Source organism: Antechinus flavipes, chromosome 3 (assembly GCF_016432865.1).
Source record: "Antechinus flavipes isolate AdamAnt ecotype Samford, QLD, Australia chromosome 3, AdamAnt_v2, whole genome shotgun sequence".
Taxonomy (NCBI): Eukaryota; Metazoa; Chordata; class Mammalia; order Dasyuromorphia; family Dasyuridae; genus Antechinus; species Antechinus flavipes.
In genome coordinates this window covers 279826841-279971019 of record NC_067400.1, presented here as the reverse complement: position 1 = coordinate 279971019, position 144179 = coordinate 279826841, and positions in this window count along the sequence as shown.

Here is a 144179-nt window from a genome sequence, read left to right as displayed (position 1 = left end):
TGAACAAATAAATGTTTGTTGACCCATGATTCGTATTGGCTGTGTATCTCTGGGCAAGTCATTCATCCTCCCAGTGTCCTAAAAACTTTCTAGGGCTATAATTTGCCAAATACAATGATTTACATTTGCAGAGGGAATTTTCTCACTAGGCTGCTCACTGATCAATGAAATTACAGGCCAAATTCCCCTCCCCCCAAAAAACCCCACACAATCTAACCAAACCCCCAAAACCCTGATATATTTTTCAAGAATTTTTTTTGAAAATAAGACACAACTTTACCTGCTCATTAAAAATTTTTTTTGAGGAATTTTTTTTAGCTTTTCTCCTTCTTCTGGCAAATATGACTGTGCTTTGTGCCAGTGTTTTTTGCAGTACTTGAACTTTCAAGTTTAATTTTCTAATCAGGGGACTCATTTGCCTCTTGATGCCTAGCCTAAGAGTAATGGAGCTTAGAGAACCTTTAGATAGGACACTGTTTCTTTGTTCTTTTTTTTTTTTTTTTTTCTTCAAAAGACAAGAAAAGGGACACTGGAGAATTATCTCTCCTTACTCAAAGAAAAACAGAAATTAATGACCAGTCTGTTCTGCCTCCACATTCAGCAACTCAATTGTTCACAAATATCATCATAACTCCAATCATATGGGTACCTAATTACAAAGCTGTATCATCTCCTTAACAGAGTGTCTTCAGTGCATTCTGTGGGTATTCAGATGCATTCACTGCCCAGTGCCTTACCAGCAGATCAATGGTAATGATAAGCATACCAGTGGAAGCTTGCTTTAAAATTCCTATCATAAAACCCATCTGAAGACTATGCAAAATGCCTGGCTGTGTGCACTATGGTTTTAAAATGACAAAATCAATATGTTTGGAAAGATTTACATTTTCATCAAGGGAAGAGAATGTTGAAGCTTCAGGTGTCCAGGGATTAATCCGAAATAGCAGTGAATTTGCAGAAATGATTTATAGATTTTTGAGAGACATTTTTGTCAAAAATCCCTAAGAAAGCTGCTTTGGAAAGAAAACCTAACTGATGATTTACATTAATTAGTAACTGTCTAACTTTCATATCTCTGTCTTTACTTTCCATCCATCATCCATCCATCTATCTATTCATCCATCTATCTATCTATCTAAGTACTAGGGAACTCCCAGATAAGGAAACTCTCTCTTCTAATGCAACTCAGTAAATGTTAGTTTTGAGAATTGCCTAGAGCACTGAAAGATTAAGTGTCTTTTCTAGGATCATATAGCCAGTATTTGTCAATAGCTCTAGATGCACTGTGACATGTTATCTTTTAAAATAAAATTTTTTAAATTAATAAAAAACCTATAACCTACCCCTCCCAAAAAAGAAAAACAAAGTTCTTTCAACAAATATGCACAATTAAACAAAAATTCCCTCATTGACCATGTCTAAATATATACCTCATTCTACACTTTGAGTATATCATCACTGAATCAAAAGGTTGGTAATAGGCTTCATCTTTATATACTAGAATATTGGTTGATTACTGTTATTTAGTTACTAGTTCTTTCAAAGTTGTTGGTCATATTTTTATTATTGTATAAGTTGCTCTCTCTCTTGTTTTGTTATTATGCATGTTTTTCTCTTGGTTCTGCATTGTGCATAAATGTCTTCTCCAATTTCTTTGAAACTTTCCTTTCCATAATTTCTTACACTACTGTTCATTCAGGCATTCCCCAATCAAGGGGTACCTTTATATTTTCCAGTTCTTTGTCATTCAAATAAAAGCTACTTTACAAGTTTTTCTACATTTGAGTCATTTTTATTTGTTGGATCTCTTTGATGTATAGGTCTAGTAATGGTATCACTAGGTCATGAGGAAGACACAGTTTATTATTTTTGAGGCTATAGTTCCATATTGCTTTCCAGAATGGCAAGGACAATAACAGTTCCACCAACAATGCATTAATATGCCTGTTTTCTCAGTCTCATTAATATCTCTCTTTTTTCCTTTTGTATCATTTTAGCCAATCTAATGGATATAAATTAGAACCTCAGAGCTATTTTGGTTTGCATTTTTCTAATTAAATTGATTTGGAGCATTTATTTTCAAGTTGCTATGTTTGCTTTGATTTCTTCCTTAGCTGCCTGATCATAACTTTTGTCCACTTATCAATTAGGACCATAGTTCTTATTCTTCAGATTTGAATAACTTTTTATACAGTTTGGCTAAGATGTTTCTGGGAGTTTCCATTTTGGGTTTCTTTCAGGAGATGAATGGCAGATTCTGTTTTCATTTTTAATTTTAGCTGTATTGGTTTTATTAGTGCAAAAAGTTCTAAATTTTACATATCCTCATTGTCCATTAAGAAAAATCTTCTGTGATCTTCTCCATCCCTTAATTAGTCATGAACTCTTCATCTATCCACAGATCTGAAAATTGCTTGCTTGCTTGCTCTTCTAATCTTTTAATGATGTTACTCACTAAATTTAAGTAAAGTTTCTAATTGGAGCTTATTTTGTTATATGATATGAAATGGTTGACTGTATGAAGTTTCTGCCAGATTGCTTGCCAGTTTTTCAAGCAATATTGTTAAATAGTGAGTTCTTATTCCAATAAGTAGGGTCTTTGATAATTAGTGAACACTAGTTTATGATAATCTTTTACTTCTATATGTCAGGTACCTGCCTAATCTGTGCCATTGATCAATCTATTTGTTAATTGGTACCAATTTTGCTTTAATGATTACTGTTTTATAATATAGTTTGAGATCTGGTACTTGTTTCCCATTTTTTTTTCCATTTTCCCTTGAGATCTTGACTTTTTGGCCATGTGACTTTTTTTTTAGAACTGAAAAAAAGGAAGGCTAAGTTTTTCTAACATATATTTGTGTGTGTGTGTGTGTGTGTGTGTGTGTGTGTGTGTACAGATAAATAGAGAGATGTGTAAATAAAAGGCATGTCTTTAGGATACAAAATTTTGGCTCTTGGTTAAAAAGTATAGGCTGGGCAGAGAAGCTTTGTTAAGTTGAGAATGTTTTTTTGAGATGAGGTCTTTTGTCTTCTCATAGTTTTCCCATTAAATCTATTAGATGTCAAATATCTTTTCCTGATCTCTCTTTTTTTGCTGGGAAGATATAGTATTTGAAAATTGTTCCCAGAGATTGACTCACTAGAGCTTCTTTGGTGAACTTTCTTTTGTTCTCCATGCCATTTTGCATAGTTTGATAAAAACTTTGATTTTGATTGTTAGCCACCTAGAAAATCCATGAGTGGCTTTTTGGACTTTATTGTTCAATTATCTTTACTCCCTAAAACCTTTCCTTTGTGTTTTCTCAAATAGACCATTTCTTAACTTTTTGGAAAATCTAGTCAGCTCTCATTTATATAAGATGAACTAGGGTATAACAGACACATAGATGATAAAATCTCTTTGGCTTCTTATTACTACTATTATTGCATTGCTATTGCTACTTCTGTGATAATAAGAATAGCTTACATTTGTAGCATATTTTAAAACTTTTCTAAATACTTTTAAATGGTACATACAAGGGTGTGCTTTAACCTCAGAGAATAAGGCAATTGTTAAAATTTCAGGATGAGCATTTATGCTTCAGAAATCACAATCTCTACAAATCAGGAATTAATATATTATTTTGTTGATTGTCTACATTTAAGGAAGTGTTAAAATGCAGATAAAACTTGTAAGTTGTATACAAGTTTCTTACCTCCTTCAGTTATTAAATATTTACCAGGGCACTCTATATTGCTTTAGGTTTGCAGGAGTGTAATAGAAGACTCAGGAAATTAAGTTATTACCAGGCTGGAGGCCTTGTGACTACAGGTTTTTATTGTCTTCTATTTCCTTTTCCTTCTCCCCCATCATTTTTATAGCACTCTAAGATTTGTAAAATTTAAATCAGTCATCTCATTTGAACCTCATAATATTCTTACACACACACACACACACATACACACACACACACACACATGTGTGTGTGTGCTTACTCATTTGCCTCCCCAGATTTATTTCATTGTTAGGAATTTTGGAATTAGCCCTAGTGGTAGAAACCAAGAGGCTCCAGGCAATCAATTTACAAAGAAGACATTTTACTTGTAGACTAATTAAGACTTAAATTGATAAAGCTGTATTTATTTATTGTTGAAAAAGGTATTTTATTCATGTTGACTCTGAGTGCATAATGTCCTCCTGGTATTTAGCACAAGTTATCTTATGTTATTTACTTTTAAACCTATTTATGTCTATAATCTGCTTAGACTTAGTTCTTTGAGGGCAGGAACCATGGTTTTCATTTCTTTAATGCCATGATGTATTAGGCTAATAAGTTTTTAATAAATGATGGTGATAATAATGACTATAGGTTCAAAGCTAATAGAAAGTGATCTTGAACATCCCCTCTCAAGTGGATGCAAATAAAGCTGATTTCATCTCAGAAAGTTAGTTTTACACTAGCTCTGATTTCATAGCTTCTCCATTTCTATCTCTTCAATAGATAGACATAGTATTTGGGCTCACTAGCAACAAGAGCCACAACTCTGATGCAAACTTCAATAAATATCCTCATATACCACACTTAAGAGAAAAGATTCAAAGCATAGAAATTGAAAAACATATCTTTGGGTGTTCCAGCATACTTCATATATACCTCTGGTTTTCCCTTTTACTTACTCCAATCAGTAGCATCAGAAGCAACATTGCTTCTATAATCTCTTCTGTAATCACTTCGTATTGATGTGGTCTTTGAGCTTACTCTTTTCCTTTGTCAGAAAGAAGCTCAACCTACTATTATCATAACCATATTATCATAATCAAGTTCCAGACTATCCTGTTTGTGTAGAATGATTCTGAGAATGGAATTCTTTATCAGTCTCCATAGTCTGTCTCTCAAACCTCTGGGCATCTTTAAACAACCTTTGAGATACTGATTTTAAAAATAAAGATATTGATATCTTTAGACAGGTTGGGACCTGGTCTGCCAGGTGCATTCCATCTGGCTCCTTTTTGATTCCTTTCTTTGAGTAACCAAATTCTTCCTGGTACTTCCCTTTCTCCCCTGAGAAACCCCCAAGGTTGTATTTCTCTTATAAAAAATGTGCCCATGATGAAAATTTTTGCTAAGTCCTTTCTAGGACTAAGCTGGCTGTGTGGTACTCTCTCTTTCCTTTATAGTATCTTCCTTTCAGTGGGCATCTTTCTCTTTATTATAGGTAATTGATTATGGACCTGCCAATCAATTTCTTATTCCTTTAATGGATTCTTCCCAACTCCTTTCTCTAGTCATTATTTTGCTTTCCCAGCTCTATTTTGGATTTGGCACTCCTGGTGCCTATTTTATTTTTTGTCTGTAAACTCTTCTCCTAAATAAACCTTTCTTTTGGCAAAGAGAATAACCGTTGTGAATTTGTCACATGTTTATTTCAAATTAGGAATTGCTCCTCTGACCTCATTATATATTACTTGTATAGAGCAGAAACTTTCCCACAAATTTCAGTTCTCTGGGCTATATAGTCCCAATAAATATCTTCAGGAATATCCAGAGATTGGGCAGCTGATTCTGGGCAGCTATGCAGTGCAGGGGATAGAATGCCAGGTCTGATGTTGGGAAGACTCATCTTTGGAAGTTCACATCCAGCCTCAGACACTTACTAGCACATACTCTCAGTACGACTTCATAGCAAGTCATTTCACCCTGTTTGTCTTAGTTCTTTATCTGTAAAATGATCTGGAGAAGAAAATGTCACATCATTCCCATATTTATGTCAAGAAAACCTCAAACATGGTCATGAAGAGTTGGACGTGACAGAAATAACTGAACAACATTCATGATTGACTTCTTCTGATTGTTCTTCTGATTGACTGATCCCATAGAGGAAAGTCTCTATTTTTTCTCTCTTTGCAATCCCACAGCACCATATCTGGCACAAAGAAAAGTAGCATAATGAATGGGGTCATGAATGTTGAGTCAGGAAGACTTGAATTTCAGTCCCACATCAGATAGTTGGTAATACTTTCTCTGTGGGTAAGTCATTTAACAAATTTGGAACTTAATTTCTTCATCTACAAAATGAGAGTTGGAGTCAGTGACATCTTAGATCTAGTCTAGCTCCAAATATATGATCATATTATACCAAGATGAACTTTAGTAATGACAAAAATAAAGATGAATTAACCAAAAGTTAACTAGGAAAGAATTCTCCCTATTAAGTTTTACAAAAACATCAAACTTTACTCAATGCAGTTTAGCCTTTTTTGTTGTAATGATAGCCCTGTGAAGTTGCTCAATATCATGAATAATTAATGAGCAATTTCTGGTTCCAAATGATGTGTGTGGAGTTTAGCACTGAATGATAAGATTGATATAGGCACTGAATATTGGGGACTAGTCATGTGAAGAATTCACAATGGCCATTCTCTTTGGCAAAAAAGTATATATATTTAGAAAAAGAGGTTATAGGCAAAATAAAGAGATGATAGACATAGAATATAATAGAATGCCAAATATTAAATAAAAGTTGGGAGAGTACATAGTTAGCAAGGAAAAGGATTTTTATCAGTTAACAATGAAAAAGACAAGTTCCCTAGTGGAACATACAATTAGCCAGGAGAAAGGGAACACCCCATGAGGTTGGAGTAGATCCTTAGCTGACAGGCTAAATCATAGAGGGATTTAACATCCTAAAAGAGTTAATCAAAAAAAGAAAGACATCGTAAGGATGATGGGGAGATGAAATGAGAGACACCACGAGGCATGGGGAGGGGTGAGGAGAAACTTACCACAAGGCAGAGTATCTGGTGGACTGAGCCAAGAGGGATTCAGCAAAGATAATGTGATGATTTATAGGGAAAATTTAACCTCAGGCGTTTGACATGACTTATTTCCAGCTGGACACAGCAAGGTGGGGTTATAAGGTTAAACTGATCCCCTATCAATGCCCTTTCTTGCTTGCTTCAGGTAGTAATTCCTTCAATATTTCAGCCTTCCTTTGCCAATCCCACCTAGCTACTCAGGACCTCATCAAGTATTCCTATTTTAAAGAAAAGAAAACGTTAAAAAGAAGTTTACATTATTAAATCATAATGACTTTACTAAACTCTGCCACATTTACCTTTATGAGCCTAGGCCTATGTCCCTTGATAGCTCTTCCCATGGACTCTATTACAAAGTGAGACTATCACACCTTTAGTCAATTCAAGTTGGCTTATTAATCTTAAAATATCCTATCCTTGGAATAAACCACCCTAAGACATGGGTGATGAAATAGCTATTGGCTAGTCTTTTCTATTTTATGACTTCCTCAGTTTCTGAAAAAATCTAGTAAAGACATGATATTTGTAGATCTGATCATACTCAACTAGCCTTAATATCCTGAAACTTATAAAAATATTTGTTAGTTTTAATAGTCTTGTGAAGTGGATAAGAAACATTGATTTAAAAAAATTGTTATCATTTGCTTTTATATTACTTTTGTTTCTGAATATATAGAAGACTATCCATTATAATGAAGAATAAAAGGAAACAGAAAACATCAATTATGTAAAACTAAAATATTAAGCACTGAAATTCTTGAGAAATGAGAGAAAGTTACCTGAGAATAAGTATATTATAGCAACAAGATTTTGAACCAGGCAATATAGGTTAAATCAATGGAGGAGATATTGATTAGTAATGGTGACAAAGAGAAGATATTGAGAATATACAGGGGCACATCCTAGTTTGTCAAGGGACATGAGAGAAAGGCCAGCTAGCAGGGTGAAAGTGGCCAAGGATTTGGTTTCCTCAATTCAATTTAATTAAACAAATATTCATGAAATATCCATGAAACACCAAGTGAAAACAAAGTACATATAATTCCAATAAGAAGAGAGTGATAAATGAGAATATTCATCAATGATTTATGTAGGAGATGCGGCATCTGAGTCATGCTTTGGAGAAGGTTTGATCTTCTGTAGAATGAAGTTAAGGAAGGAAGGCATTCTAGATAAAGTAAGTCTGTTTAAGAATAAAGTTGGGAAATGAAATGCTTTGTATGGGAAATAGTTACCAGACTAGTTTGATTAGCATGGATAGTTGCACAAAAAAGAGGGGTATGGATTAAATTTGGCGAGAGAGTTTTCTGTGAATAGAAGATGAAAAAGTATGACAATAAAAGCTTTAGGAATGAAGAGGATTTAATTGGTGGTAGAATAATTTACAGAAGAAAAGAAAGCAGTGGAAGAAAGGAACTTTAGAGAGTTAAGTTTGGGCTTCAAGGGTAAAGATACTAATGGAAATAGGATTTTTTTCTTGATAGATAATAAATCCAAATCACATGGATAAGGAATTCACCATCTGTAGGATTGGAGATGTACCACTTAATTGAAGAGTTCTCCCTTTAGGATTTTATTAGGATAAGAGCAGCATTGATGAAGATTCTGGGGAGTTAGGCCTGAGAGACTGGTTCAATAAACACTTGGAGATTAAACAGTCAGCAAGCATGTCATATGCTTGGTCCCCTCAACTGTAAGGGCCAGCTTAAACTCATAAGTGGAACCAATTCTGTAGCTTCATTCCATGAGTTTATACTTTTTCATCTGGTGAGATGCAGAGAGCTGACTCTCAGGGAGAAGGCTGTTGTAGAATAAGCAAGAATCAGTAGAGGATGGCAGTTTTTTAAATACAATATGTAGACACTTAAATGACAATAACCATATGTGCTCATTAAATACCCATCATGCCTGCAAAAACTAGACCATATAACATTTTTAGCATATTTGGGTATATGGGTATCATCTTTTATGCTAGGAAGTAGTAGAGAAAATTTCAGTTTAAGCCTATGGTGGGGAGGATGTATAAAAATCTGGGAAAAAGGGATAGCATGAAAATTTTTCACTCTCCATTTGGAAGTCAAAGAGAAAAGAGAATTAGAAGGGAGACACTCCTTTTTTTCCCTTCCTCTTCTTTCCCTTTGTACAACTTTCTCTCTCTCTCTCCTCCTTTGCCTTTTCTCCTTTTTTTTGTAGTATAAAGAGTATTTGATTTGATATCAAAGAATCTGTGTTCAAATTCTGATTTTCCTACTTACTACCTGCAGGAAATAGTGAAAACATCTCTAAGCCTCACCTTCCTTATTTGTAAAAATTAGAGATTGTTTTAGAATTTCTTTACAATCCTTCTAGCTCTCTCTATATTAACCTATTTTTCCCCCTCCTCCAGATGGATATAAGGGGGAGGAATGTTACCTGAAATGGGAAATGGAAATCTTTATTTCAAGGAACAGATGAAAAGTAAGTGTTTCCATGGAGTCTTCTCTGATTTTTCTAGCTTAAAACATTTCACTCTCTTCAGATTGTTTAGAGCAGCAGTTCCTAATCTTTTTTGAATATAAAAATCCCCTTTTAATGTCAAAAAAGGACTGTTTACAGACTCTCCACTTGATAATTTTACTAGATCATTGATTAAGAAAATACTCAATGATTCCCCAAAATTTATTCTTGAATTCAAAAACATTTAAGTGAATTTATATTGAAGTAATAACAATATTATCTATCTATAAATTTATTTGAAAAAACAATACCTATTTTTATGAAATATTTATTCATTAAAAAAAAGTAAGTATACTGAAACATGCTTCATATTTTACTAGAATTAAATAGATATCAAAATGATAATGCTTAATACACATGTAATTTGAAGACCCCTTAAAAAACTAAATAGCCCATAAGTTGAGAATCATTGTCCTACGGTGCTGGTTTACTGGATCTCTTTTTTGCCTTTATCATATTCTATCTTGCTACACTTATCTCTGTGTTGGTCATGCTTCTCATTCTCCCCCAATCTCTTTTGAATTACATTGTAGGCTTTTTGGACAGTGAATATATCTTAGTATCTTGTTTCATCTTTATATCCTTAAGCCTTAACTGGAGCCATAAATAAGGCAGAGAAGTTGGGTCTTTGTCCCAGCCACCAAAATTTAGAAGGTGCTAACAGTACTTATATTCCTTTTGCAAGATAGGAATATCTATTAAAATAACATTTTATTAACAATAGTTAAAACAGGGAGCTACTAAACAATGTATCCTCCCTCTTTTGCTACCAGACATCTATAGATAAATGAGTTTCTTTCCACTCTTTGAATGTGTGCTTCCCTGGAAGTAGCCCATGCATGTTCCAGATACTCCACTTAAGGGGTTCTGGGATGCCAGTCTATCTCTCCATGAAGCCTTTCATCCCAAGGTCCAAGGTCTCTCCCTCCCATACTCAAAAACTTTTTTTTTCTAAAAAAATTAATTTTGGCTCTGGAGAATCAACTAAAAACACTATTAGAAGAAATCCACAACTTTAGCAAAGTTGCAGGATACAAAATAAATCTACATGAATCATCAGTATTTTTATATACCACTAACAAAATCCAGGCAAGAGATACAAAGAGAAATTCTATTTAAAATAACTGTCGATAGTATAAAATATTTGGGAATTTATCTGCCAAGGGAAAGTCAGGAACTATATGAGCAAAACTACAAAACACTTTCCACACAAAGTCAGATCTAAGCAATTAGAAAAATATCAAATGCTCTTGGATAGTTGAGCAAATATAAAGATGACAGTACTTTCTAAACTAATCTATTTATTTAGTGCTATGCCAATCAAACTCCCAAGAAACTATTTTACTGACCTAGAAAAAATAACAACAAAATTCATCTGGAAGAACAAAAGGTCAAGAATTTTAAAGGAATTAATGAAGAAAAAGGAGTAAGAACAAGTCAAGGTGGCCTAGCTGTACCAGATCTAAAACTATATCATAAAGCAGCAGTCATCAAAATTATTTGGCACTAGCTAAGAAATAGAGAAGTTGATCAGTGGAATAGAATTCCACTCTATTCACAGCACAAAATAGTCAATAACTATAGCAATCTAGTATTTGGCAAACCAAAAAGCCCTAGCTTTTGGGATAAGAACTCACTATTTGACAAAAACTTCTGGGAAAATTGGAAACTAGTATGGTAGAAAATTGGCATAGAACTACATCTAACACCATATACCAAAATAAGGTGGAAATGCGTTCATGATCTAGACATAAACAATAATATTATAAACAAATTAGAAGAACATAGGATAGTTTATCTCTCAGATTTGTGGAGGAAGAAGAATTTGTGACCAAAGAAGTACTAAAATTCATTATTGATCACAAAATAGATAATTTTTGTTATATTAAGTTAAAAAGTTTTTATACAAACAAAAGTAATGCAGACAAGATTAGAAGGGAAACAATAAACTGGAAAACATTTTTTACATCCAAAGGCCTCATTTCTAAAATATTTAGAGAAATGACTCAAATTTATAATAGTTCAAGCCATTCTCTAATTGATAAATAGTCAAAGGATATAAAACAGACAATTTTCAGATGAAGAAATTGAAACTATTTGTAGTCACATGAAAAGGTGCTTCAAATCACTATTGATCAGAAAAATGCAAATTAAGACAATTCTGAGATACCACTACATACCTCTCATATTGGCTACGATGACGACAAATGTTGGAGGGGATGTGGGAAAACTGGGACACTGATACATTGTTGGTGGAACTGTGAACGGATCCAGCCATTCCAGAGAGCAATTTGGAACTATGCTCAAAAAGTTATCACACTGTGCATACCCTTTGACCCAGCAGTGTTTCTACTGGGCTTACATCCCAAAGAGATCTTAAAGGAGGAAAAGGATCCACATGTGCAAAAATGTTTGTGGCAGCCCTGTTTGTAGTGGCAAGAAACTGGAAACTGAATGGATGCATATCAATTGGAGAATGGCTGAATAAATTATGATATATGAAAGTTATGGAATACTATTGTTCTGTAAGAAACAATCAGCAGGATGATTTCAGAGAGTCTTGGAGAGACCTGCAAGAACTGACACTAAGTGAAATGAGCAGAACCAGGAGATGATTGTACAAGGCAACAACAAGACTATATGATGATCAGTTCTGATGATCGTGTCTCTCTTCAACAATGAAAGGATTCAAACCAGTTCCACTTGGTCAGTGATGAAGAGAGCCATCTACACCCAAAGAGAGAAATGTGGGGAATAGAGTGTAGACCACAAGATAGCATTCTTACTCTTCCTCCAAGCAAATAATGCTTGCTTTTTGTTTTCTTTCTCAGTTTTTCTTTTTCTTTCTTCTTGATCTGATTTTTCTTGTGCAGCAAGATAATTGTATAAATATATATATACATATATTGGATTTAACATGTATTTCAACATATTTAACATGTATTGGACTATCTGTCAGCTGGGGAGAGGGTGGGGGGAAAGAGAGGAAAATTTGGAACAAAAGGTTTTGCAAGGGTCAATGTTGGAAAAATTACACATGCATATGCTTTGTAAATAAATAAATAAAAGGTTTACAAGATAAAAAAATAATAAAAAAATTAGTTTGGGGATGAATTGCCAGCAGCCAGAAGTGCTAGTTATAGTTCTGCCTTGCAAATAGCAGGTTTTAGAAAGTGTTTATGGAGTTGAATTTGATATATATTTGCACTTTGCTCATTTTTCCTTATCCCAGAAAATGATAATTACATTACATCATCCTCATCCTCATCCTCATTGAATTTATTTATTTAGCATTTTCAAGTTTGCAAAGTGCTCTATTTAGGTTATTTTATCTGAATTTTAAATCAACCCTGAGAGATAGGTGTTAAGGTATTATACTTATTGCACTTATTGCACATCTTTTGCTCCTTTCTAGCATCTTTCTAACCCTCTAACAGAGTTGCCTAAATTGGGAGAAAAAATAATATTCTTGATGTTCTGCTAAAATCTACCAGATAATTGGAGAGACAGTCTAGCAGTTTTTCTGGCCTTGAATGAACTCTCAGCATTTCTAGTTTTCAGGCTTTCTTGAATTCTAGCATCTGTTTCATCTTTCACAGTTAATTGGAAGTTACCACTCACTGGAAAAGAGAAAAGGGGGTTGCTAGATAGACAGGCTTCGTTCTGCACAGTGTATACTGTCATCTTCTTAGGACCTAAACAGTTTTGTCTAACTTGGCAGGTATAAATACTACCTAAGCAACATAGAAGGAAAAAGGAGGTCTGATGGCTAAAATTTTGTGTATGTCTGTATGTTTTAATACAGAAAGGGTACCTGCCCCCTGGATCCTTTATGAAAATTTTACTTGGGTAGTCAAGCTTTAGGCTGTCATCCCAGCCTAGTTCAACTCGTCCTACTTGTTAATCATGTATTCCAGTCATAGCTTGAATTCAGTTGATAAGAAGTGTTTTTTAGTGTTTTTTTTTTTTTTTTTTTAAAGCATGGGGATTCAATATCCCAAAAAACAGAAACTAAAGATTAGCTTGCTGACTTGGCTGGAAAGCAAAGTTCTGTCAGGTTCCATATTTCAACTTTAGTGAATATCCTTTCTGTCATTCAATTTCCATAGTAGAGGAACTTTTTTTCTTTTGTACAAGAGAATATAACTAAATGGCTAAACTTTATATTATTATTTCATATAGCATAATGAATTCAATGTAATTGTTTAGTTCCTTTAATTTCAGCTTGTCTGTCTATTTAATTTATCTATAAAAATAGGAGAAAGGATTTAGATGATCATTAAAATCCTTCCTGGTAGAAAATTTTTTATTTCAATATTGCCCTGTGAATATTTTCCATATTGGTAGACTGACCATATTGCTCCAACTATGTGCCAGGCTCTATGGTAAGCACTGTGGATATAAAGAAAGGTAAAAGATCAAAGAGTGTACAATCGAGTGGAGAAGATTATATATACATATACATACATACATATTGTCATATACATATATGTGTGTGTGTATTTTTCTTTTCTGGTTATTTAGATAAGACTGAAAGCTATGCATCTTCTATGCCCTAAAGGGGAAAATTCCCTTTCTTCAAACTCATTTATACAAAAGAAAGCCAAGATGAGCAATTAATTGAATGCACCTGACCCTTTTGGTGTTTTTCCCCATCTTTCCTCCCCTCCCATCCCACACTTATGAAAGTAAAGAATAGGGATGAGATCTAGTAAAGTGTCATTTCTAGTTTTATTCTGCTTGGTGCTTTCCTGTATGCTTGTCATATACATATACATATATGATAAAGTTATATGTATGTATAAGATTAGGAGGACTGGGAAAGGTTGTTCTATGTGGTACAGAAATTCAGGTATTAGTGACATCTCAAATTTTGAATTGAATAACCATAATCACACTAACACAGAATAAAGGAACTATATGAATTCTGAGCCACGGGAGCTGGATTCAAATAAAATTTAATAGTTATGTAATTTTAAATAAATCACAACTTTTCTGACCTTATATTTCTCATCTTTTAAATGATTTTTGAGCTCCCTTCCAATCCTATAGCTATAAAACATGTCACTGAACCAGAAAAAGGCTGCCCAGGACAGCCTGCCTAGATTTTTGTCCCTAAACTGGTGCATATGTGAGCAGAGGGAATAGAGAGTGAGGTATGTGTGATAGAAATGGACATTCCTAAAAGGTCTGAAAATAATTTGTTCTCTAACATATTGTGATTAAAAAAATCAGCCTAGTCCTTAACTGAATTAATATAATTCATAAGTAAATGTTTTACAAATTAATGAGTTTTTTTTCCTATCAAGGTACTTTATGAATGGCTTTAATTATATTTGACCCATACTCCTTTAAAATTTTTTTCTCAATTTTTCTTTTATTAGACTACACAGACCAATCCTCTGTGTGTTGAACCCATTTATCATTTATAGCATATAGAAACCATTAAGGCTTCTAAACTGTGTGGGACCAAAGTAAGTTTTAAGGGAAGAAAATAATCAGCATCTACTCTTCTTGAAATGATAATATAAGAAGAAATACTGTTAGTAAGCCTGAAAAAACATACTGCACAACTGCAAGATGAGTGGATACCAGGGCTTGGTGAAATCTAAACTACATAGCAGTATTTTACAGCTAGAATGCCTTCTCCTCCCAACAAAGTCTGATAAAATACAAATGCCATTTAGGCATTGGATTTACAGTTACTTTAGCGTCTGCCCTGAAAACACACTTATCATCAGGGGATAGTATAGTTCATGGAGAAAACAAGTTAGCACTGAGAAGTTCAATTATTCTCCTAAAATATCAATAATGTAGCTGTAAGAAAGCAAAAACAACAAGCCCTTTCCTATATTGGATGTATTCTCAAGACATCTATAAAGTCTTGCTACAAAAAGCTAGAAAGTAATAGCTATAAATGGAACTCAGTGGGAAAAAAGTAATAGGGACTCCCTTGCCCCTGTCACCAGTTTGGCAATTTTCCTGATACCCCATCATCTCTTGACATGGACTTCTCCATTGTTATGCTTCTATTTTCTTTTCTTTTTATTACTATTCTTTTATTGGGCATAGACAATAGTCATTTATGAGAACCCTAGAGCTTTTTCAGGTTTTCTGATTCCTCCAATGACATGTATTAAGTGCATTTCATAATCCCTTGTCTGATTATAGAGTGAGTTTCAAGCATCTGTAATCATACTAGCTGATGATTGGTGTGTGTGTGTGTGTGTGTGTGTGTGTGTGTGTGTGTGTGTGTGTATTTACAGTTTTTATCACAGAGGTATTTTCTTCTCCAAGCTAAACATGCCTAGTTCCTTCCCTCCTACATCAAAACTTGAGGCTTTTACTAGCCTTTCAACTCTGCCTTTTGACACTCACTAATTATGTGACTCTGGCCAGGTCACTTAATCTCAATTGTCTCCAAAAACAATCACAAGAAAAAAAAATAAACTGAAGGTCTTTCACTATAGTGATTGCCTTTCTCTATATACTTCCAGCTTGCCAATATCCAATCTATGTTATTTAACGAATGGATTTTTTCAGTTATTATAATTCTTTGAAGGCACTTGGTCTCTTTGTCAGGGAACTTTATTGTGAGATCAGAGAGTAGTAAGAAGATACAGGGGTCTCCTAAATACCCGTGGAATTAGATAAAAGCTCACTTCAGGGTCTTAGAAAGAGAACATAGTTTCTGAAAAACTTTGAATCTCTTTTTGGTTATTAAATGTAGTTGATGCCTAAAGCTAAGAGAAATAGATTTATAATATGAAAAAAAAAAGGCTACTTTTATACCTGAAAATGGATAAAACAGTGAAAGGCAGGATAAGCCTTTCTTGCATTTGATATTTGATGACTTTGAAATTTACTAGAAAGCCTCAAGCCAATAGGAACATTTTTTTAAATGGTAACCATTCTATACCATACCTAATGGAAATATTAATGTATTTAAATTGTAATGTATGTCAATCAATTGTAGTGCAGTTTGTGACTATGCTTCTCCCTCCAGAAGCTTATAGATTATATGGCACCCTGGGTATAAAGATGTTTAAAAAAAAAGAGAATGAACTGAACTGGAGAGGGATTGAGGCAAAGGTACTTTGCTAAGGGAGACTGTATTTTTCTTTTCTGGTTATTTAGACAAGACTGAAAGCGTCAGGTCTTCTATACCCTAAAGGAGAAAATTCCCTCTCCTCAAATTTACTTATATTTAAAAAAAGCCAAGATGAACAACTAATTGAATGCACCTGACCCCTTTGATGCTCCTTACCCTCTAAACCCTACTTGTGAAAATGAGAAATAGGGATGAGGTCTCCTAATGAAGCATCATTCCTAAATTTATTCCGTTTGATACTTTTCTGTTTGCTTGGAATGTTATTGTCTGGGGAGACAGGACCATGATGAGTGCCATGTGTTTTTGAGTCATACCAACTAGCTAGATACTGACCTTCTGGGAGATTTTGTCATAAGTGGGGGAAATTTGGTATTGGGTATCTTAGTAAATCTTTAATGGAGAAGGAACTGCTCTGTTTGGGGCTTGTGTGCTGCAAGGGGGGTGGCTGCCTGGTCTGGGGAGAATTCATGAGTAAGGTACATGAGAGCTCTGATTCTGATTTTATTAATTTCTAATATTATGATTAAAGAATCATATGGAATCATGACTTATTAAATTATCTCAAAAAGCCAGCTAAGGGCATAATTAACCCAAGTAGGTGGAGTATTAGAATCCAAAAAACAGATTATAAAAACCTGGAGACTAAAAGGAAGAATCTGTATCAGCACCCATAAAGGAAAGCGTCAAAAGGGTGAATCATGAGGCTTCAGAGCAGAAGCTGGAGCTCATGTTTGATATCTCAAAAGTTCCTTTTGTTGATTTGGGCAACATATAGGGTGAATATTTGCTTAAAAGGTATACTCTTCTCTCTGCTCCTGAAGGGGATCTATAGCACTTCTCTTTTCCTTTGCTTTACTTCCCCTACCTCTAATTTTAGACATTTGTCAGATAATTAGTAGGTTTCCATTTTATACATTCAGTATTGTGGTTGTCAAGAGAAATATGAAATATGATCCTATCTTACAAGTAACTTGGAATTTAATTGGAGAGAGAAAATTTAGGAATAGCAATCAATTAGGCAACAACTGAAGGCTAACCTTGGTGCTACTGAGAAGAGGTACAAAGAATTCTAGAGAATGCCTCAGAAAGAGGAATCTCAAAAATGGGAACAATTTGAATAGAAGTAAGAGGGAGGATATTCTAGGTGGACATGACATAAAATAAGCAAAACAACAGAAGTGGGAATAATCTATTACATTATGCCCTAGAGGGCAGGGACTGCCTTCTGCCTTTTTTTTTTTTTTTTTTTTTTTCCTTTTTTTAGTCACCAGTGCTTAGTTTACTGCCTAGCACAGAGCAAGAATTTAATGAATGCTGACTGAATGAGGAAGGAATGAGCATTTGTAGGGGAAGAATAAGCTTATCATGTTGGGAAATAGTGGGAAATAAGTTTGGAGAGGTAGGATGGAACCAAATTATTAAAAGTCTTGAAAATAAGATAGTGGGGTTTAGATCTGAGGTTACAGTCCATAGGGAACAATGGGTTTTGAACAGAAAAATTACATTATAAAAGTAGTATTGTAGGAGGAATCATCTGCTAGTTGTATGAAAAATATATTAGAGAGTCTGATGTTAGGGAGCCCAGATAGAAGTTCCTTAAAATAATCCAGAACATGAGTGATGAAGGCCAAGAATAGAATAATGGACTAGATACCTATATTGACATATTTTCCATTTGAAGTGGGCTTAGAACAGTACCAGGGCTTATAGTAGGCCCCCCTTTTTATTTTTTATTATAGTTTTTTTATTTACAAGATATTTGAATGGGTAATTTTTCAGCATTGATCTTTGCAAAACCTTTTGTTCCAATTTTCCCCCTCCTTTCCCTCCTCCCCTCCCCCAAATGGCAGGTAGACCAATAAATGTTAAATATGTTAAAGTATATACTAAATACTATATATATATATATATATATATATATATATATATATATATATATATATATGTATATACGTCCATACAGTTATTTTGTTGCACAAGAAGAATTGGACTTTGAAATAGTGTACAATTAACCTGTGAAGGAAATCAAAAATGCAGGTGGACAAATATAGAGGGATTAGGAATTCTATGGAGTGGTTCATCCTCATCTCCCAGAGTTCTTTCTCTAGGTATGGTTGGTTCTATTCATCATTGAACAAATGAAACCGATTTGGTTCATCTCATTGTTGAAGAGAGTCGCATCCATCAGAATTGATCATCATATGGTCTTGTTGTTGAAGTATATAATGATCTCCTAGTCCTGTTCATTTCACTTAGCATTAGTTCGTGTAAGTCTCACCAATCCTTTCTGTATTCATCCTGCTGGTCATTTCTTACAGAAAAATAATATTCCATATTATTCATATACCACAATCTATTCAGCCATTCTCCAATTGATGGGCATCCATTCAGTTTCCAGTTTCTGGCCACTACAAAGAGGGTTTCCACAAATATTTTTGCACATACAGGTCCCTTTCCCTCTTTAGTATCTCTTTGGGGTATAAGCCCAGTAGTAACACTGCTGGATGAAAGGGTATGCACAGTTTGATAACTTTTGGGGCATAATTCCAGATTGCTCTCCAGAAAGGCTGGATGTGTTCACAATTCCACCAACAATGTATCAGTGTCCTTGTTTTCCCACATCCCCTCCAACATTCACCATTATCTTTTCCTGTCATCCTAGCCACTCTGAGAGGTATACAATAGTATCTTAAAGTTGTTTTAATTTGCATTTCTCTGATCAATAATGATTTGGAGCATCTTTTCATATGACTAGAAATAGTTTCAATTTCTTTATCTGAGAATTGTCTGTTCATATCCTTTGACCATTTATCAATTGGAGAATGGCTTGATTTCTTATAAATTAGAGTCAATTCTCTATATATTTTGTAAATGAGGCTAGTAGGCCCTTAATAAATGTTTACTGAGTGATTGATTTGACTTTAGTTTTGCTCTACTATCTGTGTCCTAAAATAGTAAGAATGAATCATATTTCTGCTCAACTTTTACGAAATGTTTTCTTTATGCACTTGCCCTTATGGCAAGTTCTGTGCTGGTTCTTATGATTAAGATCAAATGGAATCTTTGGAATTTCACTGGATGGGAAGGGAGAGACAGAGAAAGACATTTCCTCCTTAGCGATGGAGATTAAGCAGATTGGATTATTTACATTATAAACTCTTCTTTTTTGTCGCCAGTAAACACGATTACAAGGAGTTTTTTAAAGTTGTTATACCAATTACTCCAGTTGACTTTGATACTTGTCATTAAGACAGAATAGGTAGTCTCAAACCTAGGTGAATGGTTTGAGGCTATTGATCTCACCAATGACTATTTTTCTGTATTCTTGTTTTTGAGACACTAGGAAAAGTTTGTTTTCATCCAGAAGTTCGGTATAACTTCACCATCCTTCCTTAGGATTACTTGAATTCTCCTTAATATTGCCACTGTTGGTGGGTATAGACGCCATTGGGGTCTTGCTGGAAGGCATTGATTTTCACTATTACAATGATGATGTAAAGAGACTAGATTGAATGAGGTCTCTGTGACAATGGCCCTAGATTGGATGGCACTGCCTTGAATTTTGCCCTGAAGTTGCAGTTGGTTTTCATGGATCTTATACCTAAAGTCTAAGGTCTCCCAAGCAGCCTACAAGACAAGCTTTAACAGGCTTGTTATGGCATGCAGGAGCTTCATACCCCATTTCCCCAAGTAATGGATTTGACAATCTAGACAAGTATCATCTGACCCAGAGCCAATTGAAGTTGACCTAAGCCCAGGGAAGCATAGAAGAATTGTTTTGCTTCTTAGTAGATGGTTTTCCTTCTGGTTGAATTGTAGGATCATTTCCCCCCTCTGAATATTTCTTCCCAGATGATGATACTTCCTAAAGGAAAAAATCTTGAATTGTGATATGGAACCAGGCAGATACTTCTAGAATCCTGGCAAGCAATCTTGTGCTAGTTTGTAATTGCCCAGTGTGGGAAAAAATGATTTTGTATTATGCAAATAAAGTTGCTCTGAAAATTTTTTTAAAAAGAGGGAAAATGAGTAAGATATAAACCCTAAGAAAATTCAGGTTTTTGCCTGTTCAATTTATTCTTCTTCTTCTTCTTTTTTTTTAAGTATACATTTCTTTTTTAAATGGAGCCCAGAATAGACTATAACCCAAGATATTTAGAAATCTCTCTCCTTGGATCTTTATGACTTGTTAAAATTTATATATTTTTAAAATTCCTATTTGTAAGAACCAGGTGGAATGGAAAATTTGTTGGGAATTAGGTTAAATAAACCAAAAGGCTTCTGGAGCTCTAAGTTTCTCAAAGTGACCATTTTTTATTTCATTTTTGAAAACTTACTAACTACTGAACTCTAATTGCTACTGAATGGGTGATGCAGGGTAATGCTAACATTTTTTTGGAGGGGGAGTTTAGAATTTCCTTGTATGAATTATTTGATATTAACCTCTTTAACTAGATATGCAGAGTATATGAGGCTTGTAATTGTTAAATGGAAATGTGCATTACACAGCAAGAAATACTTGCCTGGGCCCCTCAGATGTTTGGACAGTCATGAAAATATGGTGGGAAACAAAGGTTTGGTCTTTTGAGAATATTGACTTATTAAGCAGTTCATGGCACAGTGAATTAACACCAGGTTCTTTCCTCAGCTTAGTACTGGTGGATAATGAATACAGGAAGGGACAGATTTTTATACATGAAAAACAATAATAATAAGGCAAATTAATTAAAAGGAAATTGGGTGAAAGATTAGGGACTTTCCACATAGGGAGAGGGAGAGTGAATAGAGAGAGCTATTCCCTGAATTCAGAAAATGAAATGTCTTACTCCCTCCCAAAGGACAGAGACAATCAAAAGAACATGGAAACAATAAGTAATTAATATCAGACAAGTTTTCAGATAAGACATATGAGTATCTTGAGATGTACAAATGTAAAAAAACTCCTTCCATTTTGAATCTGACTGGGTTTCTGGTTAGCATAACTTAGGTCCTTAGTCATGGATCCTTAAGTAGCAGATAGAGATGGTCCAGTTTCCCAGCCATGCAGTGCTAGGTTCATTCAGTGCAATAAGGTTTTCTCCCAATTGAATAAAGTTTTCTCACAAGTCAGAATTTGTATTAGACCCAGAATTGGGTCTGAAAAGGGACTGAGCTAGCTCCAGAATTGAATCACAAGATAGTTGTCGTAATTTACTCAGTTCCCACAATTAATCATTTGCTGTCCTAATACCTTCAATTTCCTCAACTAGGTGGTAATTTTATTGGAGTCTGAGCCCTCCAATCTTAGCCACAGTGCTTTCCTTCTCCAGCAGCCCAGTGGGTCCCTTACTACAGGTAATTGGGGTATTAGAAGCTCATGCACAATTGGATTTTGGTGGCCATTAACCTGGAAATAATAGATACCCTGAAAAATTGGGGTCCTCGCAAATCCTCCTTCTAAGTCAAACTTCAACACGTGACTGATAGGTAAGAGAAATTTAAGGGACAGGACACTTAAATTCGTCTATAATTATTCCTGCACAGTGATTATGGGTCTGGCTGAGTGGTCTGAGGTTGGAGAAAATAGCATTACACTATCAAAGATTCTCATCTTTGGAGACGGGACAAATGGAAGAACCTCGCTGATGCTTCTTGATATTTACTGATTTTTTGGGATGTAATAGCATCTATTGCTCTATGCTGAACTGAATAATTAAATTGATTCTAGAAATAGCAAAGAATGAGGACTAGGTCAATCAGCAATATTGACATGGCACCATTATTTTATGTTGTAGGAACCCTTGAATTAAAGATGAGGCAGTTGAATGTCCACCTCTGACAGATCAGCCTGACAGGTTCCTATGTGAATTCAGACTTGCTTTTTTCCCCCCCCTTTTGAGGCAATCCAGATTAAGTGACTTGCCCAGCGTCACCCTGCTAATAAGTATCTGATTTGAACTCGGATTCTCTTGACTCCAGGACTAGTATTCTATCCATGGCACCATTTATCTGCTCCATGGGCTTGCTTTTGATTGGCAAGAGATCTATTTTTATTTAATTTATTTTTATTGAGAATATGACATTGAAGTATAATCAAGATTGTCACCATCTTAGTGACAACCAATACTCTTTTTTTTCCCCTGAGGCAATTGGGGTTAAGGGACTTGCCCAGGGTTACACTGTTAGGAAGTGTTAAGTGTCTGAGACCAAATTTGAACTCAGGTCCTCCTGACTTCAGGGCTGGTGCTCGCCACCGCAACAACTAGCTGCCCCCTGACAACCAATGCTTTTATATAACATGTCTTTCTTCTTTATATGAGCCATCATGTAATTTACCTTTGATCAAGGCATCCCATTTAATGCAAGGGAGCACCAAGACTAATCCCATTGAAATCACTTTCACTTGGTTTTCCATCTTCTATTTGATTTCTAGGAAGTAGTATTGTTGAATGATAGAATGGATTCAGATAATTATTTTTGACAGCATTCCCCGATGATAAGTATTGGGTGTCCCACCTCCCAGAAGCTGTGTCTGTGATAAATCAATGTAGGATCCTATGATGGAGGAAGGTTCTCCAATCTGAGTTTCTTGGAGATGATCTCCAGGAAGACTTTACCAATGAGGAGATATTATTTTTAGATTTGATCTTGGTTGACTTTCCCCAGATTTTCTTTATGTAATCTCCTAATTGAAGATCATGTTCCTAGACCTCTTTATATATTCTCAGGTTCAATCTAATTGGTTGGCCAACTATTTTTTTGTCCCAAATGATATTTCATTTCTTATCTTCTTATCTTCCATGAGTGGTTTCTCTATTTTTAGAATTAATTCACTCCCTCTTCACCTGTGTCTGGTAGAACTCCTAGCTTCCTTCAAAACACATACAGTTCAGATACATCTCCTACTATCTTTTAAAATGACCTACCACGCTCTTTAGAATAAAATTTTTTTCATGTTTATCTTTGTGTTTCCAGAAACTAGCAATATGCCTTGTATACAATAGACACCTACTAAATGTTTGTTGAATTGAATTAGGAGTAGAAATATTTAAGGAATATGAATTTATATTTTAAAAAACATGGCTATTTCCTGTCTTATTTTTTTACTTTAAAAAATTTCAAAGCTGAGTTAAAGGTTTCAGTATTCCTTTGGATGCTAGTTTTTTTTTTTTAAGCTTCTCAGTCATGGTTTGTCAAAGGTTTAGTAAACAAACTTCAAAATATTATCCTGAGCTTATTCAGTAATGGAAAAGTTTGATGCTCATGAAGGCTGATGTCTGTAGTGATGCAAAGCTCTCACTGTGATTTTTTTTTCAACTTTTAGTCCTGACATCTGTAGCTGAGAGAGAAGTGTTATTGATCATTGTCACACTGGATTATCTGAAGGTAGTAATATCTGTTTTCCCTGGTGAGCAGATTTAGCATTCACATTCCCCTGGAAACATATTCCAAATGTCAAATTGAATTGCTGAGATGTTTTGTAAGTTAATTCTTTCACTGCATGTAATGTGTCCTTCAACAATAAAGCAAAAACACATTAAAACTAAAACTCAGCTCTCCTTATTTTATTCCTTGCCTGATGTTTATGATCAGAAGATTATTTGTGTTATGTATATTGAGAAATTTTGAATGATTTTTATTTTACTGGAAAAAGAGCTCAAAGGCAGAATTTTTCTCTGTTGAATGAAGTGCTGTTTCACATTTAACAAACTATCAGCACAATGGGATTGTATAGTCCCTATATCTTTTGGTGAACTGTGTTCTCCCTGCTAATAAATGCCATGGATCTATGCTAGATGATAGGTGAGTAGACATAGAAGAAAAGAGTGTATGGCTAAGTATAAACTAGGAATATATATGAAAAAAAGTTTACTTGTAATAATACAGTTTTTAAACACATGGCAAGCATACATGATCAAAAACTGGGCCAATTAATAGTTGCAGTCAATATTTGCTGTTCTTCATAGCAAGATCCACATCTCTATCACTGCAGTCAGCATGAGGTGAGAGGTTCCCTAATTGTTGTATTAGTCCAAGAGTGGCTTGAACAGTTAATAGAAACATTGACATGGCTTGAGGTTTTGTCCCCTACCCTAAATTACAACTCTTAAAGCTTCTTAAACTGTGGAATGCAACCTCAGATGGGGTTATGTAACTGATTACAAAATTATAATTTATTTTTAGTAGATGTTTGATTTGTATATCTATTTTATATATCTATATATACAATTGGAAAAAGTTTAAGAAGCCCTGATCAAGTCTCAAGAAAGACTTCTTTACATAGCTAGAAAATTATTGAGGACTTACAAAAGTTTTTGGTTATGTGGGTTATGTCTATAAATATTAATCATATTAGACATTAAAACAACATTTTAAAATATTAATTCATTAAAATAGTAATAATAAACCATTACATCTTGAGATTAAATAACATTTTATGAAAAATAGCTATACTGTTCTGAAACAAAATAATTTAGTGAGAAGAGAATTGTTTTATACACTTTTTTTTCAAATCTCTAATGTCATGTTTATTGAATTTAGTGATTCTAAACATAGTGCAAGTGTACATAATTCAAAATTGTTCCAATTAACAATAGCAGTCAGCAGCACTCTATTGTCCTTTAACCCACGTCCCTATCATAACAGCCATTGTGAAGTTAAGGATGAAACTAGATTAGAGAAGCAGCTAGATTCTCATATCTGCTTCTGCAGTCAATTTTTATGATATGGTATTTTGGTTGAAATATATTTAGAAAATCTAGCCTCACACATATACAGTTGGAAAAGGGGGGAGTATTTAAATAGGTAAATAGCATCTTAATATTATTATGAAAATGGCTTAGACACCTGAAGGGCATCAGGAGCCCTCAGGAGTTTATATTTTGAGAGCTATTTTCCTATTTTTAGTTATGCCCACTTAGCTCTGTTTCACAATTAGATCTTATTGGAGGTCCTGGAGCAGCTGCTTAAAGACCATTACAAGGTCAGTGGTAGATATTTTCCCAGCTAGTTATTAAATAAGATCTGAGATTTTTTTCCCTGTTCCTTTTTTATCTTCTCTTCCTTCAGATACCCTAAACATCAATCTCTTGGCACTATCCATTTTGTCTCCTTCAGTACATATTTCCTTTCTATATTTGGACCAATGTAACTTCCTGCCCTCCCTCCCCCCTTTTTAACATCATTTCTACATCCCTTATATGTACATTTACTATATATATCTATATTATATATATTCATGCTGTACTTAAAGTCAGTAGGTTTTTTTTCAAAAAAATGAACTTTTTCTAACATTCTTTTTGTCAAATGTGAACTGTTTTCTTTCTTAATATTTACTATTTTACTTTTTTTTTAATTACATGTAAGAACAGTTTTGTGAAGCTGATTTCTTGAACCTAACTGTAGGACTTTACATTTATTTTGATTAAATTTCATCTTTTTTAGCTTTTGTCCTTTTCTTGACTTAAGACCTATTATGACACAGCATAACATAATGGAATGAGTAGCTGAATTTTGACCAAGGAGATCTAGGTTTTCATTTTGGTCTGCATGAGCACGGAGAAGTCCTTAACCCTTCTTTGCATGTTTTCTTATTTTAGGAATAGTTTGTCTTTTATTTTGTATTTCAATTTTATCAAGCACTTTCCTTACTCTATGTGTGGTTCAGGAATTCTTAATTCCATTTTACAGAGAAAACATGTCCCCTGGAGAAGAATGGCCAGTGACTAAGGCCATATTCTTCTTTTTTAGTTTTCTGACTCCTAGGTTAGTGCTTTTCCTATTCCCCTATTTCACTAGCCACTGGGTGTAGAATCACTCTATGATGTGGAGAGTTGCAAATGAATCCGTAAAAATGAAGCTAATATACTTGTCTAGTATTTTAATTGCTTCCCTTATTCCCTGAAAGCCTTTTCACTATTATCTCTGCTGAAATGTGGATGTACTAGATTACTCATGGAACTTCCATCACTTTTAGGAGCCATTAAAAGTGAATTTCTACAAACTAGTAATTTTACTGAAGAACAGATGGAAGACAGTTGCTATCAACAAGAAAACCTTTTATCAGTTAACTCCTGTTGAAGTAACTCCATGTGCTATTCTACAAGAAAGAGGCTAGAATGAAAAGCTTCTCAGTGCTCTTTGGTTAATGACCTCTATGCAAAAGCTTTCTGCTGTGAATAAAGGAGTGGAAATGTTATCTTGGACTAACAGGTTAACTGCTAGACTTTGAAAAGATGAACTGGATAAAGGATGGGAGCCCCTCAGTCATTGAGCATATCTGTTTTGGGATTTCTGTGGGCATGTGGATAACTGTTAGCAGGGTTCTCATGTGGTTTGTTCTTGCTTGACAATACTTTAAGAAAATTCCTGGAAAAGTCCTCTCTTCTTCATTCCCTTCTGATTTTTTGGAATTGGATTAGTAAATGAAGTAAATGTGATATACTTTTTTAGTCCAGGATAATGTCTGATCCAATCCAACCAGCCTTTATTCAGTGCTTGCTATGTCCTCTGTGAGAAGTGGAATGATATATAGTTTTGGAATCAGGAAGATTTGAGTTCAAAGACTGCATGTGAGAAATATTAGCAGTGGGAAATAGAACAGGCTACTTGACAGTATACCAGGAAACTCTCTAAAATGATGTTACAAACGTGTTTCTTGTCTACATGAAGGGAGTGTTCACACCAAGAGTTTCCTATACTAGTAAAACCATTGATTTCCCAACTTCACATAAAAGAGAAAGGCACTGTGTTCAGTATTAATGTTACAAAGACAAAAATGAAAGAAAATTCCCCTTAATCTTAAGGAGGATAGGAAGGATAACCATTGGATAAATCAATTCAAGTCAACAAGCTGAGAGTACTGTCAACCAATTGGGAACAAGAAAAGCCTTCCTTAGGAGAAGGTAAATGACTTAAATATTGAAGAAGTCACCCTTTATAATTCAACTTAAGACCTTTCCTGTTCCTCTAAATGGAGCAAAGTAATCTGTGGAAAATATTATGAACTAAAATAGGAAGTTTACCAACTCATCAATGGAGTAAATATTTAAAATGTCTTTAAGATGCATTTCCATGAACTAGAAGAGGGATAAGATCTAGAAAAGAGGACAATCAAACCACAGAAAAAGGATAGTTTAGGATAAGAGGAAATTGATTAGCAGTGAAATCACTTGGGCAAGTCTCAAAGTTCTTAATCTGGATTGCATGGCATGTCTGTCAGATGAAAGTAGTTTTCCCTAAAAGGAATATGATAACTCTTTGGTATGCTTTATAACTACTTTTGTTCCAGTCTAAATAAAAGATTGGTTCCTCTGGAGACTGCAGTTTAATATCTGTAAGTGTTTTATGCTTAAAATTGGTATTTCTTTAAGAATAGATTTTTATTGAAATTTTTTGTTTTTTTTAAAGTTGCCTGGATTTTCTATTTTATTTTCCCCTATTCTTCCAGAAATCCATCCCTTATAACATAGCAGTTTTTTTTAAGAGAAAAAGAAGGAAAAGGGGAGGGGGTGTGAATTAAATTCAATATATATTAAAAAGTTTAATGTATATATATATACATATATATATGACATATATATATAATATATTAAAAATATATGCAATATTTCATACCCCTGAACCTGTCCTTCCTTGCAAATGTGTGAGGAAAAGGCATCTTTTAAATCTTTTCTCAGGGGTCAGTCTTATTTTTTGCATTTTCTCAACATTCATTTTGATTGTTTGTAAATGTTTTTTCCTCTTACCTTGCTATAAGTATTGTGTATATTATTTTCCTAACTGTGCTTAATTCACTTTACATGAAGTCATGCAAGTATTCCTATGTTTCTCATTGCTTATCATATTCATCATTTCTTTGAAAAAAATTTGAAAAGTTTAAAGCTCAAGTCTGGCCATACCCCCACAAGTCTCTAGAAACTTCAGTAATTCTTATAGTCTTTAGAATAAAAAGAAATGAAATCTTTGTTGAACACTAAAATTTTCCTTTATCGACATATTTTGTTATTATGTCACTTGTACTTCCCAATGCATCTTCCTTTCCAGGGAACTATCATTTATAACAAGAAATAAAATAGAGGGAAAAATTAGCAAAGTTAGTCTAGAGTTGAACAAAGTATGAAATTATATGCAATATTTCAAACTTGTGGGCCCCCATCTCTGTAAAAAAGCAGAAGAGATGCTTCTCATACATAAACCTTTTTTTTTTTTGTAGTCAAGTTTCATCTTCTTTTTAAAATGTAAAGCCTTTTATAATCTGCATCTTGAATAGTCACATATCATTCCCCTGGCCAAACTGGAACACCTGATGATTCCTAAGACACTTTATATCTTACCTTGGAGCTTTAAAGTAGCTATTTTTTTTTCTGCTGGAAATAAATGCTTTTTCTTTTCTTTGCTTCTTGGAATCTCTCCTTTCTTGAAAGACTTAGTGTTAAGTACTATCTTCTGTGAGAAACTTTTCCTGATTCCTGCAACAGTTGATGTTCTTGCTTAAAATTTTTCACTTTGTATTAAGCCATTCATTTTCTGATAATTTTGTATGTGTGTCATATATGAACAAGCAATTTTCAAAGGAAGAGAGTTGTTGCTCTCAACAACTTTATGAAAAATATCTTAAATTATTATGATTAGAGAAATCAGAATTAAAGCAGCTCTGAAGTTCTACTTTACACTCATCTTGTTATTAAGGATGACACAAAATAAAAATATTTATTTTAGAAGCCTGTGGGAAAATAGGTGCAATTATGCAACATTGTATTACAATGAATATTGTGAATATTATCTAGCCATTCTGAAAAGCAACTTGGAACTATGCTTTAAATGTCACTAAATAATATATACCACTTGACCTAGTGATGTCATTGCTGGATTTAAATTTCATGGAGATCAAAGAGAAGAAAATGAGTCATATGTACAAAAGTATTTGTAATGGCTTTCTATAGTAACAAAGAACTGGAAATTAAGAGAGCCTATCACTTGGAAAATTGTTACATAAATTGTAGTATATTAACATAATGCAGTATCATTAAGCTACAAAAATAGTGAAAAGAATAATTTCAATGAAAACTTGGAAGAACTTTGCGAACTGATGTAATGTGAAAAAAATCAGAATAATTTATACCTCAACTTTACAATGAAAGACAACCTTGAAAGACTCCATAATTCAGTATAGTAACAAATAACAATTACTACAGTATAGTTACAAATAACAGATTACAATAACAACCGATAATGAAGTTACCCATCTTTTGGCAGAAGAAGTGAGAGACTCAAGGGGCAGAATGGGGGTATATGTAGCCAATGTGTGAATTTATCTGATTTGACTATGTGTAATTGTTATAAAGGTTTTGTTTTTGTTTTTCCAAGGGTGCAAAAAGAAAAAAGAATGGGATTGCAAAAAAAAAAAAAAAAAAAGAAAGAAAGAAAACAATCCCCACCCTCCAAAAAAACTAAATAAACCCAGAAAAACCAAATCAAACCATAGAAATTAAGGGAAAAAAAAGTTATGACATTGGACTAGAAAAAACAAAACAAAACGTTGTCATACCAAGAGTTCATTATATACTTCAACAACAATACTATATGACGATCAATTCTGATGGATGTGGCCCTCTTCAACAATGAGATGAACCAAATCAGTTCCAATAGAGCAGTAATGAATTGCAACAGTTACATCCAGTGAAAGAATTCTGGGAAATGAGTATGAACCACTTCATAGAATTCCCAGCCCCCATACTTTTGTCCACCTGCACTTTTGATTTCCTTCACAGGCTAATAGTACACTATTTCAAAGTCCGATTCTTTTTGTACAGCAAAATAACTATATGGACATGTATGCTTATGTTGTATTGAACTTATACTTTAACATATTTAACATGTATTGGTCAATCTGCCATATAGGGGAGGGGACGGAGCGGAAGAGGGGAAAAATTGGAACAAAAGCTTTTGCTGAAAAAATTTTGCTGAAAAATTACCATGCATATATCTTATAAATAAAAAGCTATATTAAAAAAAATAAAATAAAAAAAAAACGTGTTGTCATAGTAAAAAAACAAAACAAACAAACAAAATAACACTCTAATACCAATGTAGGAAAAACACTCATGCTTGTTTTTTTATATTTTCCCTTGATATCAAGCAAAAATAATTCTCCCTCTCCTTCATATTCTGTGCTTCTTTTTATCTTCATAAAGAGTGGTCTTTTTGGCATGTGATAGTGTAGTGTGTAAGACATAAGGGTAAAACCTTTCTTTAGTGGCTTCCCTTTTGTAGACTGCAAATGTTTATACTGTTCTTCATAAACATTCTAAGATGCTGAAATTTTATTTCATTTCTGAAGTAATCTAGTGATTTAGATATCCGTTGATAGTACTTCCAGAGATCAACTAACAATTGTTGGGTTTCCAATTATTCCCAAATAGATGGTAAACTCCTCAAGAATAGGAACTATGTTGTCTCAAATATTTTTGCCTCTCTACTGTAGCTGACAGTGAATAACCCCTAAATATTTGCTGATGGATGAACTTTCCTGTCTTCTTTCCTGTACTCCAGCTATCTTTCTTATCATCTTTAAGCTCTTTCGACCAGAACCTTGAACTCTGTTTCTGCACACAACCATGATTCTAACAGGTGATTTTTTTTTTTTTACTAAGCTTTTACTTTATGACTATACTTCTATCCCACCCTTCCCAGGGTCCATTTTAGGGATTATCTTTCTTATTGGAATATAAACTCTTTGAGGACAGAGACAGTCTTGCTTTCTTTTATTTGTATCCCAGCACTTAGGACTTGTATCCCTGGAACATAGCAACTGCTTAATACATGGTATTTCATCCATCCATCCATTATCTTTAGTTTGCTCCCACAACAAACTCACTTTTGGTGAAGATCATTCCTTTCCTAGTTGTATGTATTGAAGGGTTAATTCTGTCTGAGTAGCATCAATGGTGCTGCAATATAAGATTAAAATGTTAGCTAAGAGTCTGAAAAACTTTGAGCAATAATTATGAATCTTTCTATTATTGTGATTCAGAGAAAAATTATTCAAATGAGTGCTTGAGCCTTTGAGGTCTGTAGCTGGTTTCTAATAATTAGATATACATAAGGTTTTGTGTAGAGCTAACTTCAGCATGCCAGTTTCTGTGTTTGCCACTTCCTCCTCCCCTTGTTAGTGGTCCTTACCCATACTGCTCACATCTTGGGGAAAAGAAATATTGAAAGACATATGGTTGGATTCACATACTGATTTAGTAAAGTTAGATGAAAACTCAAATGAATGTTTCTATGCTGTTAGTCTTTTAGGGTTGCCAAGCCATCTGCCTCATTCAGCAATGGTCTCATTATTTTTTGAGTCTATTCGGCATTTTGCTGAGAGGTTGGTTTTGATGGATTTTTTAAAAAGGAGTTGTTTTCCAATCTCTCTTTTTAAAAACCATGCCACACAATATAAAACATTTTGTGATGGTTGCTCCCTTCTTCTTGTGATATCAGTGGGGAACTGAATCATTTGAGGGAAGGAGGCAGGGAATTCTGGTGGGCAAATTTTACATAGAATCAATTAAAAGACAAAGAATAAATTTGACTCTTTATTGGGTACCTGACTAGCAATAACAGAATTGAAACAGTTCCCTGAGAAGCTTTATTGTAAGTTTGATCCTGGTGAGTATTCTCTTAACTGTAGAGTTTTGTTCTACAAAGGATATTGTATACCTATAGAAGTATGTTAACTTTTTTTCAGGCTCCTCTTATTGTATAAAAATGAATGCTATGGTCAAAATTTTTGTTTTTTGTTTTTTTTTAGTTTTGTTTTTGATTAGTATTGCTACTAAGACTTAAAGTAGGATATTTTAAAAATCTAGATTTTTAAAAAATCACTGAACCCCAAGTACATTGGGAATATATTTTTGACTATATAGCATGTATCCATAGCAAGTTGGAGCATAAGAATTGCAATTGACATCTGATAACTGAATTTCATTAAAAGGAGACTTTAATATAAAACAGGATTATGGAATTAATACCTCTATTGAAACTTATCACCAAAAATTAAAGAAAGGATGTGAGATAGAGCATAGATGGTTTGAGGAGGGGACAGAAGAGATGGTTGGATAGCTCCAAACACAGCACTTAACCAGTTTTACTTTCTCCTCTACTCTGGAGAGTGATAAGGAAATGGTTCTTTGGGAAAAGAAGGCCTTAGAGGCAAGGAATCCCTTCTCTCAAAAGCTTCCTTGTCTTTACCTGTAGTAATAAGATAAGATAGGGTGGCAGCAATGGTAAATCATATATTCATCACATATTATATTACTTCAACATTAAGTTTTTTTTTTTAATAAAAATATACCTTGGGAAGGTGAAATAGGCCAGTGAATGAATTATTTAGTTACATTTATCAAATAGTTTAGTAGAATTTTGAGAAGGAAATTAGCCAATGAATCAATAAGCAAACATTTATTATGTGTCTATTATGTGTCAGCAACTGCATAGATGCTGGGGATGCAAAAAAAAATGAAATTATCCCTGCTTTTAAAGATTCTATTTTCTAATGGACAGAAACAAAATATAAATGTACACAAATAAATGCAAATGAATTTGGTCAGTGCAGTGGCAGTATGGTAGGGGAAATCATCAAGTTCTCATTTAAAGGCTAAAAGATATGATAGAGAGCCAGCATAAAGGTCAAATATGGGAAGTTGAATGCTGTATATGAAGAAGACATGCAAGTCAGTCACAAAGCAGGTGAAGAAGAAATGTAAAATAATTTTGTAAGACAGACTCAAGCCAGGTTATGGTTTTAAATTTCAGAAGTGTTTATATTTTATCTTGGAATCAGTGGGGAGCTATTGGAGTAGTAGAGAGATGCAATCAAAAATGTGCTTTAGGAAATATCTTTAGCAGGTTGTGGAGGATAGATTGAAATGGAGAGAGACTTTGAGCAAGGAAACCAATTAGAAGGGTTACTGTGACAGTTCAGGAGAGAAGTGATAAAACTCTATTTTGTCTAGGTATGCCTAGGGTATGGCTGTATAAATGGAGAGAAAGAGAAGAGAGGCCAAAAAAAAGGTAAAGGTATAAATGGAAATACTTGGCAACGGATTGAATATGGATGGGGTTGAGGGAAAATGAAGAATGATTCCAGGAGTGTGGACCTGATGACTAGAAATATTGTGGTCCCTTCAACAGAAATAGGGAAATTTGGAAGGGAGATGGCTTTGGAAGGAAGGATAATGAATTTGATTTTGGATTTGCTGAGTATGAGATTCTGACAGATTGAAATATGAAAATCAGGAGAAAAGTTAGGCAGGATATTTAGATTTGAAAATCATCTGCATAGGATAATAATTAAGCTCTTGGTAGTTGATGAGATTGAGAGAGAGATGATATACAGAAAAAGAGGGGCCAGGAAAAGGCCTGAGGCTATACAAGCAGTTAGGTGATGAGATGTAGATGATAATTCAATAAAGAACAGAGGAAACTGAAGAGCATTGAGATATGTAGGAGAAACATTGAGAGAAATTAGTGCCATATTGTTCAAGAGAAGAAAGAAATATATAAATTTAAATTCTGCAGAGATAACAAAAAAGATAAGAAATCAAAGATTTCCATTGAATGATAATTTTGGAAGAAAAGGAAGAGCTCATCTGGGGTCACGTAGAGAAAGGGCTATTCATTGGGATACCATAGTAGGAGGATTTTTGATGTTTAGAGGAAAGCATAATGTCTGGGGATGATGATGGCACATCAAAAGTTTTGAGAATAATGAAGAAAAAAGAGATTAGAGATGGGAAACACCAATACATTTTTAACTATTTTCCAATTTTGCCCAAGAAAATGGTAGTTTGCCAAATGTCTTTATGCCACTGAACATGACTCTTCAAAAGCTTTGTAATATTGTAGATTGTCAATATTTGTTCATTGGTATTTAGGGTGAGATTTTAGTCCTAATTACACTTTACAAATTGCATATATGGAAAGTAATCCCAAGTCTTGTAAATAGGGGTCTAACTGTATTTTCTTGGAACAGAGAATAATAAATAGGGTCCCTGTACTGGAAGGCTATTAAGTAATCTTCACACACCATCTCTTCTTCCTACTTCTTGTTTTTGAAGTTTAAATTGACCTGCATAAATGTATTTTTGTGTATCTAACATTAGTCTTCCAAAGTAACATTTCAGCTTCTAATGGATGAAAAATTGATATTAATGTTTTATCTTAAAATGAATAGTATTTTGTTGTCTTTTTCTATGTACCACTCAATTCTTTCTAAGAAGTCCAGTGCACTCTGAGCCCTGAAAACATTCAACATAGGAAGCAGCTGTATTTTTGACTTGTTAGTTGCCAACATGAGTACTGCTTTCAGTCCTAGATTGCTTAAGATTGTGCTTTTTGGCCTTATTCAATTTTGTATTTTTGTCTTGAGTATTGCTGAATCATTTTCATCTTTACTGTATTTGGAAGAAGATATAGAGACAAAATATTTTAGATTATAAGAGAGAGAAAATTTATTACATGATGGGTGATGGAGGAAAAAACACTAACCCACCCCCAAACCTTAAAAAAAAAAGCCTCAACAATTCCCTAAAATCAAACAGTAGGCTGTATATATCATTTTCCAAGGCACTCAATTTAAAAATAAAAGCTAGAATTTACATAGTGTTTTAGGGTTTGCAAAATGTTGGATATTATCTTATTTTATTCTCTTAACAACCATTGGAGTAGATGCTATTATTATTATTCCCATTAAACAGATGAAGAAATTGAGATTGAGAGTTAATTGTCCAAGGTCACACAACTGATGAGTGTCTGAGACTGGATTTGAACTCAGGACTTGCTGACTCCTGAGGGTATAGCACTTTATTGTGCCAATTAACAGCTAATCTGCAATGTAATTTTCATCATAAAACTTGTACTTCTACTTGAGTAAATAGACAAGTGACTGAATATAACTGGGCTTTGAGGCCAATTGTCTGCTCTGTTAGAAGAAAGATTTCTAGAGTGTTTACTGCATGGATTTCTAGGAACTGTAGTTCAAAAAGATAACATATATTCATCTTGCCTGAAGTAATAGACTTTAGAATTAAAAGACTCAAGAGTAGCAAATTTGAAGAGGCAAATTTAAAAAGAGGTAGGCAGTTGGAAAATGCATTCGATAACCAGCTCTGAAATCGGGAAGACTCTTTTTCCTTAGTTCAGATCTAGCCTTGGATACATCCTGGCTGTGGGACCCTGGGCAAGTCCTTTAATCCTTTTAGCTTCAGTTTCTTATCTGTAAAATGAACTGGATGAAACGACAAACAACTCTCCTATCTTTGACAGGAAAACCTCAAATAAGGTCACAGCGAATAGGACACAACTGAAATAATTGAAGAATGACAATTACAAAATGTGGAGAGGATGGTGCTGATGTATGTGTGTATGGGGGTTGAAATGGAGGTGAGAAAAAAACATTGCATATTACACCAAGCAAATTCAGAGACTGGATACTGAATATGATAGACTTGATTCCAGGGATTGTGATCTCTGCTTATATTTAAAACAAGACAAAACATAATGAAAAAACATCTCACAGGTATGACTGAAATAGAGTGAAGCTATGAACTATTTTTGATTTTTAGGATCAATGAAAAGTCAGTGAAGGTTTAATTTTCTCTTTTCCCTCTTCCTCTCTTAAAATGGCAAAGATTTATTTTAAAATTTCTCTATTTTTTCAATTTTCAATTTTTACTTTTATGAAATTTTGATTTGCATTTTTCTCCCTCCCCAAGATGGAAAGCAATCTGATATTGGTTACACATGTAAAATCTTGTTAAACATATTTCCATATGTCATGTTGTGAAAGAAAAATCAGAACAAAAGAGAAAACCACAAGAAAGAAAACACAAAAAACAAAAAAAGTGAAAATAGTATGCTTTGTTCTGCCTTTGTGGATAGCATTTTCCATTTTGAGTCTTTTGGAATTGTTTTGGATCACTATATTTCTGAGAAGAGCTAATTCTATCAAAGCTGGTCATGGTACAATATTGCTATTACTGTGCACAATGTTCCTTGGTTCTGCTCATTTTACTCAGCATCAGTTCATGTAAGTCATTCCAGGTTTTTCTGAAATCCTACTCATTTTTTATAGAATAATAGTATTCCATTAAATGTATATATCACAATTTGTTCATCCATTCCCCAATTGATGGGCATGTCCTTAATTTCCCATTCTTTGCTACGACAAAGAGAGCTGCTATAATTTGCAGGAGTCCTTTCCCTTTTTATAAATATCTCTTTGGATAACAGAACTAGTATTGTTGGATCAAAAGGTGTACACAGTTTTATAGTCCTTAGCATAGTTTCAAATTGTTCTACATTTCATAACTCCATAAACAATGCATTAATCTTCCAATTTTTCCACATCCTGTCCAATATTTATCATTTTCCTTTTCTGTTCTATTAGCCAATCTGAAAGGTGTGAGGTGGTATTTTAGAGTTGTTTTAATGTGTAGTTCTCTAATCATGGTGATTTAGAGCATTTTAAAAAGACGACTATAGATAGCTTTAACTTTGTCTGAAAACTGCCTGACCACTTATTTTTGACCACTTATCAATTGAGGAATGATTTATGTTCTTATAAATTTGATTCAGTTATCTATATATTTTTGAGTTCTTTATTAGAAATACTGGTTGTAAAATTTTTCTAATTCTTTAAGCTGTTTATACTTCTTGCTTTTGTTCCATAGAAACACATACAATTAGAATTTCTCTGAGATTCATATTTGTAATTGGATGTATATAAATTTCAAATAAACAACATAAAATAAATGGACAACTTTTCATTCATTTTCATTCAGAGAAGAGTGTGATGGAAGGAGACAGTGAATGACTTGAAACAACAAACTACATGGAATGGAGTTTGCTCTTTTGTCAACAACATCTAAAATATTTTAAATCCTAATTTAGGGGTTTGGAGCAATAATTTTAGAGATTTTATAGTTTTGACTTTATTAACAACTCACAAACTCCCAAATAACAGATGATCAACTATACAATTCAGGACCATTTACCCTAGGCAGCTGAGTCTTATATAAACAGATTTAGGTGGTAGAATGAAGCAGGTGCCTCAGGAAAATTTCGCTCCTTTTATTACTCTTTTTCTGTGCAATTCAAAGTCTCTTCTTCGTGAGGGAGGACCCTTGCAAAGATCATGCTCCCTAAGAATGCTGAGGGAATAGTTGGGAAAGACTAAATGAAAGCATCTTTCAAAGATATGGGAAAAGAGGGGATTCTTTTTTCTTTCAGGTTTTATTTCTACCTACCTTTTCTGACAGTACCACCTGTTGGCTACATAAGGAATAGCCTCTAAGGGAGCCAGAATACACACATGCATTCTGCATCCACATATTCTCTCTCTCTCTCTCTCTCTCTCTCTCTCTCTCTCTCTCTCTCTCTCTCTCTCTCTCTCTCTCTCTCTCTCTCTCTCTCTCTCTCTCTCTCTCTCTCTCTCCCTCCCTCCCTCCCTCCCTCCCTCCCTCCCACATATCTCAGATTAACTTTAGTGACATTCTTTTAAAAAGGAGAATATTGTACACAATTAGGATATTGGTTTGAGTGAAATACAGATGATTTCTCTCTCTTAAAGACTTCACCCAGTATAAGGTGGAAGTATAAGGAATGACATTGTGGGGGCAGTACTATAGGAAACATAACTATTGGGGCAGCTAGATCATGCAGTGGATAGATCACCAGGAGGGCTTGAGTACAAATCTGGCTTCAGACATTTAACATTTCTTAGTTGTGTGATCTTGGGCAAGTGACTTAACCCCAATTGCCTTACAAAAAAACAATAGCAGCAACAACAAAAAAACATAGTTTTTGACTGCTCATTTTCCCAAGCACTTCTGTATTATATTGAAGGAATAAAAGCTTTACTTTTTTTTCTTCTTCTACAGTATTCTCAATTGAGTATCTGGATCTTTTCATTAGTTATTACTATCTTTTTGACAATCTTTTCTCTCTAAATTTTTAGGACATCACTCCTGTTTCTCCTTCTATTTATCAGACTACTCCTCTATCTCCTTTGCTGCATGCTCTTCCAGAATGCTTTTTCTAATCATAAGAATCTTTCAGGATTTTATCCTGTTTTCTTCTTTTTTCCCTCTATTCTACTTTGCTTGGTGACTTCATCAGTTCTCATGGATTTAACTATTATCTTTAGGTTGATAATTCTCATATCTAACTATCCTGCCCCAAACTCTCCATTAATCTTCAATTTCAAATCTCCAAATGCCTTTCCACCATCTCAAATTGAATGTTCAACAGATATCTTATATTCTATATGATGGGGCTAATGAAAGCACCAGATGATGATTAGCACCAAATATTGGAATTTGTTCATGTAAAGAATTCACAAAGACTGTTTTCTTTGACAAAAGGTAGTTTTATTTAGGAGAAGAGATTTCAGACAAAAGGAAGGTATATAATAGATGCCAGAAGTGGTAAATATGAAATAGAGTAGGAGAGCATGTAGTTAGCAAGAAAGGCATTTTAACAATTAATGATTGTTAAAAAAGGCATGTTCCCTAGTGGAACTCATAATTAGCCAGGAGAAAGGGAATACCCCATGATGTCCTTGGCTGGCAAGCTAAATTCTAAAAAGGATAAAAGAGTTAGTTAGCTATAAGGAGGAGACGTGGGGTCTGAGAGGAGAGACATCATGAGGCATAGTACAGTTAGGAGAGATACCATGTGGTGTGGTAGAAGAATAGGAGGAAAGACTCCATGAGACTGATTGGACTGACCCAAAGGAGATTTAACAGAGATGGCATGGGCCATAAGCAGATTTATAGGGAAAATTTAAGAGCAGGGGCATGACTGGGATTTCTGATAGGACATTGCTGGGCTGCCCATCACCTCCACAGAGGGTGAGACCACAGAACTAAATTGATGTCTACTAGAACCCTTTTCCTGCCTACCCCAGGTAACAATTCCATCCATATTCCAATTTCTCTCTGCTACCCCACACTGCCATCTAGGATCTTATCATATATGAACAAAATTTAACCCATTATTATCATTATTTATTTATTATTTTGTTAAACCCTCTCCCTCTCTTTCCCTCCCCTTCTCCCATTTCTTTCCTATTGCTGTAGAGGGCAACACCATTTTTTAAGTCCTTCAGTTTCACAACCTTAAAGTCAGCACTATTTATTACTCCTTTCCCCCTATATCCATTATGTTACTAAAACCTGTCAATTTTATCTTTAATATATCTGCTTGCTTCCTCTGACAGTAGAACTTTACTGTAAAACCTCATCATTTCATGCCTGGATTATTTCAACTGGTTCTTGGTGGACCTGCTTGCCTGAAGTCTTTCTCCACTCTAATCTATCTTCAATTTAGCCACTAAAGTTATTTAGTGTAGATGTAAGTCATATCATGCTATCCTCTACTCAGTAAATACCTGTGGCTCTCTTTTGTCCTCAGGATCACATACAAAATAACTGTTTGGCATTCAAAATTCTTCATAACCAAGGCTCTTCCTATCTTTCCAATCTTCTTATACTTTACTCCCTGACATGACTTTTAAAATCAGTGACACTGACCTCCTAATTATTTCATCCATATTGGATGCATATTCCTGGATATTCTGTCTTTCAGTTCTGAGCTGCTTCCCATACTTGGAGACTCTCCCAACTACTGAGTCCCAACTAAAATACCAACTAAACCTTCTATGGGAAATCTCACCTAATCCACCTTATTGCTAGTATCTTCTCTCTTTCCATTATTTCCTATTTCTGTATATAGCTTCTTTTGTATATATTAGTTCTCATGGTATCTCTTCCTTTAGATTTTAAGCTCCTTGTGTTCAGGGATTATCTTTTGCTTAATTTTGTATCCTCAGTGCTTAGCACAATGTCTGGTACATAATAGGTGATTAATAAATGCTTATTGATTGATAATTATAGCAATGCATTCAAGATATTTCAAAGGCAATTTTGTTTTATTTCAAAGGCAATTTTGTTTTATTAAAGACCATTAAAATGTTTAAAAAATGAATTATCTATGGCTGCTTTAATAGATAGTGTTGATTGAGCTAGATTTGAGAAAGAAGTTTAAACTCTAAGAATAAAAATGTCAATCATCTAGAAGTATGACTCCTAGAACACATGGTTATAATTTCATAAAGGGAATCTCTAATAGAACATGAATTTTTAAAAAATAGAAAATTATTTTATCTGCTTTTGTTGTTGTTTGACTCTCTATGGCCTCATGTGGGATTTTCCTGGCAAAGATATTGGAGTGTTTTGCCATTTCCTTCTCTAGCTCATTTTTCAGATAAGGAAATAGAGGCAAACAGGGTTAGATGACTTGTCTAGGGTCATGCAGCTAGTGTCTGAGGCTAAATTTGAACTCAAGAAGATGAATCCTCCAGATTCTAGGCCTAGCTCTCTATCACCCTACCTACTATACTACTGTCCTTATGTATTTAGTTCTTTGTATATGCATGAAAGAAGTGGAACATTGGGATTTCCCTACATTGATGAAATCAAAGGTGCAAAGGCAAAAAAAGGAAGAAATAAAGAAACCCAATAATTGTTCTAAGTGTACTAAGGAATTTTATATTTTTAACTCATTTTTACCTTATAGTAACCCTGTGTTGTAATTAATCAGAAATATATATGATTTTATTTTTTCCATGGTAAAACTAAAATTATGTCCAAGGTCATATAATTAATTAGTGGCAGCCTCTAATCATAAGTCTTCTGATTCTGAATCCAGTGTTCTTTTTCACTGCACTGGATTATCCAGATATTGTAAACAGAAGTGCACACAGATGGGTATGCCCATGATGAAACTGATAATCAGTGGTATACAAAAGGAACAATAAATTACAGGAAAATATATGGAGGAGAGAAAAGAAGAAAAGATTGGGATATACATTCTACCTAGAAAATTATTAGCTATTATTATTTTTTTCCTTCTGTATAGAAGCTCAAGAGGATGTTCCAGAAAAAGAAAATCTCTACCTATTACCTTCATGTGCTTTAATGAAAGAGGATGGAGATAGGTATCAACTTTGTTGAGAGGTAAAGACTGAGACATAACTAAAAAGATTACATCTCAGAATTCAGTTGATTTGCTGCTGATTCCATAGACCTGAGAGAGGTTATGAGTTGCCTATAAATTAGAACATACCACATTAATTACTTGTACCAAAGGACACTGTGGGTATCTTCATCAACCTGTTATTCTCCACGAGGAACTCAGTGCTTTAAAATCAGATAACTGTTCATTATGTCTCAATCTACATCTCAAATCACTGTAGGTATCCAAGACTAGGACTTCCCCTTTCAGTCTTAAAAGCAGAGAGAGCAAGTTCCTGAAAGTTCAGTTCTTGCAAAAGAATTTTCATTCATAAATTTAGAGACCATAAGAACTTTATTGATGAAAACAGAAACACAGGACTCCTAATGCCTCTCCTAAAAAGCCAGATAATTTGTCCTAGCTGATAGGTAGCATAATTGACTTTATTTCCCCCTGCATTGTCAGCAGCTTCCTTTTCCCCTCATTTGGCTGGAGATTAAATGATATATTGATTTTTACCTCTATCCCTTTAGTAGAGGACGGTAATATTGCTTGGCTTTTATCACAATCACTTGAAAAGCAAATGGTATGCAAAGGGTGAGCAGGTGGCTACAACCTGACATATTACTGCCATGACTTACCACTTTCTGTTATTAATAATTCCCCCAAATCTGAATCTTTCCTTTTTAAAAAGTTACTAGCATGGATACACTCTCAGGCCCAGGCTAGGTCAGTATGGCACCACTGGGTGGTTACAATTGCTAAATTGACTTAGTTTAGATGAAGAAAAATAAAAAAGGTTTGACAAAAATTGCAGGAAGCATTTTTCCAACATCTCTCTATTCTCATCTTCCTCCTCCAACCTATTCAGTTTTGCTCTCTGAAAGGTCAGTGTTAGATACCAAAAGAGGATTTACTTCTCAGGCCAGCAAGGAAAAAAAAAGAAACCCAGATGATTATGAAGTAGGTTTTTTTTTTTTGTTGTTTGTTTGTTTGTTTGCTTGTTTATTTTTGTTTTTTTAAAGCAGAGAGATCTTTCATTATCTTTTCTTATCTACTTATTTTTAAATGCTACTTGATAAGGAGGATAGCATAATACTCACTTTGATGGCACTTAAGCCTGTGGTAAGAAGGTGAGCAGAAGCAAAATTGGGGAAAAGGGAAATGGAGGTTAGACTGCCAGTCCCTTCCCTACTGGAGTTGTAACAACCTAAGGGCAGTAGACCAGGACAGATTTCCAGGTGTTTGGAATGCATTCAGGGCTCAACTTATTTGTTTCTTCTATAGCTTGAAGATTTTGATCTTCAAGCCTATTGATTTTGCTATTGTCAAGCTAGGTGGCCAGAGAAATGAGAAGTGCATGTTAAAAACAAACCTCCCATCTCCATTTCCCTAGTGCTGTCGCTGTGAGCTGCGTAGGTGGCAGCTAAGGAGGAGATGTGAATAATTGATTTTTCAGCCTGCTCCCCAGAGTCCGTCATTTCCATCAGTCAGCAGGTGAGTGAAATTTGCTTCAATCTGGATCGGGCTCAAAGCATGTGATAACTTTGCTCAAGATAGGCTGGCTTGACCTGACTGTTAATTGGCCACATTTAGAAAGTGAAGTTCCCTCGGCTTCTCCTCTTGTTGCCCCATGCACAGCTCGTCGCATTTCAGAGTTCATTTCTGCTCTGCTGGATGTTCCTCGAAATGTTTTACTATGTGAAGTATTCTGGCATTCTATTGTTTGCAAAGATATCTCTATCTTTCCATCCTAGACTCCTTTCTGAGTTCCTATCCCATGTCGCCGTCTAAAAACATTTTGAGATGGACATTCTTTAGGCATATCATACTCAATGTATCCAAAGCAGAATTCGTTAACTTTACCCCCAAACCCTGCTTATTTCTGTCCAGTGCACTATCGTATTGATGGGGCTGATGTAGCACCAAGTGTTATTTAGGCACCAGATGATGTGCTTTAGGAAAAGCACCAAAAGTTGGGGTCCGGTTGTGTGAAGAATTCCCAATGACTATTCTCTTAGGCAAACAGTAGGTTTATTTAGGGGAAGAGGTTACACACAAAATAAATGATACCATAGACACCAGGAATGGTAAATATGAAATAGAGCAGGAATACAGTTAACAAGAAAGGGTTTATTAATTAATTAATGATGGAAAGGGCAAGTTCCCTATTGAAATTCATAATTGGCCAGGAGAAAGGAGACATTCCATGAGGTAGGATTATGCCAAGGAATTTAGGATTTAGCACCCCAAAAAGAGTTAGCTACAAGGAGGAGAAGTGGGGTTGTGAAGCATAATAGGTAAAGTAAACAGTGACCAAAGGACCCAAAGAGAGGGCAGCAGCAAAACTGTGGGGCAAAGTGATTTTATAGAGAAAATTTAGCCTCAGGGACTTGACAAGACTTGGATTTCTGACTGGATTACCTCCATGGAGGGTGGGACCAGTGAACTGAACTGATCAGAGCCTTCTTTCTGCCAGTCCTAGGGAGTAATTTTTATCAGTGCTTCAGCTTCTCTCTACCCACCACACCCACCACTCAGGACATTATTGATGTCACCCTGGGTTATACTAATAGTGTTATCCTAGACTCCTCACTGTTCCTCTCCCTTTGTAAACTATCAGTGGCTTCATCTTGTCATTTTCCCCTATCATATTTCTTTTTTCTTTACTTATCTAGCCACCATCTTTTTCAAACCCTCATCACCTCTCAAGATGTACGATATTACTTAAATTCTTGCTTCAAGTCCCTCCAACCCAATTCATTTTCCACACACTTCCAAAATGATTTTCTTTGATTATTCATTCTCCTACTTAGTACCTCCAGGGGACTTCTTTTACATCTAGGATCAAATATAAACTTACCTGTTTGAGATTTCAAAGTCTTTACAACCTGGTCCTATCCTAACTTTTGATCCTCTTAAACAAATTACTTTTCTCCATGAACACTATGATCTAGAAAAATGGCTTTCTTTGTTCTTCATACATGTATCTCCTTCCCTCTTTGTTTTAACTTTTTCCTGGGTAGCTCCCAAGTTTGTAATGAACTTTATCCTTGCTGCTACCTCTTGGAATTCCTGAGGTTCCTTACAGTTCAGTTTAAGCATCTCCTTATTGAGATCAGTCTCTTTAGTTGTAGTGTCTTTCTCCCAGCAAGGTTACTTTGTATCTACTGTGTAAATGTTTTTATAACCTATAGGTTATAGATGTTGTCTCTCATTTGAATATAATTTACATGAGGGCCAAACCTATTTTGCCAGCCCTAGGGAATAATTTTTTATCATTGCTTCAGTTTTTCTTTGCCTACCACACCCATTGTTCAGGACATCATTGATGTTACCCTGGGTTACACCAGTAGTGTAGTTTGCTTTTGCCTCTGTATCCTCAGCATCTGGCACAATATCTAGTCCATAATAAGCACTTAAAAGATATTTGTAGGCACAAGTGCAAATAAAAGAGGATTTTATCCCCCTCCCCTCTCCCCTCCGCCCCTCCGATGACTAGTAATGAAAGAGGGAACTAAGTAAAGGTTCTTCTATCAGTTTAGGGCAGCTAGGTGGCTCCATAATGCACAGAATGCCTGGAATTAGGAAAACCTGAATTCAAATATGACCTCAGATATTAGCTGTGTGATCCTAGGTAAATCATTTAATTCTGTTTGCCTCAGTTTTCTCATAAGTAAAAAGAGCTGGAGGAGGGAATGGCAAACCACTCCAGTATCTTTACTAAGAAGACCCCAAATGGGGTCACGAAGAGACTGAAACCTGAATTGAAATGACTGAACCACTTCTGTCAGTGTCTATGTCAGCAGTTCCCTCATTACCTAGGAACTAGGTAATCATTACTAGTCATTACTAGCACAAAACTGATTGCCTTATAACTACATATGGTCTCCTTGTTTTCTAGGAAACTCCATCTCTATACACTACCTAAACGGGACTCATTTTTGGTTCATTGCTCTCACTTTCCTTCCTCCATGCCTTTGTTCACATTGTTCCTTGTGCTGTCTAATCACCAGGTGGCACTGCTAGCCACTAAACTGATCTCATTCATCAAGAAAGATTAGGAATTGAGCAGTCTTATGTTCAATTTATATCACTAAGCAGAAGTACTAAGAAAGATCTCTATTCCCCAGTTCTTAGCTCTCTCTGGATGACCACACTGAGTGGTCTGTCTGAGGGGTTAGTATAAATTTATTCAATCAAGTTAGTCCTAAGCTTCTATCTATTTATTATTTTTGCACTTCCTCTTTCCTGAACTTGTTGGATTTTACTGAGTCCTAATTATACCATCTTGGGCCTAGTAACAGTGCATTAATGTTCAAACTTTTTGAAGTACCACTCCTTTTTTTTTTTTAAACAAAGAAAAACATTTGTCATACTACCTTTTACATTTTTATAAATAATTTAAAAATGGATATAATTAAACTTAATTGTTGAAAATATCAAACTTATCTAAAAATATTCTAAAAGCATTTCAATTTTTTTTAATTGCAAATTTTAGGGAAGACTAAAGAATACTATACTTACCAAATATTATCTATTTCAAGGATTTTTCAAAGCTTAATGCTCCTAAGGGGTATGTTCCTTTCTTCTCTGGAACACAAATAGCATGACTGAACTTATCATGTTTATCAAAATTAATTTTGCATCATATTCTTCTGCAAATGAGGACATAATCCTAGCAAATTTTATATCTTCTACCATTCCCTTTCATTCCCCCTTCTCCCTCTAGCCTATTGCTCTACATATAGTAGATGCTTAATAAATGTTTGTTGAATAGCATTTCATACCACCAGTATCTGGATTGTACATGTTGCCCAGTTCTTGGAAAATGGAGGACATCATTTCAATAAACAACTTAAAATAATTAGTAGTATTTTATTTTTTCAATTACATGAAAATACAGTTTTCAACATCCATTTTTTTTTTAAGATTTTGAGTTCTAAATTTTTTTCTTCCTCTATTCCTTACCTCTTCCCTCCCCAAGACAGCAAGTAATCTGATATAGGTTATACATGTATAATCTCAGTAGATAGCTTCTTGCTTTGGTATTGTCAATTTTGTCATTATCTCTTAGGAAGATCATCTGTCTGATATTTAAAGAAGATTAATAGAGTAGACTGCTCTTTATGGTTTCTAATATAACTTTTTGTTAATAAAGACAGTTTTCCTTTTTGGAAATCAGGGGCACTATTTGATGTCAAGAAAAAAAGTTTTGTGATTTTGTTTCTAAAATAAATTTAATATTTCAGTGTAGAAGAATATTTTGGCGTGGCATTTCTTTATGTATATATGGGACCAACAAACCTTTCCAGCTTTTGAGCCTTTTAAAGACTTAAGCAAAACACTATTATTACAGTGATTCATGGTCCCTATTTTTCTCAAATATTCCTAGTTTTTTTGTTATACTTTTTTTTTTGTTTATAGTCATTTGTAAACCACCCTGTATTTACTCAGTTTGAAGGTTGTCCTCATGTTCCATATTTTATCTTTATTGAGTTGCATTATTTTTTGTTTTTGTTTTTGTTTTTTTACTAAAAAAACTACAAATGGAGTCATAGAAAATAGAACATGACTGTAGCAATTCAGCAACAATAATATCCTGTATAAAATGCTACCATAGAACATTGTGAATAACTTACAGAAGGCAGGACCAGGATTTTTCTTCTTATTTAATGCTGCTTAAAAGCATTTACTCAATTAAACTTGCTCATGGAAAACTCATGTTCGTTGACCAGTTGTAATTCAAGGAGATCTGTTAAAAGATGATACAGAAATCTTGATTTAGAGCTGCCTCAGAGATCTGGTAGAAATCAGTGCTATTGACCCGGGATTTTTCTTTTTTAACCAGGTAGTTCATGGGCAGTAAACAGATATGTCATATTTACCATGTTTCTTACCTACCCATTATGAACTCTGACTGATTCTTAGTCGATGGACTAGTGGCTATTCTCAAGGCTACTAGTGGGGAGCCATGCTTTCTTCAATTCATTGGCTTCCCTGGATTCTTTATTTTTTGGCTTATACTCCTAATAGATTTGAAATGCCATCTTCATGAATTATTCTCACCTGCGTTCATAAATTTCAGCACTATATGAGCATATTATAGTCTAAAAAAAGCCACCACAATAACTGTTCATGTCCTTCATTGTCGCATATCTTTTTAGTTGGCTCTTTGTTATTTTCCCTTGTTATTGTCCCTTGGTAGGGACCATATTGGAGAAAATCAGCAGATGAACAGACTGCTGCTGATGTGGTGGGGCTTTTGTCTGTGGCTGTGTGGTAGTGTAAACATGAACAGTATTTCATTGACCCCCCAGTGCTCATTATTTGAGGCCATTTCCTCAGCATGTTATCTCAGAATACTAAGGTAAAGTTGAGATTACTATTACTTGAGAATGAAATGGAGAATAAAAGAACTTGTTCTTCTTTGTGGAAAGAAAATTTGACCATGCCCACATTGAAGAAAATCACCACAAATAAGCTGTGCATTTTATCTAAGCAGACCTATTTACTGGAATAGAATACATACTCAATCTTTGATTCCACCCCACCTTCCTACCATTTTCACCTCTCATCTGGGTCAAAGCCTGTTCTATTTTCTTTGGTTTTCAATGATTTCCCTATAATATATTTTTATCAACTTTTGGGAGAATATTAGAGGTTGTTTCTTTTAATTTATTGTATTTTATTTATTTGTATTGATTTCATTAAAATCCCATAGGCACTACATACTAATCTGGAATCTACATCTCTTTTTCATTTCATCCTGGGCCTCCTTCAAGTAGCGCTATGGGTGTATAGTAAGATTAAAATGAGTATTTTATAGTACTATAAAGGCAATAATCTCCCACTTTGAACAGTTCTTCTTTAGTTGGGAAAAGAAAAATTTGAGAGACAACTAATGTGTTGTCCATTTTTCATTCTACTTAGATAAGGAAAAATCCATAACGGGTAGGATTGTCCTCTGCATGACTGATTTAAAACTTTTAATGATTGAAAAAAATCACATTTCCCTTTAAAAATCAGAAGCAATGGCTAAGGATATGATTTTGTGAGCTCGAACAATTAAGACAGATATTGGCTTGGATAAAAAAGCTATGAGTATTGAAAAGTTTTCACAAAAAAGTCAACTATAATCACCCCCAGGAAAATGATAGCTGTATCATTGTATGGGATATAATACCTCTTAAGGACACCCTTAGTTTTGTAATTGAGAAATGAGAGGGTGGGGCTAGATGCTTTCTAAGATCATAGGACCAGTGTTAAAGGGACCTTAGTGGCCATTGAGCCCAACACGCTCATTTTATAAATGATACAACAAAATGCAGGTGTTAAATGACTTGCCTAAGATAGTATAATGCTATGTATTCAAGGTAAGACTTGAACTCAGTTCTTCCTGATTTGAAATCCTGCACTCTATTTACCTTGCTACTTGTCCCTTTTAGGTATAATATTCCATGATTTCTGGGCTCATTTATGCCATATTCATTTCAATTCAAGAATAGGTAATATCTCTGATATTTTTTCTCTGAACAAAATAGCATTTACATAGTACATTGACACTTTTAAAAGTGCTTTATGTATATTATCTCACTTGATTACAGTTCACAACTTCCAGATACCAATAGATAATTTGAGTTGTAGTGTACATTTTTGAACTTTTTTTTTTTTTGCACTAGTTGCAACCAACTAGTGGTTGACTCTCTTTCCTTAGAAATATTCTGTATTTACTTAGGCTAGGTCTTAGTTGATAGATTAAAACTTTTCCAGCCTAATAGCTCCTCTTCAAAAGGGCCTGAGCTCCATTGTTATCGACTGGGAAAACCCATGGTCATCTCTACTCCAAGAACCATTAGAGTGGGGACCTTAGTGGAAGGATACAATGTATTGATACAGTATAAGTAATAGAACAATTATAAGAATGTTGACTCTAAAATGTACTTCCCTCTTTTTCTGAATTCCCTGGATTTTTATTGAGATCAGTTTTTATTACTAGATGATTTTCTGAAGAAGATAACAAAAAAGAGAAGAGAAATCTAAGCTCTTCTGTCCTTGGTATTCCATATGGTTTCTCAGTTGATTTTACTCCCTTTTTACAATATTACATTAATTACCTGTCAAGCATATATCTTAACTTTCTCAAAGCAGGAGGGTCAGTCCAATTAGCGTTGTTATTTTTCGTTCTAGTTTTCCAAATATACCCATTGAATTTCAATGGGTTCTTAACAATTGCAATTTAAATTACAACTTCCTTGCAGTAAATCTTTTAACCTCAATAGACCCTGAAGTAAATGAACTTGCCTTTATAGGCAAACATGAGAAGAAGCAAGTGCTCTCATGAGTAGTGATATTTGACCCTCTTCATTTATCTTTCAGGAGAAACAAATTTCATCTTATGATTACTGAGAGCTAGTTAACAGTGATGAAAAGGATATGGAATATCTAGGGAAACCTTTCAGATGACTGAAGGAGACAAGTAGCCTTTTGATCTTCCTTTCCTTCCTTTTTTTCCTTTCCTTTCTTCTCCTTCCTTCCCTTCTTTCCTGTTACCCATATTCCACGTGGCCCACATCTCTGCAGACCTTTGACAAGGGAGGTCTTTTATTTTATTTTTAAAATTTAGTTTCTTATTTATTTATTTGTAATACACATTGTTTTATGAATCATATTGGGAGAGAAAAATCAGAATAAAAGGGGAAAATCATGGAGAGAGGAAAAGCAGAAAAAAAAATAAACACATCATGTGTTGATTCACATTCAGTCTCAGTATTTTTTCTGGGAACAGATGGCATTTTCTATCCAAAATTTATTGCGATTGCCTTGGATCACTGAAACACTGAGTCTTTCATAGCTGATCATCATGGATTCTTGCTATTACTGTGTATGATGTTTTCCTGGTTCTCTTGTTTCACTCAGCATCAGTTCGTCTAAATCTTTCCAGACCTTTCTAAAATCATCTTGTTCATCAAGTTTTTGTAGAACAGTAATATTCCATTTCCTTCATATACCATAACTTGTTCAGCCATTTCCCAATTGATGGACATATACTCATTTTTATAATTCTCTGCTATCACAAAAAGAGCTGCTACTTTGCACATGTGGATCCTTTCCCCTCCTTTATGATTTCCTTGGAATATACAGACATAGTACTAGCATTACTGGGTTAAAGGATATGCACAGCTTTATAGCCCCTTGGACACAGTTCCAAACTGCTCTCCAGAATGGTTGGATCATTTCACAACTCCACCAATAGTGCATTAGTGTTCCAATTCTCCCACATAGCTATCCTCCAACATTTATCATTATCTTTTCCTGTCATCCTCTAAAGTATCTCACAGTTGTTTTAATTTGTATTTGCATACAAATCAATAGTGATTTAGAACATTTGTTTCATATGACTATAGATGGCTTTAATTTTGTCCTCTGAAAATTGTTCATTTCCTTTGACCATTTATCTGTTGGGGAATGACTTGTATTCTTATAAGTTTGACACAGTGTTAATATATTTTGAAAATGAGACTTATCAGAAACACTGTCTGTGAAAATTTGTGAAGGGAGAAATTTTTGAGCAGTCTGAGCCAGATGATTAAAACATAACTTTAATGAGGCTAAAGGAAAACATTAGCTTTTGGAACCAGTTGGGACTACCTTATAGTAAGGATCAAATAACATTATGTAAAGTGCTTTGTAAAATGAAAACAATGTAAATGTTATTGTTATTTCAGACTTAAATGATGTGTGAGAATATGACCAGCTTTAGGCATTAAGAGTCCATCAAGAAGAGACAGATGCTGTCCCTTGGTTTTTGTATAATCTGCAAGATGATAGGCTGTCTGCACCATATTTGATGACTTCATCACTCCATTCTTTTCTTTTTCTAAATAAGGGGTTTCTATTTCATTGCTGGAAATTTATTGTCCTCTCATCTGTAGAATTCTCCAAGCACACTCTTCAAAATTTTCCCAAACCAAATGCCAGTTACTTCTGTGAGTTCTTTGAATAAGCTTCGGGAATAGGTCCAGACACATGGTAGCATTTATCACTCTTTTTAATTATTGCAGTACAACTGAATATATTTACAAGATTTTGAATACAGCTTCCTCTTGGTAAGGCTCCATGTCAAGTTTCTTCTTCTTTTTTTATTTGTGAAAATTTCCTCTTAGAGTAATTGCCTGTTTGATTGCTTTGATAAGTAAAATTTCCCCAGTATTATGAATACTGCCTTACATTAATATATCATTTAATGGACTGCTTAATGCCTTCATGTGCATTAAATAAATTAGTCTTCACAAAAATTCGGTGAAGCTGGTATGCAGGTGTTGAGTCCATTTTGCTGATGAAGAAAATGAGATCCAGAACATCATGTACTATTCAATAACAAACTAGGGACTGGTACTCAATATTTTGACTTTCAATGAATATATTTTCCACTACTCCAAATAACAAAGACTATTTCAAATGCTAAATTCTATGCTAGTATTGGATGATAATGTTATCACATTTAAGACTTATAATGTATTCCTTCAGTTTTTCAATAACCTTTCTAAGGATTTTTGAACCTTATCAGAAAAGTTCACAAAAAAAATAAGGAGTAACTTCTTGAACATTAAAAAAAAATCAATATTTCTTTTTTTAAATAACTTTTTATTGGTAGAACCCATGCCAGGGTAATTTTTTACAGTATTATCCCTTGCATTCACTTCTGTTCCAATTTTTCCCCTCCCTCCCTCCACCCCCTCCCCCAGATGGCAAGCAGTCCTTTACATGTTGAATAGGTTACAGTATATCCTAGATACAATATATGTGGGCAGAACTGAACAGTTTTCTTATTGCACAGGGAGAATTGAATTCAGAAGGTATAAATAACCCGGGAAGAAAAACAAAAATGCAAGCAGTTTATATTCATTTCCCAGTGTTCTTTCTTTGGGTGTAGCTGCTTCTGTCCATCTTTGATCAATTGAAACTGAATTATCTCTCTTTATCAAAGAGATCCACTTCCATCAGAATACATCCTCAAACAGTATCGTTGTTGAGGTATATAATGATCTCCTGGTTCTGCTCATTTCACTCAGCATCAGTTCATGTAAGTCTCGCCAGTCCTCTCTGTATTCATCCTGCTGGTCATTCCTTACAGAACAATAATATTCCATAACGTTCATATACCACAATTTACTCAACCATTCTCCAATTGATGGGCATCCCTTCATTTTCCAGCTTCTAGCCACTACAAACAGGGCTGCCACAAACATTTTGGCACATACAGGTCCCTTTCCCTTCTTTAGTATCTCTTTGGGGTATAAGCCCAGTAGAAACATTGCTGGATCAAAGTTTGATAACTTTTTGAGCATAGTTCCAAATTTCTCTCCAGAATGGCTGTATGTGTTCACAATTCCACCAACAATGTATCAGTGTCCCTATTTTCCCACATCCCCTCCAACATTCCACATTATCTTTCCCTGTCATTCTAGCCAATCTGACAGGTGTGTAGTGGTATCTCAGAGTTGTCTTAATTTGCATTTCTCTGATTAATAATGAAAAAATCAATATTTCTAATAACACCAGAAGTGTTATCTCCCATGTTTAAAAGTCTTATGGAGTTATTATGGTTGACATTCATCTTCCATGCAACTGATGGAACAATTCTTTATTCCTCTGCATATTGCTACTGGGACACATTAACAAGAGAGATATCAAGAGACTAGGTTTTTATTTGTAATGTAAACTTCCGGAAATTTATTTAATTTCTAGCAAATCTTAGCACTATGGTATTTTAAAATGAAAAGGAATTCATAAACAACAATGCCAACCACCCCTCTTTTTGCTCCCTTCCAAACATTGTCATCCTTTTAATGCAGGATCATAGAGCTGAGAGAAGGACCTTCAAACAACACTTGTATCCACACATTTTACAGATGAGGAAATAGAAGCTTGGAGATATAAAATGACTTTTATAGTCAAGGAGATAGTATAGAATGGAATTACTTTTAGAATTCAGATTCTATGACTCCATCTGTCTTCCCTCATGGTAGGTAAATGTAGACAAAGGTTCAACCAGAAACTAAGTGCTCTTAATTGAGACCACAACCCAATATTAGGCAATCTCTGAACGTAATTTTAAAGTTTGGAGCTGAGAGAGGTTAGCAATTGGCAATCATGAATCTAGAAGTTAATGTTGGGCTCTTAGGGGTGAAGTTTTATAAAGTTTTGGTTTTAAAGGCGGCCTTGCCAATGAAAAATAATGAGCATTTTTGAAAGGGAAATTTTCAAAGATACATCAGTGAGTGAAAAGTTTGGAAAATGGACTAGATGAAATAACATCTGGGCAGAAACAAAACTCAAATTGACTTATCAGTACAGTTAAATGTGTGATGTCAGGAACTTATAGCATATGTAAGACTAATTATATCTGGAAAAAGAGAAGGTGTGAGAGCAGAACACTAAGTGTAGCTCTAATATGAGAACTTAGAGGATATATGTTGAAAAGTGACAGTCATTTTATATCTCCTCATAGATTAACAGGAGCCATGAAAGCTATTTCTGAATTTTGTACATGAATATATAGATGCTAATTTTGTTATCTAGTTATAATCTATACTATATTTGTGATATTTATTGGGGTTTTAATGTTTCCAAAGCAAGTGCAGATTGTATAATAGTATAATAGTATAATAACTACTTGTATAGTCCACACCTGCTCCCTTGAGATAACTGTGTTAGGAGAAATATGCATAATGATTGCTAAGCATTGGGTATTCTGGGAGAAGAGGAATAGCTATGCACTCGAGTCTCAAGGCAAATAGCTGTCAATTATTCTCAGGGCATAGGGCATAAAAGAGCATTAGGGAAAAGCCTCTAAACTTGTATTAACCCTGACAGACTTGTCTGGGCAAAAAGAACAAAAAAAAGAAGGCTGTAGACTAAAAGGTCCTGTTGTAGTTAGAGCAAATGAATCAGTGTGGAGTGAGAGAATAGTACAGGAGTGACAATCTACTGTGAGAAGAATTTACTATTGTTGGCAGTACAGTGATTAGTTTAGTTGTCTCCAAAGTGGGGTATAGGGCCTAATATGACCCATTGAGAAGTGGAAAGAAAGTATTAGAATTTCTGTTTTTAATTTAAAAAAAAGAAAAAAAGGGGATACAATCTCTATAATATTCCAATCCCTAATTTGCTAATCTAGAGACTTCAGGGAATTTCCCCATGAGTGAGATCTGGAATTCTCTCTTGAATGAGCTGAGTTACTTTGCTCCTAGTGGAAGAGTTTCTTCATTCTTTATTCACTTCTATGTTCTTCAACGTATATCTTCTCTGACTTTTGTTTTGCTACTGATTCAGATAAATGGGTTTTCTCTGATGACTGTGTGTATTTTTTGTGGAATCAGTATTTGGTAGGAAAGAAGTCAAGCCCTGAATATAGAGCTTGCATCATCTTTTCCCCTCATTAATGAAACAGGGATCAGAAATTAGCTTGAACCTGATTGCATCTGCTAGACTAGCAATAATTAGGAGATCACTTAGATATAATTCTAGCCTGGTTACCTCCTTTCTATCTGAGGAGAGCAGAGTGGTAATCTCCAACCCCAACTTCTTGTTTCTTCTCCTTTCAGGAATTAGTTTCCCTTGATGAAAGGAGGCAGGTGGGTGGGAGGGGAAAAGAAGCTAGAGATGTACCCCCAGTAGTACATTTGATTTCAGTGTATTGTGAACTTTGCCATTTATATATGTCTAGTTGATATATACTGGATCTATTATTTCATTAGTGGAAAAATCTCCCAGTAAAGCATACCCTTTATCAATATAGGTGTGCATCTTCTGCAAATTATGAGTCTTAGAGAGTTAATTGGGCTCATTAAGAAATTAAGTGACTTGTCTAAAGTTATGTAGTTAGTATATGTCAGAGAAACAACATGGAATTCAAATCTTTCTGACTCCAAGACTAGTTTACTAATTATTATACATACTGCTTATCCTTTACAAAATGAATCTGCCTTAACGAGATCATTGCAAAGAAACTGCAATTCAAAAATAATAATAATTCTTAGCACAAGTTAACAAGAAAATGGTAGAGGTAACACTTTTCCTATCATATCAAGTATAAGCTCTCCAGAAGCCACATTATATGTTTAAAACAACAATCTAATCATATTTCACTAAAAGAGAAAATATAAGTATGAAATTATCAAGACTATTTGAAAAATATATTTAAATTAATTGTCATCATTAAACAGGATATTCTGTTTACTGAAAGAGTATGCATATTGTGTTTTGAGATATTAACTAAAAATATCAAATTATCATGAATAATAAGACATTTAAAAACTAAGCATCTAAAATATGAAAACAAATATCTATTTTTCCCCCAGTACTATTTGAAGTTAGGTGGTACTTAACCCAGTGTTTATAAAATTTCACTCAATTCCTTTTCTGTAAAATGAAGGAGTTGGATTAGATAGTCTCTAAGCATCTTTTCATTTCTAAATTATCTTATGATTTAATGAGCCTATCTTAAAATATTCTTTTGAGGTTTCTTCCTATTAGTGAAAGGTAACTGCTTGTTCATATCATTTGAGCACTTATCAATTGAGGAATGTTTTTTTTTCCATTTCTATGGACATAGGAACTGAATTCTTATATATCTTAGAAATGAAAAGTAACTGCTTGTTCATATCACATGACACTTATCAATTGAGGAATGTTTGTTTTTTTCCATTTCTATGGACTTAGGAACTGAATCCTTATATATCTTAGAAATGAAATCTTTGAAAACTTTTTGCACATAAACATCTAATAGCTGAAGCAAACAAAAAAAATAGCTAAAATTAATAGAAAAAGAGGTAACTGAGGAGAAAAATTGCAAAAACCTTTTTTTGTTAAAGATTTCACATATAAAGTATATAAAGAACTGATTTACTTTTATAACTTAAAAGGTGAGATTTTAACAATGAATAAGAAAGTAACTCCTCTATGAAAGAAATTTATGTTATACAGAAAAATTTTTAAATGGGTATTTGGAAATGTTTTTAATATCAAATATTTTTGTTGCTGAAATAACATATGTGTCATGTAACTTTAAAAATCTTCTAAAGACTTTCAAATGATTTGTACACCCTTTGTTAACACTGTGGCATTCTGAACCTCATTGTTAAAAAAAATGTAGCATCTTTTGATTTATGTCACCACAAGTAATTGATGTCAGGAAATATTTCCAATGAAAATCTTTACATAATTGGTTGATTAGACTGAAAAAAAGAATATCCTGTTTTAGTGAGAGAAGCCATAGATTTATTTCTTGCATTTGGAGCTAATAAATCTTGGTGAAGTGTCTTTTAGGTATTACAGCTATTAAAACTGAGTAACAAAATAAACTGAACTTAGAACAACTTTGAATTTCTGTTGCAAATCATTAAGGGGAGATTAAAAAAAACCAATGAAACATTCAATTAAATTGCTTTTGCTAAAATATCTATATTGTTGATATTTAAATTATTATGTATTTCGTGTTTAATTTTTCAAATTTCTGCTTTGTGTTATGTTACAAGGTACAATATATCTTAGTAAAATAGTACTTGTATATACTTTATAAATAAAAAATAAACTTTTGAGGGGTATACTTAATTTTTTTTGTTTGTTTATAGGGATGTTTGATTAAAAAAAAAAGACCAAAGAATGATCTAGAGAGCCTGGAGAGAGTAAGAAAATGAGGAATAAAGAATATAATGAGGGGATAGCTAAATGGTACAGTGCATGGAACACCAGCCCTGAAGTCAGGAGGACCTGAGTTCAAATCTGATCTCAGACACTTAACACTTCTTAGTTGTGTGACTCTGGATAAGTCACTTGCCACAATTTATCTCAGCAGGAAAAAAAAATATGAGTTACAATAATAAGTGTTAGCATTGTTGCTAGCAATTATAATAACTAATTTAATTATTTTATTTAATTATTATAATTAATTATGTATAACATTATACATGATAATTACAGTCATTATATAATTGTAAATTAAAAAATCAATAATAATGTTAACAGCTATTATTATGGATATGTAGCATTCACAAAACCCTTGAAATTTTGCAAAGCATTTAAAAATATCTCATTCAATCCTCAAAACAAGCCCGGGAGGTAAATATTATTAATATTGTTATTATTGTCCTCATTTGATGTGTGAGGAAACTGAAGTATTTAGTAATTAAGTGATTTTCCCACAGTGTCTTTGGCTATATCTAAACTGGTCTTCTGACTCCAAATTCAGTTCTCTATCTGCTGGAGTGTCTACTTGCCATTTTCTGAGAGGGCCTATATTCAGGAGCCTAAATTATATTGACCTTTCAGGAAAATCATGTTCAAATAGAAATGCATATTGATTTAAAAAACCACAATTTCAGATTACCTACATTGTATTGCATTTTTAATTGTTAAATATTTCCTAATTACATTTTAATCTGGCCCAGCCCTTGAGCTTTGAGTTTGAAGTCTTTGCTAGGGTTTCTAGGATAGCATGGAAGAACAGAATGAGACTTTTAACAAATTTACTTGATCACCTGAAGAGACACAAATGAATCTGGAGTACAAAATATGTTTGAGAGTGAGAGAAGTCCCCCTCCTCCTCTATGTTCCCTCCTCCCCCTCCCTCTCTGTATCCTTCTTTCCCTTCCCCACCTCACTTTGGTATTTGTAATACAGTATTTTAAGTATTTAGACAACCACATAGATGACTCTTACTGGCTTTTAGAAAAATTGATAACATTCACCATTTTGTCCTCTCAGTGCCTGTCAGTCAAATTTGCTTTGTTATCCTCAAGATTCTCAAATGGAATGTGGAGGCAACTATCAGATATGGCAAATCAAATCATCTTACCTCAAGGCTTTTTACAAACACTCCATAAATTGTACAACCACATCTGGTAAGTTGGTAAGTGTAAACCATTAATTTCAAAACCTTTAGCTTCTTGTAATCAAACTACATTGGGTTTTATTGAAATAAGAAAAAGAAAAAGAAAAAAAATTTGTCTCACTTTAAGCAATTTCTTCATAGTATAACTCTCCACCCCTTCAAGTTTTCCATTATCTTTTTATGTATTTCAGATGTAGGTCTATGTTGAAATCCTTGGTCTTATAGCATATTATTGTGATTTCAGTAGGTGGCAGTTAATACAGTATAGTGAAATGAACCCCTCTCCTCCCCACCAAACTATAGAAATTATAAAAACCAACCAATCTACATCTTACTTAAACTTGGATTTCTTCTTCATTTAAGAGTGCCTACCCTTCTGTTAACTGTGTCCACTGAAAAATTATAAGCAGAATAGATTAAAAGGACTTTAATGAAGTAATGAGAATGTGTATTTCTTGAAAGGTTAAGTGCAGACATGACTTGGGGTCAAGCTTCTTCAAAGTATTCATGATAAAGTATTGTCCATGGAGACTAAGACCCAGGGATTTTTAACATAGGGTATTTGAATAAGAAAATCAGTTTAGAATTTGTCCTCTACACACATAGCAGATCCTCTTTAAGGTCTTGAGCAAATCCAGTGTGATGATGTGATAAGGAATGTTGTTATTGCCCAGTTCATAGTCCCCAAACTCCATGTAGAAGTTGCAGTTTCATTAGGAAGGATGAATATGGTGTGTCTGTGAATCATGTATTGGGTAAATAGTCAAAATTTTGGCATCTGATGTTTCTGGCAGGTTCATTTATTGAATGTGCATTTTTTTCAAGCATTAAGTGTTAGCCAGGCACTGTGCTAGGCTCTAGGAATAGAAATAAGGGTATAATTGTAAATGTTTTAATGATGGCCTCTCTTTAATTAACTTTAATCTGCATTATTAACATTTTCTATTACTTTAAGAATGGAATCAATCAATAAAACAATAATTCAAGCCTGATTTGTAGCATTTACCATTTTTTGAGTTTTGAATGATCATATTAAAAATTTAAACATTGGCTTTCTAGAAATGAATTTGTTTGAACTTGTTCCTGCATGAAGTTGGCTAGAAAGGAAAAAAAAATTCCAAATTCTTGAGAAGCTTAGATTCCACTGGGGAGAAACAACTTGTTCACACATAAGTAAACAGAAAAAAAATTTCCAGTGTCCCAGGATGGAAGGAAGGACTAGAAACCGGCAGGATTAGCATAGGAGCTGATATCCTAAATTGCTCCCCCCCATTTAAAAAACATTTTTATTTAAAGTTTTGAGTTTCAAATTCTATTTCTCCTTTCTTCTTTGCCCTCCTCCCTCCCTGAGACAGAAAACAGTAAGAAATAGGTTATAGTCATGCAATCATGTAAAATATTTTCAAATTAGTCATTTTGTATAAGAATATTGAAATAAAATAAAAAAATAGCATGTTTCAATCTGTATTCAGATAATGTCAATTCTTTCTTTGGAGGCAGATAGTGTGCTTTAGCATTAGTCCCTTAGGATTTTCTTGTTGTATTGTTGAGAATAGCTAAATCATACAGGTTTTTTACTGAACATTGATATTAGTGTGTACAATACTCTCCTGGTTCTGTTCGTTTCACTATGCATTGGTTCATGTAAGTCTTTCCAGGTTTTTCTGAAATCAGATGATTTCATCATTTTTTATACAATTCAATAATATTCCTTCAGTCATATATCACAATTTGTTCAGCCATTGCTCTATTAATGGGTATCCCTTCAATTTTCAATTCTTAGCCATGACATAAAAAGAGCTGCTATAAATATTTCTGGGCAGATGTGCCATTTTTCCTTTTTTTTGGATAACTTTATAAATATAAACCTAACACTGGTATTGCTGGATCAAAGGGCACACATAGTTTTATACACCTTTAGGCATAGTGTTCCAAATTGCGTTCTAGAACGGTTGGTTCAGTTCATAACTCCATTGACAATGTATTAATGTTCTAATTTTCTCCTGTCCTCTTCACCATCCAATCTTTTTTTTTCTTTTTTGTCATATTAGCCAAATTGATATGTATGAGGTGGTACCTCAGAGTTTTAAAATTTGTGCTTTTTTTAATCAATAGTGATTTAGAACATAACTTCAATTTCTTTGTCTGAAAATTGCCTCTTCATATTTTTTGACCATTTATCAATTGGGGAATGACTTGTATTTTTATAAATTTGAGTGAGTTCTCTATATATTTGAAAAGTGATACCTTTATCAGAGATATTTGTTGAAAATTCCCTTCCCCCAGTTTTCTGTTTTCCTTATAATTTTGGTTGCAGTTCTAAATTCCCTATTAAATCAGCCTGTGCTATGTTACATTGGCTTCTTTTAGTGCTCTGGTCTGAATCAGCTTAGTCTGATGTTCTTCTGCTGAATTATTTAGGGGTCATTATTCCAACAGTCCAAGAGAAAAGTGGATGGAAATCCAGTGTTTGAATATTTCCAAATTGGGAGAATATCTTTATAGAGCAATGACAAATGATCAAAGACCATTTATCTCAAAGAGTCCTCTGCCTTAACTGGCTGTAGGAAAGGGACTGACTGAATTCACAATCCACATCCTCCCAAGCAGCAATCACAGCTGCCTCCTATCATTTGCTTCAAAAAGGTTCAGGCTGTAGATGAGCAGGAGCCAAATTTCTCAATATGATAAGACACTTAAAAAAACCAAGCATCCAGGGGAATGGGAAATAAGGAGACAACTGAGTGGGAGTGGAGGGACTGTGCTGGGAAAGTAGGGATGAAACAACTCCATCGTCACAGCAGTAATACACAAACTGCTTTAAGATGCCAAATTTTACCAAGTGTGAAATTAATATTTCTACATCATAATGTGTATGCTTTTTCCCTAAGGAGGATTAAAAAAGCAAATAAAAAGAAAAAGCAAATGAAAAACTAAATATCAAGCTCCATATGGGTCATACTTTTTGGCAGTATTTAAGGTTTTTTGGCTTCCTATTTAATCAAGAGTGCTGAAAATTCCAGGTGTTTGGCCTTTTAAGGTAATGATTGAGCATAGACTAGATTTCTTTTCTAACCTTTAAACTCATTGGTTAGAACAGTCATTGTCTTTCTACAATGTGAGACTTTCTCCATCAAAACCAGATGTATTGGGTCCTTTTTCCAGGTCCAATGAATTTACCAGTAACTAAATGCAACTTCATGGTTCCTCTCTACCTGCAGGGGAAGTATACTCCATTACTTCATGGCCACTTCAAAATGTTAATCATACTTGTAAATTTTTATTGTCCCAATTTGTCTAATTTAGCTCATTGGGATAGATTCAATTTACATATTTTAATTTAAGTTTTGCTTGCAGCTAAATTGTGTTTAATATTTGATCTTTTATCCTAATCTGTAGTCAAAGTACTCCCAAAGTTAATATCAGTGATACCAAGCAAAAGTAATATGTTCATAACACTGATATGTTCATAACAGTAATGACCATCAATATATTAGAAGCACTGAAATTTAGCCAAACATTTCTGAGAATTACTTGGAAAATATTTTGATTTTTTAAAACTAAAGAATGGATATTATATATTTAATTTTTGTGTTTATCATAGATATGTGCTTTTTGGATGCAAAACTAATACAGACCCACTGTCATTAGTACATGAGTTTGTAATTTTTCTACAATAGGTTATTGGTTATTTGGATTCATCTATATCCAAAAATCTTAAGTTTTTCCCAATTGCTTATTGAATTTAATTTAAACACTTAGCTGTCTATACTTGGTTTCCTACTGTCTTATTTCAATATATCTTCTGAAACTCATCACACCCTTATACCTATTTTATTTTTCTAGTGAAATTGGGACTTTGGTTCAACCCCAGTTCTCATCCTTTTTTTTTTTTTTTTTATTTACTTGCTACAGCACCATCTCTGGAAAAGACTCTCTCATTCCCTTGACTTCCATTTTATGTCTCTCTCTTTCTTTTCAAGTACTTAGATGCCATCCCTTCCTTCAAAGCTTCCCTCCCCCACTATGGTTAAAGCTATTTTCCTCATGTTTCTCAAAACTCTCCTTTTTTTCTTATATTTTTCTGTGAATTCTGCTGATTTGTCTACATGCTGCATTCTTCTTGTGAGATGACACCTAAAGATCAGATTGTCTTTGACTTTTGTTTCCTATTTAGTCAAATGCCTTGCAAAAGGGTTCTTAATAAATGTTCCTAGAATTAAATGGTAGTGAAATTCCAACTTTCTTGTGAACTAGCCTTGGTCTATATCTTGGACATATGTGGAATTTGACTCCTAATTGTCAATCATTCAGTGCCCACAATGCAGCTTGTGACTGTGAAGGCAGATAAGTTTTCTTTTTGTTGGTTTGATATCAGCAATAATAAAGCAACAAATCAAATATTTCCAATACCAGTTATGACATTCTTATGCTCTCAAAGTTATGCTGGTGAACATTTTCTGAGTTAATAGTCAAATGAATCCATGATCTCATTGGCATAGATGTTCCCTGCTATGGAAGATAATAGCCCATCCACATCTGCCTATTTTGTGTGATTCTCTTCATTGTCTTCTTATAAGTTCATAGGGAGTAGTACCAGTGTGCATTGCAAGCTTTCCTTGATTTCTTTTGCTAATACTCAAGATACTGATCAGTTATCCCTTGCTTTTTCCCCACATGATCACCTCATTTTCTTTTTCAATCATATATTTCTTTGATATTATCCTTCACTTTGGTTCTTAATTATTCCTTATTTTTAACATATCATTCTGATCTCTTGTAAAATTTACATTAAAAAATGAACCTTGAATTGGACTCAGAATTAGACAAGAGGAAGAAGAATAATGGGATGGATTGCCTTTGGGAAATGAGTAAGCTCTTTTAATGATCCTGAGGTTTCTCCTGAAAGAAAGAGATGTTTTAAATAGCAAGATTCTACTAGTGGTAGAGTGGTGAGTCATGGAAAATAGTACAGTCTCCAAAAGAATTAAAAATTAATATCATTTAGATGGTATGGGAAGGTGTATGGTAGGTATGGATATTTTATAAAAAATGGCAAGTATGAGTTAGAATGAATTTAATAGTTAGCTTTTAAAAGGCCAATGCTTCTAAAAAATGGAAATTTACAGTGAGTGACACTAATAATTACAATAACTTAAGCTATGTATACATATTTTCATACACATATATAACATTTGAAAACTTGGTCTTACCATCCATCAATTGGGAAACAAATTATGGTATATAATGTAATAGAATATTATTATAAATATGGACACATTACAAATATGGGATCATAAAGGGTTAGCAAGGCTTGAAGTAATGATGTGGTATGAACATATCAGAACCAAGAAAATAATTTATGCAATGCCCACAATAATATAAAGAAAATAATTTTGAAAGTTTTTCCTAAAACTCTGATCAATGAAGTTAGCAATTGTGGCTTTAGAAGATGGCATACTTGGCCGAGAGATAATAAACTACAGGTAAGAGAATGATACGTATATTTTTATCCAGAACTATTGGGTTGAAGTACTTGCTTTGCTATCCTGGTTCATTAAAAAGAGATTAGTGTTGGGATTGGGGTGAGAAACTGGTAGATAGTAATAGTAATGCACAACACTAAAAGAAGGAAAAGAACATTTATAAAAGTTTAGAAATGTAAGTAATCAAGTAAGGCAGTTATATTACCATATTAAATTTAATATTCAGTTAAAAAGGAAATATAAATTCCTCCTTTAATAGAGAATCCTCTTTTCTGTTCTCTACACATTGCAGTATTCATGTTGATGAATTAAATATTCATAATAAGAAAAAAATTAAAAATAAATTTGTTCTTATACCTATCCCTTCACACTAGCTAAAGGAGTATTCCTCTTCTTACTTTCCTCTCTCTGCTATCTGATTAACAACCTATCAGATCTCCTATATTTCAATTCTCCCTTTTTATCCAATTAGGTAATGATTTAAGGCTAAACCAAGACCTCTCTCTAATAAGCTAAAAAATGTTGACTTTGCATCAGCAATGCATTAATGATTTAGTTGTATTTTCTCTATATGTGTGGTTAAGTTAAAAACAACAACAACAACAACCCATGGTAATGACAATAACATCTATGCTTAGAAAATCCTTAAGTATAATTTTAAAACATGTATACAGGAAGATTTTGTGTTGGAGCATTGCTTGTCTGAAAGAGGCAATCAGGAACAAGAGTTGATTGATGCTTAGAAATTGCAGGCATGAATTCTCATCTGCTTGCGGATAAATCATTTCATCTGCTTTTGGAAATAGGGAATAATTTAAAATCTCTACTTATGTGATTTTTTATTTTTCTTGCCTAGTTTTTTCCTAATGATTATTTGGCTTATACATAGTAATAACAATTTATACAGTGCCTCACAGTTTAGATTTTCCTCAAAGCAATGTTGCAAAGTATATTATGTAAGTATTGGTATCTTTATTTTACCAGTGAAGAAACTGAGGCAGAGAAAAATGGAGTGACCTGTTCAAAGTCACAAACTTGTGAATAAAAGACCAAAGACTTAAATCTAGGTCACCTGATTATTAATTTAGCATTTATTTCCACTATGTCTCTCTGCCTTTCATGGTGACCAAAGGAAATTTTATAAGAAAATGGCACTTCTAACTATTTTAGTCTTGTTTTTTCCCTTGGATAGAATATCAATTGAAAACTTAAGTAGTAAGGTTGGTAATGTGCTACCCTTTACCTTCACTTTCATGAGGATAAAATTTTTGACTAATAGAACATGAAACAAAAGTTGCAAAGTTGGGGAAAACAGAAGGGAAAGGATAAAAAAGGAGGCATGTAAGCAGGTAGATTTACCTTGTGCAGACAAGAGGAAAATCTTTCTACTTAGTGCATTTAAATTGCCCCAGAGATTTTTCTTATGCTTCTCTTAATAACTCAAATACCTACATATGTAACCATCCCCCAATATAATACTGAATCTGAATACTGCTTTCAAACCATGTAGTCCTTTTGGGCCAGCAGTCCTAAGACATAGTGTGGGAGAGCACTGAGTCATCATTAAAAGTTAGGAACTGACTCACACATCCCTTTACACAAGATTTTACTGTGGGTATATCATCTATTAATTGAATCTAACCCTTTTCTGAACCTGTTTATTTTTCCAAACAGTGTTGCCTTTGGGATAATGAGTTCCTTAAATTTGCTACCTGCTGGATAAAGTAGTGCTTTGATTTTTCCTAAAATTATCTCTTTCCAAGCATTGAAGAAGATCCCTGTTGTGTTGGGCATTAGTAAACAGACAAAGGAAGAACAGGTTTTCAACATGACTGATTGTCATTGTTGCTTACCTACTCATTGAAAGCAGACAGCTGCAGAAATTCAAAAGGTGCAAAAAATTCAAAGAGTGATGGAATAACATCCCCATGCTTTAGCCCAGTACATGTGTTTAGCAGATCTTCAGCTTTAGCATCCTGGAATGACGTGAACATATAGTTAGTCACACAATTATATACCCTTCAAAATTTGTTAGATTTTGATGATAACTCTCTCAGCCTTTTCCCTTATAGACTGAATCCTAATAATTTTCAGTCTTTTCTTTTTCCTTTTCACTTGGACTAAGAATATCATGACTCCAGCCAAAACAGAATGAAAAGAGCACTGTCAGCAAATATCTGAGTTCAAATTCAGCCTCTGATGTTTACTAGCTGTATGTATAAAATGGAGATAATACTTGTAGTATCTTTGTTACAAGTTGTTATAAGGATCAAATTGAATAATAGGTGTTAAGTGCTTTGTAAACTAGAAAGTGCATTATTTTTGTTATTATTGCCCAGATGCCTCACATAGCATGAATTCTCAAGAACTATATCAATAGAGTTCAAGGTTTAACAGTTGAAAAACCTAGGTATAATTATGTGTCTTCTGAGGATCAGAGATTGGTCACTAGGTGATAAATTTTCCTGACTTAACTCTTGGGAATAACAAGACCAGAGTGGCTGAGGAGCCAGGACCAGGACAAACTGAAACTCTGGAGATAAAAAGTTATTTGAATTTTCTCTCATCTCTATTATGATTTATGTCTAATTATTATACAGATAGATAATAGATATGCATGTCATTAAACACAGAATGGAGTTAATTTTGCAAATTCAATTGGATGATGATTCTAAACATTGTTCACCTATGATTTACTTTGATAACATCCACATATAGTGGATGACAGAGGGTTATATGCTCACAATTTAAAAGAAATTAGAAGGACTATTGCCTTTAACTTTTCTTTTGGCTTCAATCAATTGATCAGAACCCATTTAATCAATCAATCAACCAATCAAAAAGAATTGATAAAATAACTAATATGTGCTCATCAATGTGCTGGCAATAAGAATACAAGTATATAGATGGAAACAATCCCTATAATTAAATGAGATAATATTTGTAAAATGTGTGGCACAAAAGAGGTTAATAAATGCATGTTTCTTTCCCTTTCCCTTTACAACTTACAAGAAGCTTACAATTTAATGGGGAAGACAATAAATACACAAATATATGCAGAATAAACATAAGGAGAAAACTCCATTATTTTATAAGCACAATTTGCTTTGTTTTTCTCCATAAATGCCTACATTGACATTTTTCTACCCACTCATTTGATCTTGGGAGATTTTCCAGAAGTGTATCCCCACTAACTTGGCATTTCACTACTCAGAAAATTTGTTTTATGCACACACAGGGATATTTTGTTTTGTGCTTCTTCTTACAGATTATTTGCAAGAATGTTAAAATAAGGCGAATCCTTGTATTGATCTCTGGGGGACTCTACTGTTAACTAAATCTAAATAACTGTCTGTTTATCACTGTCTATTATTTAATTAATTCGGTTCTATATGCCAAAACATTTGAAATGTTAGGTGAACTACATCCTCTCATTTCCTCTTATTTATCCCTTCAAAGAATACTTGATCAATGAGGCATGATTACCCCTTAGAGAAATCACATTACCTTTCCTCTAATAAGCTATACTTGCTAATGTTTTCAATGCCTCTACCTCTTATTAAAGATTCTGTAAGCTTGATAAGAATGGAAATGAGATTTGTGGTCTTTGGTTCAGAGGCTTCTCTATAACACTCTTTATAACTGGGATTATATTAATAGAAAATACCTTAAGAAAAGATTGCTGCAATTGCTAAAGTTAAAGCAAATGTTTTAATTAGGATTTAGAGGACATGAAGGAGTCTACCAAAACATTTTCATCTACTATGAAGACTCACAGAATAAATTGGCATCTTAGAGAGATAAAAATCAATTACATATCTTTTATATTTTTAATAAATGATTAGGTTTTCAAAATTTTTAAATTATAACTATTGAATGAACATATTGAAAATATGAATATTTTGCATACTTTTTTGAGTTAAAAGACCAATAAATGAATGAAAAATATGTAGGAGTTTCCTATAACATTAGACATTATCCTGAGCTTTGGGGAATACAAAAAAGCAATGTAGTCTGTGTCCTCAAAAAACTTAATATTTTGATAGGGGAAGATAACATATGCTGGAATGGTAACCAGAGAAAAAGATGCATTTTGATGTGGGGAGTGGAATCACAGGGTAACTAATTTACTGGCCCTTTTAGGAATAGTAACATTGATTTGATGACTTTTCCTTGCACTAGATGAGGAAAGTGGGAGGATGGGGAATGCCCCACATAGCAAAAAGATGGTTAAAGAGCAAATAGTGTTTAATGAGTCTGAATCTGGGCTATCCATATGGAACTCAATAGTGAGTAGCCCATTACCCTGGGAGTGGCAGTTGGCATGCCAAGTTGGAGATGGAGGCTAGAGCTTGGAAATATGGCATGAAGATGGATGGATATTTGCATAATGTAATTCTCATCAATATGGATACTCTTTCCTTATATAAATTCTATATGATCTTGTCTTTTCATAAAATCTTCATAGAGGAATCACTGGCTGATATAATCCTCTTAAAAAGTTTTTTTTTTTTCCTACAGATATCAGTACAATACTCAGTTGTTAATATATGATTTACTTAACTTCCTTTTCTAATTATATGTGTCTTTGGTTTCTTTTATGTCACTTATACTCAATTTATGATTGTCTTCTCGATGAAATTTAGAATTACTTAGAAAACAAGGTGGCTTAGTCATTCACATAGAAAAACAAAGAGTATAAAGATTTCACACTATTAATTGTGATGCATGTTGGGAAAGACAACTTATTGAATCAGTCATCAGTATGCATGTCTTAAATAGATGCAGTAGTGCACAATTGAGTAGGAAGAGGTATTTGGGAAATTAAAAAAAATATTTAATCCTCCCATTTACGTGTTAAAATACTTGTTTAAAATTCGAAAAAAAAAGAGTTCCAAATTCTATTCCTCCCTTACTTCCCTCCCTTCTCCCTGAGATGGTAAGCAATATAATATAGTTTATACATGTGTAGTCATGTAAACTTTCTATATTAGTTATTTTGTATAAGAAGACTTGAAAGAAAGTGAAAATAGCATGCTTCAGTCTATAATCAGAAAGTATCAATTCTTCCCTGGAGGCAGATAGCATATTTCAGCCTAAATCCTTTGGGATTATCTTGGATCATTGTATTGTTAAGAATAGCTAAGATATTTACAGTTTTTCATTGTACAATATTGATGTTACTGTGTACAGTGTTCTCCTGGTTCTGCTCACTTCACTTCGCATTAGTTCATGTAAGTCTCCTTAGGTTTTTCTGAAAGCATCCTGCTCACATTTCTTATAGCACAATAAAACCCCATCACAATCAAATATCATAGCTTTTTAAGCCATTCCCCAATTGATGACCATTCTCTTGATTCCAGTTCTTAGCCACCATAAAAAGAGCTGCTATAAAGATTTTTTTGTACCAATAGGCCCTTTTCTCCTTGTTCTGGATGTCTTTGGAATATAGAACTAGCAATGATATTGCTAGTTTAAGGGTAGACACAGTTTTATAGTCTTCACTGGTCTCTAGAATGGTTGGATCAGTTCACAGCTTCACCATATTTGGAAAATATTGGATGATCCCTAGGTTTTCTGACATGAAAACTCATATTTATAGAAGGAATATTCTCCAGTATAACTACAAATTCTAGAATAATATACTTTCAGAAGAATAAAAATTACAGGTAAATGAAAGTACTATGGGAAGATGAGTGTAGGTAAATTTTATACACACACACATACACCTATTTTCAATCTGTTAAAGTACATTATGAAAAATGTTTTAAATTAGGAGAAATAAGAGTAAATTTAGAGTTGGTCTTGGAGTTATGAAAGAGTGATCTCCAATCCTGCCTCAGATAGTTACTAGGTTTATGATTCTGGACTAGTTACTTAACTTCTTGGTACTTTAGTTTCCTCACCTGTAAAATGACATTAGTCTATGGAGCTTCTAAAAGGCTTTCCATTTCTAAGTCTATTTTATTTATGATGGATTCAAGTCCTGACTTTGATATAAACTACATGATAAATTATTTGATTTTTCAGTACTCTACATAACTGCCTCAGAGAGACTATAACTTATGGATTGGATGTCAATATATATTTGTTAGAGGAAAGTTCCTTAATTGGAGCTTTTTATCCTATTGAAATTATGTCTAAATTTGGAGAGCGGGATGCAAGACCACCATGTTGGAGACCTAGATATTTTCTTAAATCTTTACAACCTTTCAGACTTTTCCAAAATAGCAATTATGTACAAGAGATAAAGCAATTTTACCTGTCTCTATAGTCTAACATCAAAGGCTGTAATGAGATAATAATTTGTGAATTAACATCAGAGAAAGCAGAAAATTCTTAATGTGCTCACTCAACACCTGCTTTTAATCTGACTACCACTCTAGAAAGGGAACACAAGCCAATCTATAAGCAATATAATTTAGCACTGTCCTTACCCCTCAGTCCTGCACCAATGAATACAGGAAGCTTGCTATATCTGGGATGGCAGATTGTAGTGGGCTGATCTACATTAGTACCAATGAATCAAGGAACAAAAGCAATTGGATAGAATGCCAGCATAAGTACAGAGCTCCATCAGACCTGAGGGGAAGGGGAGTAATATTCAGCTGAGGTCAATTTTTTTTTTCTTAGAAGCTACTTGTAGTAGAGTCTGAAGCTAGTGAAAACTGTATTTCCCAGTGTGAGAGGAGGCTGAGATAGATTTCAGATCTAGTTCTCTGTGAAAGTACCATCAATAGGAAGAATGAGAGTGAGCACTTGCAAATGCAAAGAAAAAAGACAATTTACCAAAGATTTCAAAAGGAAGAAAAATCAGTTAAAGACCTTGAGCACAACTGGATAAACCAATAGAGAAGGTATTAGTAAGAGAACAAAGTTTACAGGTCAACCTCACAGCAGAATGCAAACCAAAAAATTTGAACATGATAATGCAAAAAATAATATAAGAAATTTGTCCAGAATTTCTGAACACAAAAGGCAAAGTGCAAATAGAAATAGAGATTCCTTTATTAATCACAGATCTAGATTGAATTTTTTTCTAAGGAAAATATGCACATGGTTTATTGCATGCACTATAATATGATGATATTAAAGGAGGTAACTGGATATACTAATAGAAAACCTGGAATTTTAAAAACGTGCTGTTGGAAAGAAGTTTTGTAGCATTTCTTCAAGTGCTCTGCATATAGCCTCACTTATACTTTTGATATAAAATGGGAATACCTTTGATAGAATGGGTTTTTGTTTCAAACCTGTATGATATGATTTCTAGACCTCTCATGGTGATGATCTTCTGGTTGTGTTCCAGCTTATCAGTGCCCTTTAAAATATGTAGCATTCAGAACTTGACCTAACATTTTAAATGTGATCTACCTAATGCAAAATGCAGTGATACTGCTACCTGTCTTGACCTGTCTATTATATTTATATTAATGCAACCTAAAGTTGTTTCAGCATTCAATAAGCGGAGTATCCATGGTGGAAATGTAAATGTTTTCATCTATTATTTGGATGTTATTTATAAAGCCATTGAAGTATTTAAATGTAGACTCTTTCTCCCTGAAAGTTGTTCTTGCATGAGTTAGAATCTTTGCGATATGTTATTAGAACATCTGTTTCTTACTGCTAAAGTCCCTGAAAAACTGAGAGGAAAGCCCAATTGATTAGTTTATGATTACTATTTTGTTTAGATTTCCATTGTGAAGAATGAACATTTAGTATTTCAAAAATCATCATTTGCCATGATTTTAGAAAGTATTGGCTGATTTGGAATTTCTGTAAAATTTTTTTCTACTCCCTATATCAGTAGCACCTATTGAAATTTTACTTAATTTCAAATTCTCTTTAACGAAACCTTCTCTAATTCCCAACTTAGAAATCAAGTAGTCATCACCTACTATTTATTAAAGACTTATCATGTACTGAGCATTGTGCTAAGCACTGAGGACACAAAGACAGGTAAGACCTTTCCATATCTTCTAACTGGGAGATAACATGTAAACAATTAGATATAAACAAATTGTACACAGGATAAATTGGAAGTAATTTCAGGATGAAGAAATTAGCATTAGAGATCATAAATGGCTTCTTGCAGAAGGTAAGATCTTTGCTAAGTCTTGAAAAAAGCCAGGGAAGTAAAGAGGCAGAAATGAGAAGGGGGAGAGTTTCAGACATAGGAAATAGTGCAAATACCCAGAGAGGCTCAAGAGATGGAGGGTACCATTAGAGGAACACCAGAGATGTCAATATCATTGGATCATAGAGTAGGTGGATGGTTGATTAACCATCATAAATTAATGAGCACTCTCTTAGTCTAAAGTTTTTTGCTATGATGGCATGTGATGCCATGAACATTTTGGTATATACAGAAACTTTCTTTTGTCCATTGATCTCTTTGGAATATATGTTCAGGAAGATCCCTGGGTCAACATTTTAGAAATAAATAAGACTTTCTATAAATATTTTAGTTCTGATTTATTTTCATAACTTCTGACCCTGCATGAAATAATGAAAAGTGAAATGAGCAGAATCAAGAGAATATTATATATAGTCACAGAAATTTTGTTTTAAGAACAACTTTGAGAGATTAATTCATTTTGACTATTATAAATACCCAAATTAACTACAAAATACATATGAAAGAAGATGTTATCTGCATCCAGAAACAGAATTGATGAATAGAAATATACATAGAATTATTTTTACATATATGTACATATATATGCATATCCAGATATGCACACTTATATTTGTATCTAATAATAACTATCTCTAGGGAGGAGAGGAAAAAAAGAAATTGACATGATAGCTTTATTACATATTTAAAAGGAATAACAAGTTATACATAATAGATTTGTAGTTTGTTTCATGGGAAATTTCAAAGGAGAATATGAATTGGTCTCAAGCCTAAAAAGCATTTTTAGAAGAGAGAAAAAAAGGATTTTACAAAATCAAATAAGGGAAATAGCAGAAAAATTAAGAAAAGAAATGAGAGTTATGCTAGAGAAAGCCAATAACTTGGGGAAAGGACAAATATTGAAGAAAACAATTCCTCAAAAATACATTTGGCCAAATTGGAAAAAAATCCACTGAAGAAAAAACTTAAAAAGTGGAATTGGCCAAATGAAAAAGGAGATATAAAAGCTAACTGAAGAAAATTATTTCTTAAAAGTTAAAATTGGGTAAACAGAAGCTAATGACTCTGAGACATGAAGAATCAATTTAAAAAAATGAAAAGAATGAAAAAAAATAGAAGGAAATGTAAAATACCTCTTGGAAAGACAACTGACATAGAAAAATAGATTCAGGAGAGACAATTTAAGAATAATTGGGCTACCTGAAAGCTAATCAAAAAAGAGCCTGGACAGCATCTCTTGAAGATAGTATGATGATATACATAGAGAATACCAGAGAATCAGTTAAAATTTTACTTGAAACAAGTAATTTTAGTTAAGTTGTAAGATATAAAATAAACCTACATAAATCACCAGCATGTTTGCATATTACAACAATGCTCACCAGCAAGAGATAGAAAGACAAATTCCATTTAAATGAATTGTAGACAATATAAAATACTTGAGAGTTTATTTGCCAAGACAAGCCCAGGAATTATTTGAGTACAATTATAAACACTTTTCACACAAATAAAGTCAGATGTAAATAATTGGAAAAATATCAATTGCTCATAGGTAGAAAGAGCTAATTAAAATGGCAATCTTATTTATCTAAACTAATTCATTTATTCGGTGCCACACCAATCAATTATCTTACCAAAATTTATTTTATAGAGCTAGAAAAATTAACATAATTCATTTGGAAGAACAAAAGATCAAGAATATGAAGGGAATTAATTTTAAAAATGCAAAGGAAGGTAGTCTTGCTATACTAATTTTAAAACTAAAACTATTATAAAGCAACAATCATCAAAACTATTTGGTGCTAAGAAATAGAGTGGTGGATCAGTAGAATATATTAAATATATAAGACACAGTAATAAATGATTATAGTAATTTACTGTTTGACAAAACCAAATACTCCAGTTTTTTGGAATAAAAACTCACTATTTGACAAATATTGATGGCAGAAACTAGACATTAACCAACATTTACACCATATGCTTAGATAAGTTCAAAATGTATACATGATTTGTATATAAATAGTGATACCATCAGCTAATTAGGAGAGCAAGGAATAGTTTTCCTATTACATCTACAGAGAAGAAAAGAAGGCATAGCCAAACAAGAGATAGAGAACTTTATGAAATGTAAGATGGATAATTCTGATTTTGTTAAATTAAAATTTCAATAAATTAAAAAATAAAAAATTATTATTTTTTGTACAAACAATATCAATGAAACCAAGATGAGAACGAAAGCAGAAAGCTGGGGAGCAATTTTTGCAGCCAGTGTTTCTGATAAAGACTTCATTCCTCAAATATATAGAGAGTCAAATTTATAAGAAAATAAGTTATTTCCCAATTGATCAGTGGTCAAATGATGTTAACAGCTTTTAGGCAAAGAAATTAAAGCTACTTATACTTACATGAAAAAGTGCTCTAAATCATTACTAATTAGAGAATTGCTAACTAAAACAACTCTGAGGTACCACCTCATACCTATCAAATGACAGAAAAAGGAAATGAGAAATGTTGGAGAAAATGTGGGGAAATTGGAACACATACATTATTGGTGGAATTGCCCAAAGGTCTATCAAACTGCGCATACCTTTTCATTCAGCAATATCACTGCTAGGTTTATATCCCAAAGACATCATAAAAAAAGGAAAATGTCTACTTGTACCAAAATATGTATAGCTGTTCTTTTTGTGGTGGCAAAGAATTGGAAATTGAGAGATGCCCCTCATTTAGGGAATGACTGAACAAGTTGTAGTATATAAATGTAATGTAATGTAAAACGAATAATGTAGTATATGAATGTAACTATAAGAAATGATGAACAGGTGGATTTCAATAAACCCTGGAAAGACTTCCATGAACTGATGCTGAAAAAATAAAATAGAATCAGGAGAACATTGTGTACATTAATAGCAACATTATGTGTTAACTGTCATAGACAGCTTTTCTCAACAATATAATAATTGCAAGACAAATCCAAAAGACTTATGATGGAAAATACTATTCACATCCCAAGAAAGAACTATGGACTTGGCAGACAAATTGAAACATATTATTTTCATATTTTTTATATTTCACGTGTTTAACACAATTGTACATATATAACCTAAAAATGTGCAAAAAGTGATTTGAATGTATACTGGGGGCCATTTGCATCCCTACTCTCCTTCCTTCCCTTTCCTCTGTACCTGAGGGAGCTGTTCCATCTCAAGGATCACTTATCAAATGAGAATATTTAACATAGTGCCATCTTTCTTCTCAGCCTATAAAAATCCCTTAGTGAGAAGGGACTTTGAGAATTCAGTTCGGAAGCTTTGTACAACTTGTCTAACATTGCCTCCCACTGGATACTCTGAATAGTTGTGACCATGAATCCTCCTGGCCAAGGAATTCAGATGTTGGTGTTTTGACATGAATCCTCCTGGCCAAGGAGTTCAGATGTTGGTGTTTCCTTGTAGTGGTGATGATGTATTTGTATGTTGTTTGCTTGTTTCCTATGTTGTCTTGGTGATCACTATGTTTCTTAATTGCTCATTACTTTTATACTATAATTTTCCTCTTATATCTTGTTTAAATCAAGGTTCTGAGCTGTAATAAACTTCTATATTTCCCCATTTTAAGCCTGTGCCTGTTGAATTTGAAGTCCTTTGAATCTAGGTTAATCCTATAGCACTGTATTAAAATGCTTTACAAATATTTCATTTGAAGCTTATAATAATCCTGCGAAATAAGTGCTGTCACTATCACCATTTAATATTTGGGGAAACTGAGGCAAACAAAAGTTAAATAACTTTTTCAAAGTGTAGCATTGTCAAGTGTCTGATATCAAATTTGAATTCAGTTCTTTCTGATTTTTGGTCTAACATTCTATCTATTTTTCTACCTAGCTGCCTCAGGGAAGTAGTAAATAGAGATCTCATACCTTTAAAACCAAATCATAAATATTTTGTACCAAAAAAAGTTACCTACTGTTTATTCCATTGGGATAGCTTACAGTTTCAATAAACAATTGGAAGGGATGTTCCAGAAATATTTTAGTTTTATTTATCTGAAACCTAACTTAGAAGGCCAGGAAGATTCAAAATAGACATCTAGTAACTTTAAGAGATATAGACATTTACACATTTTACACATTACACATTTTATACATAACTTATCAAGTCTCTTTTACCTCTGAGATCTTAGCTAGGTTTCAAAAAACTTTATGATACAGCAAATAATAAAAGAAAATTCTCAAAGCAGTTATAGTATAAAGGAAAGAGCTTTAGTTTAGAAATAGGGAATTATAAGTTCTTATCTTGATTAATTAGTAATGAGCAAATCATTTCATCTCTTTGTCTTTTCACATCTATAAAATGAAGGAGTTATATTAGGTCTCCTACCTTAAAACTATATATTTCCCTTTTTAAGGTTAAAAAAATTTCATAAACTTCCATACAATAATACTTGTATAATTAGTAGCTTTCTACGTATAAAAAAATAACATGACTAAAAGTATTAATTCAATAATGCTTTTAAAATAAATTTTTATCTTAAATAAAACCTATTTATACTCAAGAAATAGGGATATATATGTGTATATATATATATGCAATGTTATATTCATTTTTCCAGTCAATAAAACTCTCCTTTATTGTATAATTCTTAGTATTGAAGAGTTTTACCTTTATGTTGAAAACAAATCTACCTAAAAGGAGACTTGTTTAAATAGTCATGAATAAGTGAAAATAGGAGTTTATAATGCTAGTGCCACTGCAATTTTAATTATAGGGTTTTCTCTTCTAAACACTATCATTACATTACTGTGTAGTTTGGACAAGCACAGATAGAACCTTTTGCAGAGGCCCAGACGGTATCAAAAACAAGCAGACTTCAAACTTGTTTCAGGTTGTTGTAGTTTCCATGTGGGTAGATACTGAATGGATGCATCCCACTCTATGGTGATGGATTTTTTTTTTATTGCTGTTGTTGCTGTGCCTCCTCTTAGTGCTGAGGAATTTGGCTTTTTAGAATATGATTTTATGCTTGCTGACATGTTTTTTATTTGCTTTCAAATAATCATCCTGTTTTGCCTCTGACAAATGGATGGCAAGAACTGGGGCCTCTATTCTGAGCCAAATGTGGAATATCCTATGAAGTGGAAGGAATGAATTTCTCACAGAGTTGGAGGGCTTGAGTTCCAATTCTAGCTTTCTAGCATGTAACATGTGTGACCTTGGATTAGTCTATTCATTTTTCTAAATTTCAAGTTGCTGACTGTAAAGTGAACAATTGCTGATTGTAAGTTAAACAAGTTGAAGAGAATTACATCTCCAAGGTATCAACAAGCTCTTAATCTTTAATTCTAGGAAAAATTACTAGGTGGTGGGAAAGATACAAAGGATGCAATAGGAAATATTCCTGGCCTTCTAGAAGTAAAGATTTTTCTTGAGGAGGTGTTTTATTTTTAATTTGATCTAAATCTGCCATTTCATTGGAGGTAAAAATGTCCCTATGTAAAATACTGCTTTGTAACTTAAAAACTTAAGGTGTTCTCTATGAATCCTGAGAGGCATTATTTGGCCAATATCCTATAATTGGTCTATGTCAGAAATGGGATGTGACTCCATAGCCAGCTCTTTATTCCTAAACTCTCCATGTTGTTGCTCACACACAGGTAGCATATAACCATGTAATAAAAAGATACTGAATTAATCAGTCCTAACATAAGCAATCTCACTAACTGCAGTAGATTTTGGGAACCCATCATAATTAGCCTTTTTATTCCTGATCAAAGATTTGGTCTCAGCTATGACTGAAAATATATCATAAAGGTAAAGGAACAGTAATTATAAAAATACAATAATTATTTAAAATGGAAAATGATGCTTTGCATTCTCATCCTAAAATCATATTCCTTGGTAGGTCATAGAATCCATAGACCCTTAGATGTAGAGGGAATCTTTTAGGTCATGATATATTAAGAAATCCATATAAGATTCTTTTTGGAAGTGCTTTAAATTGGTTTAATCAAATAAATTGGGGTTCAAATTAGGATAGGTTTTTTTTTAAGTTATCTTTAGTCTTGTACTTGGTGACAAGTGGCAGATTAATTGAAAACATCTGAGGGCAATGTCTCCAGGATAAAAAAGGAAGCCAAGAGACACTTGAGGAAATCTCAGAAGAAGAGAGAGAGGTCAGTTAATGGAAACTTAAAATGGTCTTGCAGGGAGCAGGCACTGATTCAGAAAAGAAAACTACAAGAAGGTTTTGTTTCAGGAACAGAGTTACTCCAAGCTTCTAAAGGAAGCAATAAACTAGGAACATTTAAAACTTAAAAAAAAATTTCCCCAGCATCAATGAAGAGCAAGGCAAGGTTAATTGGGATTATTAAGAGAATATTCATAAAAAATTTGTAAATAAATATGAGACAAATTCAGTTTTAGAGTGGAGTGAGGAAGGTGGAAATGTAAAAGGGTACTTTTAGGCTGACTGGCTGTTGGATAATCATCAACAGCTTTTGTTAAACCCTTATTGTATTAGTTACTGGTACTTGAACTCAAAAAGAGCCTCCTACTAGGAGAGACAACACATAACCTAGATATGTACAAAATATATGCATTGGAAATGGAAAGTCATCTAAGAGGGAAAGCACGAGCAATGGGGTTTGGATAAGATTAGGAGAGGCCTCGTGCAGAAAGTGAGATTTCAGCTCAATCATGAAGGAAGCAAGAGAAAGTAGGAAGTCCAGTGAAGAAGAAAAGCTTTCCAGGTATAGACAATAATAAGACACAAGAGATTGAGGTGGAAGATCGAGCCTGTGTGGAAGAAACTCCAAGTAGGCTAGAATAGTTAGATCACAGAGTAAATGAATATAGAGACAATTGTTTTGGGAGGGGACAGTCTGTTCCCCTGAGAGTACTTCTTTTGCCCAAATGAAGGATTTAGAGTAAAAGTAGACACAGGAAAAGGACTATTGGGACACCTCAGGATTCTAGCAGTGACAGTGATGAGTAGTTGTTCTTCATGCCATTAAAAAAAATATACGTGGTGAGAGCTGAGAATGATGGTTGCAGGAGGAGGAACTGTTCCTGGTTCCAATAGCCCCATGTGACAAAGCCCAATTTCTTCTGGGCTCATTATGCTTGGATGATGGATATGTTGATTGCCTTAAACTAACTGAGAATTTTTATAGTACAGCATGAAAGAAAACAAATATGCTTCTTTATCCCTGTTCTTTTTTCTTCTGAATTTGGTTAAAATATTTTTAAATGTTCAACATGTTTAAGACTGAATGTTAGATGATGTGAATGAAGAGATAAAAAGTTGTCCCTATTTTCTAGAAAATCCATTCAACTGAGGGCTACAATATATATAGAGAGAACTAAATGCAAGCTAATTGGATGAAGAAGAGAACAAAAATGACTGGGAGAAGGGGCTTTAGAGAAAGGTTCATAAAGGAGGTGATACCTGACCTGGGTCTTAGAGAGAGGTAAGAATTCTGAAAGTTGGAGACAAGGAGGTAGCACATTTCAGGCAAGGATTTTGTCCTATGCAAACAAATGGCAAAGAGCTAGAACTGCCATTTGGTTATCCCAAACCCAGTCTTCTACTTGCTGGAAGCAAGGAGTAGATTAAAGAGAAAATAATAAAAGTACTGCTCAGAAAAGATGGAACAAAGAGAAAAGATTTCTTTTTATTAAATGGAATATATATATATTTACCATTTTTCCCTAGTAAATTTATTTATTTTTTAAATACATATTACTTTATGAATTTTGTTGGGAGAGAAAAATCAGAACAAAGGAAAAATCATGGGAGATATTTAAAAAAAACAGAAAAAATAAGTACACACAGTGTTGATTTACATTCAGTCTCCTTATTTCTTTTTCTAGGTGCAGATGATGTTTTCTGTCCAAAGTCTATTAGGATTGCTTTGGATAACCAAACCACTGAGAAGAACCAAATATTTCATAGTTGATCATCGTATATTCTTTTAAAAATTATTACTAAATCTTTTTATTTTCAAAATATATGCATGGATAATTTTTCAACATTGACCCCTGCAAAACCTTGTGTTCCAATTTCTCCCTCTTGCCCCACCCCCTCCCATAGATGACAAGTAATCCAATATATGTTAAACATGTTAAAAATATATGTTAAATCCAATATATGTATACATATTTATATAATCATCTTGCTGCAAAGGAAAAATCAGATCAAAAAGGAAAAAAATGAGAAAGAAAAGAAATGCAAGCAAACAACAGCAAAAAGAGTGAAAATACTGTCTTGTGAATCATACTCAGTTCCCACAGTCCTGTCTCTGGGTGTAGATGGCTCTCTTCATCACAAGATCATTGGAACTGGCCTGAATCATCTTATTGTTGAAAAGAGGGATGTCCATCAGAATGAATCATTGTATAATCTTGTTGTTGCCATGTATGATGATCTCCTGGTTCTGCTCATTTCACTCAGCATCAGTTCATGTAAGTCTCTCTAGGTTTTTCTGAAATCATCTTGTTGATCATTTCTTATAGAACAATAATATTCCATAACATTCATATACCATAATTTATTCAGCCATTCTCTAATTGATGGGCATCCACTCAGTTTCCAGTTCCTTGCCACTACCAAAAGGGTTGCCACAAACATTTTTGCACATACGGGATCTTCCTTTAAGATCTCTTTGGGATACAGGCTCAGTAGAAACACTGCTGGATCAAAGGGTATGCACAGTTTGATGACTTTTTGAGCCTACTTCCCAATCGCTCTTCAGAATGGCTGGATGTATTCACAATTCCACCACCAATGTATTAGTATCCCAGTTTTCCCACATCTCCTCCAACATTTGTCATTATCTTTTCCTGACATCTTAGCCAATCTGAGAGGTGTGTAGTGGTATCTCAGAGTTGTCTTAATTTGCATAAGAGAAAATATTTCAAGAGAAGGCAGAGCTACTCAATTAAAATTGAGTATTTTAATTTTCCCTACTAAGGGAATTGTCTTTGGATTAGGAAGCATAGCCTAGAATAATAATAATAGTTAATAGGAAATTGAAAAGAAGGATAAATGAGGAAATGATGAAAGAGCACTTGACTATTCTCAATGAATTCAAAGGAGATGTAATTGCTGACTCACTGATGGTAATCCATGAAAAAAAATCATAAGAAATAAAAGTGATATAGAATTGAAGCCACCTTCAATAAATAGTCTGACTTTTGCAATTAGAGGCAAGCAAGAATTAAAAAAATCTTTTTTACCTTAAGGTTTGTAAAATATTTTACATCCATTAACTCATTTGATCCTCCTTTCAGTCCTATGAAGAAATTTGATTTCTCATTTTATAGATGAAGGGTCTGATGGTTTTAGAAGACTGAAAATTCAATGATTCAATAGTGACAGTGGCAAAAAAGCAACTGTGATTCAAAACTTCAATGCACCTGTAAATATACTGAAAGGTATATTCACCTGTATCTATCTTCCTATTTTGTGTAACTATTGTTCAAGTTGTCCATTCAGAGCACATCTTTTTTCAAGGAGGGTATAGCAAAAAATCCCAAATCCCCAAACTGTTCATCTGTTTTTCCTTGCTTTAGTTATAGAATCAGTTCTTCTACTTTTCCCATCATACATCTCATTAATAATATCTTCTATACCACTTCTTAGGAGTAATTTAATATTAATAATACATATAGTCTGTAACACCTACCATGTGCCTCTTAATTACCTTTTGGAGATTCTTTTAAAACATCTGATTCTTTGGAAACTGTAATATTCCAAGATTTGCATTCCCAGAAGAGTATTACTGGGTCTGTAAATCTCACACCTATTAATTAAAGACATAGTTTTGCTTGAGGGGGAAGTATTTTGGAAAATTATCTAGGGAAATCCCTTACTCAGTGAAAATATAAAATATCCTATATAATGAGGATTTCACTCTTAACAATCATTCTAAAATGTCAAAAGGGGAAACTTCAGTTTACAAAAAAAGAAATAGGGCTGTACAGGCATGAAAACCTGAGAAGGTAAGTGATAATGATGAATTACTAGATAACTATTGCCCCCAAAAAAGATTATTTCAGGAAATTTTAGATTGAGAATCAGATTGGATCTTAGAAGTCATCTAGTCTGATCTCCTCACCTTATAGGAGATTGAGACCCAGAGAGGCAAAATGATTTTTTAAAGACAAATCACACAGGTAGCATCATAGCTAAGTTTTGAACCAGATCCTAACATAAGGTCCTCTCTCCCCATACCAAAGTATGCTTCATAGGAATTAAAGACAAGGAGGATGAGCTTCTGTTGTAGGTGAGCACCTGTGTAAGTAAATAATTTCTACTTTCAAACTTGAGCTTCCTGGCTGAGTAGCCAGATTTAGGCTATTATGACTCACTTGGATAATTTTTTTTTATATTCCATACAATTTTGAGTATTTGTGAGCATTACATTTTCTCTTCTCTTTCCTCTATGTTTATTCATTCTGCTGAAAGGCAAACACCTGGCTGCTTCTTCTTAGCTTTGCTCCTTTGCTGCTTATATTCAGATGATATGTCTACAGCATTCTCTACCAAAATATTCTGCAATTGCATTATTAAGCATTTATTAAATTTCTATTATGTGATGAAAACTATGCTAACAATGGGTGATACATTGAAAATGGGCTGGTACAAACACATTTCATGACTCTTATAAATGTGATTAGGGGTTTTAAACTTTTTTAAAATGAAAATAAACTGCCTACATAGAATTGCTAATTCAAGTGCCAGACAGCAATCCATGTAAAAAATATCTTGGTTTTTTTGTGCACTACAAGCTCTAAATGAGACAACAGTGGAACATGACAACCAAAAATGCATTTTGAATTGCAGACAATCCCAGATCAAGGGAAGTGGTAATTCTTCTATTCTTTGTCCTGGTTGGACTATATTTAGAATATTGTGTTCAGTGGCGGATACTACATTTTAGGAAAAAAAATTAACTATGCTGAAGGGGGTGACCAAGAAGAGAGAAGACTGGAGATCACTGAATATGAGGATATTTTATCTGGAGAACAAAAGACTTAAGGACAACATGAGAAAGATCTTCAAATATTTAGAGGCCATCTGCTTAACTCCGGCAGGCATGACTACATAATATTAATGGGGAAAAGTTTCAGAGAATCAAATATTTTGGTTTGGTAGAAGAAAACTTCTTTCATACATTAGAGTTATCCAAAACTAACATGCGCTGTCTTGGAGGGGGTGGTGTAATGGGTTCTTCCCCACAACAGTCTTCAAGCAAAGATTGAATGCCCATTTATTAGCAGTTTGGGAAGACTTCTTGGTCAAACACTGGCAGGACAAGATATTGCCTCTCATAAGATGATCTTTAGTATGCTATTATGCCTTCAGTCCTTCAGGCCATGAATTATATTGACTTTTCATTTTGACATGTGTAAGTCTCCCAAATCTTTCATAGTGTGCTAAAATTACTCATGACAAAGAATAATATTATGCAAAGAGTAAAATTCTCTGAGAACCATTGAACTATATAATTCTTTGAGATCCCTTCCAATTCTTAGTGACTTATAATAGATACAAATTCTCTCTCATAAGGTTACTGTAAAGAGAACACTTTGTTCTTTTTGGTCTATACATTGTAGACCATGACGTTTTGTATAATATGAGCCATTATTATTGTGGCCACCTACCAGCATGCTTTATTTGTATCCTTGAAATGACAGAAGAGTGCAAGAAAGGCCTCTCACACATTGAGTACATTACTCATAGTGAACTTATGGGAGGACATGGACAACAATCACACAGATTGGGCAAGATGAACTTCCCCATATATTGTTGGAGGAAATATATCTTCTTTGCTAAGATCAAAGGTCCAATATGGACACTTGGAGGAAATTATCAAAATGTTCTATGAATTTATTTACTTTATCTCTATAGACCTTAGGATTCTTATCTGAAAAATGAGGCAGTTGGTTTAGGGGGTATCTGCAGTCCCTTCTCAACCTAACAATTAATCATTCTTTTCAGTTCAATAAAGTAGATATTCTAAGTGTAATATGTATATTTTAAAATTTATTATACCTTTAAAAATAAGGTACATATGATTATGAACAAAAGGAAAATGGCCTTGTTATTTTGGGAGGCCCTACTTTATTTGAGAAGTTTATAGATTATTATATTGAGTCAGAAGTAATGATACCTTACGTTTATATAATTTCTTTTCTCCATTATGTTCAATGTTTTTTCTAGCTCATGTTCTTTTGGCAGCATTATTATTTTAGTCTATAAGACTAAGTTCAATGTGTGTGCTCTAATATTATGGGGGATTTTCTTATCCCTGTGTGTAAGGACAAAGTTATTATTTTGTCTTTATTTTTGATGGTAGGACTTTCCTTCTCTAAGAAGTTAAAAATTTCCAGAGGAGAGAGAATATCTAGTACAATAATTTGATAGCAACAGCTATTTGGCCATTGTGGGCAGTAATAAGTATGTGATGGATGCTTTCTGTCCTATCCATATTCATACTTGAGGCTGCCACTTATCAAAGAAGTCAATTGATTGGTCCATCAATTAAGTGCAAGAGATACGCAGGATGTTTAGATGGTGCTAATTTGGATAGTGAAAAGAAGTTTGACTTGTTCAACATCTATGTGATCTAAGAAATGACATTCTCATGATTTCTGTGTATTGGGGCAAGTACTTCTGCATAGGTTGCAGAGCTCTGGAGCAGAAGTTGTGAAGAAAAATCTTGAGTTCCAGGTACCTGCTCACTCTTCACCATCTCTAAATTTCCAGTTGGCTTTAATCACGTCCTAAGATCCAGATACCAGAGGCTGAATCAGAGATCAGTATTTTCAAATCCCTTTTTGGATGAATTCCTAATTTCAGAATATGGAGTATCCAGTTATTCATTCCACAAAGTCAAGAGCTGTTAATAAAGGAAAATAAAAAAGAGGAATTGAACTTACACAGTGACCTAGTCATGTATTCTGATGTTAGATGCAGGCTCATGATAAGTATGAATTATAAAAGCACAGGCACAGATGTATCTTTTTAAAAAAAATTAAAATTTTTAAAATAAATTCCTATTATAAATTTATAAAGATAAAAATTATAAATTCCTATGATATCAGTAAAGATTTCTTTATTCATATGTATAAAGTTCTGTAATTTGGCTAGCATTATTTTTAAGTTGTAAATAATTGGTGTCTCCTTGATTATCTGACATTCTGTGACTATGCACAACTCCAATATTGGAAAGTGAAGCACGAGTAGTTAATATTTATTGTAACCAGTGAGCAGCAGTTAATGTTCACTGTGATGAAATAGCTTAGATTCAGATGTCAACATTTGGCCTTCTAGAAATTCATGCTGATTTTCAAGCTACTAATACTTTGGAATGTTTTTGGTTTTTTATTATGTCCCAATACAAACATTTTAAGCACAGATCTATTCAGGAGAAAGGCCATATTGAATTCCTTACTTGTTGATGGATTGCATTGTTTGAGGTTGTCTAGCTTAACAGTATGTCACTCTCATCAATAGAAAATGCATGGGGCATCTAGATAGTGCAGTGGATAGAGCACCAGCCCTGAAGTCAGGAGGACCTGAGTTCAAATCTGGCCTCAGACTGAGGTCTAGCTGAGTGACTATGAGCAAGTTACTTAACCCCAACTGCCTCTACAAAAAAAAGAAAGGAAGATAGAAAATGAATTGTATCAGGGATCAGCAAAAGAAGCAATGGATGAATAAGACTTCACCATGACTATTCCTTTACTGCCAAAATATACTTTGTGTAAACCCTAGTCAAATATTACATCAATGTTCTGTTCCAAGAACTCATTGAATAAAAATTATTTATGATGCAAAGGTCACTGGACTTAAAGTCAGAGGATCTGGTTCCCAATTCTTGCTCATCTACCTATCAACAGTATGACTATGGTCAGTCAAAGAACTTCCCTGGGCCTCAGTGTTTCTGCTTTTGAAATGAAGGCAATAGACGAGATCATTTCCAGTGTTTCTTCTAATTTTAAAGCCTAGCATCTGTGCTAACGTTGCACGACAGCACCCTCTGGCATGCATAACAGTAATCCCAGCTGTCTTTGGAAGTGAAAAAACTGTAAGATTTTGACATTCATGAAGATATTCTAGTCATATAAAACACAAGTCATTATCCCACACTCATGACTTAAAATGATACACCTCCAGATAACATTACCATAATAATTTTGCTTATTTGATAACCCTTACTTTTTTTTTTTAAAGATGATGACTGTTAGAAATTTATTACTTAAGGCAACCTAGAAGTGTTGTAAATATTCTTTTGAAGGAGGTTTCTTATTTGCCCAGATTTTAAAACTTATGGGAAATGAGATCACAAGGCTCAGCTTAATGTTAATGAGAATGTGAGCTCATCGGTTCTGTGCCATCAGTTTAATTCTGGTTAAGGTTGAGAGTGACCAAGAATCATTACTAATTCACTGCTGTTCAATGACCTTTGGAGCACAGAATGGGTCATCTTCTATTTCATTGTAGACAGATGTCCACATTATAATTAGTACTAATTGGCAACACTGTTAGTAGTATCTGTAGAGGAAAAAGACTGAATAAACTACAATCTAAGCTTTGGTAAGAAGGCTGCTTATATGGAAACACTATTATGGAAGAGTCTGAAGGCATCTGAATCCTTTCTCTTCATATAAAAATATATTTTGGAATACCTAAAAGAGAGATGTTTGGCTCATTCCTTGTTGCTCATTTTCTTGAGTTTGTGGATGATTTTTTCCCTGAGAATCCTACATTTTTTTTGTAGCCATTGTATCTTGTTCTTTGGTTATGAGTTAGAGATGGATTCTATTAGACTCTTAAAACATTCTTCTTTATTAATTTATTTTATATTGTACTACAAAATGTTGGTAGTGACTTCAATGGAATAATGTCACTTAAAAAAACCCCTTTCATTAAAAATTTTTTCCAAATACTTTTTGGATTTCATACATCTTAACAAATATGAACATTTCCTTATACTAACAACAGAAAAGGGGATTATATATGAAACTACAAATCTCTATTATGTATGGATTCTTTTTTTAAAAGTAGCTATTAAATTTAACATAGTCAAGCAGATCAGCATTGGTTCTACTATGTGCCCATTTGAACTTCCCTTCACTCTTTTCACTGGTGTTTTTAAAAACTATATCTACTTAGATGTCTCTGTTACTCTCTTCCACTAAGAAAGGCCTTTCTTCTTAAGAAATAGTACACACCTTCAAACAATACTGTATGATGATCAATTTTGATGGACGTGGCCCTCTTCAACAATAAGATGAACCAATCAATTCCAATAGAGCAGTAATGAACTGAACCAGCTACACCCAGTGAAAGAACTCTGGGAGATGACTATGAACCACTACAGAATTCCCAATCCCTCTATTTTTGTCCACCTGCATTTTTTATTTCCTTCCCAGGCTAATTGTACACAAAGCCCTACTCTTTTTATAGAGTAAAATTAACTGTTTGGACATGAATATATATATATATATATATATATTGTATTTAACTTATACTTTAACATATTTAACATGTATTGGTCAACCTGCCATATGGGGGAAGGGGTGGGAGGAAGGAGGGAAAAAGTTGGAACAAAAGGATTTACAACTGTCAATGCTGAAAAATTACCTATGCATATATCTTGTAAATAAAAAGCTATGATAATAATAATAAATAATAAAGATATCTAAAAAAAAGAAATAGTATACATACTTTATCTGAAAATGTCTATTATTTCTCTATCAAAAGGTAGGAAGCATGTTTTATTATTACATTCATCTCCTGAAATTGTCGAATTTATTTCATTTATTAGAATCCTGAAGTCTTTTAAAGTATTTTTTAAAAAATAATGCCAATGAATAAATTATTCTGATTTTACTCACTTCAGTTTATATGTTTTTCCAGAAACCGCTTGAATCTTTCTCTTTTGTGCCAAATCTCATCATTTTTGTACTTGCAATATCTTTCTTTTATATTCATTTCTTTTCAGTTATACTCCCACAAATGTACTTAAGTAGAATATTTGGTATTTATTATGTGTGATAAAGTAATTATAGAACTGACTTTTGGAGGGAAGAGAGTCAGATGTTTCAATTTTTTTGAAGGAGAGTAGCTTGAACCTACAAATTTATTTTTCCTAGAATTTAGAAGAAAATATAGGTATAATTTTAGCCTGGTATCCATCTTTGAAAAGAATATAATAATTAGTCTTATAGTTACAATCTTCTGCTATCTTCCTAATAGGAATCAGTCTCCCTTAGAGAAGAGGATGAGACTCTGAAGATATCTGTTCACTTTGAGCCACATCTAAACACACGCAGGTAGACACACACACACAATTTATATGGGCAACTAACATACATACAATTCTTATTTTCTGATTCTGATTTAGATTTAGATTAGACATTTATTGAGTTGCTTAAGCAATGACCTTATGGGAATAATGTCACTTATAAAAAAAAAAACTTAATTTTTTTTCTACAATTACTCCAAAATTTCCAAAATAGTGTAAATGCTTGTTCTCTTCTCCTTTTCCAAATTTGGAAAGATTCAAGGAAGAAGATGGCAGTGGGTGTCTTGATTATGCCTGAATCTTCAGGCTACCAGTATCAGAGACTTCAGAAAATCTTCCTATGATTGAGATCTGGAATATGCTATATCACACTATCTTTCCAAATATATTACACTTTAATTTCTTCAATATACTCTGCAATCCAGCTACACTGGCCTGCTTTCAGTTTCTCAAATATTCATCTTCATCTTCCATTTCTGTGCCTTTATGCTGGCTGCCCTCCATGATTGAAAAGTTTTATTCCTCCTACCCTTGTCTCTTGGTTTCACTGGTTTTCTTCAAAAGCAAGATCAAATCCTATCATCTTTGTTGTTGTTGTTGTTGGTTGTTCTTTTCCAGCTATTAATCCTTTCCCTTTTCAGATTACTTCCATCTACTTTAAGTACTAGTATTGCCAGTTGTCTCCTGAATTAGAATGAATGCACCCAGAGGAAAGGTCTGGTTTTTAACCTTTCTTCTATTCCCAACATTTAGCATAATTCTTAGCACATAATAGATCCTTGTCACTAGTTGTAGAGTTATACAACCCAATAAAATTTCAGGGCATTGATACATCAATAGATTATTTTTTAGTCAGCCATTCCTCTAATTGATAATACCTACCTTGTTTTTAGCTCTTGACTAGCACAAAAAATGAAGTTATAAGTATATTTTTTTGTCAATACGGATATTTCTCTTTTGTCTTTTATCTCTTTGCACAATAATTCTAGTCACTGAATCAAAAAGCATGTACAATTTTGTGACTTTGGGAGTACAGTTAAAATCATCTTTCAGAATGCATGGACCAATTTACACCACTACCAATACTGCATTAGCATGGCTGTTCTCCAATAATCCCACCAATTGGCATTTTCCTTTTATGTTATCTTTACCAATATGATGGATATGATATGAAACCTAAAAATTCCTTTAATTTTAGTCTTTCTAGTTATTAATGATTTGAAATAATTTTATATAATTTCTTTAAAAATATTATTCATATCCTTTGACCATTTATCTATTAGGGAATAGTTCTTATTCTTATATATCTATATCAGTTTTTCACATATATATGCCTACACTATACCGTGTTAGATATTAATTTTTTTATTAAAGCTTTTTATTTACAAAACATATGTGGGGGTAACTTTTTAGCATTTTCAACCCTTGTAAAACCTTCTATTCCAATTTTTCCCCTCCTTCTCCACCCCCCCACTCCCCTATGACAGGTAGTCCAATACATGTTAAATATGTAACAATTAGATATCAATTCTTTATTTGAGAAATTTTCTACAAAATTTCCTCAGTTCACTTTTCCTTCTAACTGAATTTATCTCCTTCATTTCTAGACTAATTTTTAGATGATATAATCTTTTATATTTAGATCATAATATTCACTTGGTACTCATGATCTATCTAATCTCTATCTTTATATCTAGACATATAGCATGAAATGAAATCTAAATTTTGTCAGATTGTTTCTATTCCCCCCCCCCCCCCGAAAATTTGGTCAGATAAGGAGTCTTTATCTGAGTGAAAATAATTATTTGCATGGGTGCTTGTATATGGCCTTCTTTAGTTGAATATGAGCTCCTTGAGAGCAGTAAAATACTTGCTTTATCTTTAAGACTTTAGGACTTAATGCCTGATATATAATAAGTGTTTAATAAATGTTTCATGTCTTTAATAGTTTGCTTCCTTGGACTGACCACATGCTATGCTTTTATGTTCAGTTGCTTCTGGGTCTTGATAACCTAATCTGTAATATTAGGTGATTTTGAAAAAAATCACATAATGATTTTGATAATTAATAATTTGAAATGTAATTTCAAATGTGGTACTGAGTAGTGTCCTTTCCTTCACTTTTTAAAAATTGTGTTTAATGAAATTCTGTGCTGTCCCTCCAGATATTTTATATATTCTGTAGTTATTTTGAATAATTTTTTTTTCTCTTTCACCCTATTTTGTTTTGTTGATAATGTACAGAAAGGCTGATCATTTTTGAGAATTTATTTTCTTCTGCTTTACTGAAGTTATGGTTTCAATGATTTTTAGTTGAATCTCCAAATCATCATATAATCTATAATAAATAATTTTATTTCCTTTTACCTATGCTTATTGCCCTTTCTTGCCTTATTGTTATATATAAATAGCATTTTAAAAGAACAATATTAAATAATACTGTGACAATTGACATATTTGTTTTACCCTGATCTTATTAACAAGGCTTCTAGTATTTCTCTGTTCTTAGTTTTAGAGAGGTAATACCATCTTAATGAAACATGTTTTTTGTTTTGATATATTTTACTTTTTTCATTAAAATATATTTTATTTTAATTAATAGAAAATTGAAAGACAGTGAAGAAAAATAAAACAAAACAAAATTAAGCAGACCATTGACATATGCCCAGCAAAATGTCAGGGAGGAGTCAAAATATAACAATGAATTTCCAGTTCAAGAAAGGATATATAATAGTAAAAGAAATTATATTCATGAGTGTCCATGTTTTCTTTACTTCCTTGTAGGTTGTTCTTTCATTTTCTGCTCTATACTTTTTTTGCTTTGTTCTTTTTTTCCTCTTTCATTCCCTCCCGCAAGCAAGATATAGTTAAGTATAGCTATATTTAATAGTTACACATCACACACATACATACACACATACACACACACACTCCCTTTCATTGCCCCCACCCCAACTAGGCTATAGTTAAGAAATGGCTTATATATATATGTTTATATATATATAATACATGCATATTTGTATATATAGATACATACATACACACTCTTCTCCCATATTTTACTTTTTAGCCCATTCTGTAAATTTCAGTTTTATGTATAAGTTTGCCCTGTACACATTGATAATTATGGCTATTAATTATATATTTCCCTTTCCTGTGCTTTTATTCTTTTTTTTTTTTCTTTTCATTTACCTTTGGAATGAACAAAGTAGTGAAAGAGAAGGGATGGGATCAATTCTTAATAATGAATGTACTTGTGGCTTTTGGTTTTCTTATCCTGTACTGGACTGGGTAGAGCAAATTCATGCTCTTTCACTTTGGTCTTTCTGGTTATTTGATGCCCTTTTAAACTTTTACTGGAGTATATATGAGAGAAAGGTTTTCTACAAATATTTATGCCACCATCTTGACTGAAAATCAATTCTTATCATTTTCATATGATTAAAATGGCTTTAATTTCTTGATCTGAAAGTTGTCTATTCATATCCTTTGACCACTTATTAGCTGGGAAATGTCTTGTATTCTTACAAATCTGAGTCAATTACCTATATATTTTAGAAGTGAGGCCTTTATCAGAAACATTGGATTTAAATTCTACCCACCCCCTTACCCCTAGTTTACTATTTCCCTTCTAGTCTGGGTTGCATTGGTATGGTTTGTACAAGACCTTTTTATGTTAATAAAATCAAAATTGTCCACTTTGTATTTCATAATATTCTCTAGCTCTTCTTTGACCATAAATTCCTTCCTTCTCCACAGAATTGAGGAATAGACGATCCCTTGTTTTCCCAATTTGCTTATAGTATCACCCTTTATGTCTAAATCATGAACCCATTTTGACCTTTTCTTGGTATAGGATGTTAGATGTTGGTCAATGTCTAATTTTTGCCGTGCAATTTTCAGGTTTTTTCAGCATTTTTTGTCAGTGTTCTTACCCCAGAAGCTGGAGTCTTTGGGTTTATCAAACATTAGATTACTAGAGTCATTGACTATTATATGTTATACATTTAACCTATTCCATTGATCCACTACTTATTTCTTAGCCAGTACCAAATGGTTTTGATTACTACTGCTTTTTAATATAGCTTTGTCTGGTTCAGTAGGCTACCTTCCTTTGCATTTTTAAATTAATTCCCTTGAAATTCTTGACCATTTGTTCATCCAGATGAAATTTATTATTATTATTATTATTATTGTTATTATCTCTATAAAGTAATTTCTTGGCAGTTTGATTGGTAAGGTACTGAATATGTAGATTAATTTAGGTAGAAATGTCAATTTTATTGTATTAGTTCGGTCTACCCATGAGCCCTTGGATTTTCTTCCAATTGTTTAGATCTAACGTTATTTGTGTTGTGTCTTGTAATTGTGTTCATATAGTTTTTGGCTTGTCTAGGCAGATAGATTCCCAAATATTGAATATTATTTATAGTTATTTTAAAATGGAACTTCTCTATTTCTTTCTGTTGGACTTTGTTGGTAACATTTGAAAATGCCAGTGATTTATGTGGGTTTATTTTATATCCTGCAACTTTGCTAAAGTTGTTAATTGTTCCTAGTAGTTTTTAGTGGATTCTCTAGGATTCTCTAAATATACCATTATATCATATGCAAAGAGAGATAGTTTTGTTTCCTTATTATCTACTCTAATTCTTTCAATTTATTTTTCTTACCTTATTGCTAAAACTAACATTTCTAGTACAATACTGAATAGTAATAGTAATAATAGGCAACCTTGTTTCATCCCTGATCTTATTAGAAATGCTTCCAGTTTATCCCCATTACATATAATACTAGCTGATGATTTTAGATAGATGCTACTTATTATTTTAAAGAAAACTCCATTTATTCTTAATCTGTCTAGTATTTTCAATAGGAATAGGAATGTGTTTTGTCAAATGCTTTTTTTGCATCAATTGATATAATCAAATGATTTCTGTTAGGTTATTGTTATAGTCAATTATGCTAATAGTTTTCCTGATATTGAACTAGTTCTGCATTCCTGATATAAATCCTTCTTGTTCATAGTGTATTATTCCCGGTAATAAGTTGCTGTAATCTCTTTGCTATTATTTTATTTGAGATTTTTGCATCAATATTCATTACAGAAATTGGTTTATAATTTTATTTCTTAGTATTGAGCTTTCCTGGTTTAGCATCATATCTGTGTCATAAAAGGAATTTTGTAGGACTCCTTTTCCCCCTATTTTTCCAAATAGTTTTTATAATATTATAATAATTGTTCTTTAAATGTTTGGTAGAATTTACTTGTAAATCTATCTGGTCCTGGAGATTTTTCTTAGGGGAATTATTAATAGCTTGTTCAATTTTTTTTCTAAAATAGGACTATCTAAGTAATTTATTTCCTTATCTATTACTCTGGACAATCTATATTTTTGTAAATATTCATCCATTTCACTTAAATTATCAGATTTACTACTGGACAAACTAGCTCCTAATTATCACTTTAATTTCCTCTTCATTGGTGGTAAGTTAACCCTTTTCATTTTTGATACTGGTAATTTGGTTTTTCTCCTTTTTCTTTTCTAATCAAATTAACCATGTTTCTCTATTTTGTTGGTTTATTTTTCATAAAATCAACTCCTAGTTTTATTTATTGATTCAATAATTTCTTTTTATTTTAAGAATTTTAAGTTTGGCATATTATTTTGTTCTTTTTCTAGCTTTTTCAGTTACATGCCCAATTCATTGATTTTCTTTTTCTCTATTTTATTTATGTAAACATCTAGATTTATAAAAATTTCCCTAAGTACTGTTTTGGCTGCATCCCATGGGTTTTGGTCTATTGCCTCATTATTGTCATTCTCTTGGATGAAATTATTGATTGTATAGTTTTGTTGTTTTACCCACTTATTCTTTAGGATTAGATTATTTAATATCCAATTAATTTTTGGTCTCTTTTTCCATGGCCCTTTATAACATGTAATTTTTACTGCATCGTGATCTGAAAAGGATGCAGCTACTATTTCTGTCTTTCTGCATTTGGTTTTGAGGTTTTCATGTCATAATACATGGTCAATTTTTGTGTAGGTTCCACATACTGCTGAGAAAAAAGTGTGTTATTTTCTGTCCCCATTCAACTTTCTTTAAAGAAAATCTAACTTTTCTAAAAAAATTGTTTACCTCCTTAACTTCTTTCTTGTTTGTTTTGTGGTTATATGTGTCTAGTTCTAATAGAGAGAGATTGACATTCCCCTACTAGTAGAGTTTTGTTGTGTATTTCTTCTTGCAACTCACTTAACTTCTCTTCTAGGAAGTTAGATGCTATACTACTTGGTGCATATATGCTTAGTATTGATATTACTTCATTATCTATGGTACCCTTTAGCAAGATGTAGTTTCTTTTCTTATCTCTTTTAAGTAAGTCTATTTTTGCTTTTGCTTGATCTGAGATCAGATTGCTTTTTTCTTTTTCTTTTTTTACTTCATCTGAAGCATAATAGGTTCTGGTCTAGCCTTTTACCTTTACTCTGTGTGTATTTCTCTGCCTCAAATGTTTCTTGTAAACATATTGCAGGATTCTGGCTTTTACTCCACTTTGTTCTCTACTTTCATTTTATGTGAGAGTTCATTACATTCACATTCACAGTCAATATTACTAATTCTGAAATGCAAATCAAGATAATTCAGATTGGCTAAGATGACAGGATAAGATAATAATAAATGTTGTAAAGGATGTTAGAAAATTGGTATACTAATGCATTGTTGGTAGAGTTGTGAACTGATCTAACTATTATGAAGAGCAATTTGGAAATATGCCCCAAAGACTATCAAGCTGTGATATTACACATAATTTACATAAGCACATAGCAATATAACACAGACTAATAGTAATGTAACAAATAACATGAATCAACATGAAAATTTAAGTACTGCAATAGTCTCATCAACAATTTTTCATCTCAAGAAATCCAATGATTCTTGCAATTACATAAAATACATAAGCACATAGCAATATAACACAGACTAGTATTAATGTAACAAATAACATGAATCAACCTGAAAATTCATACATGTCCATAAGTCCTAGAAATAGTCCAAAAGGATTCCATTGTCCATTAGTTCAGGTGGCAGGAATCCAATAGTTCCTGTAAGCTCGGAAGTACTGCAGTAGTCTTATCAACAATTTTTCATCTCAAGGAATCCAATGATTCTTGCTGGTTTTTCAAGAACTAAAACAGTCTCATCTTGTGTTAGGAAATCCAATGATTCCTGAAGATTTTAAGAGTCCTTTTAACAGGCTCATTGTCAGCCATGCTCTTTCAGTGTTTCATTCATTGGATGTTTTTTTTTTTTTTTCCTATTTCACCAATTCTATATTTCATGGAGTTGTTTTTCTCCATTTTACCAAATGTATTTTTAAGAAGGCTTTTTCTTCAGTGTATATTTTTTTCTCCCTTTCACCAAATGTATTTGTTAAGGAATTGTTTTCTTCAGTTTCTATTTCTTTTCCAAACTCTCCTGCAAAACTCTCATTTCTTTCCCTTAGTTTTTCTTCTAGCTCTCTTTTAATATCCTTTTTGAACTCTTCCAAGATAGCTTTTGGAGCTTGAGACTCTTTGAGGCTTCATCTGGAGGTGTCTTTGGTATCCTCTTCTGGAGTTCTGTTCTGTTCTTTTCTGTTTTGACAATACCTCTCAATGATCAGAGATCTTTTTTGTTTTTTTCCTCATTTTTAAAAGTTGAGTTCTCCTCCTAGGGCAAGGGAGAAGTTGTCCTGAACTTCCTCTACAGGCAACAGGGGTTTCAAGCTATTTGCATGTGGGCTTCCCCACTATAGTGGGTGGACCTGGCCAACTCCCACCTATTATGCTCAAATTCACAAGCTAACTATTTGCCTTCTGAAATTGTGTTGGTGTCTCACAGCCAGTTTACTAATCCACTGGCCTTCTGAATCAGTTCAGAATAACCAATGCTGCTGTGTTTTGCCTAAAAACCTCCCTTGCTGGGCCAATCCTTCTTGAGTCTTCCTACAGAGCAACTGCACTAGGCTGCATTCTCTCCTGTCCAGTAGAGACAGACTTTTCTTGAAGTCCTTCCAAAATACCTTATGTAGGAAAATTATTATACTCTGAATATTTATGGGTTCCATCACTCCAAAATCTATTCAGAGGTTTGATTTATTGTTGATTCTGAGGGAAGCCAGGAAGAGCTCAGGCTGTCTACTCTCTCCATTTTGGCTCTACTTCTCATGTCATTTTTTCAGATGTTTTAATATGGCGGAGGTCAGTGGACATAGTGATTGAATCAGAACATATCAACTTTGTCTAGGACTAAGTGTTTTACTTCACAAACAGTAGAGAAAATCATCATCTGGTAAAATAAACCATATAATCAATTTATTGTATCACCACATGGAGAAAAAAAACAACAACTTGGCTCTATTTAGAATATTCATCTCATTCTATTGCATGTTACTCAATTTTGAGATTTTAAAAACTGCTTTGTATGCTTATTTGCTTGATTTATCTGTCTCAGGGGATCAGAGGAGAAAACTGATCTTTATGATAACCAGGACTTCAGTGATTCAGAGACTGAGAAATTTCAAATACCTATAAATTGAATAGTAATCTAAAGATTTATTGGTTTTATTCTATTTATGCCTTTCTAGAAAAGCTTATTTCTAGATTCCTATAATAGTATACTTCACTATGTATTATTCACATTCTTGAAAGCATCAAATGATGTTATCATATAATTAATTAATCAATAAGATTTTATTAAGTGCTTGGTATATATTAGGTACTGAAGATACAGAGTCAGAACTTTCCTTTTCTTTTGGAAGTGTATAATATGTTCCCACATAAATTAATATGGGATATAAATACAAAATGTTTGGTAGGGGTGGTTCTACCAACTGAGGAATTAGAAAACACCTTTTTTTGAGGGAAGGTACTCAAGCCAAAGGTTAAAAAGAGTTAGGAATTTTAAAAAGCAGATGTGAGGAGGGAGAGCACCCAAGGTATGGGGAAACAATCTGGGTAAATGAAAAATATATATGAATGAAATATATACTCACATACATAGTGAAATATATGTATTTATATATATGCAGGTATATATATACATATATATATATATATATAATATATATATGTGTTTGTGGGTGTGTGTATGATTCTCTATCCTCATACATACCTATACTTACAAATGCACGTGTATGTATACATACATACACCCACATATATAAACAAAGAAAAAGGAAAAGTCGGGGGGAGAGGGATAGAGAATGAATATACAGTAGATTTAGCTATGTGACTCAATGACTAGAATGCTAGGATTGGAATCAGGAAGATCTGAGTTCAAATCCTTCCTCAGTCACTTGTTATAGATGGAACCTTGGAAAGTATTTAATCTCTACCTCAATTTCCTTAACTATAAAATGGGGATAATTATAGTATCTACTTCCCAGAGTAGTTGTGAGGATTAAATGAGATATTTATAAAGCATCTAATACACTATTTGACAAATATATTTGTACATATGTATATATTTATATGTGTGTATGTGTATATATGTACATATATATTCATATATATATGTACATATACACACATGTATGTGTTAGATGTTTTAAAAACACTTCTTCCTTTCCCATTCCTCTTCCCCCTAGAGTAGATATGTTTTAAATTGAAGATATAAACAATTTTAGCACAGGGAACATTCATCCTTGAACTTTTAAGGAAGGTTTGCCAGGGAACGATGAACTCAACTTTCAAGAAACTCTAAAAGTCTCCATTCTCTAAGACTGTGGCTCCAAAGTCCCAATGGATTTGTTTATCTTTAATAACCATTCAAAGGGTACAAAAATATTTAATGAAATGATACTGTAAAAATAATAACAACAACACATTTCCTCCTTTAAACTTGTGGCTCATATTCCCACAAACATATGTAGGAGCATTGGTAGATACATGCTACCAATACCAGTGGCATTGAGGCAAAAATGGGTAGAGGCCCATGTATATGGGACGTTTGTGGTCATTTTTGACACCCCCACCCCCACAAATATATATACATATATATAGCTTTGTGGATATATTTTTGGACAGTTCATGCATGTAGGAAAAATGTATATCTAGAGCACATGTATGGAGAGCATGTTTATCTTATATATCTGTAATTTTACAAGTCTTCCCTTAAGGCCATCTTTTCTTTTGTCTGGTCTGGTTCCTAATCTTAAAATCCCTATTAGATTCTTCTTTTCTGGAAGCTACTCAGTCCCATAGTCATTATGAGATATTGCTTAGCCAGACACTGATCTGTTGGATGCTGCTTTATTGAATTTCTGCCACATTCTTCTTTACTATAGTTTCTACTGTCTTCAGCTTTTGGCTCAACTACGATCCTTGGAGAAAGAAATTTCAGGGCAGAGCAGACATGGACATGATTTCTTAGCTTAAATACTATAGATTTTTTTCTAATTCTTTTAGAAAAGACAAAATCCCTGTTCTAGGATCAGCTGAATACTTCCCCAGTTTTGTTTTTCCCTCAGAATCTAGGCTACTTAGACTTTTTATCTTCCCAGCAAGAGATTCTTGGCAGCACACCTCAGATGATAGCATGGTGATTTTCCCTAGTTAATGTCCTTAGATTTAGATTTTCTTTGGACTCTTCCTCCTGATCCAGGAGTTTGAATCTGTCCATCAGAGGCCTCACACTAGCTTTTGGTGATCATTCCACATGTTTTCCAATTGTCAATCTCTAAAGGGAGACTATTAGTCAGCTATTGGTTATTTGCCCAATAACTACCAAATTGCTCTGGCTTTCAGGGTTCATTGAAAGTCTCCCCTCAAGTCTCTTTAGCTTTTTTTTCCCAGGGAGATGAGTGGGTAGATAAAAGCAGAGATACAATACCAAATGTCATTATCTCTGTTGTTTAAATTGGCTCTTTCATATAGAGAGAGAAATGGCCAATCAGTGTGTGAAAAGGGCTTTGCCAGCACCTCTTACATTTAGATGCTTTATGATATTAGTGGATACCCTGTAGTCAGTATAAGGAAGGGAGATAAAGAACTGTACTGGGATTTAGGGAGACCTGGGTTTAAATTCTATCTTAGACACTACCTGTGTAATCACTTAACCTCTCTGGGCTTCAATTTCTTTAATTATAAAATGAGAACCGAGCAGTCTCACTTTGGTGACTTCTTAGGTTCATAATAGCTCCACGCTAAGGTAATTTCACTCTCTTCCTACCTTCTCTAATATCCCCTCCCCCATTAAACTTTTTGAAATAAATCATAGTGTCATGTTCTGATTTCTTTCTACTACCAAGTAATGTCTCTGACCTAGCTTCTCAACCAAACTTTTAACTCAGCATACTTTGCTCCTTGAAAATAGCACTTGACCCTCTTTATTATGATTATTGCTATCTGATATATTCCTAATTGGTCTCCATTTCTTAAATCTCTTCCAACTCTAATGAACCACACTCAATAGAGTCACCAAAATTCTGACTGTCATTCTTCTTACTCAACAAACTCTACATACTCCATCTTACCTCTGATATCAAATATAAATTCCTTTGTTTATCATTTAAAGTTTTTCATAGCTTAGCTCATTTCTGTTTCCTGCCAGATTACATATGACTGGTCTATTACATAGACTGTATGGACTTAAATAGAGCCAGACTTCATTGTTTACTGTTCTTAACACATTGTAATACCAGAGAAACTGAGGCAAGGTAGAGGTTAGAGAATTTTTAATATTTTATTTGGATTTCTGAGAGGGAGAGATTTTCTGGGACCAAAGGATTCATTTTGGTCCCAGGGCTGATGTCTCAAAGATTCAGCAACAGCATTGAATGTGAGATTCCAATGACTTTTATATGTGGCTCTAAGATCAGGGGAGACAAAGACAAGGGGTGCAGTCTGAATATTGATGAGCATGGGAATTTCCATCAATTCAGTTCTGACAGCATTGGGGGTGAGGACCATAAATTCTGATAAACTGGAAGTGAAGGGGATAGTCAGAGACAGAAAGTCTGGAACTTAGAGATATGTAAGCATGTCTCTTAGTAAATTATCTGTGTATGTAATGCTAATGGTCAGGGCTCCCAGCTCTAATTATCTCAGTCCTAATGGTTAGAAAGGGGGGATTGCAACCAGGGGGATTGAGGTAGAATAATTCAAGGAACTGAGACAGGACAATTAGGGAAACTGAGGTAGCACAATAAAAGGGAGCTGTGGCGCAACAACATGACACTGTCTTAGATTTCTGTGCCTTTATGTTTGCTGTTGCCCATCTCTGGAATGTTCTTTCTCCTCACTTTCTCATCTTGGAACCCCTGTTTTTCTTCAAGACTCAGCTAAAATACTTCCTTCTGCACAAAGATTTTTCTGGTCTCTTCAATCATTTGGACTTTCTCCCAAGGTTAACTTGTATCTTTTGTATATATATCTTACTTTAGATTTACTATATACATGCAATATATTTCAGCATGATGTTGCCACCATTTGCATGGAAGCTTCTTAAAGGCAGAGACAATTTCATTTTTGTTTTTGTATCCCCCAAGTCCTAGCACAATGCCAAACATAGAGTAGATTCTTAGTAAATGTTTGTTAACTGACTTGTATATTTTGTTTTTTAAGGACTTTATTACTTTAGGTAACTAATTATTTAAGTTGGTCAATGTAAAAATCTAACAAAATTTTATTTTTCTCATTATATACACAAAAAAGAGGGAACCACAACTAGTTGTCATTTAATTCTCTTCCTTTTCCCCCTAACTGACCCCTTTCTACCAAGCCTTAGATATTAATTGGCCCACATTTATCTGGTCTTGATGTCATTTTATTTTAGATGGATATTTGGGAAGACTGTTTGTTAAATGTGTCAACTCTTCTGGAATCTGTTTTCTTCAGTATTAAGCTTTGGTTTTGAGAGTCCAAGACCAGGGGCAGGATTTGCCTCCCTATGATTGTTCTGAACCCATCTTTCTCTAAATTCTTTAGACATAGAAGCAGATACTAAGGTAACTATTAGGATTTCCTAGCACTCTTCCCCTGATCTTCAGGTCTTTTGTACTGTTTGATCTCTTTTCTCTCATTTTCTTTCCTGAAGATTTCAGTGCTTCAACTGTGAAGGATCCCTGTTGCTGATCTGTTGTGTTGTTCTTCAGTCTTTTGCTTTCCAGAGGCTTAAGATCTTGAGATTATTCTTGGTAGGGGCAGCTAGGTGGCAGTGGATAGAGCACTAGCCCTGAAGATAGGAGGATCTGGCCTCAGACATTTAACACTTCCTATCTGTGTGACCCTGGGCAAGTCACTTAGCCCCAGTTTCTTCAGCACACACACAAAAGAGATTATTCTTGGTATGATATCTCAATTTGATGATACACCATGTTGCTATCAAAATGGAATCTTCCAAACTAAAATTCCTCATCATCTATTTCCCCTTCTTGCCTTCTTATATCACCAAATCTTAGAATTACTACTCCCCCCCAATTTCCCATTTATTTAATTTGTCACCCCTTCCCATCTCCATCACCCCCAAACTGGGACAATTAACTTGCTGTCTTATCCAGTTTTCAATTAAGATTCCTTGAAATATAGCTCTGCAAAAACAGATTTTGAAAAAACCCAGTGTGATTCAAGTTGAGCTACTTGACTACACCTTTAAACCCAAATGACTCTGCATTTCATGAAATGGTCAATAATGGGCCCCAGCCTAAGCCTCTTTTGTTCAATTATTTGGATTTTGATGGCTCAGAGTGAGTGTGAGTAACAATTGTTTTCTGTTGTGATCATAAATTCTTAAGTCCTTCCTTTTCCAGATTATTTTGTGATTGACACACTAGGCCATATTTTGTTTCATTTCTTATCTAACCTTAATCATTGAATGAATGTTATTTCAAGCAAACTGAGACCTGGGAAATGCCTTGATTTAAAAGGGCCAAGGTCACTTACTACTTCCTGGGCCATCACTACTCCTCTTGACTTTTGTTACTGGACTTTGGAGAAAATTAGACTGATGACTTTGGGTAGCTTTTTCTCACAAATCTAATTGACTCACAAATGAAGACATCATTTTTGTGACATCATTGGTTCTCTTCAAGAACAAAGAGTGAACAACAAAAGCAACAGTTTCTATTTTTAGGGGAGAAGAAGGTGGAGCTATGAGTCCACATAATAAAGTATAATCTTGAAAGTGAATCAAATCTCATTATTATTACATACTATGTTCAAAAATTTAATTTTATATATGTTAAAAAAAAGAATTAAAAATACTGTAGTATTAGTAGCATTAGAGAGGAGCATAGTAGGTAGTGTGAGTAGGCTGCAACATGTAAGCCATGATGAATTTTGAAAAACAAAAGTAAATGATAGCATTAAGGGATTGTTGTGTAATAATAAGAAATGATCTGATCATATGGTAAATGTATGGAAAAGATCAGTAGACAGCTTCTAAATTTTTTCCACACCAACCCCTTTTCGCCTAAGAAATTTTTGCACAATCTTGGATATATAATCATGTAAAATAGATATACAAATCAAACATTTACTGATAATAAATCATAATTTTGTGACCCCCACACACATTCATTTATGAGATCCCATAGGGTTGTTATCCACAGTTTAAGAAGCTAATATTGTACTAGAGTATTAGAATACTTTACTGGTACTCTTACCATGTATTCCTTACAATGTAAAGGAAGACCTCCATAATATTTGACTGACATCCTGCAGATGACACCCTACAACACCAATAAGAGTCACATAGTATGGGCAGACATTGGAGGATAGGGATAGGGATAGGAACTAAGCTGGTGACTTCATTGGAGTAAAGAAAACCTGATGACAGTCTTCCTTTACCAATTAAAGCTGCCACAGACTCTGCAAATCATAGTCTTAGAAAACTGCCTAGAGCACTGAGGGCTTAAATAACTTGCCAGTTTCTATAACCAAAATAGGACTTGAACCTGAATCTTCTTGGTTCTGAGCCAGCTCTCTATCCATTATACTATAATGCTTCTTACTTTGTTGAAGGGAACATACAGTTGATCAGATCACACATCTCTTTGAATATTGAATATTCAAGGAGAGTATATCCCAATTTGAGGTTTAAAGGAGAGTTAACCAAAAAATATTCCTTTGTTTTCTTTTTTTCCCTCTAAGAACGAAAATGAATATAACAAAGAATATAAAAGAGAACACATTCTCCAGACCTCAGGGGAACAATTGCAGTTTCTTTTCTTTTTGCTTTGTTCACTTACCCTCCCTGTTAAAGTGCTTATAGATATTACTGTTAGGGTAATTGTAGCATTTTATCAAGTTGGCAGATCCTCTATAATAAATTTTTCCCTATTAGGCAACAATAGATGTGCAATGATACCTTGTCTTGGGACATCTGTTGGCATCCTTACAGCTGTGGATCAATTGAAATGATACAGTCCTCATTGCTTCTGACAGTTGGTGACCCAGAGGAAATTTTGCCTTTTAAGTGATGACAGGATATAAAAATACTGTGATCATTCTGGCCATGTCCAATGCTTTTGATCAGAAACTTCCTTCTCCAGCTCCGTTAATAAGTGCTTGATGATTTATGGGGCTATGGCATCAAATGCTGATATCACAAGTCCCTCTAATTTAATTCTTATAGCCAGGAGACAAAAGAACAAGAAGCTAATGATTTCAAATTTATGTAAACATCATTAATTCAATCTGAGAACATGTATTTTGCAATGTATGATAAGTGACCTTTTGTAGGAAAGCAGCTAGTTCTCAGATGATACTGGCGTGAAAAATTCAGTCATCTGGAAAGGAACTGTTCATTGCTCTGTGGTGGCAGTATGTTATTCAAGTGGGCATCTGTTACACTGGTCAGGATTACATAGGATAAAGCTGAACAGAAAACTAGTTGTTGCAAGTATTTGCCATTTGCTTCTTCAGTTCATTTTACAGATGAGAAAATTGAGATAGACAGAATTATGTGAATTGCTCATCTCACATAACTATTAAGTACTTGAAGTCATATTTGAACTTAGGTTTTCCTGATTCCAGATCTGGTACTTTATCCACTGCTGCCACTTAGCTGAAACTGGAAGGGGAATAACAAATATTTAATTGCTTTTATTTCTGTTATAATGATCTGTGTTCAATGTCAATGATGGGGGAAACCTCCATATTTCAACTCTAGTACAAGATTAGGATAGGAACATGGAGTTGAAGAATTAGGAAAGAATGGTATGTACACAGACAAATGCTAACAATGATTAAAAGGTTAACATTTCACTGAGGGATCAATAGTTCAGAGTAGAGAGGATTCAAGAAAGATGAAAAAATAGTATTAAAAGGATTCATCAAAAAAAAGTAACTACTGGCTTAAATATACCTTTTTATTTCTACAATGTATTTATAAGTCAAAGAACCTGATAGTTGGATGAGAGCTTAAAGGTCATTTAGTCTAACACATTCCTGGCCAAAAAAATCCTTCCTATAATATTCGCAACAGGTGATTATTTGTTTAAAGGCCTTTATTGAGATTCAGCCTATTGCCACTCCATAGAGTCTGTTTTTTTTCTCTTTTTTTGTCCATTTATAATCATTGAGAAAAATTTTCCTTACATAATACCTAAATCTTTCTTTCTGCAACTTTCACTCACTGATCCTTGTTCTGTTCTGTGGGGTCAAGCAGAAAAAATTAAGTTTTTTTTTCCTTCATGATAATTCTTCAAATATATGAAAAGGGATGCCATTTTCATCCCTGAGTATTTTTTATTCTTAGGTTTAAACATCTTTAGTTCTTTCAACCAATTGTCATATGGAACATTCTTTAATCTTTCACCAACCTCATTCTATCTGGCTCTGTTCCAGATGAACTTCAGATTCCTATATATTTCCAAAAATGTGATACCCAGGAATGAACACAGTGTTCTATATATGGATAAATCAGGAAAGAGTACAATTTTTTTCTTTTGTCTTCATGTTATATCTCTTTTGATTTGTTCTAGCTTCAAGTTTTTCAGTAGCTACATTACATGGTTGATTTATGTTTAGAGTCCTCACAATTGATTGAAAGACAAGAGAATAGAAGGTTATATGATAAGAAAGCTGTAAGGAACTTTAGAAGTCATTTAATTCAACTCACTCATTTTTTTCCCTCGTGCTGCTATGGTGATTTATTGATAGCCAAAGTGAAACAAACAACTAAATAAATAGACTAGTTAAAGAAAAATACATTCTTAAAGTCTTTCCTCCAATGTAGTTCTTTTCATGCAAAATTTGATAGATTCTAAAAATATAGAGAGTTGTGTTCAGATTTTCTATATTTTAGTGTTAAATGAGGCCTAAAACATATCATAAATATTTCATGGCATGTAAATACCATTTCAGTATCATAGAAGATGTCATGCATGAAGTCCAAATAGAGGCATTCTAAATACATTATTAAGTCTCCAGATTTTCTTATTTGTTTGACCTTTTTTTTGGATAGCATTAATTTTCCTTCTTCAATGAAATCCACTACCATACCAAAGAGATCAGTTACACAGAAAGAACCAAATGGATGAAAATGTTTATTATATATATATATATATATTATATATGTATTATAAGATTCAGTTATATAGGAAGCCCATTAAGATAGTCTATCATATTTTGAATAAGCACTGTTGTTGAACATTAAATTGAGTCCAAAGTTGGATAAGAGAAAGTGGGAGGGTTTGGATTTGTGAAATTGTACAGTTTTTATAATCATAATCTATTCCCTGACATAAAATTTCATCTTTTAAAAAAAATTCCAGTATTCTTCTAGTCATGCTATATAATCTGAATTATGCTATATATTGGTGACTTAAAAGATATTGAGAGCTATACAGTAGGTTTAGGGAGGCTGCAGTATATTATCAATGATGATTTTCAGTCAAGAAGGGAAATAAAAAAAATTACCTAGGAAATTCATGATGAGAAAAAGAAGTGGATTAAGAATGTAATGAGGTCAAGGAATAATAGATGTTTAGCACTAGTTCTGCACTAGTAGCCTAGAAATATACAAATGTGGAAAGGTTTGGCTTTTGATTTGAAGGATTGTGGCAGAATGTGAATAAAAGTTATTTTATTCACATGACTGGTTAGTAATATGATTTGTTGGAGCAAATTGACACTAGACCATGAATATGTTTCCCAAAGAGAATTATATGAATTGAAATATTTAGAATTATAGACCACTAGAGTTAGGAAGTTACTAAATCTAACTCCCCGTGGATCCATTGAAATATGATTTCCCAGGAGTCTGTATTTCTACCATACTGTAGAAAGTGGTTCTATAGTAACATCTTTGACTTATTGAGTTTCATAAGGAACTCCAAAAGATTGGGGGTCAGAGACTCGTGTCAGGAGGTGTCTCAAAAGAATTTGAAAGCCTAGTTTCATTTCTTTAAAGTAACAACTTATCAGTAATTTATCAATTCAAATTTCTTGTAGTAAGAAGTCATGATTTCCTAATGAAAACCAATTATTATTTTCTGTTCTTGGGAAATATGATGTGAGTTGCCTTTTATTATGAACTTAAATTTTAACCATTAGTTTAAGTTGAAAAAAGTAAAACTGGACATAATAAAACATCAAAAAAATTTTAAATTGTGCTTCTATCCCAGAATTAAGTACAATGCAGTTGCTTAATCAAGGTTTCTTAAGCCAAATTGAGTTAAATTAAGAACATTGAATAGTAATGACTATGATTATGGATATGACTGCCTGGAATTCTTTTTCTTTGCCACATGGCTTGTCCCCATTCTTTGAGAAACAACACCCTGTCTTTGATTACTAAAAAACAGGATGATCTGACTGTAGTCATAGCCTGACATAGTCTGTCTATGACTGAGGTTTCCCAGGAGTCTGTTTTTCTACCAAACTGTAGAATGTGGTTCTATAGTAACATCTTTGACTTATTGAGGTTCAGAAAGAATCCCAAAAATTGGGGGTTAGAGACCAGTATCAGGAGGTATCTCAAAAGAATTAGAAAGTTTGAACCCATATTCAAGTCTAGGGGCAAAGTTTGTTGTAATTGTAATGCCAATTGAAGTGGGCTAAGTTCCAAAAAAATTTAGCAAAGAATCAAGAAAAAGAAGACAAATTTATCTAATTTTTCAGGTTGCTGATATGCTGATTTTATGGCCTAGGGGTAGAACTGAGGAGTGGTCTCAGGAATTTGGTTGTCACTGCCCAGCAGATCATGCAGCAGTCAGAGGGTCATAGGATCACTAATATATCTTCCCTAAAGTCTAAGGAAAGAAATATTATTTATTATATTCTTAGGCCAGAAGACTGTTACAATCATTGATAGACAGATTGTCAGAACAATAGCACTCTAAGGTCAGAGGGTCTCAGGATCACTAATATATCTTCCCTAAAGTCTAAGGAAAGAAATATTATTATATTCCTAGGCCAGAAGACTTTTACAATCATTGATGGATAGATTGTTAGAACACTAGCACTCTAAAGTAGATGGGTGGGGGGCACCTTCGGATCATTGATACTAAAGCCAGAAAACTTTAGAATCATTGACAGAGTGTTAGAACAGACTTTAAGTTCAGGGGGAACCTCCTTACTGCTGTTTCATCTAGAAACTATACTCCCAACAGATCCATTTTACTTCAATGCTATGAACAGAGTAGATGTTCAATAAATATCAACTGAGGATTTTGTTCTTGACTTCTTCCTTACTATTTCCCTGCCAGACTGAGCATCATACCTTTTTAGATATACACATTAAAAATTAACTTGACACAATGAAAATTTTCATTTTCCCAAAAAAGCTAAAGATATAAATGCTATTTAAATGTATGCAAAGTCTAGTGAATACATTTTCCTTAGGAAATATAAGAATACTAATATCCTTTCTGAAAGACTGACTTTTCATCCCAATTTTTCCCATATTCTTTCTAAACCAATATAGAATATTGTTGCATGTAAAATTCTAAGAGACAAAGCTCTAAGAATTAAAAATCAATACATTAACTGACCAGCCAATAATCAATACACTGATTGATAGTCAATGAAAAGGCAGCTTTTCAATCCTGATTTGTAGATATCTAATGATAGAGGAGACTGAATTCTCTCGCTTAGAATGTAGTGTGGTTATGGGATTGAGCCACCTCTAGCAATCTGGCATTTGGACCTTTCTGACTTACTTATTTTCTCTTTTGTGAACCAGATTACCCTAACTTCAGTGAAGAGAACAAGGATAAAACTCGTGTTACCTGAAGGAGGGGCTAACTTAAATTGGGTCTTGTTTATAGAGTGAATAAAAACTGGGGTCCCATTTGGGTGAACCCTACCTCAAACTAGTTAAAGAGCAGTTGCCTAGAAAGGGGCTGTATTGTAGTGACATTCCTCAGCTAGAATGGACCTGGGTTTTCCTCTGTGAGCTAGTATAATTAATGACCTTTTGAACAGAGAAAGTAAATTACAAATTGTTATTAATGATCAAATGATAAAAGATTAAAATTACTTTTCCTCAATATAGGTGTTCAGCAAAGATTATCTTATCCACAATTTAAGTGAAACAACAGCTTCATGTTTATAGCAAAGTTCTAGAGCAGAAGATATGAAAAAAGAATCACAAATATGCCTTCTAAAGAAATATTTATGAAGTGTATAAAATAATAAAATATTAGACTTGGGAAAGGTAACTAAGTCTTAAATAAGGAAGCTGAGACCTAGAGAAATCGTTTATCATACAAATCCAGTAGTCAGCTATTTTCTAAATCTTAAGACAAAATGTAATTTTGTAATTCAGGGAATATATACTTGAGATGATGAAGTACTTTTATAGGATAAGAATTGTTAAACCTTGGACCATGTCACCATCATAGGGAGGACATTAATTTTCTTAAATTTTGAAGGTCAGTATAAGAAGACAAGGTACATGGAAGCAGGTAAATCAGGCTGTCAATGGTTGTGTCTCTGTGAGACTCAGAAGATTTGGCTGGCTCATTGAGGTAGCCTGGGAAGTACAATTGAATCAATATTACTGCATGGAAATATCCATAATTTGAAACTGAGGTAGTAATGGCAAATGAAGAGCCAAATGAAGAATTAGTAGTGGAAAAGAAGAGAAAGAAAGGAAGTAGATTAATGGAGTAGAAAGGATGAGGTAACTTTAGTCCTTGGCTAGCAATGCCTCCACTTTCCTTGACAATTTTGCTCTCATCCTGTTAAGTCAGTGATTCCTTAGAACCTCCTACAGTGGTGGCTTTCATATATTTAAGTCACTCAATAAATGAATAAATGCTTTCCAAAAATTTGCAGACAATTCAGTGATTTTTATCAAATGTAAACAAGTATTAGGTATCTGGATACTGTTTACCATCTACCAAACCCATGTTCCTTTTCATTTTCCTTAAGCTTTTTTTCCTGTGTAAAACTTATTTTTCAAAGTACTAGTAATAGTGAAACAAGTTGACTTTCAGAAATATTGGTGGCTTCATGTAATTAGGAGTATTCAGTAGGGTAGAAATTTAAACATGTCTTAGAACTAGCTTAAGGAGTCGATACAGCATGTGAAAAATTGAGCTTGACTCAAGGATCATAGTTTTTTTTTTTTAATCATTTTTAGAATATGATTAAACCTTTGGCAAGTCAACAAAATGTGACATCACCTTGTTTCCTTTCTTGCTGCCTCCTCAGGCTGCCTTAGATCATGCTCATCTTGCCTACAGTGTCTGGGAACTTGGAAACATGGTACTGGAATAATAATTTCATCAGCATAACAATTATTATTATTGTTATTATATATAATAATTATGCTATAATTATTGTTTTAAATGGATATATGAAGAACTGACAGTGTACTTTTAGATACTGTTTCCCATAAATGCCTTTTTTAGATTTGAGGAAATAACTTCCTTTTTCCCCTCTTTTTTTAATATAACTTTGTTCTTCTATGAAGTGACATATCAGGCTAAATAAGTCAAGTGATAAGATTTTGAATTAGTATTTAAAATTTTTGTTGTTGTCATGGATTCAGATTCTATCAGTCAGCTGTAAAGCTCTACTAGTTCAGAGCAGAATTGTTTGTTCCCCTTTGGTCAGAGATTATTGGTGATTCCTTTAAAAGCCTGGGTTTGATGCTTCAATGAAGATCATGCTCTGTGTCTGCAGTCTGAGCTACCCCGTTGCTGTTGCTGGTTTCTGAACTTCATTCTTTTTCCAAACAGAGACCAAGGTTTCCCAAACTAGGAATGCTACTCCTTTATGAAAATAGAGTTTCTTAAACTTTTTCTACTCATGACTCTTTTTGCCTGAAAATTTTTAATGTAACTTCAGGTATTTAGATATATAAAATAGGTATATAAAACAAACCAAACATTTATTAATAATAAATCATAATTTCATGCCCCCCACATTGATACATGAACTCATATGGGGTTGTGATTCATAGTTTTAAGAAGCTTTGGTGTAGATCCCTTTCTTATCCACTCTTGATCTGGATCTAGAATTGGATAGCTGGTGACAAGCATGCTCATTTGTACCTATCCCCATTGCAGTTCCCTGATCATGCAAGTCTGGAATTTCTGGCCTTATTGTACAGACTGTCTCTGGGAATTGGAGTGCTTTGTATATCCAGGCTGGACCTTTTGCCGTTTCCACAGACTTCTCTATTTTCCCTATACTAAGCCAGGTTGGACAAATGACTCATTGTGACTTTTTCTTGATTTCTCCCTCAAGGTGAATCCTGGTGCATTTTCTGGATCTGTTTGAAGAAAATTTTGGAGGGGATATCATTGTATTGTATTCTTTCATCCTTCCATTTTGGCCTACAGAATAGATTCTTTAAAAATCATGTAATATTTGCTGAATGAAGGGTCTTGGTTATAAGACTAAAGTACTTGGAGTCCATTCAATTGATTGCCCATGCAAGGATCTCAAGTAGGGAAATTACACGATAAGAGATGTGTTAGGAAGATTAACCTGGCTAAACGACATATAAGGTAGATAGAAGGAGAAAGATAATGATCATCATCTTGATGTTGATAAATTATTCAAAGAGAATAATTTGGATGCTGTTGCGATGATGAGGATAAGCTGAAGGCAGAGGAAATGACAAGGAGAAGGTATAAGAAAGAATGAAAGTTGGAATCAGAAAAAGGAAAGCATCAAAGATAATTTTAAGATTTGGAACTTAATGCCTAAAAGAATGGGAATGTCAGCTACAGAAATGTATGAACCAAGGACAATAAGTCTGGGGCAAACAGCTTGGCTTTGGAATTATGTATCTAGTAAATTCCCTACCCCCTCTTCTCTCCAAGCTGGGGAAATTCTTGACTTTCTCTCTCTGAATCCCAGCCCTTCAACTCTCCTGGCTTCATTCCCTCTCCCTATCCTAAATGTAGTTGATAACATCCTAGAGTAATTTGAATATTGTTGCCCAATAGCTCTTAGTAAGATTCTAGAATACGAGGGAGAAATTGGAGTGCTTTGTTTAGTTCTGTACTTCTGGGAATACTCACTGCCTTGTATGACTTTGGAGAGACCATTGGTAACTGGTGCCCTCTTAGAGATGAGAAGAGTATAATTGTCCCTGTGAAACCAAAAGTTGCCAAGAACTGTCGTACCAGAGAGAAACTTCATAACAGAGGTTCCTTATTCAATATTGTATTAGAATTGTGAAGCAAGGAGAACTGCTTTTTTGACAAAGGAGGTTTAGCAGAGATCCTTTCAGTAGGGATGGTGAATACTTAAGTTCCTGTGTAAAAAAGTCAGAAGAATCCCGATGGTTGGACCTGGTGCCATTTGCTGGCACTTGTTCAGAACTCCAGGAGGAGCCATTCACTGAATAAGTATCTATGTGGAGTCCTATCTAATAATGCATTAGTGTAAATGACCAAGACTTTAGACAGTTCTCAGGGGAGAGGATTGTCCCTTGGAAGATATCTTCATTTTATCCAAGTTTTGTTGTGAATTCCTTTGTTTTCTTCAGCCTGTCAATACAACTTCTTTTCTTTGCATTTTGTGAACAACAGGTTTGGAAAGGAAGTCAGTGATGGCACATTAGATGGGATCATATGATGGAGCATTGGATGATGACACAGAGGGAGGCTTTTGGACCATTTGGATGAGGACTATGAGCGAAGAAGTGGAAGAATCCTAGACTTTTTTGAGCCAAATCAGAATGTCTGATAAAAAGGGAATAAACATATTGGGTATAAAGTAACAGCAAAGATATCAAGGAAATGCAGTTAGGGTCTGGAGCTCAAGGCAGCTAGAGAGATAGATTTAGAATTATATAGAATAGTTGAAGTCATAATAGGAAATTAGTCTTTTGATGTTTTAAGTGTAGGAGGAGAAGACTAAAGATGAAGTGTCATAGGAAACCTACAGTTTTGGGGATCAAAGAAGAGAAGGAAGCAACATAGGAGATTAGGAAGAGCAATCAGAGAGGAGTAGAAAATTATTATTATTATTAATAACTAAGAAACCAACCAAGGAAGCAAAACCAAGGAAAAGGTTTCAAGAAATCAAGGGTAATTAACAGTGTCAGATGTAGCAGAGGCTGAAAGAGATAAACACTGGGAAAGCCATTATTCACTCATAAGTGCAAATTTTGAAAACTTGTTTTCATCTAGCATCTTTAATTTGGATCTCAGAGGACCTCAGAAGCCTGTAATATACATGCTTTTTTATTCTTGAAAATAATAATTGACAAGTTATTTTATTGATGTCCCCTGGGACACATGAAGAACTCTCTTTGAAGTCAGTAGGAGTTGCATTTGCATAACTGGAGCAAGGATTTGGCCCTTGGTTTCTTAGAATAGCATAATAAAAGAGCATGCAAGAGAAAAAGCTCTCAACTAAAAAGCCAGGGAATTATCAATATGACAAGTGACAATATGAAAGTGAATGTTTTTGAACATGCAGTGTCAATAGAAAAATGTTACTTGAAGGAGAAAGTTAACATTAGGGACTTGGGAAACTTTTTTTTAATTGCCAGACAAGTAACTATAAAGAATCTGAAAAAATAAGGGTAGGAAGACAGACATTATTAAACATGGAAACCAATGTCAATGGCTGACCTTATTTATAGATAATGTAGATGGTTGCTTAAATGACTTGATTTATGGGGTTCTATAGAGCCATGAGAAATGCAGGGCTTTGTTCTAGAGAGTTGACATTTCAAGAACCCTTAACCTTCTTTAGCAAGTAGAAATTATTGAGTTTAGCAATCTCTTAGCAATATTTAGCTAAGATAAAAAGATAAGGTATCAGATTGCTTGCTATCTCTCTGTAGTGCTCCTTACCTCACCAGTATCCTTACAATCCATTACATTTTCTATCTCCCTCCATGAGCTTTCCCATATAGAGACTTGTCCTAAGAATGTAAATCTTTTTCCAACATTTTTCTTCTCCTTTCAAATAGATTTTGTAACTCTAGAGCTTCTTATTTATTCATTAATTCATTTGTTTGCTTATTAATTTATTTGGCCAGGCAATTGAGGTTAAGTAAATTGTCCAGGGTCACACAGCTAGTAAATGTTAAAGTGTTTGAGGCCAGATTTGAGCTCAGGTCCTCCTGACTTCAGGGCCAGTGTCTATCCACTGTGCTATCTAGCTGCCCCAGGGCTCCTTTAAAAGTACTTTGAACTTAAGAAATAAAACAAGCATTTCCATAACATAGTAGAATAGGAAAAATCAAAAAGATGATTGCATATGAAACTGCAAATCTATTATGTGCAATTTACTTTGAAATATATTTTGAAATATTCTTTGAAATATATAATAAGATTATCTTGTAATTTCCCCCCCCCCCTTTTTTCTCCTGACCTACCCCCACCAAGATGACTACCATTAGATAGAATGATTTTACAAATATATACGTATTTCTATGCGTACTTCTACTAATTAGATCTTTTTCTGGATGCAGATCTTTATGGGTCCTTTGTAGTTAATCCTTTTGTGTTATATCTCCCTGTGTGTTTTATAATTCTTGTCTCAGGATGCGGAATTCCTAGCTATAACTCTGGACTCAATTAAATGCAATCTTTCTCAAAATGTCTTTCCTGCTAAAGTACATGAAATTAGGGTATTAAGTGAATACTTAGAGTTAAGGCATTGTAGTTTTAGGAGTCCTTTACTAAAACAGAGCGTGTTTTATATGGAAGGTCTAACATTATCATACCATTATTGTCTCCCAGAACAACAGATTACTGTTCTGTTAATTATTGTCAAGCACTGTTGGACCTTTACCTTTCCATGAGAACATCTCATCCTGGTCCAGCAGGAAGAACATCTGCTTTTGAGTTAGAAGACCTGAGTTCAAATTCCTGGTGCTGATACTTATTCTCTGCATTACCTAGGTAAGTGACAATCTCGTTAGGTCTAACTCTATAAAATGGGGTAGGGGAAGGTGGAAGGAAGAGAAGGTAAACTTTCATTGGTTAAAACATGAAATGTAAAACAAAAGAAAAATGGGGTGGTGGTATTGAAAAAAAATGACCTTTATGGTCCCTTCCTTTCCTAAATCTGTAATTCTGTGTGACCTTGTATGCTTCTTGAGATTTTTAAGCTTCAACTTTCTCACCTATTTAATGAAATATTTTGTGTAAATGCTGTCTAAGATCCCTTTTAGCTTTAGCATTTTGTGATTCAGTGATTCTGAAATGGAATTCAAAACATGTAGGATCATAAGATTTAGTTAGGAACTTAAGAGATCATCTTTTTCAATCCTCTTCTTAATCTATTATTTTGGGTAGGAAAGAATAGTTGGATTTGTTCTGAGAAAGGGTTGCTTCTGAGGAGGGCACACCTTGTTGGAGACACTGGATATTCAGTAAGGGGGAATACAGAAAAGATGGAAAGACACTGAAGATAAATTCTTGGAACTCTGTTATTTTGCCCAGAACTTACTCTGCTAGCAAGCTTTTCAGCTGGACACACAAATGCAAATCTATTTCCTGTAATTCCCTTCTCTATTCACAGTGAACGAAGGGCATCTGCTGGCAATGATGTGGGTTCTGTTGTTTGCAAACACAAGTAAATATACTCCATTGTCTGGGCAGTCTGGAAAGCTAGCTGCTGTAACATGAATAAGAAGGACGTTTATTAGGAAATAGGAAGAGTGAAGGGAAAGAAGAGGCAGGAAAAAAAAAATGTGAGAAAAAATGGGAGCATTTCTTCCATCTAACTTCAAAACTGAGCAACTCCAGCCTCTGTTATTTCCTCTCTTCTAAAAATTTTGGTGAAAGCTTCATATGAAAAATTTATAGTGATCTCAGCCCTGAGGTTAAAAAAGCTTTGCTTCTAGTTATGACCAGAAGCAACATCAGTCCTGTTGTGAGTATTTTGGAACAGAACCTGTATTAGAAAATATCATGGAGAGTGAAAATTGTATTTAGAATAAGAATGTAGTTGTACCTTCAGACTAAAAAATATGCCCTTATACGGATTATAATTAGGCCCCTGAAGAGATTATTCCTATTATTTTTTTTTCAATCAAGTATAGCACAAAAATCCCAGAATGGGAATTTGCAACTTATTGCAGTATGAAGATATCTTTTTAACAACATAATTAAAATGCTTAACTTTGAAATAATATTAATATTAATGATAAGTATGACATAGCCAGCATATATAGGATGATTTAATATTTGCAAAGCATTTTATAAATATTTTCTCAACACCAGTAGATATTATTATCATCTTCATTTACAGGTAAGGTAACTGAGGCAAACAAGGGGTAAGTGACTTGCCCAGATAGGAATTGAACCCAAGTTTTCCCCACTTCAGGATCAACTTTCTTTACATTACCATACTTTTTAATAAGGAAATAAGGAATAATAAGGAAAAAGTAACTTGGAAGAGGAGATACAGGAAAATCTTGTTTCAAATCTCACTTTTGATATTGATTAGCTATATGATAATAGACTAATCCCATAATCTTTCTGAGATTTAGTTTATCTATTTATAGAAAAGGGATAATCATGTCATTACCACCTAACTCAGCTTTATCATAGGGCACTAAAAGAGATAATATATGGAAAATGTATTGCAGACTATAAAACTGCTACATAAGTGTTGATTGTTATGGCTATTTTAAAGGATGGGACAGTTAAAATAATAGAATATTTTAATAATTCAAGGATATATGATTTTTCAAATGAAACTATATATTTTAAAGGATTTCGAAAATCTTAAAATGTTATATAAAATTAAGTTGTTTCATGTGGGTAGGTCTTTTATTTTTTGATGTATATGGTGATCTCTCCATATCTCAATAGGTGATTTCCTAAGTTGCTATGACAAATGAAATCTTTTCCATAGTTGGTTTCTCTTCTAGTGCCCAAATGTTGTCCCTTTTAAGAGTGATGGGTCTAGAGTCAGGAAAACCTTAGTTCAAAGTGACCCTTAGACACTTACTATTTAACTATATAAACTTGGACAAATCATTGACCTCTGACTCAGTTTCATCATTTGAAAAAATGGTGGTAATAATATCTTGAGGTATTGTTGTGAGATTCAAAATAACATTGGTAAAGCACCTAGCACAGTGCTTGACACATAGTAGACACTATATAAATTTTAGCTATTATTATTATCATTAATATTAATCCTCTTTGAATTGCTAGACCAGTATTTTGAGGTTAGAGCTATATTCCTGGAAAATAAAAACCACAATCTATCTTTATTTATTTGTTTGTTTGTTTATTTATTTGCTTTTAGGTGGGGCAATTGAGATTAAGTGACTTAGCCAAGGCTACACAGCTTGTAAGTACCAAATGTTGAGGCTGTATTTGAAATCAGCTCCTCCTGACTTCAGAGCCAGCACTCCATCTATTGCACCACCTAGCTGCGCTTGAGAACCAGAATCTTAAGAAAGAAAATGACTCCTTAAAAATTAGAATTGGACAAGAGGAAGCCAGCAATATTATAAGAGACTAAGAAATTATAAAATAAAATATAAATAATGAAAAAATAGAAGAGAATATGAAACATCTCATAAGAAGAACAACTGAGCTGGAGAATAGATCAAGAAGAGAAAATGTAAGAATAATCAGACTTCCTGAATGCTATGATCAAAAAAAGGATCTTGATATAATAATGCAAGAAATAAAGAAAACAGTATTGAAGTTTTAGAACAAGAGAGGAAAGTAGAAATAGATAAAAATCTACCAATCAGAACTTGAAAGAGAGCCTATAATGAAAACCTACAGGAATGTCACAGCCAAATTCTAAAACCCCCAGATCAAAGAGAAAATGTTACGAGCAATGAGGAAAAAATATTCAAATACAACAGAATCACAATGAGAATTACATAAGAACTAGCGAAAGCTCCATTAAAAGATTGCTCTTGGAACATCCAAGAGCAAAAGAACTAGGGCTGCAGTCAAAAATATCATACTCAATAAAGCTCAGCGTAATCCTGAATGAAAAAAAAAAAGGATATTCAATGAGTTTGTTATATTTTTCAGGATTTTGTTGCAAAAGACCTGAATTTAATATAAAATTTGATATACAACATTCAAGAGAAGTATTTGGTGAACTTCAAAGACTAATTACAAGAGACTCAATAAGGACAAATTATTTATGTTTATATGTGGAAATATAAACTGTATGTCTAAGATTGTCATTAGTAATTGTGTAATTAGAAAGTTAGAAAGATTGAAAGATAGAATATGATAAGATGACCATGTAGACAAAAATAAAAAAAGAGTAATTTACAATACAAATGAGGTGCAAGAGGAAGAACTAACATAGAGGAATTACGTGGATGGTAATTTTAGTACCCTACTCCCATTGGGAATACACACACACACACACACACACACACACACACACACACACGTATAAAAGTTTTCTAAATTCAGAAAGAAATAAGAGACTCAAGGAGATAGAGAGTGGGGAAAGGATAAGGGAGAGACTTTTAGAGGGAACCCTACTCACATCATATCTGCGTTAGAGAACAGCATATATATTTGGAAGGGAATAAAAGTCTTTTAAATTGATAAAGAAATAAGAAGTGAGGGAATATGATAGGGATAGGATAGGGACTAGGAATAGAGATGAGGGAATAAAAGGGTGCCTAAATTAATGGGAATGGGAATGGGATAAAGAGGAAACAACATATGTCTTTGGAAGTCTATAAAAAGTCTTCAAAATTCAGATTTAAACAAGAGGGCAAAGAGAAAGGCTGAGAGAGACAGCATAAGATTTTAATATTGCTGTAAAAATGACAAACTGCTGGAATTAGAAAAATATAGAAAGATTTGGATTTATGAAGATGTTATCCATCTTCAGAGAAACAGAGAACAAGTATGGGTGGTCTTACATAGATACTTATGAACATATATGTGTATATATGTATACGATTGTAGATATATGTATATATTATATATATTGTGTGCATACATGTGTACATGTATGCATATATAGGTATGTATGTATTTATAGGTGTGTGTATATATGTGTATATTTATGTATATTTGTGTGTGTATCTATACACATATGTATATAGATAAAACCTGAAAAGCTCTGAATAAATATATAGCTTTATAGGCTTTCATAAAATGGAAGTTTCTTGCTTTATATTTTTAATCTCTCTCTTATGTTTTGTGCACATGGCAATGTTTTTTTTTCCTATTTATGTTTGTATAAAACAAACAAAAACATAAAAAAGAATGTTAGTTTAATTAAGTAGTATTTACATATCATTTTAAGGTTTGCAAAGTACTTAACACTTGTTATCTCTTTTGATCATTTGACATTGGACTCATTGGACAAAAGAAGCCTTAAAAGCTGTGCTTTCTGGGACTCGTCTCTTTTAATTAATTCTCTTTTGCTATATTTTGCTTTTATGTCACCCTCCACATCCAGCTATATCATTTTTTCCCTTATTTATTTGGAAAGCTATTCCTTATAATACAGAATAAAAAAGAAAGAGGAAAAATATTTCAGAAAACTAATCCAAACATCTATGTCTAACAGTACATGCAATTTTCTACACCAGTGGTCTTCACCTCTATGAAGAAGAGAAAGAAGTAAATCCTTCCTCCCCCTCCCCCCCACCCTCATTTTTAGAGACAGCTAGATGATGCAATAGATAAAAGTACAGGACTTGATACTGACAGGCTGTATGATCTTAGGCAAGTCACTTAATTTCAATTTACCTTACTTTCCTCAAAAGAAAAAAGGGGATAATAGCACCTCTTGTGAATATCACAGCTCTTAGTAATGGCCTGCCATAATAGGTCCTTAATAAATACTTGTTCCTTTTCCCTTTTCCTATTTTTCCTTTCAGCTCTTACAACTCTTCTTCACAAATTCTAAATTCTAGAAGAACTAGATTATTACAGTTTTTCTTTGCACTTAATTCCTTATCTCCTCCCTGTGTTTATTTGTACAAGCTGTACCTCATGCTTGGAATGCCTGCTTTCCTAATATGTACCTTTCAAAATCTTTGTCTTCCTTGAAGATATAGTCCAGGTGCTACCTGCCTGCTATGAAGTCTTATCTAATTCCTAAAGTTATTTCAAAAGTTATTATTTAAATTTTCTCCTTTAACTTATCTTGAATGTGGAGTCAGAAAATTCAAATCATTCCTTTGACACTAGCTAAGGGACTCTGGACAAATCACTTAATCTCTGTGTGTCTTAGTTTTGTTGTTTAGTTGTTTCCAATTCTTCCTGGCTAGTAAACCATATCATGTCAATACTGTACACTGGGTTTTCTTGGCAAAGATGCTGGAATAATTTGCCATTTCCCTCTGTAGTAGAGAAGCTATTAAGTATCTGAGGCCAGATTTAAAAGATCTCCCTTACTCCTGGCCCATCATTCTATCTACTAATGATCTAGAAGCTTCTAGTTAACTCATCTGTAAAATGGGAATAATAATAGAACCTACCTCTCAGGGTTGTTGTGAAGGTCAAATGAGTTAATATTTGTAAACTACTTTACAAACCTGAAAGTGCTATGAAATACTACTGTTGTTACTATTATTATACTATCTAACCTTATTTACAGATTGTATCTCCTCAGTAATACATAAACCCCTAATGGTAGATACATTTCTGTTTGGTCTTTGTAATTATAGTGTCTTGGGCTAGATTTGGCATATGGCAAGCATTTGATGAGTATTTGAGTTGAATTGTTGAATTGAGGTGAAGAATCATATATTTCACTTATAATTCTCAACTGTGATTCTATCAAGTCCCTTAGGCTTCTGAAAACAGTAGTTCATTAACAAGGCTTTTCTCAAATTAGCTTGAGTTGCCGCTGATGCAGCAGGGGACCATGAAGTTAGAATCAGCAGTTCTAAAGATTTTCTCAGAGTTCCCTTAGGGAAATTTGATTGGGACCTGAAAGAATTTTTCCAATGGTTACAAGAAAATGTGGGGGTGGGTGGTGGGCAGGCTACATTTTCCTGGCAGGCCAGGTCAATTTTCAACTTGACAGGAAGACCACCAGCTAAAATTTGACAGGGTAAAGATTTTTGATACCTTTTTTTCTCTTCAGAAGTCTATATGAACTTCCTAGAACATTTAAAATCAAAATGACTATGGATAAAGGAAATGAATAAGTAGGTTAAAATGGCTTAAAGATATTTTACATATTAAAATTGATGTACAGAGACCATAAGAAGGCTGAAAATGGCTTAAAAATATTGGTAAAAATAAAGTCATTGGGGGACATGCTGTATAATTATGTCAAAGAATTCTGTCTATCTGTCTGTCTGTCTAGTTTTATGGAGGGACTCCCCTAGGCCAGAGTTTCTAAAACTTTTTTTTGAACTATAAACCTCTTTCCTGGGAAGTCTGGGTAAGCCTACTGACTCCTTTTCAGAATGTGATTAAAATGTACAAATTAAAATGTGTACAATTACAAAGAAAACCTTTATATTGAAATATAGTTATCAAAATATACAGATGTATATTTGTGCATTTAATATATGTATATATATGTATGAACACTTGTCAAAGTATAATAGAGATATTTCACTCCCTCCACATCCATTAAGTATGTATGCATACACAACTAAGTATATACAAAATGTATATACAACTATGTGCACAAACATGTGCAAGGGCACACACACACTTACATATACACACACATATCAGTACTTTTCAAAGTGTGCTGAAGTTATTTCACAACCCTTCCCCCAAACCTCCAATTAATATAATTATTGAAAAACTTGTCAGCTCTACTGAATCACTCATCCCATCAAAAATGTAAACTAGCTGTGAACACACCTAGGCACCTTTATTGAATCAACCATAAAAGTGTTACCTCAATGTGAACAAGTCAGTTTGGCAGGAGTAAAGCACTTTGATTAATGGATGAAATCAGAGGGTGCTATCCTGGAATATTATTGGGTTTAGTTGAAAGAATCAGTCACATTTCTGGGCCTATGCCTTTTAAAGCAAGTCAGTTTGGACTATCCCAAAGCATTTCAGCAACAAAGCTGACTAGTGGTATTTGATGGAACATTTGGACCTCCTTTGCTTCAGCATCAGGAGCAGCCATATTTGATGTCTACATCAGGAGTCAAAAGACATACCTGAAATTAACAAGAAACACTGAAGAAAGGTAGCTTCAGGACTAGAAGGGCACTTATCAGAAAGCTGCATCTCCACAAAAGAAGAAAAAGGATTTCTGGCACCCAGGAGCCGTAAGTGATTCCTTTGCCATATGTGCTCTCTAAGCTTTAAGCAACTTTCCCTAAAGACCCTGTGTGCAATTGTGAAAGAGGGTGTCCCAGACTTTGGAGGAATATTCTGTTACCATCTATCATTGTTTAACCCTGCTATTCTCCTGGTATAGCATGACCCATGAGTAAAAATACTAGAAACCCTCTAGCCTCTCAATATTATTTGTAGATCTCTGAGGGAATTTGCCCTCTGGAGATACATTTTGCTAAAGAGCATGGAGGTTGGGGAAGTCCAGAAGAGGGTGCTCCAAATGCATAAAGGAAATGCTTGTACATCATAAGCCTTTCACCTCCCTTTGCCCCATTTGAACCACTTTCTAATGGGATTAGTGAAACCAATGTACATTCTCTGCCTTCAGAACTTTTGGATGGGAGAATTTCTTAGGATCAAAAATAAGTATAATAAATATAACCTAGCACCTTCCTTTTCAACCAATGCCACAGGCATGGATCTTTAACACTAATTGATCATATGAAGAAAAAAATCAGAGTATAAGATTTATGAGGAAGGTCAGTGGTTTCCAAGAATGTGCTTTGAGCTCTTTGCAGCCATGTATTTCTGTACAATTTGCTATTTGGAGATAGAGCAGGTAATACCTTCATTGCATACTAGATTTTATATACTGGTAAGTGGATAGCAATATCAGTCCAGGGAATTCTGCCTTTCAATATAATACATACAAAACCATTCACTTATCATATCTTAGGAAGGGGTTAATCTTAGTGGCCAAGCATTGTCCTACCATTTGAAGCAGCATAAATAATTACAAGCTCTCTTTGGAAGGATTCAGATGCTCTTTTTTATGATCCACTTTAGGGAAATTTAGCAGTTGGAACTACAAAGCATTTATTTCAAGAACTGCACCAACATCTACTCAGAGGGGACCCATTCTCCCCACTGGGATGTAGACAATCAGCTGCATTGATTTTACTTGAAATAGGTTTGGCTCCACCATTTCTGAGTTATCACTTTCCCAGTTGTTTAAATAGGTTTTTGTTCTTTCATAGAAAATGAATGATAATCCAGTTCTTTTTGGATAGGAGATAGACTACTAATTCACATTATAGGTGGCCAGTACTTAATTATTTTATAAATGTTCTTTGCTGGAGTCATTTGGTGTTTCCATCACTCAATTCACTTCAAAAGGTATGTGAAGAGCAATTAGGTTGCTGGTAGAAATTTTCCATGGTATAATGGGTACAGAGAGTCCAGGACTTGTAATTATGTAGACCTGAGTCCACATTCTAGCAGCTCCTTTCCAGGTGTTGTTTGATGACTTGCATCTGTTCTGGCCTGGAGTTGAGCCTAGTAGCAAAAGTCTGGCTTGTGGTGCTCTCTCTCTCTTTCTTTTCTCTCTTCCCCCTCTCTTTCCTCCACCTCCCCATTTGTCTGTCTTTCTCCCTCCCTCTCTTGTTCCCTTTTTCTTCCTTTTTCTTTCCCTTTCCCTCCCTCCCCTTCTCTCTGTTTCTCTTCCTCTCTTCCCTCTCCTTTTCCTCCTTCCTGCCTCTAATGTCCCTTTCCCCACTCCATTCATTTGATGTATCAGATGTGCAATCTAGAAATGTTAAAGTGGGCCTAGGCAAGGCAATATAGTGACATCTTTTTTTATAAGAATCATTATGTGGTTTCTATTTTAAGAATTACTGTTAAAGATTATGCTTGTATTACATAGAAATCTTTATTTATAAATTTGTATGATATTGCATTAAGGATCTCCCTGATGATCATTAGCATGTTCATTTTTGAGCTAAAAATTCTCCTGTTATATATTCTAACAGTACCTATTAGATATTTCTCAAGAACAAAATTGTGTAGGTATTTTGAGGTGTCCTAAGACCAATGCTAAAAGATTTCCATAGTCCTGTCACCCCACAGATTTAGAGGTAGACTCAGCCCCTTGGGGAAGTTGCTAGATATCCCAATACTCAACAGATACCCTAATAAGTCTGATGACCTATATATTAGGTGCCTGCCCTGGTGGAAATTATTTTTATGGGTTTTGGACTTAATTTTTTAAATCATCTGTTCCAAATAGAATCTACAACTCTTGAGGCAAGATCTATTTTGTTTGCATTCATTATATTCCCATTATCCAACACAATACTTGTTATACAATAGATATTTAGCAAATATTTGCTGAATGAACAAATCACACCAATGACATTTATTATATATGACAAGATGGCAATTTGCTTTCTAAGAACATAGCACAAGATAGGGCTACAAGTTATAGATGGGTTGATATCTTCCTTAGATGGAATATACATAGCAATAAAATCACAAGTCCTTGATTATGTAACTAACATAGATATGATGAGAAAGTAAGACTTCTCCTAAACTTCTATGGTCTCATTTGGAAGGTGACAAGTGGACAGTGAACAGAGAATAATACAAGACAATAGTCTATATGTTAAAGTGTCAATGTGCTGAAGACAATGAGTACTTTAAGAGATGAGAGGGAATAGAGATCATTGTTGATTAAAATAACCAGTCAGTCAACTAGCATATTTCAAACACTATATTAAGCACTGGGGACACAAAGAAAAGCAAAATCAAACTAACAGAAAAATAGTCCCTGTTTTCATGGAACCCCTGGTCTGAAAGGCTTCACAGAGGAGGCTCTTTAACTGAACTGGATCTTTAAAAACAGCCAAAGTTTGAAGAGAGGAGGGCATTTCAGGGGAAAAAAAAGCTTGATATGTTCTAGGACAGTCTGATATATCGCTTCCCTTTTGGATTTTGAATTGAATTGTTCTAACTGCTTTCTGAAACATGAGGTATAGAAAAGGAATCCCAAATATTTTGTCAACCATGGAAATATTTAATAAATCAGGAATATGATCACTAAAGAAAACTGATCACATACAATCTATTTATGCATGCTCACATAGACATATATGATCACAGAGTATTTTAATGAATCACTGAGATTCCAAATGGAGACCACTGAGATACCAAATGTTTACTAGACTTTGTTTTTGACATGTAAAGTTAAAATAAGTATACGTACTTATTTTATAAGTATAAGTAAAATACAGGAATTTCAAATTTCCCATTATAGCCATTTTCATATACTGAAACACCTAAGCATCCTTACACATGTGTGCAGATGTTTTCAAGTATCTTGGACAGAAGAATTAAGTGCCTTAAAAACACCACACCTGCTATGTCTTGCTTGAATCATTGATTGAATCATTCAGGTCCTTGAAAAGTACTAGGTGAAATATTAATTTAAAAATCAAAAACCTTCACAGCTGCCAATGTATGTCAGTCTCAGGAGTGAATATTCAGTAAAAGTATACGGAGCATGCTGAAGCTGCCTTCATGGGTAGGACTGTCAAGTTACTTTGAATCTGTGGAGTTATCTGAATTATTGCCTAGTATTTACAGGCAGATACTTCTTAAGTTAAGCTCCTGTTCTTGGCGGCTTTTCTGAAAATAGCTCTAGGAGTTTGGAACCTGTCTTCCTGGGTTCTCACATAAACTGACTATTTATGGTAGTTGAGTGATAAATAGTGAGATAATGGTGTTTTACAGGCAGTGAAATGACAAGGTCAGTTTTAATTAAGCTGAGATCAACCTCAGTCTGTATTGCACACTTCTGATTAGGTTATTTCAAATTAACATAAGTTTTTGGAGACTTGGGCTGAAGTCAGTGGTGTTAAACACCAGCTGTGCTGGCAGATAAGCGTGGGATATGAGAAGGAGATAGCATTCACATTGAAATTAGCACTTGGCACAATATAATTCTCTGATTGCAAACTATGTGAAGTTGCCTGTGCTAATTGGTTGATTTTATTTGAAGCAGATGTTGTTAGCTTTCCCACTAATGATCTGGAGAGAAATTCTTTTGAAAGACATGCCATGTTAGGTTCTCTGCAGTATAATAAGCTAATTACAACTTTAAGTACTTGCAGTAATTAGCACAATGTGTATAAAGTGTTCCTGATCTTTTCACCCTGCTGCATTATTGTTAGGGCATCTTGAAAAACAAAAAAGAAAGCTTGCTGGATTTAGTTTCCCCAGTCTAGCCTCTTCGTTTCCCAGACTTCTGTACTAAAGAGATAATGAACTAGACTTTAATCCTTCTCTTTCAAGCATGCCAAAAACATTTAATATTCCCTCCCCCCCAAATAAAAGGGCAGAATGTGCCCAATGAAAATGTTACCCTATCATATATATATATATATATATATATGTATGTATGTATGTATTTATATCCTTTTAAGAACGGTCATCAATGCCCTCCAAGTCATCTTGTCGTCACATGAACTGAGCAAATCAAGGTATTTGGTGAATGCAGTAGCATATTTGTTTTACGTTAATTTGTTTTATTGTTTACCCACCTAGTCCAGAGATCAAAGTCTGGCTCCCCATTTGTCAGCCTCTCCTTCATTCTACCCTTCTCCCAAGTGCAGTCCGGGAATTCTCTGCCTAGAAAGCTTAGATCTCTATGTAACTCAGCAAGACTTCAGTCAATTTTGCATTGTTTTAATCTCTAGTTGTTACAGATGAATTTTTAAATCAACTCATGGGAGTGGCGTTATAATATGAGTTTACCTAGATTATATGGGAGAAGTTGGGGGGCGATAACTGGGAAGAAAAACATTGATGACCATGTATTCCAAGTATCTAGATATCCATAATGAATTGCTATTATGAAACCTGAATTGAGTTTGAGCTCGGTTATTCTAAAGACAGCCTTAGAATTTGATGAAGGGCTAATTTGATCAGTAGAAATCCATTTGGTGCCAATTAAGATTTCATTGGGTCTTTCTGGCAGATAAGGAAAGAGTTTCCTAAGTGTGTCTTTGTATAAATTTAGAAAGAGACATGCATGTTCACTTGGAAAAGATAGCAATTTAGGGAGTTATCTCCAGAAACTAGAGAACATAACTGACTACGGGCCATCTCCTGGCCTGTCTAGCTTCAACCATTTTGATTGGACCCAGTGACAGAGAAAGAGAGAGAGAGAGAGAGAGAGAGAGAGAGAGAGAGAGAGAGAGAGAGAGAGAGAGAGAGAGAGAAAGAGAGCGAGAGAGAGAGAGCGAGAGAGAGAGAGCGAGAGAGAGAGAGAGAGAGAGAGAGAGAGAGAGAGAGAGAGAGCGAGAGAGAGAGAGAGAGAGAGAGAGAGAGAGAGAGAGAGAGACAGACTCTCTCCCTTCAAAGTGTCTTTCAGCCCACTTACCAGTTCATTTCCATTTGTCCTTCCATATAGGGGAATGAGCAACCTATCTCTCACTCCCCATCTTCTTGAGGCAATGAGAATAAAAAAATTCCCTTTTCTTTATCCCTCTCATCCTGTTTATTAGCCTTTCATCCTTGGGATTCAAAGGTGAAGAATTCCATTCTCATTCTACCCCCTTTTTCTACCTATCAACTCTAGCTTCAAGAATTTAGATTGATAAGGTAAAGAGTTATACTCCCGATATTCCGTGCTTCTTTACATCTCCTACTTAATTTTTAATGAGGTTACTTAATCACTGAGAAAACTTCAGGGAAAAAGATATTCTCTCGATTAGGGATCAGATTCAACATAGCTATAACAGAGCACTGCTTTCCATGCACATATCTCTGCTAATAAGGTTTATACTTTCATACTAGATGTAGGTAGAGCTAAGGAACATGTCATGGAAATATGGTACAGAAGAGGGAGCATGGTACTGTGGTTATAGTGCTGGACCTAGGATTAGAAAATGAGGTTGAATTTTGCTTCAGTTTGTTACTAAGGTATGTGACTCTGGCAAGTTACCTCACTGAACCTTTGGAATTATAATGATAATGATAGCATTTTGAGGTTCTCAAAGCATTTTAGAAATATTATCCTATTTGATCCTTACAACAACCCTATGAGGTAGCTGCTATTATTGTTCCCGTTTTACAGATGAGAAAACTGAGGCTGGGAGAGGATAAATTTACTCAGACAAGATTTATACCCAAGTCTTCTTGATAATAATAGCATCTCTCTTAGGTAATTGTGATGAATATTAAATAATATTTGCTGATTTTATTACTGTTCACTTTTATTGCAAATTCTAAGGCACAAATATGAAATTTTATTTGATTTCCCCACTACCCACATATTCATCTCTGGGCTATTATATTTCCAGGTATCTCTTCAAGAGTAAAGTGATATAAAAATCTTGGAAGTGTAACATAAATAATATTAAGCATATTATATTATTTATATATTATATATTTATAAATTCCATAATTTATCATATAATAATAATAATTATACTTTAAAAAATTAATTTACTCCAAAAGGTAAAGACTAGCAATATTGAAATGACATGACTTTAGTACTCCAATTTTCCCCCCAAATTTACACAGATAACAACTACCTTTGTTTAGTAATGAAAGTTTTGTTTTAGTCTATAACTTGGTGATAGAGGTATATTGGGAAATATCTTAATGATATAGAGATAGTTCTTGCCATTGGCTATATCATGTAAACTCAAAATGATGATAATAAGATGATTATTATTAATAGTAATTTATTCTAGGAAGTGAAATGAGAATGGTGATTTATGTAACGGAAGGCTTTGTTTTCATTGATAGTTTCATACAAGCATTCCGTGTCCTTTTGTTTAACAAGAAATAAAAATTATTGCCATAAAATATCGTATCTTGCTACCCCAAGGTATTACATGCAAAATTTCTTTTTCTAGAAGTGCTCAAAATCCTTCAGTGTACTTTAGTAACCATTAAGAAGCCAGTGTTGGTTATTTTTAGTGTTGGGATTAGAAGTGTTGAAATCCATTAGACTTGCTTAGTGATACAATACAAAGTTTCCCTTGATTATGCAGTCAATTAATCATGTAACATTATCATATTATTCAATTAACATAAGTTGTGCTTTTATAAGAGTCAGACCCGCAATCTAATGTTGAATCAGAGGCAATGTAATGGCTATATTTGCTCAATTAGGATATTATATTTTTTTCTCTCTAGTTTATCACATCCAAAATTTTCCTTATCCACTTTCTACTTGTGTTAGTCATGTAAATATAAATTTTGTCCATTTTCTAGGTTTATTTATTTATTTAACATTTTAAAAGGCCTTATTTGATACTGCCACTGGAGACATACTGAAGTTTCATAATTATTTTTTTAAAATAAGACTTTTTTTTTTTTAGGAGGGAAAGCATGATTTAGTCGATAAAAAGCAGTCCTTAGAGTCAAGAAGACCTTGGTTCAAATTCCTGCTTTTGATATAGTATCCAAGTTCTGTGATGAGGCATAAGGGACTTGAATTTTCAGTGCTTCAAGAAACTTTCTAAGAATATATGCTGTGAGGGCAGCTGGGTGGTGCAGTGGATAGAGGACCAGCTCAGAAGTCAGGAGGATCTGAGTTCAAAATCTGATTTCAGGACACTTACCACTCCCTAGCTGTGTGACTCTGGGCAAGTCACTTAACCCCAATTGCCTTAGGGGAAAAAAAGAATATATGTTATGAATAAGTTGCATATTCATTGTAATCCTTCATTGGAAGGGGGAATTTTCATCTTGGGAATTGTCTGAACTAATGAAATTTTAGGTCTGGGCCCCTCTTTCTCTTTCTCTCTCCATGAGATTTTTAGAATGTTATATTTAAAGAAGATGATTAAGTTGGAGATTGTTGATAATACAAAGCAATGGCTTTATAGATTATAGCACTTTTAAAAAACTGAACTAAATAAACCTTTCTTCAAACACTCATAACAGATGGGTTGTGGTGACTAGTAGTTTATTATGCTAAAAACTTCATGAAAAGGAATTAGTTAGAGAGCCAGAAAGACAAAACATTTGTTACTGAATCTTCATCTTTTCTAGGAGAGAACAATTTTCCTGAAGATAATTTTTCCAGCCTTCAGGAGGTTCTGATGATGGAAAGATGCCATTTTATAATGCATCTGCTTGCTGTTAGCTCCACTGGTTTCCACATGGCTCTTATCTGCACTGTCAATGTCTAATGAAGTGTAGAGCTCCATGTGACTTACTTCTGATGTTCCAACAAAAATGATCAATAATATATTCGACAGTATATCATCTCTTTTACTTCCAAATGGTGCATGGTAGGGAAAAAGGTCCTGATTTCACCATAGAAAAATTAAAAAAAAAAAAAAACAAAACTTGCCCCAGATTTTAACGTCAAAGAATTAAGCCTATTTGATCCTTACTTAATGAATATCGTAATTACTTAATGAAAATATCTTTTCATTTGTTTAAAAAACACCCCACAAAACAATAACTAGATATAATGCTTAGTATGTATATACCCCACAGATTGTCTGAATATAATTAAATAAGATCATTTTAAGAACTCTTTTTTTCTCCTCTTTTTTCTTCTTTGTCTTTTTTTTTTTTTTTTTATGGTCACAAAAAGCTTGCAAAACAAACTCCCTGAGGCTCCATGAGCAGGAGCAAGCAGGGTGGCTTGGCTGAGACCCAGAGTTAGTACAATGTTTCTCTGCTTCTTTTCTGTTCACTGTCTGCCCCCCTCCCTCCAAAGCATACAAAGCTCTGCATGACTTTCTGTTTTCAGACTTCAGTTTTGCAATTTTTGCCCCCATGCTTTGGGAAGAAATTGAAATGTAAAATTATATCCCCGAAACAATCATATTGTTTGGGGGGCATAGGAGAAAGGTGGGGGGACTGAAGAGTAGATTTTTTTTTCTTTCCCAAAGAAAAGCTGCTGCTATGGAGTCACAATATATATGCCTTGTGTCTCTCTACACCACTTGGTTTTCCTCATAACTCTTATTTAATTTTAAGTAAGGTAGCTTAACCACTGAGAAAATTGTTCAGGGGAAAGGAAATTTCTTCCTGATTAGGGATTAAACTCAACAGAGCTACAATAGTGCGATGCCAGCTTACTGTCTACTCTCCAGTCTCCTCTGTGTATAGCCTATTTGCCATATACATATAACAATCCACCTGGCTGAAAGTTTTGCATACATACAAGTGGGAAAGAGCTGCTTTTAGCTCTTGTTCGGGCAGGATATGGAGTTTGGAAAGCAGGTTTAGGGTTTTTTTTCCCCCTTTGTAAGGAATGAGAAAATGACTAACACTTGCAGTGACTAACAGTAAGATTTAGTGTTATGTACTTAGCCAGAGGGATAGTGAGTGACCTTTTTGGATTGGAAGAGGGAGGAAAGAGGGCGGGGAACTCTGGGGGAGGAAGATTTCAGAAGAAATAGACCTATAATGTTGGTATTTAGATGTAATTTACTCATTCGGTTCAGCGCATAATGTCTTAATACTCATGTCACCTGTGGGCAGACCCAAAAGAATTATAAGCATTAATTTGTTTTAAATAATTTGAAAAAGAACAGTTTTACTAAACACCCAGTCATCTAAGTCAACATTTGAAAAAAAAAAAAAGCTCCAGTCAAATAATCTAATCAGTTTAGAGCTGAAAATTATTATTAGATGGCACATTAGTTCTTTTCAAAGTCAGGGCAGAGAATAGATGATAAGATACATTTCTCTTTCACTGTAGAAAGTGGAGACACTATGGATGTGTGTAATGCTGCATATGTTGTCATATATTGTCACTCTCCTGGTTGATTTTACTCAATTGTTCATTGTTATTGTAAGGTACTTGTTGCTTTTTCTGCCCTGGTCAAATTATAATAAGGGTTTCTATTGAGGAAGACTATATAGGGAAATAATGATGGCATAAAATACAAAAGACATCAAAAATCATTGCTGCAAAATTGACTGGACTTTGCAAACTGTGGAATTTCAAAAATATTGAGTTTTTAAGTGTAGAAAGTTCAGCCTCCTTTTCATCCCACAATGAGGTAAGGTATTAGAGATAGGAAACATATTAGATGAGTTTGAAATGGAAATTTCCTAGAGTAATAACTTCTTTTTTATTCAAAACACAGTATCTGATAGGAAATTCTCCTCTTTACTCTGGGATATTATTTATCCCTGATAAATAAACTTAGCTTTGTCACCCCCATAATTTAATCCCACAAATTCTTATTAAAAGTCTACTATGCACAAGATACTGTGTTATGTGTTCAGGAGAAGAAGATGGAAACTTACCTAGTTGTTTTCTAAGGAATTTATATCAAATTGAGAAAGAAGGCTCTGTATGATACAGAGAAATATGTGATAAGTATACTGAGAAGTTCAGGCTCGTTGTTATGAGATATTGGAGGAGGAAAACATTGCTTTCAAATGCGGGATGTGTGTGTCTATGTGAGTGTGTGTGTGTTCACATGCTCACCTGTGTTTAGGAAAGGTTTCATGGAGTTGCTCCCTCCCAATCCCCACTTCAATTGAGATTTGAAGGAATCAACTTCCTAAGTAAGGATGGAGTATTTTTGTTTATATGAGGTATATTCATTTCAGAATGGAGATAGAGTGAACAAAAGCATAAAAGTAAGAGAGGGCAAAGAATGCAGGGGAGTATACTTTGTCTACAACACAGTATATATAAAGGGAGGAAGGACTGTGTGAAAAATCACTTATCAAGCACACATTATATATGAAGCAATGTACTAAGCATTGAAGATGACATAAAAAAGTGAAGATGGTCCCTGCCCTCCCTCCAAAAACTTATATTCTAATGGTAGAAACAACATGTACAGAGGAGTAATAGTCAGAAAAAAGTAGTCTGTTTTGGAAAATTACTGAGAATTTAACTAAAGTCTTAAAGAGTAGTTTGATGCACCTTTTCCAGTGACAATGACAATATTAATTTGATATGGTTCTAGAATGGGAAGATGACAGGGAGATGAGATATAAAGAGGTAGCAGTAAGGTGGCTGGTAAAAAGATTTCAGAGAATGAAGTAAAATATGGCTAAAGTTGGCCTGATGCAGGGGGATATGTGAAGCATTCACCAGTTTTGATGGTGAGTGTTGGTGGTGTTGGTGGTGGTGGTTGAGATTGAGAAGTTGAAAAATCCAGACTGGACACTCTTGAATGTTAGTATTAATCTTTGCAACAAGATGCTACTGATGGTTTTTAGTTAGAGGAATGATGTGATTGAATATAATTTTTAAGAATTTTACTTTGGTGGCTCTGTGAAAGACTGGAAATGAGATAGACCATTAAGCAGTTGTTATAAAAGACTAAGCAAGAAGAGATGATGGCTTGAACTAAATGATTTATTTCAATGGGAGGAGAAAGGAGATGGTTGGGAGAACTTTTTCAGGGGCAGAGTTGACAGAACTTCATAACTACATGTTTTTCTGTGGAATGTAAAGAGGAGAAAATCAAGGATGATTCTGAGATTTTGAGCTTGAATGACTGAGAAGATGGTTATGCCATTTAAAGAAATACAAAATTTAGGGGAAGAAATGAGTTTAGGAATAATAAAAAGGTGGTAGTCATGAAATTTATATTTTTACTGACATGACAGATTGATACTATTGAGATCTTGTGTTTTCCCCACTAGTGTTCCCCACCACTCTCTCACAATACTTCAATTCCACGAGATAATCTTTTTTGGGGAAGAAAGGGGATGATGGGATTAGAAAATTTTCCAAGTCTTCAAGATAATCATGGTAGTTTTCTGGAAGAATGGGTAGATGAGAACAATCAATGTCCTTGAAGGCAGTTGAAGTAATGGAATGCTTAGAACTTGGTCAGATATAAAAGAAGTCAAGGTAATTCTCTGCATCCCAGGTCATTGCTAATCATCTCAACTTTTTTCCTTCCACTGGACTTTGATGACTAAGGATGAGAAAAAATGAATGATTTTGTGTGACTGCCACACTAAGTCCAACTCAAGTGAGAGTCAAAACATAATCCCATGATGTCATTGGTCCTTTGAAAATGAAGGATTGTCTTCATCATCAACTACAACAACCAATGTTAAAAGAATAGATTTCAGAAAGAAAGAAAAAAAAAACAATTTAGGCCTAATTCTGGTACTTAATAACTGATTTTGCTCACTAAAAGTTATGGTATGTATTGGAGTTGACAAGTATTTCTACCATGTTTAGTATGTATTGGACTGCTTGCCATCTCAGGAATGGTGTGGGGGAGGAGGGGAATTGGAACATGGAATTTTGCAAGGGCTAATTTTGAAAAATTGCCCATACATGTGTTTTGAAAAAAAATTAAAAAAAATAAACGTAAAACAACAATAACAAAAAACAAAAACAAAAAAACCACTGAAAGTTATGATACATGACCTTAGTGGGGCCATCTCAACTGCTCAACTCTTGCTGATAATTTTTCTTAGTTTCAGGGTTACAAGGGGAACTAGAATATTATTATATCTCTGAAACAAAGGGAAGAAAGTATATCCTGAAGAAGAGGGTTGCAAACAGTGTCAAATGCTATAGAAAAGTAATGAAGGATGAGAACTATGACAAAAGCTCTTATATTTGATGACCTATGGGAAGGAAGTTAAAATAAATTCAGATTTATTTTATTCTTCATGTTTGTTTCTTAAAGTTTCTAATCATGTCTAGTCTTTTCATGAGAATTTCTTGAAAGTCCCTTTATTTCGTTAAATATTCAATTTTAATCTTGGAGAATTATACTTATTTTTTGCAGGCTAAGTTATTCTTGGTGATAAGCTTATAGCTTTTATCTTTTATAATGTTGGATTCTAAGAACTTTTCTCATTTAAAAAAAAGATCTTGTGTGATTTTGACTGTTGTTTACTGCCTTCTTGGCTGCTTGTTATATTTTTTATTTCTTTGTTTTTTGATGTAGAAACTCTGGATTTTTGACTCCAACACTTATAGAGTTTTCCTTTTAATGTTTCACTCAGGAGATGTTTTTTTTTCTATCCTTACTTCATATTCTTGTTCTAAAAATTACTCATTTTCACTTGTAATTTCTTGAAATGTAGTATCCAAGATTATTTAAATCATATGTTTCATGGATCTAATGAATTTAATTCCATCTCTCTTTTACTTCTTTAACAAATCTTTATTTTTGATAGTAAATAACTTATATTTTCTTCTATTCTTTCAATCTTATTTCATTCTAATATATCTTGCTGCTTCATATATCATTGATCTTTATTCTATTCTAATTTCCCAGAATCTAATACTTGGATAACATTTTCTCTAAGCTCTTTATTCATCTTTCAAATCTTTCCTCTAGAACTTTTTAAAAAAATCATTAAAAAAATCATCTGTTTAATTTCATTCAGTTCCTGTGGAAAATCTATATTTTACCTTGAAACTTTTCTCAAAATTATTGTGGAATTATTCTCTCTTTTTAAGTTGGATTTTTGGCACCACTGGAGCTCTAATAAATCTTTATAGAATTTTAAAGGACTATACAAATTATAGTTTTTTTCTATCTATAGGCTTATAGTGGGAATTGGTGCCAGGGTCAGTCTTTACCCCTTACTGCCCTTCAGGAGGCATGGTGAATCTTGGTTGATCTTGGCCTGAGTCATCTGATTTGTTTTACTGACTTCTATATCCTAAATTTAAGCATTCCTCTAGATTTTTGAGATTCAGAATACCAGATTTTCAAGGTCTTTTGTAACAACTCAGCACAAAGTCCTAGAAACTTCAAAGTTCTTTGGTTGGAGTTTTCCCAGTCTGAAATCTGCTTCTTTGTAATGATTCTCATTTGCTTTCAATGCCCATACTCTTGATATTTTTTATTCAGGGTTTTCTCATGGAAGTCTGTCTTCTGTTATGTTTGGATACATGATTTTGCACGCTCTCAGTGTCTCTGGCTGGTCTTTGTTTATAGTGGAAGGTTTCTTTGTTTTTGGCTTGTGGGGTGGCACAGGCTTTGCTGGAAGACTTCCCTCCCTAAAAGTCATCTGGTTGGTTTTTTTTTTTTTTTTTTTGTTCAGTCTGGGAGTGGATGAAGTGGATCATTTATTGAAGCTTTTCATCAGATTTATTGATCATTATTTGATCTAGTGCAATCAGTCAATAAACATTGATTAAACACTTTTACATACTAGAAACTATTCTAACTTAGTGCTAGGGATAGAAATTCAAAAAAAAATTTCTGCTCTCAAGGAGCTTAAAATTTAATAGGGGAAGATAATACACAAAAGCAAGATGAGAAGTTAGGGACAGGATAGGGAAGATACCCTACGATGTCAAAAGGAATACAGCCAGGTGGGAAATGAAGAGGTAGCTTATTCTCCTTAAATATGGATTTGGGAAGGAACTTTTTACTTTGCCCTCTAATTAGAGGGACCCCATGGGCAGAGGATATTTATGAAGCATAAGACCTGATATGATCTTGTAAGGATGAAGAGGTACCTGGGGCATGATTGAGAAGTCCAAAGGAGAACAGTCCTAAAGCAAGTCTCAGTTTCCTCATTTGTAAAATGGTGACAATAGTTGTGTTATGCACTTAATAGAGTTGTAAATATTGAATGAAATAATCTTGGTAAGGCATTTTGTAAAACACTATTTAAATATTATTCTTGTTCTTGCTGTAGTTGTATACATCGGTGTCCATAGATTGCAGGGCAGGGTCTTCAGAGAATGGCTACTTCAAGGTCATGAGTCTGTCATTGTGGATAGTTTTAATGATTAGCCAGAGGACACAACTTTATTCAAAGTAAAAGCCTGTAATTGAGTAACATCATAAAAAAATAGAACATTTCTCACATAAACCTGAGATGCATTCACATATAAATATAAACAATATCAGTGGGAAGAAGGATCACATTTGGAAATGTGTGTAGAAGGGTGAACATAAAAAGTATGTGTAGTTATGGCCCATATATAATAGATGGAGCATGTGTGTCCAGGATGCATTTATGGGGAGATATACATTCTGGAAATATATGTGGCTCCAGCATGTATGTAAGGCAATGTGGGAAGTCAGGATATATACATGGAGGGAAGTATATGTTGGAAAAATGTGGTTAGGGGAGACACGTGGAGGAAATGTCATTCTTTGAAGCTATAGATCTGCTGATATTTTTTAGTGATATCAGAGGACAAGTCCCACATGGTCTGTTTGCTGATCTGTCACTAGATATATAATGTTTGTCACTAGATGGTGCTTTGTTGTAGTTTCTACTATGTGTTGCTCTATTGGACACTGATCCATTGGATACTTTTCTGGACACTGGATATTGCTCTCCTAGACATTACTTTGCTGAATACTGCTTTGTTGCTTCCAGCTTCAAGTTGAGTTGAGGTCCTAGCTTTCTTTTCCTCGAGGGAAGAGTTGCTATTACTACGCTATACTATGGTATATAGTAGCTTATAGTCCATGGCTTTTTTCTATCTATTTTAGAAAAAAGATAAAACCCTTTCCTAGAAAAAAAAAAGCAATCTTTTTAAGTTTGCCTCTCTTGTTGCAAACAAAGTTCTTGGCGAGAGGCTTATCATCTTTCCAGGAAGTTTCCTAGATCCAAGACCAAATTATTAATAACAAAAAGCAAGATCTTCCTAGCTAGCCAATGCCATCTGGCTTAGTCTTTTCTTAGGAATCTTCCTTTGAATTACTACATAGAGATTACCCTAATTTATGATGTGCATTCCGTATAAAACTTCATTAATCTCTAAAATTACAAACAAACACAAACCCTATGTTATAAATCAGGTAATTCTTCCTTGTTACCTTAAACAGTGAATAGCTCTGGGTCTTACTTGGTTTCCAATTCTTCCATCCCAAATTCTTCCATTCTCCTGTGTAGATCAATGGTTAAGAAAAGTAGAATATTTAGACAACCAAACCTATGTCTGTTTCACCTACTTACTCTGTAAGGTTCTTGGCCTGGCTCTGTAAATAATGTTAGAATGGCTTGAAAATGATTTTGAGGTATGTCATTATATAATTTTTTAAATTCAAATTTCCCCATTTAAAATGCAAAAAAACATCTTTTTTATCTTTAATTCACTGAACTGACAGCTTAGCAAGAATTTTTATTTAAATAATTATATTTAGTTTAGGAATCAAGGTCCCTTGGGAATGGGAATTAAATCGGATACCTGAAATGGGGCAGGATGGGGATTAGGAAGCCTAACTTTACTAGTTTCAAATTTTTGTACAGTGTTTATCTTTATTGATAGTGTCCTTCAGAAAAAGTATCTTGAAGGTAATTCAGTGAAGGAAGTGATCACATTTCAAGATTTACAGATGGTAGGCATTCAAAAAATAGTGTATGTTGATGGTGATAAATTTATTGCATTTGACACAAGTAGATTGAAGTGGAAAATAATGATAATGATAGCTGACATTTATATGGTGCTTTACAGTTCTGAAGTTTGCATTTTGTGAAGTACAACCATAGTTATTATTAAGGCCATTTATTAATGAGAAAAATGGATTCCTTTGGGATAAATTATCTGACTAGGGGCACAGAGCTAGGAAGAATCAGAGGTGGAATTTGAAAGTCATTATTTCTCACTTCAAGTCCAGCATTCTAGATCCACTCACTGTCTCCAAATTTTTTTGATTGTGCACCCTTGTTAATTTTTTTTAGTATATGACTCTAATATGTGTTTATTTACTTATTCACAATATATATAAATTTATTACTGGACTAATACATATGATAAAGTTCACATGAAATAAAAATAAAATCATAATGATTCTAGAGATAATAGAAAGCTAATGGATTTTTTAAAGTAGGGAAGTGACAAGGTCAGAACTGCCCTTTAAGAAAATTACTTTGGCAGCTGTATGGATGATGAATTGGAGTAGAGAGAGGTTTAAAGTAGGGAAACCAATTAGAAGGCCATTATTATAGGCTGAGCACCAATCTGAGAATGGTGTGGAGGTAGGAACCAGATTTGGCAATGGATTATTTATGTGGATAAAAGATGAATTACGAGAAGAGAATATAATACCATATGAAAACCTATGTGACTAGAAAGATGGTAAAGACCTCAAGAATAAGAAACTTTGGAAGATGGATTAATTTGAAGGAAATAGTAATGTAAGAACATTTGTAATCCATGCTGTTGCTGTTGAGTTATTTTAATTGTGTTTAATTCTCTGTGTCCTCATTTGGGGTTTTCTTGGCAAAGATACTATGGTGGTTTGCCATTTCCTTCTCCATCTCATTTGACAGATGAGAAACTAAGGCAAACAGTTCCCTCAGTGTGCAGGACAATAATCTATGATGAAAAACCATGTCTAATGTGATAGGAGATTGTCTCAACTCCCAAAGGGCTTATGTCTTGTTCTGGGTATAAGAGTCATTTATATTAGGTGATTGGAGAGTTAAATTGTGTACAGTTATCCCATCCACATTGCAGCTTTGTCCAATATGATTTTAATATGTCATAGTTCAGCATAAGAAATTAGTTGGAAAATTTTGAGGAGTTTTGTGAAAGGCATGAAGGACACTTGAAGGCCAGATGACACAGAACAAGTTTGGAAACTCAGAAATGCATAAAATATACATATAGCATTGTATAATATCAAATCATTGTATCTTTAAATACCATAATAATCTAGCTTTCTAATCTGGGAAGGCCAAAATATTATGTAGATTTTTCCAGATTGTGGGGGCAATGTGCCCCTAACTCTTGTGATGTAGAGAGGAAGTATAGTTGTGATTGTAAGTTCATCAACCCCTCAGAAAAGGAGATAAATGAAAATGAAAGTGTTACAAGATATTGAAACACAGGATAATTCATACGTGTGTCTGACAGCCCTGTCTGTGCCCTTGGATCAGAGGAACTAAATAAAGTCAACAAACAAACATTTTCAGTAGTTCTTAGGCAATCGAGGAGTTTTCCATTAGTTTTAGGATGGTGGTGATTGTATAATTGGAAGGATTCTCTTTAAACATTCACTCAGACATGGACTGTAAGGAGACATTTTCCACCCCTAAAAGAATGTGTTGAGAAGTGAGCTGCCATAATGTTGACACCTGTGAAAGAATTGCAGTTTGGTTGTGAAAGAGATATGACATAGTTGCTATAAAATGTGTGAGGAAAGGGATGTGTATGTATGTGTGTGTGTATGTGTGTGTGTATAAAAGTGAGAATGGTTTGCTTTGGGTAATCTTTTGACAGCAATAATTGGGATCCTTTCAATATATATATATATATATATATATATATATATATATATAATATATATATGTATATATATGTTAGCTTTCAAGTAGAGAAGAATTCTCTCTTTCTCTCTCTCCCTCCTCTGTCCTTTACCTCCTCTCTGTCACTCCCTCCTTTTCTTTCTCATCCTTACCTTCCTTCTTTTTTTTCCTCCCTCCCTCCCTTCCTTCTTCCCTTCCTTCCTTCTTTGTACCTCTCTCTTAACCATTGGTAAAAATTTTGCAATAATTTCAGCATTTTAGCCATTACAAAAATATTATCCAATTAACATTGGATAAGCTGAATGCTTAATTGGTCATTTTTTTTGGGAATATGATAGGATTATATCACATGTAAAAGGCAGTTAGATAGCTGATAGCCAACTTCAAAATGGATATAATCTAGAGAAGTTCTGACTGACAGATATAAGATATGTGACATTGGATCAAATTTATAGTCTTAGTTTCTCAGTGTTCTGGTCAACTAAGACTATAAATTTGAAAGGGAAAGAGATAAAGAAAGTTAGTTTTGACTTCAGTGGGAAAAGAAAATTTTCTCATCCTATGCTTATGAAATAATAATTCCAATTCCCTTCCCCCAGGATTATACATTTCAAGCTATGACAGAACTTAGATCAAATAGTTCAATGTCCTCCTTTTAAACAGACCCAGAATATAATCAAGATGTTGCAAAAACTGTACATGACAAAACCCTTATTTCCAACAGGGGGCAATAGTTAGTTGAAATGCTCTCTCAACAATTTTAGAGAAATGGTCAGAGCTAGATAATAGTTCAGAAGATAATAACTCAGATGAAAGAGAAACTCTGATTAATATTAGTTTCCGGTACAATAGTTTCCTAATCATGTGTGTGTGTGTGTGTGTGTGTGTGTCTGTTTGTCTTGGATGCCTTTAGCAATCATACATCACTTCTCAGAACAGTGTTTTTAAATGTTTGAAATAAAATATATAGGTTTACAAAGGAAAGCAGTTGTATTAAAATAGTTATCAAAATATTAAGAAAGGAAGTCCATGGCTTTTGGTTTAAGAACTCTTTTCATTTTACCTTACAAGAAAAACTTCCAGAAAATTAAGAGCTATCAAAAAGGAAAAAAAGGTGTTTCTTAAGGTAATGAGTTCACCATTAATGAATATCTCCAAGTGAAAATGGGATTACCTTGATTATTTAAAATTAAATTTTATGTTATTTTAAGTTCTGTTGTTTCTCCTCTCCTTTATGCCTCCATCCACAGAGAAGTCAAGGAAAATAAATACTGTTACATACATGAATGGTCAGTCAAGTCTATTTTGGTCATTTCCAGAAATTAATCGTTCAGTCCTTCATCCCTCTATTAGGATGTGGATAACATGTTTCATCTTTTATTCTTCTGGAATCTTGGTTAATCATTACACTGATAAGAGCTCAACACAATAGAATTCCATTTTATATACCACAATTCACTCATCCATCCTGCAATTTATGGATTCCCACGCCTTGCCACCTCAAAAAAGAGCTATAAATAGTTTTGAACATCCTTAGAGTTTGCTTTTCTTCCCTTTTGTTCTCTTTTCTTCCTATTCCCTTGTTGAAAAAATGTATTTCTGAACCCAAATTGTGTGTGGGTATGTGATAATCTTTTTTGACAAGTTTAGCAGAAAGTGAGGTTCAAGTGTCAGCTGTCTTCCTTTATCCCCTTCTTTTTGCATATATGTCTACTTGTTCTCCCTGATTATATGAGTTTCCCTCAACTTTCCTTTCTTTTCCTCCCCAAAGTATTCCTCTTTCCCATTCTTTTTATTTTTTTTAAGATCATCAATCACTTCAAGGTCTTGTCTAATTGGACTTCCTTCTTGAACCCTGATGATCATAGGAAATGATATATCATCTCCCACATCTCCCCCATATTTGAATGTAAGCAGTTTGTTCTTATTTGGTCTTTTATCATTGTTCATTCATGTTTAGCTTTTTCATGCTTTTCTTCATTTCTGTGTTTGAACTTGAAATTTTCTCCATAGCTCTGATCTTTTCATTAGGAATTCTTCAAAGTCCTTTACTTCATTAAAGATCTATTTTGTCTCCTATAGCATTATTCTCAGTTTTGTTGTATAAGTTATTCTAGTCTGTAAGTCCATATCCTTTGCCTTTTATAATAGTATATACCAAAATTTCCACCTTTTAAGAATGGAAGTAATTAAATGATATGTAATCCAGAATGTGGCTCCACAGTACTGGAATTGTTTCTTTTTACCTGCTTGCAGTATTTTTTTCTTTGACCTTGGAGCTCTTGATTTTGATTATGGTGTTACTAGGAGTTTCTATTTTGGGCCTTTTTTTTCCTCAAGAGGTAACTCTTGGTTCCTTCTAATTTTACTTCATCTTCTAGTTCTAAAAGATCTAAGTAGTCTTTGAAGATTTCTTGAAATCTTGCTAGCAAGGGTCTGTTTTTAGTCATGTTCTTCAGATTGTCAAATGATGCTTAAAATTATTCTCCTTGATCTCTTTTCCAGGTCTGTTGCTTTTACCGTGAGAAGCACTACATTTCTTTCTATTTTTTTCAGCCTTGGTACTTAGTTTTGATATTTCTTCTTGCCTTATGTCCATCTATTTGACCCATTCTAGTTTTCAGATAATTTGTTGCTTAGGTGTAGTTTTGGTGACATGGTATTAATTCTCATTTCATTTTTTTTCTCCCATAACTTTCATTTATTTTCAATATTTCTTCAAACACTGTCATTTCACTATAAAACATTTTTAATTCTTAAAAACAAACAAAACGTTGCTTCATCTGTTCCATAAATACTATTTGAGTTTTTGTACAAACTGTATTTTTCTTTGAGGCTTTGTTTGTAGATGTTTAGAAGTAATCTTCTTTTGACTTTGTATATTGAGCTTTTTCTCCATCATAATAAATTTATTCTGTGTTTCTTTTTTTTTTTTTTTGGTCCATTCTTCCAACCTCCTTCCTAAATTCAGATGTAATGTTTTTGTTGAATTCTGTGAAAATTCTGGAGGAAAGATCTGGGCTAGTTAGTTCTATTGCTGCTTTTTGGAGGTATTGAATGTTGTACTACTTTAGGATTTCTGGGATAGGTCAGGAACCTGAAAGCTTTCAGTGCTCAAAAAATCGGTTGATATGAGGCATAGGCTGATTGCTGACCTCTTAGTCTGAATTCTCTGTTCTTGATCTGGGTTTGGTCTGAGACAAGAAAAAATCAGTCCTTATAAGTAAGCTGGAAAATCATTGGCTCAGAGTGACAGAATTTTAGGTTTCCTTTTTGTCTTCCTGCCTGGTTATTTTACTTTTGGTTGGACTAAGGTTCTGAGAATTAGGTCCTGCTCTAGATCTGTTGCCTGAGTCATGTTACCACTGCTTCTGGCTTATTTATTTATTCATTTTATTATTATTATTATTTTACAATAGATCCCTTTGGCAGTGTGATGAAACCTGTAAACTCCAAAGGATAATGTTTTTAAATGTGTAAAATAATTACATATGGTACAAAGGAAACCAATTATATTAAAATATATTTGTAAAAATAATTTTAAAAAAGTTTCATATCCCTTAGATGAGGAATCTCTGTGGAGTTAGGAAAATCAACTGATCCCAGGAGAAACTATGTTAAGATATGAGAGAAGGGGTGAACCTAGCTGCCACCCTGGTATTACCAATCTTCAACTTATGGAGACTTAGTGATACTGAGTCTAAAAACTAAAGTAAAAATTCATCATTGGGATAGCAAAGCCTAGTAGGTTTGAGTATGCTAGCAGGTAACCTGGGTTTAAGTCAGTTCATTTATTGCCTGATACAATAAATGTGTAGTGAACAAAGGAGTAGCTAGGTGGTACAGTGGATAGAATACTTAAAGTCAGGAAGACTCATCTTGAGTTAAAATCTCAACTCAGAGCTATGTGACTCAGAGAAAGTCACTTAACCCCATTTACTTCAGTTCTTCATCTCTAAAAAGACCCAATTCCATGGAACCTAGGCTTTTTATACTTGGTGGATTCCTGAGGCCACAGAAATTGATATAATCTATTCTGATGACTTCTTGATTAGACACTTTTCCCATAATGATCCAAGGGAGACTATGCCTGTTATTTAGTAATTCAACTATTCATGACTTTGTAGTCCATAGGGTTTTCCTGGGAAAGATTCTTGAGTGGTTTGTCATTTCCTTTTCCAGTGGATTAGATCATGTCTACTGAAACTGAAAATAGTGCCATGATAACCTGAGTATATATCTTTGCTGTCTTAGGGCAAAGTAAATCTTCTTTTA